Source organism: Salmo trutta, chromosome 8 (assembly GCF_901001165.1).
Source record: "Salmo trutta chromosome 8, fSalTru1.1, whole genome shotgun sequence".
In the NCBI taxonomy this organism is placed as follows: domain Eukaryota; kingdom Metazoa; phylum Chordata; class Actinopteri; order Salmoniformes; family Salmonidae; genus Salmo; species Salmo trutta.
In genome coordinates this window covers 16,344,582-16,488,760 of record NC_042964.1, presented here as the reverse complement: position 1 = coordinate 16,488,760, position 144,179 = coordinate 16,344,582, and the positions used below count along the sequence as shown (strand labels likewise).

The 144,179-nt window shown below is 43.2% G+C and overlaps 3 protein-coding genes across 4 annotated transcripts in view; 1 reads left to right on the top strand and 2 right to left on the bottom strand.

Moving 5' to 3' along the window:
- Positions 1-26,061: 26,061 nt before the first annotated feature.
- Positions 26,062-114,564, bottom strand: LOC115198274 (insulin receptor substrate 1-B). Its single transcript, XM_029760140.1, has 4 exons — positions 113,822-114,564; positions 77,354-77,658; positions 72,270-75,420; positions 26,062-26,662 (listed from the first exon to the last, which is right to left on the bottom strand). The coding sequence occupies exons 1-4, from the start codon at positions 114,168-114,170 to the stop codon at positions 26,655-26,657; spliced, it is 3,813 nt and encodes a 1,270-aa protein (XP_029616000.1). The 5' UTR covers positions 114,171-114,564; the 3' UTR covers positions 26,062-26,654.
- Positions 114,565-115,487: 923 nt separating this feature from the next.
- Positions 115,488-133,182, bottom strand: LOC115198275 (arf-GAP domain and FG repeat-containing protein 2). The gene is made up of 13 exons (XM_029760141.1): positions 132,465-133,182; positions 127,845-127,938; positions 126,270-126,385; positions 123,871-124,018; positions 122,825-122,951; positions 122,483-122,587; positions 121,457-121,681; positions 120,128-120,200; positions 119,813-119,856; positions 119,327-119,419; positions 118,966-119,085; positions 118,306-118,376; positions 115,488-116,523 (listed from the first exon to the last, which is right to left on the bottom strand). The coding sequence occupies exons 1-13, from the start codon at positions 132,629-132,631 to the stop codon at positions 116,476-116,478; spliced, it is 1,431 nt and encodes a 476-aa protein (XP_029616001.1). The 5' UTR covers positions 132,632-133,182; the 3' UTR covers positions 115,488-116,475.
- A 3,256-nt stretch (positions 133,183-136,438) lies between these two features.
- The window catches only part of LOC115198273 (arf-GAP with coiled-coil, ANK repeat and PH domain-containing protein 1), a 22,828-nt gene continuing 15,087 nt past the window's right edge, over positions 136,439-144,179 (top strand). Inside the window, exons 1-8 of one of the 2 annotated variants that reach the window (XM_029760138.1) lie at positions 136,439-137,049; positions 139,715-139,772; positions 141,520-141,639; positions 141,831-141,884; positions 142,051-142,109; positions 142,288-142,471; positions 142,992-143,036; positions 143,214-143,309. In XM_029760138.1, coding sequence (XP_029615998.1) covers positions 136,997-137,049; positions 139,715-139,772; positions 141,520-141,639; positions 141,831-141,884; positions 142,051-142,109; positions 142,288-142,471; positions 142,992-143,036; positions 143,214-143,309 — 669 coding nt within the window. In that variant the 5' untranslated portion in view covers positions 136,439-136,996. The remainder of the gene's footprint in view (positions 137,050-139,714; positions 139,773-141,519; positions 141,640-141,830; positions 141,885-142,050; positions 142,110-142,287; positions 142,472-142,991; positions 143,037-143,213; positions 143,310-144,179) is intronic. The other variant, XM_029760139.1, reaches the window with a different exon arrangement.

Here is a 144,179-nt window from a genome sequence, read left to right as displayed (position 1 = left end):
TGTTCAGTATGTATCCATATTTGCACATAAAGGCATTTCCACCACAATTTCTCTCATAATTAATTTGACCAACACAAAAAGATCCCATCTTGTCTAGCATATTTTGTTTTGTCAACATTTGAAAAGTTTGCCGACAAATTAGGAAAGGCATTAACCAAGTTTCCATCAGGTTAATGCCTTCCCTTGAATTTTACTATGACGTATAATTTTCCTCCGAAATTCTGGAGGAGGCAATCCACATGAATGGTTGTACCTGTGTTCACATGAGCCTGGGGGTGTGTTCAGTGAGGTGAAAGATTCAGAAGATTGCAGAATGAAAATAGAAATGTAACAAATAGAGCTAACTTGATTCCCTGGCCTATTCTAAGGCTTTTACCTTGAAATCTTTGTTTGTCAGTTACAATCTACTACTCTCCGATTGAGCAGTGTTGTCTGCATTTCTGTCTTTTGGTTGGTTGGTGGATGGTCAGCAACGGTGTCAAGGACTCTTAAGACTTGTTCAGATTGGAAGTGAAAAACATTGCATATCTGATTCAAATCTGTTCTTATTCATGTAGTCTGAACAGCAAAAAGCACATGGAATCTGATATTTCAAGCCACCTTCCTAAGTGGTTTGAAGTCCGATACACATCTGATTCCTGGCCATGCGCTCGTCTGAACGGTCAAATCTGATTTATTTGCCCTGAAGTTGCTTTTAAACTGTTATTTGGCAGATCTTGTTGTTTGCTAGCTACTCTGTTGATAGTTTGACAAGGACATGTGGTCGCTAACTAACTTAATTGTTTACAATTTAGTGGATGTGCTAGAAAGCTAAACAGCTACCTAGCTAGCTAGTTGACTGCTGTGACCAGCCAAAACGTACTTGTTTTGAAAGTTACATCATCTTGTCCTTTGAGGCTTTTGAAGTGTTCGAACACTTTGATTTTCACCATTCAAAGCAACTGGGAAACGTCCATGGGAGGCATTGTCACCTTAACTGCTACATAACTTCTGAGTGATAGGAACTAAGCATGAGCACCACCACCAATCAGCCTACGCCACTGCACACACACCCGTCATTACTAGGACAATTAGCGTAGCCATGTCAGCAAATGACTGCTGTCTGAACGCACACACATCCGATTTGGTCACCTGTAACTTTCTGTTGGGACAGATGATAGTCCAAAACGGATTTGAAAAACAAGACTGATTTGAGCATTAACGCCTGCAGTGTGAACAAGGCTGAAGGGATCATAGCTCGCACCTAGTCAGTCTATGTCATGGAAAGAGCTGGTGTTCCTAATGTTTTGTAAACTCAGTGTATATAAAATACAGAGAAATCACGTATTTGACTGCAATAGGCCTTTATTCAAGTAGCCTCAACATCTCAACAGACTATTTCCCAACACTTTGTATTGTGATAGCATTGAGAAATTGAATTATATTTAAGTAACGTAACTGATGTCACTAACCTAATGAAAGTTACTGATATCATTAACATTTATATATAGAAAAGTGACCGTTTTCTCACAATAGTCAGTGCACTATTGTAATAAAACTTTATTTTGTCCTTACAGACTTCTGTTTGTGTGTCTGGTGATAGCTGCTGTAGATGTTAGTTGTTTAGCTCCATCAAGTGGTGAGAGAGAGAAAATGTACAGTATTATGCTTGTTTAAGTTTTTTTAATTTTACATTTATTTAACTAGGCAAGTCAGTTAAGAACTAATTCTTATTTTCAATGATGGCCTAGGAACAGTGGGTTAACTGCCTTGTTCAGGGGCAGAACGATTTCGGTTACTAGTCCAACGCTCTAACCACTAGGCTACCTGCCGCCCCTTATCTCTTGTGATGATTTAGTTAATAACTTTAATAGCAAGGACAACAATTGATGCCATAGCTCCAGTAAATTTGAGGAAGGACACATCCAAATGGAGAGCCCCTTGGATGAGTGAGGAAACTAATCAATTAAAGAGAAATTGTAGAAAGGCAGAGCGGAATTGGAGAAAGTCAAAGTTGCAGGACCATTATGATATTCTGAGAGAGCAACAGTGGTGTAAAAATACTTTAAAGTACTACTTAAGTAGTTTTTTGGGGTATCTGTACTTTACTATTTATATTTTTTGCCAATTTTTACTTTTACTTCACTACATTTTTAAAGAAAATAATGTCCTTTTTTCCCTGACACACAAAAGTACATTTTGACAGGAACATTGTCCAATTCACACACTTATCAAGAGAACATCCCTGGTCATCCCTACTGCCTCTGATCTGGCGGACTCACTAAACACAAATGCTTCATTTGTAAATTACAGCATGTCTTGAGTATTGGAGTGTGCCCCTGGCTATACAGTACGTCAAAAAAAGAACATTGTGCTGTCTGGTTTGCTTAAAATAAGGAATTTGAAATGGTTTACACTTTTACTTTTGATACTTAAGTACATTTTAGCAATTCCATTTACTTTTAATACTTACTGTAAGTATATTTAAAACCAAATAGTTTTATACTTTTACACAAGTAGTATTTATCTGGCTGACTTCCACTTTTACTTAAGCCATTTTCTATTAAGGCATCTTTACTTTTACTCAAGTATGACAATTGAGTACTTTTTTCCACCATTGGAGAGCAACTTGGCATATATAACAAGGCAATTAAACTGAACAAAAATATAAATGCAACAATTTCAAAGATTTTACTGAGTTACAGTTCATATAAGGAAATCAGTCAATTGAAATACATTCATTAGACCCTAATCTATGGATTTCACATGACTGGGAATACAGATATGCAACTGTTGGTCACAGATACCTTAAAAAAAAACATGGGATGCGTGGATCAGAAACCACCATTTGCCTCATGCAGCGCGACACACCTCCTTCGCATAGAGTTGATCAGGCTGTTGATTGTGGCCTGTGGAATGTTGTCCCACTCCTCTTCAATGGCTGTGCGAAGTCACTGGATATTGGCAGGAACTGGAACACGCTGTCATACCCGTCAATCCAGAGCATCCCAAACATGCTCAATGCATGACATGTCTGGTGAGTATGCAGGCCATGGAAGAACTGGGAAATGTTCCGCTTCCAGGAATTGTATAGAGATGCAACATGGGGCCATGCATTATCATGCTGAAACATGAGGTGATTGAATGGCACGACAATGGGCCTCAGGATCTTGTCACATTAATTCACAGGCAGCCAGTGCAGAGATCTTAAAACCCTTGTAATGTGTGCTCTCCGTCTAGTCTTGGTCAGTACCCATGCTGCAGCATTCTGAATGTTTTGCAGTTGATCAATGGCTTTCTTGGGTAGACCATATATATATATATATATATATATATATATATATATATATATATATATATATATATATATATATATATATATCCTATGTCACCCTTTTGGCAGCATTAACAGAAAGCACAACATTGATTTTCACTGCTACGCAGACGATACACAACTTTACCTTTGTGTCACCAGAAGATTTTAGCTCCACGGATAAATTATTAAACTGTATTAGTGATTTAAATACTTGGATGACTCACAACTTCTTCCAGCTAAATCAAGACAAGACCAAGGTACTTATTGTTGGAGCCAAAGCACAGAGAGAGAATCTAGCCACACATTTTAATTCACAGGCAATAAAGATAAAACACCAGGTAAAAAACCTAGGTGTTATTTTTGATTCTATACTTAATTTCGAATCACACGTTAGGAATGTGACCAAAATAGCTTTTTACCTCCTGACGGATATTGCCAAGATGCGTCTGTTTCTCTCTCAGGCTGATACAGAGAGACTCTGGCTTGAAGACTTTAATGCTCTCCTATCTGGTCTACCCAAGAAAGCCATTGATCAACTGCAAAACATTCAGAATGCTGCAGCACGGGTACTGACCAAGACCAGACGGAGAGCACACATTACACCGGTTTTAAGGTCTCTGCACTGGTTGCCTGTGAGTTTTATAATACATTTTAAGATTATTCTATTGGTTTTTAAATCAATCCATGATTGTGCACCCCAATACATGTCAGACATGCTTTTAAGTTATGTACCCAGTAGGTCCCTCAGGTCCTCTGGCACTGGCCTTTTAACTATCCTAAAGCCTAGGACCAAGAGGCATGGGGAGGCAGCCTTTACTTATTATCCCCCCCAGCCTCTGGAATAGCTTTGCTTTTCCTTATGGTGCTTTTCGTTCAGTTTGTGTAAATCTTTTATTTTTTATCATATGTTTGTTGTACAGTAAATATTTCAGCTTTTATTTGTTTTTTATAGATTTTTTCCTGTTAAGCACACTGCATTGCATTCCATGTCTGAAATGTTCTGTATAAATAAAGCTTGATTTGATTTAATTATCATGCTTATCTTATTGCATAAAAAGTGAGCAAAGGTTGTTTTGGGTCATTTAGACCTATGTCCATAAAGTTCAAATAGTTTTTGTTTGTCTTATAGACCTAAATACACAACAGTTGGGCAAATGTTTAACAATATCCAGGCACTCAGGGTTATTGTTCCGATTGTGTCCTTACATGATTTGTGTGTTTATCAAATTGTCAATGCTTGACCTCAAGATATCTTGTGACATGAAATTGTTTACCTTGACCAGATATGATGGTTTAGGCTATGTGTTTGAAAACATCAACAAGCTCAATGAACTTCCATAGCTGCCATATCTTACTTTATTAGTGACCTATAAACAAATATTAAATGTCATGTAAGGACAATTTATACCATAACTTGATAATCACTATTTAGAAATGTGTTGAATGAGGTTTTAGTATTCAGACATTTATAATGAAATACATAAATTATACTTAAACGTGTTTTATGAAACTGAATGATGTGACTTATTCATTTCCCTGTAGCCATAAGCAGCAGAACAGTACAGGAAAAAGGATGTTCTCTTGGCACAGAGGAGCTCAGAAGCTGGAGGCCTCTCTACAACCCCAGCCACAGCCTGAGATTTAGCCCTAGTCAACCGGTCCCCAACCATCTCCAAACTGGCCAGGCTCAGAGGATCTTTAGCCTAAGATCAGGAATCCAACCTGGGACCAACAACATTGTGGCCAACCAGAGAGAAGGTCCCCCTGATGGAGAGGAGTATTAGCCCCTCAACAGTCGTTCAAGCAGATTTCCAAATAGCTCTGTGCCTAAAAAGACTGTCCATTACCGTACCTACCCTTCTAGCCTAGGTAGCCCAATTGTCCCCAGAACCTGGGGAGCCTCCGCTACCTTTCAGTCAGTCAAAAACCCTGTGATACAAAGTAGCCATGTTGCCCCCAGTAGTTTGCAACCTGTCAAGGACAGATTTGGCTCTCCTGTCGTTGAACACACCCCCATCCCAGCTCAACAGGCTGAAAACCCTGTAAGCAACAATGACAAACCCAAGTACAGAAAGATTCTGTCTTCCTACCTCTTCGGGGGAATCCCAACCCACTTCTAGCACCTCTGAAACCACTCATAAGGACTCTAGTGAAGGAGTGAAGACAATCAGTTGACTTGGTGCCTCCTCTTCTACCCAAAGTGAAGGAAACCCCAGTGTTCATGGGCCTAGAAGATCCACATATGTCGCAAGGGGGCTATGGCTACATAGGCTCTCAATTGTACCCTATATCCTTTAAGTCTGCCAATGGACGACAGGAACAAGTGCACCCACCAACTCTGAGCCAATCAGCTTTTTTTTTTAAAGTAGATGCTACAGTACCAGTGAAGCCCAACATACTACTAGTATCACCAAACCCTTCCATAATTGACAGTGCTAGCTTTGCCCAAAGTGGAGGTAGCCCTATATGCTATTCCCCTGTTAAAGTGGTAGATACTCAGGCTAGAAGTGCTTTCAGCAGAATTCAACCTCATAGTAGGTTTGGTTCTTTCCTTAACGCAGTAGCTCCCACTGCAATTCAACCCACCCAAGTCCCTCTGAGCCTGCAGAGAGAAAAACTGCACCTTATAGTCCTGCCCGTGGCCAGTCTTTCAAAACCAAGAGTAGCTACTGTTTGTTCTGGGCTAAGAAACTCATCCAGAGGTCACAAAACGGAGGAGCCAGAGGTCACAATACGCAGGAGCCACATGCTGTTACAAGCCTGAAACATCCACACACACTTTGGGTTCAGAGGGTTCCAATATCAAGCTCCCAAGACAACATTGGCTCTCATCGTGAGTGAAGAAGACCAACCCTCTGTTGCTATCAGACCTTCAATCAACACAAACACTGCAAAGAGTCAAAGTACTGTCTGGAGATAAACCATGGTACACCTAGGGACATATAAATGGGTTCTGTCAGTAGGTATCCATATTTAAAAAGTATGGCTTTGACCCGAGGAATAGAGTAGCTTCCACTAGAGCTTCCCCTGCCCCAATCGATACTCTAGTCCCAAGGACATTCAAATCAGGCCCACGAGGAGTCCAACTTATGTCCACAGAAGATAACTTTGTCTCTAGCAATACAGACTCCGCACATGGTGGAAATTAACATAGAAAAATGTTACCTACTTCTAAAGTGGTAAGGTCTGACACCAACCACAGCTCCTACACGTCAGGTCTCAGGCAATTCAAGAACTTCAGTGTCTCTGCTCAAAGGGGTTCAATGCACCTCTCCCTGCAGTTCTGCTTCACTACAGATGGAGGGCACTAACGCTGCAATCCAGAATGTGCCTATCATTGAAACTTCCATCTCCAGTGTGGTCCAACAATCTTCTGATACTTCTGTTCTAAGCAGCCTGCATTCCCCCAGCAATTTCATGTCTTCTTCAGTGCAGACTACTACCTCCGACATGCCTCGCTCTACCCAGAGAGTTAGTAGGCCTTGGTTTCTCAGCTACACACCTGGCAAGGATAACCGTGCTAAAACTTGGCATGTTTCAAGGGATTCAAACCAGCCCCAACCCAACCACCATCTCCCCAGAGTGAGACTCTAAACAACATCCAGCCAAGCTCTGGTCTTCCCAGCAACAATGATGTCCATGTCAGTTCTACCACTGGAGAGGCTAAACCTGGTCCAATACGCTCAGCCCCTTTCAAGTCTAAATTTGAAAAGTTGGAGTCTGGAATTTACAGAAGGCCCAAAGGTTCTTGGTCCAAACAGAATGAAGGTGATCTGGACATAAAGCTCCCAGGCTAAACTAGGTCCTTAGGCAGCCATATTGGATCTTCCCCTGCTGAAATCCAGCCCACTTCCACTAATACATCTGCCGATCAGAGCCAAAGTAGTGCTCTATCTCACAAAACTGTTGATGATCACTCTAGTTATGAAGACCACAAGTCTCCCCTGCATGACTTAGAAAGCAACGAAATGTCAAGCAATCCCATTTGGTACAAATCTGGTAAACTCACAAAAAGCTAGAACGGCTATGCTTTCATGGGCTTCCAAAAACATATGGGCAAAGCAGGGTCAACCCAGGACAAAGAACGATGCTGACCTCGGTGCCCAAAATGTGCCTCTCACCACAACCACCCCCACCCCCAGTAAGGTTCCACCTGTCTCTGGATCAGTTGAGGCCAGTGAAGAGCATCCACCCCCAGTTACACCCATCTCTGCCTCCAGTGTCCACCCAAGCCCTCCCGGTGTCCAAATCTAACCAGATCCAAGCACCACTGACCTCGCTGAGAGTCGCAACCCCACCAGCAGTGTTATAAAGGGCAAACCTGTCAAGGGAAAGCAGGTGAAGGGCCAAAATCATCTTTCCTCCTCCGATACCTCCTCTTCCTCCAACGATATCCAAGGAAGTGCCTCTTTCAGTGGAGTCCGACCCAAGGGAGGCTTCAGACCCGGTGTAAAGCCAAACATCCACGACCACAGCGTCAGGCCAAGATGGAGGTGCATTGGACAAGGATCAACCAACACCCAGAGGGTCGTGGTCACCCCAAGGTAAAGGAGGGGACCTGAAGGCTGTCCCGCTCCCACTGTTCCCCTGTGAAGCTGATGCTGCTCAGAGTGGAGAGGTGGATGTCAGTAGTGTCAAACGGGACATCCAAAGTAAGGTAGGGGTCTTCATTAGTGTGAAACGGGGCATGATAAGTGAAGAAAATGTACCTTTAGATGGGTCGGATGCGCCCTCTGCAGTCTACTGACAATGCCTGAATCTGAAGAGGCATCAGAACTTAACTATTTGAGGACATCTGCAGGTTCTCTCCTCAATAAAGTCTGGTTTGAATTCATGAAAAATGTGACCTGGCCCCATAGCCCTGTTCCCAAGTATTTATTCAGAATATTGTTGTGCTTGTAAATTTCAGTGGTGTACTTAAGTATAAATACGTTAAAGTACTACTATAGTAGTTTTTATAGATATCTGTACTTTACTATTTATATTTTTGACAACTTTTACTTCACTACATTCCTAAAGAAAAGAATACACTTTTTACACCATACATTTTCCCTGACACCCAAAAGTACTTGTTAAAAAAGTACATTTTGACAGGAACATTGTCCAATTCACACACTTATCAAGAGAACATCCCTGGTCATCCCTACTGCCTCTGATCTGGTGGACTCACTAAACACACATGCTTCATTTTAAATGCTGGCTGAGTGTTGGAGTGTGCCTCTGGCTATCCGAACATTAAAAAAACACGAAATGGTGTGGTCCGGTTTGCTCAATAAGGAATATGAAATTATTTACACTTTTACTTTTGATACTTAAGTATATTTTATACAGGTGACTTCATAGAGTGTTGCTAATGTGTAATGTCAGTTATACATTCTCTTTGGGAAGAATGTACTATATGTGGAATTAATCATATTCACACATTGAATAATTCACCAATAACCTTTTAGTCTCTAATTATTTACGTCTATCTGGTTATCCATATCTGGCATGGGCTTAGCCTATACATTTATTATATTAACCAACAGTTATACACTTCAAGCACTGACATCCCAAGGACAAAATACAGTAAACAGACAAAATTATAGATTATAATAAATAATGGTTTAACATCTCACCCCAAGAGGCCCATTCTAAAATAAAACCAATACATTTTCAATGTGGGAAACCTCCAAGGGTCAGACACGGACTGTGTACCAAATGGCACCCTATTCCTTATTTAGTGCACTACTTTTGACTGGAGGCCAATGGGCCCTTGCCAAAAGTAGTGCACTATATAGGGAATAGGGTACCATTTGGGACGTACACATGGTCCACTGAACATAATATCAGGGTTGTTTAGGAAGAATGTCTTTATATTGTCATGGGGATTATTAGTTGGTGGAAATTATGGAGGAGAAAGACATTGGATTCTTTTTGTTGTTGATAAAATGATAGTTTTCCCATCAGTTTAGTCCCCTTTAGCCAGAGAGGCCCTCTCCAATCAGCTAACACAGACTTTCCATCCCTTATCAGGGCTTGAGGAGTGGGGAGGATTTGGCATGCTGGTCCCTGAGTTGACAAACAACATGGACAGTTTATTTTTCAAACCTTTGTAAGAAATTATTTTTATGATGATGTCCAACAAAATTACATTATCATTTTATGATAATGCCAAAATGAGAGTCTATTTTACAAATTATTTTATCAAAAGTGTGGTTTATTTGACCTTGCTGCCAGAAAGAGAACACACAAATTGAGATGGAAAAATAGGTCAATTGAGATGGAAAAAATGTGTTGAAATGTTCTTTCTTGACGAGATGACATAGGCCTAAATGCAGTCCAGTTGAAGCATCATCATAGCATGTCTAGACTTGCATTGGAGTCTATGACGGATGTTCACGTTTTCCAAGTGCTTAGTTTATCCACAAGGTGGCATGTGCTATCGTTGAAAACCAAAAGGGGTGGGTTTTTTTTCTTGTCATTTCCCTTTGGTTTCCCCTAGTAGAAGAAGTGTCATGTTAGGTTACTTACTACAGGAATCTGGAGAAATATGGAAAGAACACAACTCAAAAAGATGAAAGAAAACTATAAAACACATTCATTGCACATAATACTTACTGGATAATAACCATTATTGCTGGAATAGCCATAGGCCTCAGTTTAGTTTGGTTTTACTGTGAGTTTTCCACAGTCTGAATCAACAAGAGTCAAACATTTCACAAGTACAGGGATGTTGTTGCTTTGGTCCAGCCACCAGTGATTTAGCACGGTTCCATGTGTCCATGCTATTGCTCAAATTACACCGCTAACAGTCATTTATGAAGGATGACCCTTAACCTTTTCCCAGCGAGTGAGCCTCACCAAAATACCCACTTCCATTCAGGATCCAGCAGTGGGGGGGCCAAGGCTAGGGGTAAGCTTGAGGGATCTGTCAATCAAGTTGAAATACATTGTACATTGAATTAATGCAACTCCCCTACAGCATCCCCCCCCCCCACCCCAATACTCCTGGAAAGTGGAACAGTCGATTTTCCCATTAAAGTCTCCTTCAGAGTTCAAACCCATTAAAGCCATATTGTGTAAGGGGAGCGTTTTCTTGTCCCATGAACTATGCCTGTCTGATTTGGAACGTTACAAAGCAAAGGTAAACTGGCAGGTCTTTCTAAGCTCTCTCTCTGTGTGCCCGTGAGCGTGTGCATGCCTATGAATGTGTATGTGCAAGTCTGTGTGTGCATGCATCTGTGTGTATGTATCTGTGTGTGTGTGTGTGTGTGTGTGTGTGTGTGTGTGTGTGTGTGTGTGACATGTTTTCTCTTTAAAACTGGCTCCCCCTGGCCCCCCTCCTTCTCTCACTCTGAGGGGAATTCTGTACCATGTGTCTGTGGTTTTCAGGGAGCTTTCAAGGAAAATAAAGCATAGGCCTCCCAGTCATCTCCTCCTCTTCCCCTCCTCCTTCTTCTCCTCCCTCTCTTACTCCCTGTCCCTCTCTCGCTCCATGTGGCAGTTTTATGTTTTCTAACTCATTCTCTTACTCTCTCTGATACATAAATGACAGAGTAACCGAGTTGACTACGTACGCAGCATTACATAAACTAGGCACATCAAAAATGATTTCCACATTCCCCATGCAGTACGATTACGGGGTGGGGGAGCGAAAAAGGGAAGCAGGGAGGGAGGGAAAGAAAGAAAGAAAGAGAAAGGCTTTTTGTTTGGCTAAGTACACTATGTGAAAGAGTGGAAGGGAGGCTGGGGGGGCGAGAAAAGGGGCTGAAAATACATTAGAAATGGTTGAGTCTGCTGTGGCATTTGCAGATCAAATTACTTCAGATGCCAGAAGTATTGGATTTGCTGGGTTTGACTATATCCATATTAGTTTGAACTGTAGTAATTCTGCTGATTGCACTGCAGCAAAGTTTACCCTCAACCTTTTCATAAGAAATTAACTTAAACAAGTGCACCAAATAGAATGGAAATGATTAAACAAGGAGAATGTGAAGGAAAGGGTGATTATTTTGTATTTATTTATTTCACCTTTATTTAACCAGGTAGGCTAGTTGAGAACAAGTTCTCATTTACAACTGCGACCTGATTAACTGAAATGCATGAAACAGTACGGTTATTATCTCGAGTTCAGATCTTTATCAGTCTAGAAAAACATATTTATCTCCTTAGTGCCAGCGCACAAGACAGAAATCTAAAGCTTTAAAAACAACACACTATCTTAGTATGGGAAGGAGACGGTATTCTAATGTAGAGTTTGATTCCTGGCAAAATGTTCTATGTTGACCAGTTTATGGAGTCTTGCAAAAGAAAAACTCCAAAATGTAAGTACTCTTCATTGGATGTGTGTCATGTGAATGAGGATCTGCATCACACAGTGGCGTTTTTTTTATGAGCATTGCCTTATTTCAATTACAGCATATTGGATGACTGTCATTCATATTCCATTCCCCCAGCTCAATATAACAGCGATAGGTTTAGGCTACTACATGATACTCAAATGTTCCCTATCTGAGGTTGCTACAACTTATCCTATGAAGGTTATGTATTCATTGACCTGGCCAAGGCTTTCGACTCTGTCAATCACCACATCCTCATCGGCAGACTCAATAGCCTTGGTTTCTCAAACGATTGCCTCGCCTGGTTCACCAACTACTTCTCTGATAGAGTTCAATATGTCAAATCGGATGGCCTGTTGTCCAGCCCTCTGGGAATGCCACAGGGTTCAATTCTTGGGCCGACTCTTTTCTCTGTATACATCAATGATGTCGCTCTTGCTGCTGGTGAGTCTCTGATCCACCTCTTCGCAGACGACACCATTCTGTATACTTCTGGCCCTTCTTTGGACACTGTGTTAACAACCCTCCAGACGAGCTTCAATGCCATACAACTCTCCTTCCGTGGCCTCCAACTGCTCTTAAATACAAGTAAAACTAAATGCATGCTCTTCAACCGATCGCTGCCTGCACCTGCCCGCCCGTCCAGCATCACTACTCTGGACGGTTCTTACTTAGAATATGTGGACAACTACAAATATCTAGGTGTCTGGTTAGACTGTAAGCTCTCCTTCCAGACTCACATCAAACATCTCCAATCCAAAGTTAAATCTAGAATTGGCTTCCTATTTTGCAACAAAGCATCCTTCACTCATGCTGCCAAACATACCCTCGTAAAACTGACCATCCTATCGATCCTTGACTTTGGCAATGTCATTTACAAAATAGCCTCCAATACCCTACTCAATAAACTGGATGCAGTCTATCACAGTGCCATCCGTTTTGTCACCAAAGCACCATATACTACCCACCACTGCGACCTGTACGCTCTCGTTGGCTGGCCCTCGCTTCATACTCGTCGCCAAACCCACTGGCTCCAGGTCATCTACAAGACCCTGCTAGGTAAAGTCCCCCCTTATCTCAGCTCACTGGTCACCATAGCAGCACCCACCTGTAGCACGCGCTCCAGCAGGTATATCTCTCTGGTCACCCCCAAAGCCAATTCTTCCTTTGGTCGTCTCTCCTTCCAGTTCTCCGCTGCCAATGACTGGAACGAATTACAAAAATCTCTGAAACTGGAAACACTTATCTCCCTCACTAGCTTTAAGCACCAGCTGTCAGAGCAGCTCACAGATCACTGCACCTGTACATAGCCCATCTATAATTTAGCCCAAACAACTACCACTTCCCCTATTGTATTTATTTATTTTATTTATTTTGCTCCTTTGCACCCCATTATTTCTATTTCTACTTTGCACTTTTCCACTACAAATCTACCATTCCAGTGTTTTACTTGCTATATTGTATTTACTTTGCCACCATAGCCTTTTTTGCCTTTACCTCCCTTATCTCACCTCATTTGCTCACATTGTATATAGACTTATTTTTCTACTGTATTATTGACTGTATGTTTGTTTTACTCCATGTGTACCTCTGTGTTGTTGTATGTGTCGAACTGCTTTGCTTTATCTTGGCCAGGTCGCAATTGTAAATGAGAACTTGTTCTCAACTTGCCTACCTGGTTAAATAAAGGTGAAATAAATAAAAAAAATTAAAAAAAGGTTAAGTTTATAACGTAGGTCAAGAGACAAATTGGAGTAATCAAGGTGACAGACAATACTGTGTTGCACACTCTTGCCTGCATCTATCTGACCTAATTTGTAATCCTTAGTCCAAACAGTTGCAAAGAAGAGTTTCTATTTGACAAATTCAGGTAAGTTTATCCCCGTTTTGTTCCGTTTGCTTCCGTTTATTAAGAAAAGTTTTTCAACAGATTCAGCAGAATGAATACACCCCTGATCACTCACACACTGGTCACTTTGCAGCCACATAGAAACAGCAACCACATAGAAACAGCATCATCACTTTGTTTGTTGTATAATTTCGTCTTGCATCTACGAGCTCTCATCCTCTTACCTTTTCCCTTCGCTTGTGGACTTCAGTGCACAACACAACAGATGTCTGTGACCAGGCAAAAAAACTTTCCAAGCCAAACCTTCATACCATAACCACTAACTACTACACACAGCCTACATCGTTGTCACTATATTAGCTGACGTCATAGTCAACATAGCTACTAGGACTAACGCGTTAGTAAACCCGCTATAATCATGCAGTACAGTGTACAACAAGCAGTTTAGCAGTTACACCGGCGGGCCCCGGCGGCAATAAATGAATAAAACCGAAAGCTTACCTTGACTTAGAAGAGTTCCAGTTTTGGATAGCCTTAGCCACCTAGCTAACATAAATAGCATTCACCTCTGTTTGAGCCAGGTGTTTGAGCAGGCTAAATTAGGTAGCTGCATTAGCTAGCTAAGTAAGTGAAAGTGAAAAGAATACAATGAAATATAGCTAGATCTCTCTCTCTCTCTCTCTCTGCTGCTTCTCTTTAATTCTTGAAGAAATTCATTTGTTCAAAACTGTTCAACTATTGTCTTTCTCTTTGAGTCAAATACTCACCACATTTTATGCACTGCGGTGCTAGATAGTTGTAGCTTATGCTTTCAGTACTAAATTAATTCTCTGATCCTTTGTTTGGGTGGACAACATGTCAGTTCATGCTGACAGAGCTCCAATAGGTGGTTTTATCTAAAAATAAAAACTTTTTTAATGTTTTAAAATGTAAAAAAATCTGAAATTTACTGAGTAGGATTGTCCTCCCCTTCCTCCACTGGTATCACAGTGTATTTCAGTGTGTGTGGTTCAGAGAGCTTGGCTATTTCCGTGACAAACACGGAGTGAGCTCCTGTCTGTCCGTGCCAGAGAGGAAGTCATAAAGCAGGAAAACTTCCTGTATTATTACCCACGTGCCGATGGATGTGAGCACCGTTACATGCCTGCTACATCATGGGGGTTGGAGGTGATGAACGACAGATGGGAAATTAAATAAAATGTATTCAAATGTATCCAGCCTAATTTTTTTATATTGATTCAAATCTAATAAATATACTTTTTAATCCCCCTACACAGGCTTTAAATAGCCCCCCCCCCCCCCCCCCACCCCACACACACACACACACAAGTAATTCTGAAACATGTTAATTAAAAGCTTTTTGTACACTTTGGTTCCTCAAATACAATGATGGTTTAGCATGGACTGTGCCCAGTATCATATCATCAGTTGTTTCTGGTTTCCCCTATAGTCTACTGATAAGTATAACATAGACACTGTAAACACACATCTGTTGTTAATGTGTTAATGCCCTACAATTGTCTAGTCTGTGTGTGTGTGGGTCTGCATGCTCCTTTCGCTCACCCTAACACGTGGCTGAGGGTGAGAGCCAAAAGATGCTGCTATACAGAGGACATGTCCCTCCGCCTAGTTTTACAACTAAAGTTCACAGGTCATACACACACACCAGATGGAGGCTTGGCTAACAGCCCAAACACTGCAGACAAAGGGAAGATCTCAATTGCATAATCCTTGCATCCTCTCTCCTCGTCCCCTCCTCAAAACCCATTGGAGGAGAAGGGGAGGGGCCTCTGAATCTTCCCACAGACCTACCAGTTGTCTTCTACTGGCCTCCAAGCTGCTCTCTCCATCTCTGTCACTCCCCATCTTCAGCTCTTACCACCCTCCCTCTCCCCCCTCCCTTTTTCTCTTTTTATCCCTTGTTTCCTCTAGGTTTATGACATCACTGTCTGTCTGTGACGGGTGCCCGTCTGAACTCAGTGTCCTCTACCTCGTCTTGGCACCATCCCAGAATACTCATCTGTCTCTCTCTCTCTCTCTCTTTCATGGGAGGGGTCAACTGTGGAGCTGCCGCCAACGCAACGGAACACAAGCATTGACTCTGCGTCTCCATGACGACCAGATGGCGGTGGTCTCTCACTCGAGCACTCTCTCTTTTCGATGTGGGGGCTCTAAGGGCTGCATCTCAACCCTTCTTTTCTCCTCTCTTCCTCTCTATCCATCCATCCACTGTTTGGCTCTTTGAAAGACTTTCCTCTACTGTCCTGTCACCTGGCTGATCACAATGGTCGCTGTTATGTACAAGCAGCCCTAACGGAGGGAAGCAGTATGTTTGCAGTTAGTGGTCAGCTAGCAGTTAGTTGCAATACTTACTTCACCTAGGGCCAAGCTTTCTGGAATTTTAGAGTCTCTGTGACCATGTGTGTTTATGGGTGGGACATGTCCCTCCCTTTGAGATTCTTCAAAGTAGCCAGCCTTTGCCTTGATGACAGCTTTGCAGAATCTTGGCATTCTCTCAACCAGCTTCATGAGGTGGTCACCTGGAATGCATTTCAATTAACAGGTGTGCCTTGTTAAAAGTTAATTTGTGGAATTTCTTTCCTTCTTAATGCATTTGAGCCAATCAGTTGTGTTGTGACAAGGTAGGGGTGGTATACAGAAGATAGCCCTATTTGGTAAAAGACCAAGTCCATATTATGGCAAGAACAGCTCGAATAAGCAAAGAGAAACAACAGTCCATCATTACTTTAAGACATGAAGGTCAGTCAATGTGGAACATTTCAAGAACTTTGAAAGTTTCTTCAAGTGCAGTCGCAAAAACCATCAAGCGCTATGATGAAACTGGCTCTCATGAGGACCACCACAAGAAAGGAAGACCCAGAGTTACATCTGCTATAGAGGATAAGTTCATTAGAGTTACCAGCCTCAGAAATTGCAGCCCAAATAAATGCTTCACAGAGTTCAAGTAATAGACACATCTCAGCATCAACTGTTCAGAGGAGACTGCGCAAATCAGGCCTTCATGGTCGAATTACTGCAAAGAAACCACTGCTGAAAGACAACAATAAGAAGAAGAGACTTGCTTGGGCCAAGAAGCATGAGCAATGGACATTAGACCGGTGGAAATCTGTCCTTTGGTCCAAATTTTTATTTTTGGTTCCAGCCAGCCACCATGTCTTTGTGAGACACCGAGTAGGTGAACAGATGATCTCTGCATTTGTGGTTCCCACCATGAAGCATGGAGGAGGAGGTGTGATGGTGTGGGGGTGCTTTGCTGGTGACAATGTCTCTGATTTATTTAGAATTCAAAGCACACTTCACTAGCATGGCTACCACAACATTCTACAGCGATACGCCATCCCATCTGGTTTGCGCTTAGTGGGACTATTTTTTGTTTTTCAACAGGATAATGACCCAGAACACAACTCCAGGCTGTGTAAGGGCTATATGACCAAGGAGAGTGATGAGTGCTGCATCAGATGACCTGGCCTCCACAATCACCCGACCTCCACAATCACCTGACCTCAACCCAATTGAGATGGTTAGAGATGAGTTGAATTGCAGAGTGAAGGAAAAGGAGCCAACAAGTGCTCAACATATGTAGGAACTCCCTCAAGACTGTTGGAAAAGCATTCCAGGTGAAGTTGGTTGAGAGAATGCCAAGAGTGTGCAAAGCTGTCATCAAGGCAAAGGGTGGCTACTTTGAAGAATCTAATATATAAAATCTATATCGAATTGTTTAACACTTTTTTGTCTAATAAATGATTCCATGTGTGTTATTTCATAGTTTTGATGTCTTCACTATTATTCTACAATGTAGAAAACAGTAAAAAATAAAGAAAAATCCTTGAATGACTAGGTGTGTCCCAATTTTTGACTGGTTCTGTACATATAGGGTTTTTGTTGGCTTTCTGGTGAGGGAGGCACATATAATCAGAACTCATCATGGGTAGGCCGCAGTGGCTTGCAGGTCTGCATACCCACACATTCAGTTAGAGCCAGCCCTAGCCGTTTTTGGGGGTCCTAAGCAACAAAAAAAGAAGCCCCCCCCCCCCCCCCCACCTTGCAAGCAAAATATTTTAGCAGCTGCCCTCTTGAAAAATGTATACAAATTTTGCCTTGGGGAGTAGAGAAAAAAATTGTGCAGTTATAAAGCACGTTTTCTGCAATTCTACACATTTTGCCATGGTGTTGAGAGAAGATTTTGCAATTTTATAATTCATTTTGTGCAATTCTACACATTTTGCTATGGGGTGGCGAGAAATCTATGATATCCGAGTGAGAAATTTGACCATGATTACCGCAAGTGTAGATAGCTGGCCGTTAGACTAACTTACCAATCAAAAAAATTTGGTCAATTGAGTGACTGTCAGAACAAGATAAAAACTGCTGATGCACAAGCAAATATCGAAATTGCACTTTGTGTATTGTACTATTCTAACTCTCAACAGTAAACTGAGACCCCGAATGATCCACGGGTCTACAAAAAGGGGGCGCGTTGGTAATTCTTGTGGGCAAATTTTGTCATCAAAGTCTGGCATTCTTTGGATTTATGGTGCTTTCAGGACAACTTGGAACACGGAAAAAAACAAGGTCATATCATGACGTCAGTGATCTTCACGTCGGAGCTCTAGGAAGAGGCCAGAGTTCCCGACTTGGAATTCCAAGTTAGATGACCGTTCAAAACTTATTTTCCCAGTTGCCCATCCCTGCCCTCATACATACAGGTGATGACGTGCAATTTACACACATATCTCTTCCTATTCATAGGGCAGGGATGAGAGAAAGTGAGAGCATCTGCTTCATTCTCATTCATGCGCAGGCTGTGTGTGTGTGTTCATTCCTATTCAGGCCAACTGGGATTTAGTGGACAGATCACTTGGGGTCCAGGTTCCTGGCCATCTGGGAGAGACAGACAACACACTTCATTAGGTATTAGAAAGAGTGAAAGGAAAGCGGGAGGGAGATGTGAGATACTGACTTATCTTAATGCCCAATGAAACTGTGAATGAGAGAGAGCATTACACACACACACACACACACACACACACACACACATAAAAGCAGTTGGTCATCATTCCAGTCAGATGCGTGATAAACCCTGTTGGCATCTTGCCACTACAGAGTCACATTGATCTTATCACTGAGAGATGATGACTAATATAATTCAATGGCTTTGTGTGTACACTAATTAAATCATTAAACAGTTGTATTTTACATGTCATCAGAATATCTGAGTTGTGATTGTTAAAACCTTCATGAGTTTGATTGTGAGTGTGTGGGAGTGTGTGTCTGTGAGTCTCTCTGTGTGTGTGTGTGTGTCTGTCTGTCTGTCACTATAGTTCAGTGTGCAAATGTCACCTCTTGCCTGAGCCTGTATAACTGTCTGTGCCTGTCACTTTGCTTATCAGTCTTCATGTTTTCCTATTGTCTCAACCTGTCCCTCCCCACAGACATCCATCCAGTCAACTCTTCTTTTTATGCGATTTTGATAAAAGGACAATTCCAACTTCATCTTCAAAATAAAAACAAAACGGCACATTTCTTTGTTAGCCTTTTTTTTTTTGCTGTTTAGTTTTTTCTCTCTCAAGCACAGGCAAATATCATCACAATTTCCCATTCAGAATTATCCCTGAAATAAAATAAATAAGAGAAAGAAAGAAACACTGTAAAACTGCCTTTTCCCTTCTTAGAACCTAGAACATCTAGAACCCCAAACTGCCTTTTCCCTTCCTAGAACCTAGAACATCTACAACCCCAAACTGGCTTTTCCCTTCCTCCCCTCCTCCGTTGAACATCTAAAACCCCAAACTGGCTTTTCCCTTCCTTGAACCTAGAACCCCAATCTGGCTTTTCCCTTTCTAGAACCTATAGCATCTAGAACCCCAAACTGGCTTTTCATCCCCTCCATAGAACACCTAGAACCCCAAACTGCCTTTTCCCTTCATCCCCTTCTCCGTAGAACATCTAGAACCCCAAACTGCCTTTTCTCTTCCTCCCCTCCTCCGTAGAACATCTAGAGCCCCCTATCGCGATGGAGAACAGCAACTTATCTGACACATTAAACTTCATGACACATCATTATGACCATCAATTAATTTCATTTTAACATAGCATGGCTCGGCTCTCCGTTTGGAACAGGGTGGTCGGTATGTAGTGTTGATTTTAGCATGTAAATCCTGGTGGGGCAAACTCCCAAAAATGTTTTAGATGCATGCCAGCAAAGCCACTACACAACACTAAACAATATATTAATTGCACTATGATGGTGACAAACGGTGCCCACAAACTGTTAGGGCCTACATAAAGCTGTCCCAACAGCAGAGCTTTCGTTTCAGCACCATGAAGTGAATCCTTACCATCGCTACACCTGGCTATCAGCGGAGCCTTGTCTGGCAGTGAAACAGTTCATTCAGCCTCATTTACTGCCTTTAAAAAAAAACATAGCTGATATGGCTGACTTGCTTAGACAAATGTGGTTTCTACTGACAATTGAGATGTACAAACTATGGCATAAGGGAATGATGAGTGGAGAAAAGGCAATCCGTAATTTCGATTAAGACATTAATGAGCAAGCTAAGACGGATGTAGTCAATATAATTATTTGTTCAGCACTTTTGAAATATTCAGTGACAGAATTCAGAACATGGGCCGTTCTTACAGTATTCTCCTTGTACACCAAGTCAGAATCGTAGGATATATAAAGGGCGCATATAAGCAGACAACGAAAGCTCTTACAATATTTGATGATAACATTTCTCTAAAACAGGCTATAGGCTACATGTGCACCCCCAAGTCAGAAGAGTAGGCTAAGCTATGAAAAAAGGGAAAGGGACCAAATTATTAGGGTGAGGCACAAGGGCTACTAACAGCTTACTACACAACATACACTTAGTATTACTTTCTTAGCTACAGTATATATACAGTTGAAGTCAGAAGTTTACATACACCTTAGCCAAATACATTTAAACTCAGTTTTTCACAATTCCTGTAAAAATTCGCTGTTTTAGGTCAGTTAGGATCACCACTTTATTTTAAGAATGTGAAATGTCAGAATAATAGTAGAGAGAATGATTTATTTCAGCTTTTATTTCTTTCATCACATTCCCAGTGGGTCAGAAGTTTACATACACTCAATTAGTATTTGGAAGCATTGCCTTTAAATTGTTTAACTTGGGTCAAATGTTTCAGGTAGCCTTCCACAAGCTTCCCACAATAAGTTGGGTGAATGTTGGCCCATTCCTCCTGACAGAGCTGGTGTAACTGAGTCAGGTTTGTAGGCCTCCTTGCTTGCGCACGCTTTTTCAGTTCTGCCCACACATTTTCTATGGGATTGAGGTCAGGGCTTTGTGATGGCCACTTGAATACCTTGACTTTGTTGTTCTTATGCCATTTTGCCACAACTTTGGAAGTATGCTTAGGGTCATTGTCCATTTGCGACCAAGCTTTAACTTCCTGACTGATGTCTTGAGATGTTGCTTCAATATATCCACATAATTTCTTTCCTCACGATGCCATCTATTTTGTGAAGTGCACCAGTCCCTCCTGCAACAAATCACCCCCACAACATGATGCTCTCACCCCATGCTTCACGGTTGGGATGGTGTTCTTCGGCTTGCAAGCTTCCCCCTTTTTCCTCCAAACATAACGATGGTCATTGTGGCCAAACAGTACCATTTCTGTTTCATCAGGCCAGAGGACATTTCTCCAAAAAGTACAATCTTTGTCCCCATGTGCAGTTGCAAACTGTAGTCTGGATTTTTTTATGGCAGTTTTGAAGCAGTGGCTTCTTCCTTGCTGAGTGGCCTTTCAGGTTATGTCGGTACAGGACTCGTTTTACTTTGGATATATATACTTTTGCACCTGTTTCCTCCAGCATCTTCACAAGGTCCTTTGCTGTTGTTCTGGGATTGATTTGCACTTTTTGCACCAAAGTACATTCATCTGTAGGAGACAGAACACGTCTCCTTCCTGAGCGGTATGACGGCTGCGTGGTCCCATGGTGTTTATACTTGCATACTATTGTTAGTACAGATGAATGTGGTACATTTAGGCTTTTGGAAATTGCTCCCAAGGATGAACCAGACTTGTGGAGGTCTACAATTCTTTTTCTGAGGTCTTGGCTGATTTCTTTTGATTTTCCCATGATGTCAAACAAGGAGGCACTGAGTTTGAAGGTAGGCCTTGAAATACATCCACAGGTACACCTCCAATTAACTCAAATGATGTCAATTAGCCTATCAGAAGCTTCTAAAGCCATGGCATCATTTTCTGGAATTTTCCAAGCTGTTTAAAGGCACAATCAACTTCGTGTATGTAAACTTCTGACCCACTGGAATTGTGATATAATTCACTGTAAGTGAAATAATCTGTCTGTAAACAATTGTTGGAAAAATGACCTGTCATGCACAAAGTACCGACTTTCCAAAAATATAGTTTGTTAACAAGAAATTTGTGGAGTGGTTGAAAAATGAGTTTTAATGACTCCAACCTAAGTGTATGTAAACTTTCAACTGTATCTCCCTGGCATATTACATAATTTATCCAGCAGCATACAATACATTTTTGGACTCACCATGTTGTGCTGTGCTCACTTGAACAGGAAGGTGGCGCGGTGGTCCTAATTTTGTCATCAATCTTTGCCATCAAACTCTGGCATTCTCTGCATTTACAGTGCTTTCAAGACAACTGGGAACACGGAAAAAAACAAGGTCGAATCATGACTTCAGTGATCTTCAGGTTGGAGCTCTAGAAAGAGGCCAAGTTTATGACTTGGAATTGCGAGTTAGATGACTGTTCAAAACGTATTTTCTCAGTCAGAGCTCGTTTTTTTCAGTTCCCAGTTGTCTTGAACTCACTGAAGTCATGCTGGATTGACAGCATGGCCAATGTATTCAACCTTTACTGGCCATGGCGTTGCATGTGAATGTTTATCCTTTTAAGCTTGGAAAAGAAACCCTTAAACACAGACTTGGACCACACACCCTCTCCACTGAATAGCAGGCTAGTGATTGCTTTGTAACACTTACAGTTTGCCACAGATTCCTTCCAAACAACTCATTGTTGAATTTGTGATTTCCAACTTGTTGTGCAATGTTTATTTCCAATGGCCGATGAGCACTGATACGTTTTATCTATAATTTCTCTTCATATGACAAGGATTGAAAAGGATTTGCCAGTAGATTGTCGACTTAATTCATGATGATGACTGATGTCTAGCTTGCTAGCTAAGATTTTGAAAGTATGATGTTGACATGATAAGTCCAATCAAAGTTATGGTAGATATAACGTGATTTAACATAATTTTATCTGTGGCCAATCACTTTGAGCCTTCTTTGATGGGTACTTCTAATGTAAATTTATGGCAGCACCGAAGGGGCTTGAATTTTCAAGCTCTCCCTGTAGATTTTGCGGTGACAGTGTCCCCATGAGTGACAGAACACTGAGCCAATCACGGCGCAACTAGAGAACATTACCAACTCCTACGCTCCGTATTTTCCACTGGCTGCCCCACCACCACAGAAATCACTGATCTAGGCAGAAACACCTGCATTTTGGAGCTGCCTTACTCAAGAAAGCAAAAAAGAGACCATGTTTTTATGCAGCTTTATTAACTCAATGATTTTTTGTATTTTTTACATTGTTTGCAAACTGATGTGACATGTACTAATGCCAAAATAACATGCGAAACATATAAAACTAAAAAAGTATATATTTTTTTTAGCATAACAGGTGGGGCTAAAACAGGTAGGGCTCTGCCCCACCTGCCCTGAATGACGGGTCGCTACTGTAGGTATGTTAAATGGAGAAATGACTCTTGCCTCCAAGTACCTTGCTTCTCTAAGAATTAAAGTGACACTTCACTCCAAAATTCAAGTTTGTCATCTAGAACTCAACAGTGAATGAGCTCATGGGCATTGTCCACTTTTGAGGCCATAAAGTGTTGGATTTAACTTTGATTTCAGAATGAACTCTTGCACTAAGCTTGTTTTTGTGTGTTTTCCCCCATATTACTGGAAGCTAGGATCTGGCTTCAGTTTGGAAGATTGTTGAGTCATTATGAGAAAAATATAACATTTCCAAAACACTGTTTGTGTTTAATGTGTGTGTGTGTGTGTGTGTGTGTGTGTGTGTGTGTGTGTGTGTGTGTGTGTGTGTGTGTGTGTGTGTGTGTGTGTGTGTGTCGCTGCCTCTTTGTGCCATGCAGTGAACAGAAACAAACCTGGCACAGTGAGGTTGGAGTCCAACTACTTTCCTAACCCCACCTCTGCATTAAGAAACCATTATGGCCAATTGTCCTGACCACAGATCCCAATCTGGTAGCAATAAAGCCGCTTTGTTATGCTACCAAAAGTCACGTGACTCAAATGAGAAGGAAGTGCATAAGACAGCCAGCCCATATACAAATGTGGTGGTAGTGAAACGGACAGACACATTTCGTTCTGTTTAAAGGTGTTTCCCCCCCCTATTTTTCTCTTTCTGTGAAAGAGTATTGTTCATTTAGTACAATTTCATAAGTGTCCCAGAGGCAAACTATGAGGCAAGATATCTCAAAACATCCAAGACAGGTTTTTTTGTTTTTACGGTGGTAAAGAAAACAACAAGAGAGCAGGCAAGGTTATAATAGCATTTAACAACCAAGAAAAATATAAAACGTCAGAACTTGAGAGCTCATAGTAGCTATTCAAAGTAGCTACTGTAGCTTTTTAATGTATTGTCTGAAAGAGTCACAGCGTATTTTTGTTTTGGCACGAATACGGCCATCCATAGACGAGGTCCTCAATGGGGTCCTCCTCGGGGCCTACATTTTCCAGCACCAACCCAATACAAACACGTGATGAAGTCAGGGGCAATTGGACAAGTCATTTCATGGGTCACTACATCCTTGAACATCATAATTGAATCCTCAATAAGGGAAGGGTACCTTGAGGTTACACAATATTGTACATACGCTAAGAGAACAATATACATAAAAATAGACGATATATATATTTTGAGAGGATAGCCCTGATAGTGCTAAAGGGGAAGAAAGGGACAGACAGACAGACAGGCACTTTAGTGCTAATGCATAGCAGAAAGAGTTTAAAGTAAGAGACAAAAAGAGAGAGAAAACAGGAGAATGAGAAACAGAAACGAGGGTTGTGGCCATCTATGCCCCCTAACAAAATATTTTAATAACTAGGCTGAAGTTAGCACGTTCCCCGCAGCTAGCGAGGCCCATGTTATCAAATCCAGACGTTAGCCAAGACGACTTTAGCGAGGGCTATAGTTAGCACAGCTAATGTCAGCACCTCCATTATCTCTGTGGACACTATACTCTACCATCCTATCGCTTACAGGCTCCTGACACGATGGGGATGAAAAGACCTGCAACTGTCTTGAGATAATAGATGCTAGCGTTTTATCTGATAATTGGATTGAGTAGGATAATAATGTCATACCTATATCTGAGCTGTGATCAGCAACACTAGCCATTTACCACCTAGCTAGCACAATGCTGAGGGATTTACCATCTACCTAGCACAAATGCTATAATAATCTGACCAACCCAGGTAGAGGAGAATGGGGTATGTTGAGTGGTTGAGCTCATCTTACCCCACTCTCCCCTATTTTGAATGGCTATGTTCCAACATCCACAGGAGCCCATTTACACCACTCAGAATCAGTGGTGTAAAGTACTTAAGTAAAAATACTTTAAAGTACTACTTAAGTAGTTTTTTGGGGTATCTGTACTTTACTATTTATATTTTTGCAGACTTTTACTTCACTACATTCCTAAAGAAAATAATGTACTCGTTACTCCATACATTTTCTCTGACACCCATTACACTTTGACAAGAAAATGGTTCAATTCACACACTTATCAAGAGAACATCCCTGGTCATCCGTACTGCCTCTAATCTGGCGGACTAACGAAAAACAAATCCTCCGTTTGTAAATTATGTCTGAGTGTGTGCCCCTGACAATCTGCCAATACATTTTAAAAATTAAAATTGTGCCGTCTGGTTTGCTTTAATATAAGGAATTTGAAATTGTTTATACTTTTGATACTTAAGTACATTTTAGCAAATCCATTTACTTTGATACATAAGTATATTTAAAACCAAATACTTTGACTTTTACTCAAGTAGTATTTTACCTGATGACTTTCACTTTTACTTGAGTCATTTTCTATTAAGGTATCTTTACTTTTACTCAAATATGACAATTGAGTACTTTTTCCACCACTGCTCAGAATGCATGCATTCCACAACGCATCACTTCATTCCAAGTGGTATGTTAATGTAGATTTTGGAACAGAGCACCTGTCTTTACCTGCAACAAGTGCCAAGTGTTTGTCTTTGTGTGTTAAATACATATTGTCCAGCGCCAGAGACAGTATTCACAGTGACTGTCTTATTGTAAAGTATGTTGGTGGATTGGTATGTGATATAGAATACTGCAATTTTGGATGAGAGGTATGGGCAGAGAGAGATAGAGATTTTGAAAGAGGGAGAGAGATAGGGAGAAATCTGTCAGTTACATGAGCTTAAAGCAATAAGCTTAAAGCGAATAGAAGCTATGCTGCCAACATCTCTCACAGTAAGACAGTAAAGGCCAGCTAATTGGTATTTTTATCATCATCATCCTTATTATTCTTACACCTGCCACAACATATTGCTACTTCAAAACAAGCACAAATACTGAAGCTTCTTCACTTCCTTAGTCAATGCTAAGTTGAAGTTCTTTGTAAAATGTCTACAATCAAAAAAATGAGGCACTTTTGAGCAGATATATATTTCTATATATTTTTTGTTTTTATACTTTGTATATTCAGCCGTCATTAGATTAAATCCTTCTTTTTGATTGGTTAATTGGGTTTCCATTTAAGCTGATGATCGAAAAATATCATTGGCTCCCAGTCAGCAGTCAGTCTTTATACTCTTCTCTGATTGGCTTAGAGTCCTCCCTTCTCAGGCTATGTGCAACCAATAGGTTTTCAGAATATTATTGGCACGCATCCCCATTGGTCATCACAACCAATAAACTGAAAGCAAAAAAATAAAGGTTTTCCATCAGTCCTTCCAAAGTGCTTCAGAGGTGTGACCAGTGCAACCCGTCTTCCCATTGGCTGTCACACAAGGATGAGGAGGAGGAGCTTCAGGATCTCTTATTTATTTCCCATAATTCCAAGGCAAGGGCAAAGACATCAGCATTCTGAAAACAGAGAGTAAATGGCCGGGTTAGAAGACCAGTAAACAATAGCATATGATATGAAGATTAACCAAATATTACTACATTTATCTACTGACTACCACACATTATCACAAACATTGTTTTCAAATCTACAATAAGATATCTATGTCTGCTTATCCACAGGGGAACACTGTGTTCCTTTAATTACATATACAGAGAAGTTCAACTGAGGGATGGAAGGGAGGCGAGTGAGACCGCACAGAGCGAGAGGAGAGAGAGGGAGGGAGAGGAAAAGAACGAAAAAAAATTCGGGGAAAGAAATGTGGGGGAAAAAATAAGGGGAAAGAGAGGGCAACCACCACTGCAGGGTGTGTGTGTGTGTATGCATGTATTGTTTTAGGTCAATTTACACTTTTCCTGTTATATTACGTAACTAAAGCAAGTATGTCATTAAGAAAATTTCCTCATTTTTTCAATAACATAGAACTGTTGAGAGCTCCAAATTCACACACACAAACTTGTCTTTGTTATGGAACCTCTTGTACGATTGATAACGCCTTCGAGGGTCGTACTGACGGACTGACAGAGGATATTGATGCTACGGAGAGGAAAAGGACCGAAAATGCACATCATAACACAACTCTCATACGTCTTCCTCTCGATTGGTCGATGTCCCTTTATTAGGGGGTAACTAGCGGTCACACATGACGAGTATGGTCCCGTGTGGCTCAGTTGGTAGAGCATGGTGTTTGCAACGCCAGGGTTGTGGGTTCGATTCCCACGGGGGACCAGTACAGAGAAAAAAAATGTATGAAATGTATGTATTCACTACTGTAAGTCGCTCTGGATAAGAGCGTCTGCTAAATGACTAAAATGTAAATGTAAAAAATGAGTATGTACTGTAGGTCTATAATAATAACAATAGTCATATAATTAACATCATCATTAAAGGCCACTTTAATTACGAGGAAACGCTGCGGGCGGGTGGGCCGCATGATGGAAACATCAAATCAACCAAAACAGTAATGACGAATGGTGACTGATTGAGAGAAAGGAGTCCTTTGTTCCTTTTCCTAAATTTCCCAACCCTGCTCTCTAATTGTCGATGAAAAAAAGTGCCTCTATATTTTTGGTGCCCCCACCGCCCCCTTCTTCTCTTCCTGGTGCAGTGCTATATTTAGCGTCCCGGCACAGACGGTGCCAGCTAACAGCAGCAGCTAGTGCAGCTCAGCCTGAGAGAGCCACACAAACAATCAGCCCAATGGACCCAGGGAGACCGGAGGAGACAGGGCACGCATTGGTACACACACATTGGTGCAGAAGCGCTCACAGGCAATTATTTGTGAGGGCGCACACACCCACACATTGGCACACCAACACACACACACACAGACAAATATTGAGGACACAGTGACCGGTTAAATATGGATGGCACATAAGAGCATACTAAACACACACACACACACGTTTTGTTCTTCTATCCTCATGGGGACCAAACATGTATTTCCATTCAAAATCCTATTTTCTGTAACCCACCGTTTCCCAAACTCGGACCTCAGGACTCCGAGGGGGTGCACGTTTTGCACTAACACTGCACAGCTGATTCAAATGATTAAAGCTTGATGATTAGTTGATTATTTTAATCAGCTGTATAGTGTATAGGGCAAAAAAACTAAATGAGCACCCCTCAGGGCCCAAAACCGAGTTTGGGAAACCCTGCTCTAACCCCAATTATATCCTTAACCCTAATTGTAAACCTAACACCCCCCCCACGCAAAAACACACCAATCCATTAGGCCGGGGTCAGTGAGTATATATAATCTAAATGCGAACCATGACACACACACTAACTACTGACATCAGTGTGCAACCAGACAGGAAGCATTTCCTTTTCTAAACTACTTTAAAATCGCTCTCTCTCTCTTAAATCACTCTCTCTCTCATCGATTTCAATCATTTCCTTGCGTCATCTCTCCGTTCTGGGCTCTAATCGATGATGCCTCTGTGAGTAAGTGTGACTGGCTCTTTAACTCCAAAGCCAGATGGGGCTATGATCTCAGCCAATGTCTGGCCTATAAAATGTTCCCTCTCTACATCAGTCCCTATGTCAGTCGGTCTATGTGTCTATCTGGGGCAGTCAAAGTGATGGCTCACTGGATGAAGCAGTCAATGTGGTGCGTGTGTGTGTGTGTCTGCCTGGGGCTGTCAATGTCCGGTTCTTTGACGGCTCACTTTAGTGGCTCATTAAGGATAAGGCACCCTCTGTGCCTTTAAGTAGATTCATTTGAGTGTATTTGTGTGTCACCCTAGCATCTGTCAGTCTGTGAGTCAGTCTCTGCGATGATGTAAGATGAATATAAGATGCAATGCCTTGTTCTGTGTGTGACACACTAGTCTGTTGATCAGAGTTGTGTCTGTCTGTCTGCGTCAGTTGTCTGTCTACGATGGGGTCACTGGACTTAGTTTAGATCTGTGTCCCTCAATAGACTGACACTGGCCGAGCACATACTGCTACTGTGCAAGTGGGCACACGTCTCTCTCACACACACAAAATCGCATACACTCGCTCTCCCCTCTGACCCTTGCACCGCCAATCACTTCCATGCCCCAGGAGCCACAGCTGTCAAGTTATATAACATTCTGTTTAACCAAGAGCCCATCACCATAGGAAGGCCTCTGCCTAGCAAAGAGAGGGTGTTATGAAAGCCAGTAGGGAAGAGGGGATCAGTGCAAAGAGCAGAGCGAGAGAGATCGAGAGAGTAAGGCGATCTCTCTCTCTCTCTGTGCGTGTGACATCTGGGAGATGTATGTGCTGTGGATCACAACATTAGCCGGTAATAGACGGATTTTGGCCCCAAAAAATAAATGGAAAGACGATAAATAAAAATTGCCACCGGCCAATTTCAAAACAATGCTTTTTAGCCTATTCATTGATGAAAATTGTATTTATTTATTTTGTGTTACGCTCTGACCTAGGAGAGCTGTGTTTTTCTGTTTAGTTAGGTCAGGGTGTGATAGATGGGTGGGCATTCTATGTTTTTGTTTTCTATGTTTTGGCCAGGTATGGTTTCCAATCAGAGGCAGCTGTCTATCGTTGTCCCTGATTGGAAGCCATACTTAGGCAGCCTATTTTTCCTGTGTTGGTGTGGGTAGTTGTTTTCCGTTTTGTAAGTAGTACCTGATGGAACTGTTGGCTGTCGTTTTCTGTTTAAGTGTCATCATTAAAGTAATTATGAGCACTCTACACGCTGCGCCTTGGACCCCTTTATACGACCCTCGTTACATTTTGCTCCTTTGCACCCCATTATTTCTATTTCTACTTTGCACTTTCTTCCACTGCAAATCTACCATTCCAGTGTTTTACTTGCTATATTGTATTTACTTTGCCACCATGGCCTTTTTTGCCTTTACCTCCCTTATCTCACCTCATTTGCTCACATTGTATATTGACTTTATGTTTGTTTTACTCCATGTGTAACTCTGTGTTGATGTATGTGTTGAACTGCTTTGCTTCATCTTGGCCAGGTCGCAATTGTAAATGAGAACTTGTTCTCAACTTGCCTACCTGGTTAAATAAAGGTGAAATAAAAAAAATACCAGTCGATCTAAATACATTTGACCAGTCATGCATTTTAATATTTTATTGGAATTAAATTGGCGTGTGAATTTTGTTAGTCGTTATGATTCTTATTTATCACCCGCACAGCATACAGATACAGAGCCTAGTTTAAGCGGAAAATCAGTCAGACAGCGCGAGAGTGGCTGCTACAGCTCCTATTGCAGCTGGAGTGAAATGTGCTTTATAAGCACAATCAATGTGCAACAATTCTTAACAAGAAATTTGTGGAGTGGTTGAAAAACGAGTTTTAAAGACTCCAACCTAAGTGTATGTAAACTTCCCACTTTAACTGTATATTATACTTGAAAAATTCTGTTATAAATTATTTTGTCTTAGTTAAAAATAAGTTGTCCTCCAGTAAACTTTGATTAAATTTCCAATATCTCGTCCACGTGGAAAATTATGTGAATGCCAATTAGATGATAATCCGATTGCATTCTGTCTCCTATTAAAACTTTATTTAACCTTTGATGCAAGAGCGAAAGATACAAGAAAGTAGTCAAGACGACTAGCTTGATTAAATCTCCTCCATGTATATCTCACTAGGTCGGGGTTTTTTAGTCTCCAAATATCCACTATTGCTAATGTGTCCATAATATGTGTGATTTCCTTAAGAGCACGGTGATGATAGTTTGTAGAGTGATTACCTTTACGATCCATTGAGGTACTTAACACTGTGTTATAGTCTCCTACCATAATGATTTGATCATTTGTTGCCTGTAAGTTCAATAAATTGGTATAAATGTTTTAGAAGAAGTATGGATCATCCTGATTTGGACCATATAGATTAATGCTGGTTAAGTGTGCCTTGAATTCTAAATAAATCACTGACGATGTCACCAGCAAAGCACCCCCACACCATCACACCTCCTCCACGACACAAGCGGAGATCATTTGTTTACCTACTCTGCGTCTCACAAAGACACAGCGGTTGAACCAAAAATCTCAAATTTGGACTCATCAGACCAAAGGATAGATTTCCACTGGTCTAATGTCCATTGCTCATGTTTATTGGCCCAAGCAAGTCTCTTCTTCTTTTTGGTGTCCTTTAGTAGTGGTTTCTTTGCAGCAATTTGACAATGAAGGCCTGATTCACATATTCTCCTCTGAACAGTTGATGAGATGTGTCTGTTACTTGATGATTTTTAAGACTGCTCTTGAAGAAACTTTCAAAGTTCTTTAAATTTTCCAGATTGACCTTCATGTCTTAAAGCAAGGGTTGTTAAACTTTTTCAGCCTGGGACCCAAATGAGAAATTCTGTGTTTTCCTGGGACCCAAGCTTAGGAATATGCAACTATACGTAAGTAAATATCGGTACATTTCATTGCCCTTATGCCTAAAACAAATGCAATATAGACAAAAACAAATAACAATGAAATTAAATATCCATATAAATATTTATTAATGTTTATTTTCCCCCATTAAATACACTCTTAAATATCTGTCTAGGTTGGAACTGTTGCTGTTAAAATACAATAAATAATTTTCATTCTGAACCGGAATAAACAGATTGATCACATCACACAGACAAATAACAGAACACACACACACACAGTCTTTTTGATAGTGCAACCCTACGTAACAGTACAGATGAAAAATGATCAGGCCTACTGTACATCTTACTGTAGAAATGATTGTTGAAAGAAAGTCTAGGTTGGAACTGTTGCCGTTAAAACACCATACATGTTTTTTATTCTGAACTGGAATAAACTGATCACATCTGTAGACCAGAAAACACACACAGTCCTAATGAGAGCAGGTCTATTCTGGGCTCTGTTTTTAACAGTGCAACACTGAGGTCATGCTCAGCCTTGAAACTGTTTCTGTACTTGTTTTTTTAAGTATGTCAGGTATGTGGTGCCAAACTGGACCAGAACATCTACTGGCTTTCTCAGTCAGAGAGGAGACTGCTTCCTGCTGTAGATGAGCAACCCAGAACTGTGTGAGTGTGTTTGCCTCAAAAAGCATCTTGCTTCAATCAGTTTATTCCAGTTAAGAATAACAATTAGCTCGCTTTGGCTAATGTTAGCTATTAGCTGTGTACACGGCCAGGGGATTGTTTGAAAGAGAAACTAACATCTACTACTATGAGAGATAGTACTCCCTTATTACTGCTTATTGCTGTTATAAAATGACAACAATGCCTTGCTAGCTGAGTTACTTTTCCACTGTCGAAGCACTGTTTCCTGAAACATTCAGCCCTCTTCTGAAATAACTCCCTGGGTTTACCTTCTTCATGTTGTGCCTGGATGTTTGGTCAGGATGTGTCGTTTTATTAATTTGTTCGTTTTGAGAGACTCATTACTAAGCACGTCCCCACACAAAACACATTGTGGGCGCTCCTCGTTATTTCTCAAAGTTTATATGAAAGAGACAAAAAGTCATCACTGTATTTGCGTTTCATGACGATTGTGCTCAGTCAGAACACGTAGCTAGCATGAGTCCATTTCATGACAGCGGTGAGTGATGGCGAGCGGGAATAACAAGTCAGTGGCTTGAACGACAGAGCTGCATCGTGTGGGTCGCGGAGTGATCTTCAAGAAAAAAAGATCCGGTAAACCGCGAAACACACGGGCATCTCACTCTCCCTCTCGCGCAGCTGCCAAACTGAGCAGAGACCGCTGCTTAAACAGGTAGCGCACTGAACAGAGAGCGCAGAGGCACTTGGCCAAATCAATTCCAGTAATTCATTTAACAATTATAAATGTACACTGACACGTCACGACCCACCATTAACAGGTCCGCGACGACCCATACGTTAAGAAAGGCGGTCTTAAAGTAATGATGGACTGTTGTTTATCTTTGCTTATTTCAAGCTGTTCTTGCCATAATATGGACTTGGTATTTTACCAAATTGGGCCATCTTCTGTATACCAACCCTACCTTGTCACAACACAACTGATTGGTTCAAACGCATTAAGGAAAGAAATTCCCGAAAATATTTTTTTGTATATATGGCGACTATTTAGTGCCAAAAATATAGGGTTAAATACAAGTTTAAAAAATGTAAATAAAAAAACATCGGACAGACACTTCAGAAAAAAAATATTTTAGATTTTTTTGGGGGGACTATCTTTTGATCCATGTAGTGAACATGTTATTCAATATGTTTGTGTGGGCTAATAGCAGTAAGGCCCAAAAAATATTTTCATCAATATATATTTTTTTTTAATACTTCAAGGGGTCTTAAAATTCAAAGTAAAATAGTAAAATGGTATGACTTAAATTATTATTTTTTTAAATCCATATACAGTGCATTCAAAAAGTATTCAGACCCCTTGACTTTTTCCACATTTTGTTATGTTACAACCAATCTACACACAATTCTCCATAATGGCAAAGCGAAAACAGGTTATTGCATTCTTTTGGTAATGTATAAAAAAACTAAACAGAAATACAGATATTTACATAAGTATTCAAACCCTTTGCTATGAGACTCAAAATTGAGCTCAGGTGCATCCAGTTTCCGTTGATCATCCTCGGTGGTAAATTCAATTGATTGGACATTATTTCGGAAAGGCACACACCTGTCTACATAAAGTCCCACAGTTGACAGTGCATGACAGAGCAAAAAAAACAAGCCATGAGATCAAAGGAATTGTCCATAGAGCTCTGAGACAGGATTGTGTGGAGACACAGATGTGGGGAAGGGTACCAAAACATTTCTGCAGGATTTTAGATCCCCAAGAACACAGTGGCCTCCATCATTCTTCAATGGTAGAAGATTGGAATCACCAAGACTCTTCCTAGAGCTGGCCGCCTGGCCTAACTGAGCAATCGGGAGAGAAGGGCCTTAGTCAGAGAGGTGACCAAGAACCTGATGGTCACTTTGACAGAGCTCCAGAGTTCCTCTGCAGAGATGGGAGAACCTTCCAGAAGGACAACCATCTCTGCAGCACTCCACCAATCAGGCCTTTATGGTAGAGTGGCCAGACGGAAGCCACTCCTCAGTAAAAGGCACATGACAGCCCGCTTGGAGTTAAAGGACTCTCAGACCATGAGAAACAAGATTCTCTGGTCTGATGAAACGAAGATTGAACTCTTTGGCCTAAATGCCAAGCATCACGTCTGGAGGAAACCTGCCACCATCCCTACGGTGAAGCATGGTGGTGACAGCATCATGCTGTGGGGATGTTTTTCAGCAGCAGGCACTGCGAGACCAGTCAGGATCGAGGGAAAGATGAATGGAGCAAAGCACAGAGAGATCCTTGATGGAAACCTGCTCAGTGTTCAGGACCTCAGAATGTGACGAAGGTTCACCTTCCAACAGGACAACAACCCTAAGCACACAGCCAACACAACGCAGGAGTGGCTTCGGTACAAGTGTCTGAATGTCCTTGAGTAGCCCAGCCAGAGCCTGGACTTGAACCTGAGCTAACATCTCTGGACAGACCTGAAAATATCTGTGCAGCAACGCTCCCCATCCAACCTGGCAGAGCTTGAGAGGATCTGCAGAGAAGAATGGGAGAAACTCCCCAAATACAGGTGTGCCAAACTTGTAGCGTCATACCCAAGAAGACTCGAGGCTGTAATCGCTGCCAAAGGTGCTTCAACAGTCAAGGGTCTGAATATTTATGTAAATGTGACATTTCAGTATTCTATTTTTTAGAAATGTGCAAAATTTCAAAAAGCCTGTTTTCGCTTTGTCTTTATGGGGTATTGTGTGTGGATCCATTTTAGAGTAAGACTAACCTAACAAAATGTGGAAAAAGTCAAGGGGTCTGAATACTTTCCGAATGCACTGTAGCTTAGTAGAACTTCCCTGCCCTCTCCTGCTTAGACAGGGCTTAGACTGTTTCGTGCCAAAAACAAGCAGTTAAATACATGTATAAAAAATAAATAAATGTTTCCTAATCTTTCTTATATCTCTCAGATATAGGACAGACACTTCAGAACAAACTTCCTTTTGATTTCTGGTGTTCAATGTAGTGAATCTGTGCCACTTTTGTTTGTTTTTGGACAGTCATTTCCTCCTCCAGGTTAGATGGACGTCACACTGTATTTGTGTCTCCCCTTTCGTAGGCCTAATATATGGATCAAACGTCGTTTTTATTGATCTGTTTGTCAGTGTCAGCAGAGTAGGCTACCCGGTCATTTTTGTTGTATTAAAAAAGATTCTGCTAATGTCTCCAGTCATTTAAAGTGTAGTAGAATTGCATGCAATGCATTTAGAAAAAGGTCATCATTTTCCTGTGCAACGGAAGGAGAATAAATGTAGGCTATTTGATATAGCCTAGGCCTACTTTAAGCCACTACATTCTGCACTGAACAGTCTTTTTTGCAAACAGTGATTGAGTTAAGCTATATTATGACTATCCAATCTAATCATCAACTTTGAAATAAGTTAGGCTATTTTACATAAGTCTGCAAATGAGAGGATGCAAGGAATGCTTTATTATAAAGGTGCATTTTTATGGTGAAAATGTGCTTTCCCAACCTTGAAACTCACACACCTATGTTAGAATAACTGCCCACATTTTACTTTTCCTCAGCTAATGAGATGAGTAACAAACAGCAAAATCACTAGCCTACCTCAATCTACTATCCCCCATAGTAGAAAAGTTGACCTATTCTATTGGTCAGCTTGTCGTTCTGTGCGGAAAGAAATAGCCTATTCCAAACAAACTCTGGGACAGTTGTGGGACGACAGATAACAAATTCATACAACCAGTAGGACTAGGCTACATCCCCATTTAAAAAAAAAATGGCAACGAGGCTCATGCAACAGATCAGAACGTTTAGCATAAAATGTTGATCAACTATTATTTTTTTACATTATAACCGCAGCAATGCACACAAGGCAGTAGGCTACACGCAAATATTCATTCCATAATGCAAATTAGCATTAGAGAACTGTGTTGTAGGGCATAAGTTCAGGGCTCAAGTATGCTTTATCTATTCCTTATGTTCAACAGTTTCGACATAAATCATACAGTGATTTAATTTATCCACAGAAATTGAAATTATAGGAGGGAACATTCTGCTAAATAATTATATAAAAACACCCACGCACACCGTACACCCCCCCCCAACCAGCCCATTTGCTGACTCAGCCCCTCTCCCCCCCTCTCTGTTCCGTCGCTCTACCAGTTCTGCCACTTTTCTGCCAAAGTGTTCTGAGAAAGCTCCAGAATAAACACTGTTCAGTTCAGAGAGGTGATTTACTACCATAAAGGAGAGGCAAGGCAGCACGGGGCTCTAGCCCTCCGGCAACTCCGCTGTAGTTCTTAATACCCTTCCCAGAAAATGCTGTACTTCATTCACCCTTCTGAAGTAGAACACAAGACGAGATAGCAACAGAGGAGGCATATAGGCTAACATTCAACGCTATTCTGCACCGTTTAGGGGTGGAATCGCTCTACAGTGAGGGAAAAAAATATTTGATCCCCTGCTGATTTTGTACATTTGCCCACTGACAAAGAAATGATCAGTCTATAATTTTAATGGTAGGTTTATTTTAACAGTGTGAGACAGAATAACAACAAAAGAATCCAGAAAAACACATATCAAAAATTTTATAAATTGATTTGCATTTTAATGTGGGAAATAAGTATTTGACCCCCTCTCAATCAGAAAGATTTCTGGCTCCCAGGTGTCTTTTATACAGGTATACAGATTCCACACTCTCCACCATGGCCAAGACCAAAGAGTTCTCCAAGGATGTCAGGGACAAGATTGTAGACCTACACAAGGCTGGAATGGGCTACAAGACCATCGCCAAGCAGCTTGGTGAGAAGGTGACAACAGTTGGTGCGATTATTCGCAAATGGAAGACATTTCTAAAGAACTGTCAATCTACCTCGGCCTGGGGCTCCATGCAAGATCTCACCTCGTGGAGTGGCAATGATCATGAGAACGGTGAGGAATCAGCCCAGAACTACACGAGAGGATCTTGTCAATGATCTCAAGGCAGCTGGGACCATAGTCACCTTGAAAACAATTGATAACACACTACGCAGTGAAGGACTGAAATCTTGCAGCGCCCGCAAGGTCCCCCTGCTCAAGAAAGCACATATACACGCCCGTCTGAAGTTTGCCAATGAACATCTGAATGATTCAGAGGACAACTGGGTGAAAGTGTTGAAATCAGATGAGACCAAAATGGAGCTCTTTGGCATCAACTCAACTCGCCGTGTTTGGAAGAGGAGGAATACTGCCTATGACCCCAAGAACACCATCCCCACCGTCAAACATGGAGTTGGAAACATTATGCTTTTGGGGTGTTTTTCTGCTAAGGGGACAGGTCAACTTCTCCGCATCAAAGGGACGATGGCTGGGGCCATGTACCGTCAAATCTTGGGTGAGAACCTCCTTCCCTTAGCCAGGGCATTGAAAATGGGTCGTGGATGGGTATTCCAGCATGACAATGACCCAAAACACATGGCCAAGGCAACAAAGGAGTGGCTCAAGAAGAAGCACATTAAGGTCCTGGAGTGGCCTAGCCAGTCTCCAGACCTTAATCCCATAGAAAATCTGTGGAGTGAGCTGAAGGTTCGAGTTGCCAAATGTCAGCCTCGAAACCTTAATGACTTGGAGAAAATCTGCAAAGAGGAGTGGGACAAAATCCCTCCTGAGATGTGTGCAAACCTGGTGGCCAACTACAAGAAACGTCTGACCTCTGATTGCCAACAAGGGTTTTGCCACCAAGTACTAAGTCATGTTTTGCAGAGGGGTCAAATACATATTTCTCTCATTAAAATGCAAATCAATTTATAACATTTTTGACATGCGTTTTTCTGGATTTTTTGTTGTTATTCTGTCTCTCACTGTTCAAATAAACCTACCATTAAAATTATAGACTGATCATTTCTTTGTCAGTGTGCAAACGTACAATATCAGCAAGGGATCAAATACTTTTTTCCCTCACTGTATGTAGAGTAAATAAGGTTTTGGTTCTAGAGTCCAGACACTGATCTTGGGTCAGTTTTGTGTGTACTCGCAGAGTGGTTAATTAAGGTTAGAGGTTAGGGGAGGGTTAAAAAAAAATTGCATCTCAAAGGCTATTTCACATCCCCTGTTTCTTTGTTTCACTTGATATGCATTTTGCAAAGTCAGAGGTTTTGGCTACTAGTCTAGAACCCCAAAAGGATTGATTGACAAACTTTTGGGGAAATTTCGACAAAGAGAGAACAAAACTGCTGACCAAGCTTTATTATTAAGAAACATTGTCCCATGACTTAGGAGGGAGAAACTGATGTGTGTGTGTGTGTGTGTGTCTGTGTCCATGTCGCCAGTCCGTACCCCCATCCTGAGATCTCCTGATAAATTGTGTAATCATTAATAGAGTTGCAAGTGGTGTCCCATCAATCCAGACCCCCTCACAGTCCGTCCTCCAAACCCTTCCCTCCTTCCTCCCCCTGTGGTGTTTAGAGTTACCATGTGTAACCTTAGTACCTTAATTCAGATAAGAGCGCTTCTGTGAAGCAGGATGCATGGGGACAGACTGTGTGTGTGTGTGTGTGTGTGTGTGTGTGTGTGTGTGTGTGTGTGTGTGTGAGAGTATGTAAGAGTTTGTGAGCGTGTACGTGTGTATGTGGATGAGTGTGGATGTGTGTGTGTGAGTGTGTATGTGAGTGTGTATGTGACAGCCAGGCATGGCCCAACATGGCACCGCAAATATTTGTGTATGAGCATGGGGAATGCTGGGCGCTCCAGTAGGGGCCCTTCCCTCCTTCCCTTTTCACCACCAGTGGAAAAAGAAAGAGAAACCAGAAAGAATCTTCTACTTCTTCTTTCCTAGACCCCCTCACTATCCTCCCTCCCTCCATCCATCTCTCTCACTCATTCCATCACTCCCTCTCATGTACGTAGGTTGGTAGATTTACAGTGTGGCTTTTTGCTCTCCTCATCCTAATAAAATGTTATTTTTTGGAGTTCTGTGGTGAACAGATAACCTGGTCTGAACAGCATAGACAAGGCAGAGACTGAACACTGTATGGGGCTGTGTGTGTGTATGTGTGTGTATGTGTGTGTGCGTGTGTGTGTATGTGTGTGTGCTGAGGAGGTAGTGTTGCTGGTTAAATATATAATACATCAATTATATATATGGCATTCAGCAGATGCTTTTATCCAAAGTGACTTACAGTCAAGCGTGCAGAAATGTTTTACCTATAGGTGGAAATAGGTCTGTGTGTGTGTGTGTGTAAGGGAGAGCAGTAGGATCCAGTGGTCATGCTGGACAGCAGGGTAACAGTAGCTGTCTGTGGTGAAAGCTAGTCATAAAGCATGTCACTGCACCGCTGCTGTTTTTAACCATCCCAGGAGGTTATGCCCCCAACACACACACACACACACGTTTCAGAGACCACACACACACACAAAAAAACACACAACATTCTCCCTTTACAAAACACACACACACAATCTCAACCAACAACACTCAACAACACAAACACACACAGTCATGCATAATGCAAATGTTACCACTCTGCCCGACTCCTGGGCGCACAGTCACCACTACATATGTAAATTAGCCCTGGCATGACGCACAGCAGTGGCGCTTGACGCGTGTTTTGGTTCCTAATATGATTTATATTAATTTGTACTCTAAAAGCCTTTTCAATTTATCTGTAGTTGACCTCACTACGAAAACACGTGACCACTCCATGACCACACACACACACACACACGCGCGCGCGCATAACCCCACCACTTCAGCCCACTAGGCTAGGTAAAGGAAAAATGTATATCAAATGAAAAAAATAACGACAAAGCCAGGGAGGGCACGTGGGATCCTGATCTGTCATCCCCCGCTCCACTCATTTGTTGACGTAAGCCAGCCCTCCAACCACACACACACACACACACACACTCCAAGCCAGTGGTAATGGGGGGGGGGGGGGGGGGGGGGGTATAGTGCCCATTTCCTCCCCATCCCTGGAGTGTGAGTCAATCCTTTTATAAGGCCTAATGCACCAAAGATTAGGTCCTACATGTTTCGGTGGGGAGAACATTGTGTGACGGATGCTAATTACTGATGCTGGCTCACTGAGCATCACAATCCGAATGGGATGGGACGTGTTCAAAATGGTAGAGAGACAGAGATGTACATAATTGACAAACACACATATTAAAGCAGTACACATACGAATAAAGATAGGCTTACGCACCGCAGAGATGCAGACACAGAAGCACACAAATACACGCTTTCAGGTACACACACACACACACACACACACACTATCCTCTGTGGCATTTCTGTGACAACATATTGAGTCACACACAAAATACAGCCTCCACGATGACACACTCCTCAGAGTGTCCATGACATTCTGCAGGAGACCTTTATTTCTGTTTCAGTGGCAGAAACCTTGAAGGTTAACGACCATTTCCAGGCAACATAATGGGACAGAACAAACATCTTCACTCTCACTGTCATCTACCTCTGCCTGCCCTCGCTGACACATTGATGACATCATTCAACTATCTCTAGTTGGAGCACACATTGTTCTCCTCTACATGATTTAACCAGTCTTTGCCCTGAGGGGGGGTGTCTCAGAGAGTGTGTGTGTGTGAGAGAGAATCAGTGTGTACGCCGAGATCTACACAAAGATAGGCCTGTGTGTGTGTGTGTGTATGTGCAGTCAGTGAGTCGTCCTCTGATCCAATATCACTAACCTGACCCTTCAACTCAGTCTAACACCACATCCCCTCTCTCTATCACCCTGGGTTGATCCTCTACATGCACTATAACCCCTGACCCCTACGTGCCCTTTACATTTCTCTTATCTCTCCCACCGACCCATGAGACCCTCTGCCTCAGCATTGACCCCAGCCTGTGACACACACGTCTCCCCCCTCCCCGCGTGAGAACTTCTCATTATCATTAGCAGTGTTGTCAAAAGCCCACCGGTGCTAAGCTCTTTACAGACAAATCCAGTGAGAGAGGCCGGGCTAGGGACAGTAACTCCTAGAACACTAGGGTTCGCAGCAGTACTGATGACAATAGTTACTCAACACCGGGAGAACAGGAGGAGTAAGCGAAGGAGGTGTTGCAAAACTGAAGGGGAAAAGAGAGCCATCTTCATCGACTTGGCCAAGGCTTTCGACTCTGTCAATCACCACATTCTTATCAGCAGACTCAATAGCCTTGGCTTCTCAAATGACTGCCTCGCCTGGTTCACCAACTACTTCTCAGAGTTCAGTGTGTCAAATCGGAGGGCCTGTTGTCCGGACCTCTGGAAGTCTCTATGGGGGTGCCACAGGGTTCAATTCTCGGGCCGACTCTTTTCTCTGTATATATCAATGATGTCGCTCTTGCTGCTGGTGATTCTCTGATCCATCTCTATGCAGACGACACCATTCTGTATACATCTGGCCCTTCTTTGGACATTGTGCTAACAACCTCCAAACGAGCTTCAACGCCATACAACACTCCTTCCGTGGCCTCCAACTGCTTTTAAATGCTAGTAAAACTAAGTGCATGCTCTTCAACCGATTGCTGCCCGCACCCTCCAGCCCGACTCGCATCACTACTCTGGACGGTTCTGACTTAGAATATGTGGACAACTACGAATACCTAGGTGTCTGGTTAGACTGTAAACTCTCCTTCCAGACTCACATTAAGCATCTCCAATCCAAAATTAAATCTAGAATCAGCTTCCTATTTCGCAACAAAGCATCCTTCACTCATGCTGCCAAACATACCCTTGTAAAACTGACTATCCTACCGATCCTTGACTTCGGCGATGTCATTTACAAAATAGCCCCCAATGCTCTACACAGCAAACTGGATGTAGTCGATCACAGTGCCATCCGTTTTATCACCAAAGCCCCATATAATACCCTCCACTGCGAACTGTATGCTCTCGTTGGCTGGCCCTCACTACATATCCGCAGCCAAACCCACTGGCTCCAGGTCATCTATAAGTCTTTGCTAGGTAAAGCCCCGCCTTATCTCAGCTCACTGGTCACCATAGCAACACCCACCTGTAGCACGCACTCCAGCAGGTATATTGCACTGGTCATCCCCAAAGCCAACACTTCCTTTGGCTGCCTTTCCTTCCAGTTCTCTGCTGCCAATGACTGGAATGAATTGCAAAAATCTCTGAAGCTGGAATCTCATATCTTCCTCACTAACGTTAAGCATCAGATGTCAGAGCAGCTTACCGATCACTGTACCTGTAAACAGCCAATCTGTAAATAGCACATCCGACTACCTCATCCCCATATTATTACTTACCCTCTTGCTCTTTTGCACCCCAGTATCTCTACTTGCACATTCATCATCTGCACATCTATCACTCCAGTATTAATGCAAATTGTAATTATTTCGCCACTAGGGCCTATTTATTGCCTACCTCCCTACTCTTCTAGATTTGCACACACTGTACATAGATTTTTCTATTGTTTTATTGGCTGTATGTTTGTTTATGTGTAACTCTGTGTTGTTGTTTTTGTCACACTGCTTTGCTTTATCTTGGCCAGGTCGCAGTTGTAAATGAGAACTTGCTCTCAACTGGCCTACCTGGTTCAATAAAGGTGAAATAAAATAAAAAATAAAAAGAGGAGATAAAGAGAGAAGGCAACGTGGCGAACGAGTGCAGCGGAGAGAGAAAGAGAGAGATTGATTGGAGCAAGACGACGAGCAAGAGGAGAGGATGCAAAAACAGAGAGAGTGGTAGAGAAGAGGGAGAGAATGCAAGAAAGATGGAGCATAGATGAAACAAACAAACAAAATGGCAAAAACAAAGAGAGGGTGAAAAAGAAAGACAGGAAATGCCTGAAAGAGGGTGTGTGTCATTGAGAGTGAATAAAGAAGTGCTCCCATGGACTCAATGACCCCCTGAGCCCGTACTACGAGCACACACACACACACACACACCACAGCGCACTTGCTCACACAAACACCATACCACAGCAGACAATCACTGCTCTGTACTACTGTAAAACTGATCCACAAAGTTCCTGGCAGGCAGCCACAACCATCAAGGAACTATATACTGTACTAGTATACACACACACACACACACACACACACACACACACACACACACACACACACACACACACACACACACCAGGCGGAACTCTCCTTAATCCACAGAACATGATAAGAAGAAAAGAAGAGAGAGGGTGGGAGGAAGGGGGAGAGAGTAAAAGTGGTGAGAGAGGAAGAGAAAAGGAGAGAGTGTGTGGGTGTACTGCCAAGAAAGCAGACTTGAGGCTGGCGGAGGACTTTGGGCATTAGGTGAGAGGCTTTTCGCCGATCTCTTTTTCCTGTGATTTGATTGGCTTCCAGATCAGTCTGAGCCTTTCTTATCGAGGAGCCCCAAACACGTGTGTGACTGTACTGTATATATAAACACAGCAACCAGAGAGCGTATTACCATCTAACAACTTTGATTTGAGGAACACACACACTCTTTCTCCCTCGTCTTGGGCATGGTCCGGTGCCCCATTGACTGGTTTGACTGCCAAGTGACATGTTGCCTTAACTTGACTAGGGTAGGGGGCAGCATTTGGAATTTTGGATGAAAAGCGTGCCCAAATTAAACTGCCTGCTACTCAGGCCCAGAAGCTACGATATGCATATAATTGGTAGATTTGGATAGAAAACACTCTAAAGTTTCCAAAATTGTTAAAATAATGTCTGTGAGTATAACAGAACTGATATGGCAGGCGAAAACCTGAGGAAAATCCATTCAGGAAGTACTATTATTTTGAAAGGCTGTTTTTCCATTGAAAACCTATCCACCATACAAAGACTTAGGACCCAGTTCACGATCTCTATGGCTTTTTCTACATGTGGCCAGTCTTTAGGCATTGTTTCAGGCTTTTACTCTGAAAAATGAGAGAGATACAGCACTTTAAATGAGTGGACAGTGGAAATTTCCAGACATGAGTCCAGCGTGTGATCGGGAGCGCGCCTTTATTGTTTCTCCTTTTCTATTGACGAAGCTTTTGTCCGGTTGAAATATTAATGATTATTTATGACAAAAACAACCTGAGGATTGATTTTAAACATCGTTTGACATGTTTCTACAAATTTTTATTGTACTTTTTTTACTTTTCATCTGGATGTTGAGAGCGCACTTTGGATTACTGAACTAAACACATCAACAAAAGTGAGGTTTTTGGACATAAAGAGGGACATTATCGAACAAAACAAACATTTATTGTGTAACATGGAGTCCTGGGAGTGCCACCAATTGAAGATCATCAAAGGTAAGTGATTAATTTAAATCGCTATTTCTGACTTTTGTGAGTCCTCTCCTTGGCTGGATAATGTCTGTATGGTTTCTTGTGGCAAGGCGCTGTCCTAACATAATCGTATGGTGTGCTTTCGCCGTAAAGCCTTTTTGAAATCTGACACAGCGGCTGGAATAACAACACGTTTATCTTTAATCCTATGTATAACACTTGTATCTTTCATCAATGTTTATGATGAGTATTTTTGTAATTTGATTTGGCTCTCTGCAATTTCACCGGATGTTATTTGAGACAATGCATTACTGAACATAACGCGCCAATTTAACCTGTTGGGGCTAGGGGGCAGTATTTACACGGCCGGATAAAAAAACGTACCTGATTTAATCTGGTTACTAATCCTACCCAGTAACTAGAATATGCATATACTTATTATATATGGATAGAAAACACCCTAAAGTTTCTAAAACTGTTTGAATGGTGTTTGTGAGTATAACAGAACTCATTTGGCAGGCAAAAACCTGAGAGATTCCTTTACAGGAAGTGGCCTGTTTGACCATTTATTTGCTTTCTTTGACATCTCTTCCAAAAACTCAGGATCTCTGCTGTTACGTGACACTTCCCACGTGACACTTCCCACGTGACATTCAAAGCCCTGGCTGAAACACACGAGAGCTTTTGCTAAGTGGTCTATCAGAGGACAAAGGCGCGTGACCTGCCCCGCCCCTGTCTTTCTGTTTTTCCCTCAGTTTACAGACACGCAGATTGCCGGTTGGAATATTATCGCTTTTCTACGAGATAAATTGCATAAAAATTGATTTTAAACAGCGGTTGACATGCTTCGAAGTACGGTAATGGAATATTTAGAATTTTTTTGTCACGAAATGCGCCATGCGCGCGACCGTGATTTACCATTCTGATAGTGTCTAGAACGCACGAACAAAACGTCGCTGATGGAACATAATGATGGATTATTTGGGACCAAACCTACATTTGTTATTGAAGTAGAAGTCCTGGGAGTGCATTCTGACGAAGAACAGGAAAGGTAAGACCATTTTTCTTATAGGAAATATGATTTTGATGAAGGCTAAACTTGCCGGGTGTCTAAATAGCTAGCCCGTGATGGCTGGGCTATGTACTTAGAATATTGCAAAATGTGCTTCATCCGAAAAGCTATTTAAAAATCGGACATATCGAGTGCATAGAGGAGTTCTGTATCTATAATTCTTAAAATAATTGTTATGGTTTTTGTGAACGTTTATCGTGAGTAATTTAGTAAATTGTTAGTAAATTCCCTGGAAGTTTGCGGGGGGTATGCTTTTTCTGAACGTCACATGCTAATGTAAAAAGCTGCTTTTTGATATAAATATGAACTTGATTGAACAGACATGCATGTATTGTATAACATAATGTCCTAGGTGTGTCATCTGATGAAGATCATCAAAGGTTAGTGCTGCATTTAGCTGTGGTTTGGGTTTATGTGACATTATATGCTAGCTTGAAAAATGGGTGTCTGATTATTTCTGGCTGGGTACTCTGCTGACAATCTAATGTTTTGCTTTCGTTGTAAAGCCTTTTTGAAATCGGACAGTGTGGTTAGATTAACGAGAGTCTTGTCTTTAAATAGCTGTAAAATAGTCATATGTTTGAGAAATTGAAGTAATAGCATTTCAAACGTTTTGAAAATCGCGCCTCAGGATTCAACTGGCTGTTACGTAGGTGGGACGATTTGGTGCCACCTAGCCCATAGAGGTTAAACTGAGGTTTTTGGACATAAACAGTGACTTTATTGAACAAAACAAACATTTGTGTAACATGGAGTCCTGGGAGTGCCACCAGATGAAGATCAAAGGTTAGTGATTCATTTAATCGCTATTTCTGACTTTTGCGAGTCCTCTCCTTAGCTGGAAAATGTCTGTATGGTTTCTTGTGGCTAGGCACTGTCCTAACATAATCACATGGTGTGCTTTCGCCATAAAGCCTTTTTGAAATCGGACACTGTGGTTGGATTAACAAGAAGTTTATCTTTAAAATGGTGTATAATACTTGTATGTTTGAGGAATTTTAATTATGGGATTTCTGTTGTTTGAATTTGGCGCCCTGCAATTTCACTGGCTGTTGTCGATGATACCAGAGAGGTTTTAACACTATGTGTGTGTGTGTGTGTGTGTGTGTGTGTGTGTGTGTGTGTGTGTGTGTTCCCCAGTGCATTTGAATAAAGCAGAAGAGCAGTCAAAACATGACTAGCCTACTGAGTCATTAGATCTCCTCATTAGAATCAACCAGACTGGCAGACGGCGTGAGAACGAGTGTGTGTGTGTGTGTGTGTAGAGATTACATTAACTACATTTATTTGAAATATGTATTTCAATTACTTCTCAGTATTTTGTCATTTGTATTACACTACACTGAACTACATACTTAGTAGAAAAATAATTTTTACAGCTGTAATATGCATTTTCTAAATACAAAAAATACTTTTCTATACCATTGTTTTTATAGAGGTCCACCATTTTGTGGTCCCCTTTCACCCTACATTGGTATTAGAAGTCTGATGGCACTGAGGTGTGATAAGAGTGTCTGCTAAATTAACTAAATATAAATGTTTGCGTAAAAATTGATAACTTCAAAGTATTTTGAGTATTATTCTAATGAGCTCCGCCCAGAAACAAGGTTTTGTCTAGAAGAGATACAGCTTTTGTAAAAATTGACTTTTCATAGCAGGTTTAGGAGAATTTATGTAGCAGGTTAGGAAAAGTAGGTTAAGCTGTATCCCACCTAGACATGACCCCAAAACGAGGCCAATAATAATAATACCCAGTATTCATTTTGGTATGTTCATTTCACATATACATTTTGGTCATTTAGCAGACACTCTTATCCAGAGTGACTTAGTCAGTGCATTCAACTAGATCAGTGGATCCCAAACTTTCTATAGTCCCGTACCCCTTCAAACATTCAACCTCCAGCTGCCTACCTCCTCTAGCACCAGGGTCAGCGCACTCTCAAATGTTGGACCAGGGCACAAATAATATAACAATAATCAATAATTTTGCTGTTTATTTAGCCGTCTTACATATAAAACCTTATTTGTTCATCGAAAATTGTGAATAACTCACCACAGGTTAATGAGAAGGGTGTGCTTGAAAGGATGCACATAACTCTGCAATGTTGGGTTGTATTGGAGAGAGTCTCAGTCTTAAATCATTTTCCACACACAGCCTGTGCCTGCATTTAGTTTTCATGCTAGTGAGGGCCAAGAATCCACTCTCACATAGGTATGTGGTTGCAAAGGGCATCAGCGTCTTAACAGCGCGATTTGCCAAGGCAAGAAACTCTGAGCGCAGCCTTATCCTGAAATCTGGCAGTGGCTTCTGATTAAATTCAATTTTTCACATAACCGCTTGTTGCGATTTCAATGAGGCTCTCTTGTTCAGATATCAGTAAGTGGACTGGAGGCAGGGCATGGAAGGGATAACGAATCCAGTTGTTTGTGTCATCCGTTTCGGTAAAGTAGCTGAGAATTTGCGCACCCAGCTCAATCAGGTGTTTCCCTATATCACAGTCGACATTGTCCGTAAGCTTGAGTTCATTTGCACACAAAAAAATCATTCAATAATGTAAAGACCTGTGTGTTGTCCTTGTTAATGCAGACAGAGAAGAGCCCCAACTTCTTAATCAAAGCCTCAGTTTTGTCCTGCACATTGAATATAGTTGCGGAGAGTCCCTGTAATCCTAGATTCAGATCATTCAGGTGAGAAAAAATATCACCCAGATAGGCCAGTCGTGTGAAAATGATGGTCAGTAAAGAAAACGTTAAGCTCGTCTCTCAATTTAAAAAAAAAACTTGTCAATACTTTGCCCCTTGATAACCAGCGCACTTCTGTATGTTGTAAAAGCATTACATGGTCGCCTACCGTATCATTGGTGTCATGACTGTCCTGATCAGGTCAGGGTACAGGAGACCACCACCCTACAGATTATCTCCCAAACCCCCAACAGAGGAGGAGAGATCTAGGGGTCTGAAGATGTGGGGGTTTTATGACACCTCATGCCCATAATACAGAGAAATTCCTTTGTCCTAACAATGGAGAACTGGCCTCAGAACCTTAAACATGCAATAAAGGAACTTTGGAACAATGGTTTCCGTCAGCCACAATGGTGGTTATGACGAAAAGTGGAATATTAAAATGTATGTAACTTTTGTAGTTGTTTTTAAAGGTTAAGAGATGACGTTATTATGAAAACATTGTACCTTTAAGAGTTTTCCCAGTATATGCCTGATGTTTATACATTGTACGCTGTTTGGAAAATATCCAAATCAAACAGAATGTTTTGATAAAGATGAAATGTGAAGTTAGTGTCTAAAATCGGATTTTTAGCCAAATCTAAGCCTTGCCCCCTTTGACTTGGTCCGCCCAGAGAATCGCCCTAAAGGCTGTTACACCTACTTCTGACCCGAGGGTATAAGACAGGAGAGTGAAGAATTAACATAGTAGACTATTGACCCCAAGCTGCAGCCAAGGTCTAACAAAGTCGACGAACCCCAAAACGAAACACAAGGTTGAAGACAAAGAAATATTTTTCTACACGAGCTACGGACGAGTAGCTGTGTCTAAGCGGGTGAATTCAAGCCGAACCACCCAGCCTCCACTCTCCATTGAATCGTGGTATCGACACCATTCGAGCCGAAGCTGTGAGCTCTGAGCTACAGAGCTGTCTGTCCTCAGAAGACCCCTTTCCGATCAAGGGTGAGGATCAGACCACTTAGCCAAGAAGGACACTGACATCGTGAGGACAACCAGAGAGTTGCGCCGGAGAACTGCGTCATTTAGAAGCCTAAACGACCCACGCGGAGCTTCCCACCTGAGAACTACAACACGTAATTACATCATTATATTCTGACCCATAAGAGCGGCAGTTCGGGGCAAGGCTAATTTTAAATAAGCATGGCTGACAAATGAACCCAAATGTATATTTCTCTCGTGTACTTCCTTTCTTTCTCTCTCTTTAAAATCCCCATTTTGGGTAACAAGCGCCATAGTGTGTTGGCCCGTTATACTAAGTCCTAATCAATAGCTAGACTGTGTTTTGTGTATGTGCATTTTTATCATCATTTTAGCTTGCTAGTAAATAAATAATCAACTAAGATTGGTGTGGTAAATTCAGTGGTAAAGCCCGGGTCCGTGCAGATTCCCGGATTATACGACTTTCAGATTATGAGACTGTAGAGGAAACTGATTAATTTAGCGACTGTTGTAATCGATATTCTGATATCCTTTGAGTTAATTTGGGAAATAGAAACTCAATCAAAACAATGTTCCCATGGTGCCCCAGGTTAATGAGTTAATAATTGCTTGATTCATTGCTTAATTCATTTAATCACGTAATTATAAACCGTTAATCATTCGATGAGCAACAGTCGTCACATTAACTAATACAACGTCACGACATTGGATTATGCAGAAAATCCACAAGAGTTCAGGGGCCTTGCTTTAATAAAGTTAACCATTTTCACTATAGTGTCCAAAACATCTTTCAAGCTGTCAGGCATTCAAATCAAAAAATGGAATCAAACTTTAATTTGCCACGTGCCGAATACAACAAGTGTAGACTTTACAGTGAAATGCTTACTTACAAGCCCTTAACCAACAGTGCAGTTCAAGAAGAAGAAAATATTTACCAAGCAGGCTAAAATAAAAATAAGAATAAAAAGTGACACAATAAGAATAACGAGGCTATATACAGGGGGCACCGGTACCGAGTCTGTGTACAGGCTAGTTGAGGTAATCTGTACATTTAGGTGGGGGCGAAGTGACTATGCATGGGTAACAAACAAACACCGAGTAGCTGGGGGGGGGGTCAATGTAAATTGTCCGGTGGCGATTTTTATGAATTGTTCAGCAGTGTAATGGTTGGGGGAAGAAGCTGTTGGCGCTCCAGTACCGCTTGCCGTGCAGTAGCAGAGAAAACAGTCTATAACTTGGGTGACTGGAGTCTGACAATTTTATGGGCTTTCCTCTGACACCGCCTATTATATAGAGTTGAAGTCGGAAGTTTACATACTCTTAGGTTGGAGTCATTAAAACTCGTTTATCAACCACTCCACAAATTTCTTGTTAACAAACTATAGTTTTGACAAGTCGGTTAGGACTTGCCTGTCCTAGCCACTAGGCTTGCTTGTCCTAGCCACACAAGTATTTTTTCCAACAATTGTTTACAGATTATTTCACTGTATCACAATTCCAGTGGGTCAGAAGTTTACATACACTAAGTCGACTGTGCCTTTAAACAGCTTTGAAAATTCCAGAAAATGATGTCATGGCTTTAGAAGCTTCTGATAGGCTAATTGACATAATTTGAGTCATTTGGAGGTGTACCTGTGGATGTATTTCAAGGCCTACCTTCAAACTCAGTGCCTCTTTGCTTGACATCATGGGAAAATCAAAAGAAATCAGCCAAGACCTCAGAAAAAGAATTGTAGACCTCCACAAGTCTGGTTCATCCTTGGGAGCAATTTCCAAATACCTGAAGGTACCACGTTCATCTGTACAAACAATAGTACGCAAGTATAAATACCATGGGACCACGCAGCCGTCGTACCGCTGAGGAAGGAGACGTGTTGTCTCCTAGAGATGAACGTACTTTGGTGCAAAGTGCAAATCAATCCCAGAACAAGAGCAAAGGACCTTATGAAGATGCTGGAGGAAACAGGAATCTATTTCCACAGTAAAACGGGTCCTATATCGACCTAACCCGAAAGGCAGCTCAGCAAGGAAGAAGCCACTGCTCCAAAACCGTCATAAAAAAAGCCAGACTACGGTTTGCAACTGCACATGGGGACAAAGATCGTACTTTTTGGAGAAATGTCCTCTGGTCTGATGAAACAAAAATAGAACTGTTTGGCCATAATGATCACCGTTAAGTTTGGAGGAAAAAGGGGGAGGCTTGCAAGCCGAAAAACCCCATCCCAACCGTGAAGCACGGGGGTGGCAGCTTCATGCTGTGGGGGTGCTTTGCTGCAGGAGGGACTGGTGCACTTCACAAAATAGATGGCATCATGAGGAGGCAAAATTATGTGGATATATTGAAGCAACATCTCAAGACATCAGTCAGGAAGTTAAAGCTTGGTCGCAAATGGGTCTTCCAAATGGACAATGACCCCAAGCATACTTCCAAAGTTGTGGCAAAATGACTTAAGGACAACAAAGTCAAGGTATTGGAGTGGCCATCACAAAGCCCTGACCTCAACCCTATAGAAAATTTGTGGGCAGAATTGAAAAAGCGTGTGCGACCAAGGACGCCTACAAACCTGACTCAGTTACACCAGCTCTGTCAGGAGAAGTGGGCCAAAACTCACCCACCTTATAGTGGGAAGCTTGTGGAAGGCTACCCGAAACATTTGACCCAAGTTAAACAATTTAAAGGCAATGCTACCAAATACTAATTGAGTGTATGTAAACTTCTGACCCACTGGGAATGTGATGCAAGAAATAAAAGCTGAAATAAATAATTCTCTGTACTATTATTCTGACATTTCACATTCTTAAAATAAAGTGGTGATCCTAACTGACCTAAAACAGGGAATTTTTACTAAAATTAAATGTCAAGAATTGTGAAAAACTGAGTTTAAATGTTTTTGGCTAAGGTGTATGTAAACTTCCGACTTCAACTGTAGGTCCTGGATGGCAGGAAGCTTGGCCCCAGTGATGTACTGGGCCGTTCGCACTACCCACTGTAGCGCCTTATGGTCAGGATCTCTTGATGGTGCAGCTGACGTTGTCTGTATATTTTTTTTGTTGCCTTTTCCACCAGCATTGTCTCAGCCATATCCGCGGCAGCAGGAAGAATAAAGTCCTCCACAATAGTATGGGGCTTGCCTGTCCTAGCGACTCGGTAGCTCACCATATAAGACTCTTCTAGCCCCTTCTTATTAATGGTATCTGTTGCTTTTATACATGTTTTACTACTCGAAAGTCGTCTTTATTCTCGCTCAAAAAACTCCCAAGGCTTATTTTTCAAATTGTCATGTTTCGTTTCTAAATGTCTGCGCAAGAGTGAAGGTTTCCCGCGAGAGAGTAACGGTTAATGTGACTGGATGTTATTTATTTGACTAGGCTACCTGTATTTGACATTGGGTTATTTAGCTGAACACATCGATGGTTTAAATTTAATTTTTGGCAGTGAAACGAGGCAACTCAGGCGAAAAAAACCTCACCCAAATGTATAGCCCCGTTGGAAAATATAAATGGACTGTTGGAAATTGTGAAAAAAAGTACTAAAAATAAAAAAAACATGAAATAATTGTATCACATTTTTATTTGGCGTACCCACAACGACATTGCGTGTACCCCAGTTTGGGAATACCTGAACTAGATAAACAACAACATATCACAGCCATAGCAAGTAAAACATTTCTATTACCATTACTGAGAATGTTCTTGCTGTTCGGCCGTCTACTTGCAAATGTATTTTAATTAAATACACTTCAAAAAAGTATTTTGTAGTTTATTTTGATATATTCATCTTCATGGTATTTTGCAATTGTATTTTGAAATTTTGCCCATCCCTGTCTGTCAGAGAATAATTTCTTAACTGTCACTGAGTGAACTTGATATTAGTGATGGAGGGGGAAAAAAAATCCATATATCAGGATATCATTTACCACATAAACTCAGCAAAAAAATGAACGTCCTCTCACTGTCAACTGCATTTATTTTCAGCAAACTTAACATATGTAAATATTTGTATGAACATAAGATTCAACAACAGACATAAACTGAACAAGTTCCACAGACATGTGACTAACATAAATTGAATAATGTGTCCCTGAACAAAAGGGGGGCCAATAGCTGCATTAAGTACTGCAGTGCATCTCCTCCTCATGGACTGCACCAGACTTGCCAGTTCTTGCTGTGAGATGTTACCCATCTCTTCCACCAAAGCACCTGCAAGTTCCCGAACATTTCTGGGGGGAATGGCCCTAGCCCTCACCCTCCGATCCAACAGGTCTCAGACGTGCTCAATGGGATTGAGATCCGGGCTCTTCGCTGGCCATGGCAGAACACTGACATTCCTGTCATGCAGGAAATCACACACAGAACAAGCAGTATGGCTGGTGGCATTGTCATGCTGGAGGGTCATGTCAGGATGAGCCTTCAGGAAGGGTACCACATGAGGGAGGAGGATGTCTTCCCTGTAATGCACAGCGTTGAGATTGCCTGCAATGACAAGCTCAGACCGATGATGCTGTGACACACCGCCACAGACCATGACGGACCCTCCAACTCCAAATCGATCCCGCTCCAGAGTACAGGCCTCGGTGTAACGCTCATTCCTTCGACAATAAACGCGAATAAGACCATCACCCCTGGTGAGACAAAACCGCAACTCGGCAGTGAAGAGCACTTTTTTCCAGTCCTGTCTTGTCCAGCGACGGTGAGTTTGTGCCCATAGGCGACGTTGTTGCCGGTGATGTCTGGTGAGGACCTGCCTTACAACAGGCCTACAAGCCCTCAGTCCAGCCTCTCTCAGCCTATTGCGGACAGTCTGAGCACTGATGGAGGGATTGTGCGTTCCTGGTGTAACTTGGGAAGTTGTTGTTGCCATCCTGTACCTGTCCCGCAGGTGTGATGTTCGGATGTACCGATCCTGTGCATGTGTTGTTACACGTGGTCTGCCACTATGAGGATGATCAGCTGTCCGTCCTGTCTCCCTGTAGCACTGTCTTAGGCGTCTAACAGTACGGACATTGCAATTTATTGCCCTGGCCACATCTGCAGTCCTCATGCCTCTTTGCAGCATGCCTAAGGCATGTTCACGCAGATGAGCAGGGACCCTAGGCATCATTCTTTTGGTGTTTTTCAGAGTCAGTAGAAAGGCCTCTTTAGTGTCCTAAGTTTTCAGAACTGTGACCTTAATTGCCTACCGTCTGTTAGCGTCTTAATGACCGTTCCACAGGTGCATGTTCATTAATTGTTTATGGTTCATTGAACAAGCATGGGAAACAGTTTTTAAACCCTTTACAACGAAGATTTGTGAAGTTATTTGGATTTTTTCGAATGATCTTTGAAAGACAGGGTCCTGAAAAAGGGACGTTTCTTTTTTTGCTGAGTTTAGATCGCAATGTTATTTTTTACAATATCGCTATACTATTTTTGAGCTAGTCGGCTGTACCTGCACCAAAACTACAGTAATTTTACTTCATAGCTGGTTCTCCGTCTTTTTAAATAGTGAGCCAATTTGTTTTCAGCACTTTTATTTCAATGACTGATCTTATGGCTCTCTCTTTTCCTTCTGCAGCAGAAGTTTCGGGAAGGTAAAGCGTTTTCAGTGTGAACTTCAATGACTAAAACCTGACATAAAATATGTAGAAAATATAGTGGAGCAATATATTTTTTTAATAAGATAATCTTTGAGAACTAACAATCACCTAAATAAAAACTAGACTAAATTAAAAATACATCATGGCATGGGGCCCCCATTGATTTTGTTTTAATGTTTGAGTCACTGAGATGGCATAAGAACAAGGCATAAGACTTGGAAAAATGTGTTTAATTGACAAGAAAATTTGCTTTAAATATGAAAATGTTCCCTCAGCCCCATGGCAAAATGTGTAGAACTGCAGGAAATTAACTTTGAAGCTGCAATTTTTATCTGAGCCCCATGACAAAATGTGTAAAATCCTTGGGGAAACACTGGACCTTAACAAGAGTGGCGTACTGCATTTACTCAACAAATATACACACCCAGATATCCGTGTACATCCGCCCAGACATACAATACACACAAAAGCACTGAGGTCTATTGTGACACTGGGTTCTCCTTATCACCCCATATCTCTCTCTCCTCCTCTTTTCTCCCACCTTGCCTTTCTCTTGAGCATAGGAATGAAGCTAGTCAGGTCTTTCACCATGACCACCATGAACAACAAGGTCACACTCACACACAAAATTTCCCAGCACCATCAGCAACCTCCCACCAAGTGTGTGTGCGTGTGTGCTTGCAGAACGGAACTGAGGAGACAAACAAATGGGAATATGGGAGATGGTTGGAAGAGATTGGACAGAGTGGAGTGAGGGAAGGAGAGATAAGGAGGTGAGACTGATAGGATAACATGGAGAGTTAACTGATAGAGTGGCGGAGAAAGAGAGAGAGAGAATGAGAGGAGAGAAGGCGAGAGAGACAGACAGAAGGAGAGAAGGAAAGAAAGGGTGTAGGGGCCGTGTGGTAGGTAGCCTAGTGGGTACGAGCTTTGAGCCATTTACTGAAAGGTCGCCGGTTCAAATCCAACTAGGTTAAAAATCTGTTGATGTGCCCTTGAGCAAGGCACTTAACCCTAATTACTCCTGTAAGTCGCTCTGGATAAGAGTGTTTGCTAAATGACTAAATGGAGAGATAAAGAGCAGGACAGAGTGAGAGACTTTATTTGTACTTCTTTCATTTGTATCGCTAAGGAAACAGCGCTAAACTAAACACACTTCCTCTCCTGCGGGCAAAAATTCCAAGAAAACCACTCTCTCCCTCCCCTTCGCTCTCTCCCTCCTTCCCTCTCCCCCTTTCTTTCTTTTTCTCTTTCTTTCTTTCTTTCTCCGTCCCCTCTCCCTCCCATGTTCTCTCTCAATATTTGTTCCTGTGCAACTTCTGAGTCAGACTATCACCATGACAAGTGTAGCGCTCCATTCTCCAGCCTGTGTACTAAAGCCAACACTGTAGACTGTCCACAACAAGCAATAAAAAGGCTTTCGAATTCCATCAATATCAACCACTGACCTAGAACATTACAACATAGAGTAGGGAATAGAATGGAGCAGAAAGATTACGGAACATTATAGAATACAACTGACAAGCAAAATGATGGTGAATATTATATTATGCATATGATGAAACAAGTGGTTATTACTACATTTAGGGTAGCTGCGTCGGCCTCTCTCTCCCCCTCTCTCTCTCTTGAGATTAGTCAATGGGAGATGAGGCCGCGCAAGCCAGTACTTCAGGGACAGACGCAACACACACGAGCAGGTGAACTTTAAAGGACTGTCATGACGTTGGCCTCTTTGGGTACAGGCAGGACAGTTGACCCCCTCCCCTTTGTACCATCCCCCAACCTACCTTCCCCAACCACCCAGGCCCTGTGTGAAAGGGTTGTAAAAACTCTAAGAGGAGAATCTCCTACCACATGTTTCATAGAGAGACAAAGGACATTCTTCCAACTCATAGAATTGGGGAGCCAAGCGACATGTGTTCTGGAGAAGGTATGGAAGATTGGTGAAGAATCCAGCTACGAACTGGTCCGCTTGGTACAATTTTGTGATACTCAGAAGAGACAATATAGCCATATTACCATAAAACTGTTTATATAATACCCTCAGCGATGAGACTTGCATCCACATGGTTGTATAAAATGTATTAATAAGGATAAAGCTATTTGTAATACATTGAGATGCTATGTACTGATGTTAATGTGATAAGCTTGGTACAGAAATACAATTCTAACTCAGTCATCGGCACACCCCCCAGGGACACAGACAGGACCAGGCGTCATTTGACAAGCCTGTTCTAGGGTCACCTATAAAACCCCCACCCTGATTTACTTTCTTCAGACCAGGCCTCCACTCCATTAGTGAGTTGGCCAATAGGTTTTACCATCCAATTCCTCTACTGAAAGTGAACTACACCACGTGGTTAACTTTTAGACTATCGAGACCAACAGAATAAGAACAAGTCTTTGATATTAATTATTAGTCTGCAGCTAAGTAAATTATATAATCGAACGCGAAGACCAACGAAACATCCATTCTATGACGACATTAATGAATGTCGCTCTGAAAGATCCATTCTAACCGAGAGAGAGAGAGAACGCGGACAAAACTCTCCAACAGAACGACGCTCCGACAAGGATCCCGGCGACACACTGAGCGTAAATATATATTGATTGCAATTGTTCCCGAATGAGTGAGCGTTCATGTGCAAAGGATTAGCATATCAATTGTTAATATTAATGAACTCTGTGTGCCTCCACAGCTGACCTTTTATGATCCATTGTTCAACAGGCCGACCTGCCTGTTTAGCCCACAAGGGCACATTCCTCTACCAATTCTCTGTGACGATAATTACTGTTTGTATGTTTTCTGTTAATTACTTAGTGTAGTAAATAAATGATTTTAAGACAATTGATGTATGGATGATTTTAGTAAAGACTGGGTTCGTGCAGATACAACAATTTACGACGTTTGGAATGAGACTGGACGCGAGGTAAAATACACCATTTAAACCAGAAGATAATCGGCCTATACTATAATATAATATTATAATATAGGAAAGTTATATTAGGAAAATTATAACTTTGTAATCTGAATATTTTCCTTGGTGCCCCGATCTCCTAGTTAATTACAATTAAACGATTAATCAGTTTAAATCGCATGATAATAATTACAGGGAGTTAATTGATAAACATGTCTTCAGTTTAATGGTACCCCAAAGACACGACAGGACATAAATACACACACTCTCTTACAAAATGTACACTGGTAAACTTAGGTCACATGTGACATTACGGCGACACAGAAAAAACATGTCATTTCTGGTTTTACTTGTCCCGTTCTGCTGGCCCGTGTGCTTTGCTGTCTCACATCACTCTCCTACTCTCAACAGTATAGTGGAAAGATCCACTCTGTTGAGCTCTATGATAAAAACCTCTGAGTGTGTGTGTGTGGTAAACCTCCCCTGCCTATGCTGTGCTGTGTTCCAGTGTGGACTGGGACCGTGTGGTGCCTTGATGTTGAAAGCTGCTGCACCACATCACGTTTTGCTGACTGTTGCTGTGTGTGTGGTTAGATCACCCACTTCCAGGGATTTTGGTTTGGGTTGTGGTCCACCCATGTAGGGGTACATCGAGCTACTTCACTCACATTCAACTGGATTCATGACTTGGTGTAATGAGAGAACTAGAGCGATGATGTCACTAAACGGAATGTGGTGCTCACCCAAACACTACTGCGTTCCAAATTGAATCATATTCCCTATATCAGTGGTTCCCAAACATTTGATAGTCCCGTACCCCTTCAAACATTCAACCTCCAGCTGCGTACCCCTTCTAGCACCAGGGTCAGCACACTCTCAAATGTTGTTTTTTGCCATCATTGTAAGCCTGCCACATACGATACATTTATTAAACATAAGAATGAGTGTGAGTTTTTATCACAACCCGGCTCGTTGGAAGTGACAAAGAGCTCATATACGACCAGGGCACAAATAATAATCAATAATTTTGCTCTTTATTTAGCCATCTTACATATAAAACCTTATTTGTTCATCGAAAATTTTGAATAACTCACCACAGGTTAATGAGAAGGGTGTGCTTGAAAGGATGCACATAACTCTGCAATGTTGGGTTGTATTGGAGAGAGTCTCAGTCTTAAATCATTTTCCACACACAGTCTATGTCTGTATTTAGTTTTCAGGCTAGTGAGGGGCGAGAATCCACTCTCACATAGGTATGTGGTTGCAAAGGGCATCAGCGTCTTAACAGTGCAATTTGGCAAGGCAGGATACTCTGAGCGCAGCCCAATCCAGAAATCTGGCAGTGGCTTCTGATTAAATGACATTTTCACAGAACCGCTTGTTGCAATTTCAATGAGGCTCTCTTGTTCAGATATCAGTAAGTGGACTGGAGGCAAGGCATGGAAGGGATAACGAATCCAGTTGTTTGTGTCATCCATTTCGGTAAAGTACCTGCGTAATTGCGCACCCAACTCACTCAGGTGCTTTGCTATATCACATTCGACATTGTCCGTAAGCTTGAGTTCATTTGTACACAAAAAAATCATACATTGATGGAAAGACCTGTGTGTTGTCCTTGTTAATGCAGACAGAGAAGAACTCCAAATTCTTAATCATAGCCTCAATTTTGTCCCGCACATTGAATATAGTTGCGGAGAGTCCCTGTAATCCTAGATTCAGATCATTCAGGCGAGAAAAAACATCACCCAGATAGGCCAGTCGTGTGAGAAACTCGTCTTCATGCAAGCGGTCAGACAAGTGAAAATTATGGTCAGTAAAGAAAATGTTAAACTCATCTCTCAATTTTAAAAAACGTGTCAATGCTTTGCCCCTTGATAACCAGTGCACTTCTGTATGTTGTAAAAGCGTTACATGGTCGCTGCCCATATCATTGCATAGTGCAGAAAAAGCACGAGAGTTCAGGGGCCTTGCTTTAACAAAGTTAACCATTTTCACTGTAGTGTCCAAAACGTCTTTCAAGCTGTCAGGCATTCCCTTGGCAGCAAGAGCCTCTCGTGGATGTTGCGGTGTACCCAAGTGGCGTCTCGTGCGTTACCACTCCACTATGTCTCCCTGTCATGGCTTTTGCGCCATCAGTACAGATACCAACATGAGCAGCAGCTACGTTTGGCTACATACCGACCGATAGTGGAATTCCCGCGAGAGAGTAACGGTTAATGTGATTGGATGTTGATTATTTGACTAGGCTACCTGTATTTGACATTTTGTTGTTATTTCGCTGAACACTAGATGGTTGAATTTTATTTTTGGCAGTGAAATGAGGTTATTCAGGCAAGAAAAAAACATCACCCAAATGTACAGCCCAGTTGGAAAATATAAATGGACTGTTTGAAAATGTATTATAAAAATAAAAAATCTGAATCACATTTTTAAATTTGGCGTACCCCCAACGGCATTGCGCGTACTCCTGGGGGTAAGCGTACCACCGTTTGGGAATACCGGCCCTATATAGTACACTACTTTTGACCAGGGCCCATAGGGAATAGGATGCCATTAGGGATGCACACCACTATGTACTTTACAAGGGACTGTGAGACTCAGACCAACACAGGATAACAACAGGGAGCTTAAAAAAATATCCTTGACATGGTTTCATACAAGTCTGTAACAAGCATATCTGTACCGTGAGATCACTGGTTGAGTAGAGTGCTGTAGCTACTGAGTTGTGGAAAGCAATATCCAGTATCATTTGTAGATGGCAATAGGACAGATGTACAAGCCCTAACAGGAAACAACATGACTAAAACAGGAAAAGGTTGAGCTGGGTTAGGTTCTGCTACATTAGAAATATATAGTGACTGTATAATGTATTTATATTGTATTTTATATTTATAAAACAGTGGAACATCCAGGCCAATTCTGCCATAGACACGATTAGGACATTCATTGTTTTAAGAGAACTGCAACACTGCCAATAGTAATCAGTTCTATATCTAGATTAGAGGTAAATCCATAACAGAGCTCACATTTTACCCAATATAGGCTGTGTATAATCTGCGGTGGGCTGCTGAGCGTGGTGTACATGCCTGGCACATGGGGGAGAATACATTACAGTAGATCACAGCGGGATATAAATGGGTAGAACTAGACAGAGGATTACAAACATAGTCTAATCTCCATCTCTCTTCTGTTGACTTGAACCGTTGCTGAGCCAGTAACAACCACTGCATCTGGTCCCCAAGGACCTCCAGGACCAGACTTCACTCACATGGCTATAGACATGGAAATTATGGCCTTAGAAATAGAAAACAAAAGTACAGTCGAATCCAGATTCTACATGTGAATGCATGCACTAAATTAGAGAAACTAGCCTAACATTTAAAAGTGGAAGAATGTGGAGACGTTATCAAAACGGATCTTATCACGCAATATCTGTAGCAGCATTCATTTCATAACAACCTGTTTCGGTATGATCCATGAGAAGGCAGGGAGTGATGCATGTGATTCAATAGGCGAGCTGTACAATATTCAAAACCTCCCGTAACACTTTATTTGACCGTTTAGGAAATACTTTTTGAATTGTGTCACGTTGAGTATTGGTAACATCTCCGTATATTTTTAGTGTCAAAATGTCACCAAGGGGCAACTAATTGTATTACTAACTGTACATAATGTCATATCTAGTCAGATGCTGTAGTCTGCAAGTCTTACACTACTATGTAAAAAAAGTAGGGTATTTTGTACACCAAACGCAGTACACATGCTGTGCACTGACGGCCGTCATCATACAACAAGTCCAAAAGGAGAGTTAAAATACTGGGAGCATATAAATAAGCATCGCTATGGTTACAAGTCAGGGATTAAATGACAGAGTAGACTTGTTCAGTCTGTTAGTCTGAGTATTCTGTCCTGTAATCCAGGGGAACCATGGGTTATAGGCTAGTTCTGTTATGTAAAACTGTCTCTAAATGGAACTCCGCTGGTGACGGTCAGGGCACTGTGTGTGTGTGTGTGTATGAGAGAGAGAGCGCGAGAGAGAGAGGGGGGTGTGTGTATTGGGTGGCAGCTCTAATATAACTCCAACAACAAGGAGAGCCATTCTTTCTGGTGGGGGGTGCAGAGGGAGGGGGGAGATGGATTAAATACTTCTAAACTACCTCGACTCAACTTCCCTCTATCCCTCACATCTCGAGGCACTTACCACAGGATGAGCAGCCACTACAGCACAGTGAGGCGAGGCCAGATCTCTCTGTGTGTGTGTGTGTGTGTGTGTGTGTGTGTGTGTGTGAGTGTGTGTGTGAGAGAGGGTGAGAGAGTTAGATTTGGGTAAATGGTTCTTATTGTTCCCCTCCCTCCCAAGTCTGTGTACCCCTTTGTGTGTGTGTGTGTGTGTACCCCTGTGTGTGTGTGTGTGTGTGTGTGTGTGTGTACCCCTGTGCGTGTGCCCCGAGCAAGCAGGAATTCCACACGTGGCATGGGGCTTTCAGGAGGTGCCAACATGCCATGTCGCCCTCAGGCTTGCCAGGAAGCAGAGTAGCGTTCCAGTGTTACTGGGCAGCGACATGCTACTGGCATGTATACCGGCTAGACCAGGCTATACCAAATGGGCAGTGACCTCATTTCTTGAACTGTTTTACCTCATTTCTTGCACTGTTTTGTGTCTCACTAGTCTGAGTTTTTGTGCCACCTCTTTAGGGAGATAAAATATGATTTATTGAAATGAAAAGGTTGAAAAGTATGAGATCCTGTGTCAGTGGTTGGGGGCAACTCACAGTGGGTAGGGGCTAGATGTCGGTTTAGCATTGGTCGTTTATTTCAAACGAGCAAGGATAGAGGGGCAAGTAGCGACATTGTGATGAGAAGGTTAATAGAGTCAAGTCTTACTGGAACATGTTGGCATGGCCTACACAGGGTGATTTGATTTCCATCCTCAGACTTTTTAGGGGAGAAAGAAAAACGTGATTCACTCCTTGGTAAACACATGCACTCATCCCATCCATCCCACTCAGTTTGAAATAACCTTTCTCCAGGTGCTGTAGTTGAAACACACAGGCATGAGGTGGAACAACATGGTTGTTTGCTTCAGGAAGGGACACGTATGCAGTTGTCATCTAAATCATTTACAGTATGAGCTCCCGTAAAACAACACATAAAATGATCACACTCTAGATCAGTGGTTCCCAAATCTGGGGTTGGAACCCCATGTGGGGTCACCAAAAGTTGAAATGGGGTCCCCTGAGAAAATCTGTAATCTCTTCAAATGGTTATAGAATAAAACTTTCTTAAGTTTCAACTACTATTATTAGGATGCACATTCATGTTATGTGTTGCGAACACCCAGCGGTAACTCGGGAATATCATTTTTCAAAGTGGGGTCTCCTGCATTTTCTAGTGTCAATTTGCAGTCATGTGCTGTTAAAGTTTGGGAAGTGCTCCCATGGACTCAATGAACCCTTGAGGCTGTACTAAGAGCATACACACACACACACACACACACACACACTCTCATGATTAAAGACTCATTGTAACACACAAGAACTCAAGTCCTTTTGTTCACCTGACCTAGAATTCCTCAAACAAATGCAGACCGTATTATCTCCCAAGAGAACTCTCCTCGGTTATCGTCACAGCCATGTACAGTTGAAGTCAGAAGTTTACATACACTTAGGTTGGAGTCATTAAAACTAGTTTTTCAACCACTCCACAAATTTCTTGTTAACAAACTATAGTTTTGGCAAGTCGGTTAGGACATCTACTTTGTGCATGACACGTCATTTTTCCAACAATTGTTTACAGACAGATTATTTAACTGTATCACAATTACAGTGGGTCAGAAGTTTACATACACTAAGTTGACTGACTGTGCCTTTGAACAGCTTGGAAAAATCCAGAAAATGATGTTACGGCTTTAGAAGTTTCTGATAGGCTAATTGACATCATTTGAGTCAATTGGAGGTGTACCTGTGGATGCATTTCAAGGCCTACCTTCAAACTCAGTGCCTCTTGCTTGACATCATGGGGAAATCAAAAGAAATCAGCCAAGACCTCCACAAGTCTGGTTCATCCTTGGGAGCAATTTCCAAACGCCTGAAGGTACCACGTTCATCTGTACAAACAATAGTACGGAAGTATAAACACCATGGGACCACGCAGCCGTCATACCGCTCAGGAAGGAGACGCGTTCTGTCACCTAGAGATGAACGTACTTTGGTGCAAAAAGTGCAAATCAATCCCAGAACAGCAGCAAAGGACCCTTGTGAAGATGCTGGAGGAAACGGATACAAAAGCATATATATCCACAGTAAAACGAGTCCTATACCGACAAAACCTGAAAGGTTGCTCAGCACGGAAGAAGCCAAACTGCTCCAAAACCGCAATAAAAAAGCCAGACTACGCTTTGCAACTGCACATGGGGACAAAGATCGTACTTTCTGGAGAAATGTCCTCTGGTCTGATGAAACAAAAATAGAACTGTTTGGCGAAAATGTCCATCGTTATGTTTGGAGGAAAAAGGGGGAGGCTTGCAAGCCGAAGAACACCACCCAACTGTGAAGTACGGGGGTGGCAGCATCATGTTGTGGGGGTGATTTGCTGCAGGAGGGACTGGTGCACTTCACAAAATAGATGGGATCGTGAGGAAGGAAAATTATGTGGATATATTGAAGCAACATCTCAAGACATCAGTCAGGAAGTTAAAGCTTGGTCACAAATGGGTCTTCCAAATGGACAATGACCCCAAGCATACTTCCAAAGTTGTGGCAAAATGGCTTAAGGACAACAAAGTCAAGGTATTGGAGTGGCCATCACAAAGTCCTGACCTCAATCCCATAGAAAATTTGCGGGAAGAACTGAAAAAGCGTGTGCGACCAAGGAGGCCTACAAACATGACTCAGTTACACCAGCTCTGTCAGAAGGAATGGGACAAAATTCACCCAACCTATTGTGGGAAGCTTGTGGAAGGCTGCCCGAAATGTTTGACCCAAGTTAAACAATTTAAAGGCAATGCTACCAAATACTAATTGAGTATATGTGAACTTCTGACCCACTGGGAATGTGATGAAAGAAATAAAAGCTGAAATAAATCCCTCTCTCTACTATTATTCTGACATTTCACATTCTTAAAATAAAGTGGTTATCCTAACTGACCTAAAACAGGGATTTTTTACTAGGATTAAATGTCAGGAATTGTGAAAAACTGAGTTTAAATGTTTTTGGCTAAGGGGTATGTAAACTTCCAACTTCAACTGTATCCCTGCAAGCGGATACCAAGACAGCTATCAAGAAACTTCACTGGACTTTATGCAAACTGGAAACCATATATCATGAGGCTGCATGTATTGTAGCTGGGGATTTTAACAAAGCTAATCTGAGAACAAGGTTACCTAAATTCTATCAGCATATCGATTGCAGTACACAAGCGAGTAACACAATCTGACCATGATTCTATCTTGTTGCTCCCCTCCTATAGGCAGAAACTAAAAACAGGAAGCACCCATGCTTAGGTCTATCCAACGCTGGTCTGACCAATCGGATTCCACGCTTCACGAATGTTGTTTCGATCGCGTGGACTGGGATATGTTCCGGGTAGCCTCAGACAATAACATTGACGTATACGCGTGTGTTTAGGAGATGTTGTACTCACAGAGACTACTAAAACCTACCCTAACCAGAAACCAGGGGATTGATGGCAGCACTTGCGCAAAACTGAAAGCACGTACCACCACATTTAATCATGGCAAGGCGACTGGAAACATGACCGACTACAAACAGTGTAGTTATTCCCTCCGTAAGGCAATCAAACAAGCAAAGCGTCAGTATAGAGAAAGTAGAGTCGCACTTCAACGGCTCAAAACACAAGACATTTGTGGCAGGGTCTACAGACAATCAAGGATTACTAAAAGAAAACTAGCTTCTTTGCGCGCTTTGAGGACAATATAGTGCCACCGACACGGCACGCTACCAAAGACTGTAATCTCTCCTTCTCCGTGGCCGACGTGAGTAAAACATTTACCGTAATTTCCAGACTATAAGCCGCAACTTTTTTCCCACGCTTTGAACCTCGCGGCTTAAACAATGACGCGGCTAATATATGGATTTTTCCCGCTTTCAATTTTTTTCCCCCCAAAAAACACATTCTGTGACGTGCTCAGTTTTTTGGCAGCATGAAGCTTTCATTAGACCAATGAAATTGCCGAACGGGTTAAGGTCAAACAACTTTTTTGTTTACTGTTTAGATTAAATCGAGCGCTCTCAAACTTCCCATCATTCTGATTACGGTAGTGATTTTGTCACCCTCATCATGGCAAAGACACGGAGAAATGCATATGATGCAGCTTTCAAGTTGAAGGCGATTGATCTGGCTGTTGGAAAAGGAAATAGAGCTGCTGCACGGGAGCTTGGTCTTAATGAGTCGATGATAAGACGTTGGAAACAGCAGCGTGAGGAATTGACTCAGTGCAAAAAGACAACTAAAGCTTACTGCTAATTTTTATTTTTTTTGTTACAAGCCGTGTTTCGTTAAAGCCTATTTATTTTTGTTACAAGCCGTGTTTCGTTAAAGCCTATTTATTTTTGTTACAAGCCGTGTTTCGTTAAAGCCTGTGTAAAGTTCATTTGTTTCAATGTACCGGTAGACACCTGCGGCTTATAGACATGTGCGGCTTATTTATGTTCAAAATAAAAAAACATTTTAAATTCAGTGGGTGCGGCTTATATTTAGGTGCGCTCAATAGTCCAGAAATTACGGGTTAACGTTTTAACCCTCGCAAGGCTACCGGCCCAGACGGCATCCATAGCCGCGTCCTCAGAGCATGCGCAGACCAGCTGGCTGGTGTGTTAACGGACATATTCAATCAATCCCTATCCCAGTCTGCTGTCCCCACATGCTTTAAGATGGCCACCATTGTTCCTGTTCCCAAGAAAGCTAAGGTAACTGAACTAAATGACTATCGCACCGTAGCACTCACTTCTGTCATCATGTAGTGCTTTGAGACTGAAGGATCATATCACCTCCACCCTACCTGTTACCCTAGACCCAGTCCAATTTGCTTACCACCCCAATATGTCCACAGACAATGCAATCGCCATCACACTGCCCTATCCCATCTGGAACAGAGTGTTACGGATACAGCTTTCCTGTGTGTGTATCCTGTATGTGTATTTCTTTTCTCTCCTCCTCCTCCTCCTCACAGGTGAAAATCATCACTCCCCAATCAGTCCCCAAACAGAAGACACCTGCTCTTTTTCCCTCAACCAATCACATCCCCTTTCCCTTGGTTTAAAAATCCAGTCAGTTGTTTTCTCCCAATCTCTGTGTCCCCAGCTCTATCTCTCTGTATTGATCTCTTTTGTTTTGCAACGACATGTCACATATGTCCGGTTATCCTGTGAGTATTGTTTTGTTGTTTGACTGTTTGTTTGTTTGGTGGGAAAAGGGGGTACCAAGACAAGTCGCCCATGGGCATACATTACCCGTAGGAATACTTTGTCTAAGTACCCTAGTTAGAACTGGGCGGACCACCCACTGTATTTTTGGTTAGTTAGCTAGCTGTTCGTGAAGTAGGCTAGTCTAGCTTAGGGGTGTTTTGGATTTTTGTTTCTTTGCTTGGGTCCAGCTCAGCCCCTTTTCTCACACCCCTTTACCGTGTGTTTAAAATAAACCCTGAGTGTTTGACGGTAGATTTCAGTTGTCTGTGGTTTTTGTTCTCACTGTTACTTGTCCCGATTATAATTTGCAGGAGTTATGTTACGGGTCCCATTTCCATCCCCCCTAGACTGCAGGGCCAAAAGGGATTTGTAACAAGAGGAATACCTATGTAAGAATGCTCTTCATTGACTACAGCTCAGCATTCAACACCATAGTACTCTCCAAACTCATCATTAAGCTTGAGACCCTGGGTCCCGCCCCCGCCCTGTGCAACTGGGTCCTGAACTTCCTGACGGGCCGCCCCCAAGTGGTGAAGGTAGGAAACAACATCTCCACTCTGCTGATCCTCAACACTGGGGCCCTACAAGGGTGCGTTCTCAGCCCTCTCCTGTACTCCCTGTTCACCCATGACTGCCTCCAACTCAAGTTTGCAGACGACACAAGTGGTAGGCTTGATTACCAACAATGACGAGACAGCCTACAGGGAGGAGGTGAGGGCCCTCGGAGTGTGGTGTCAGGAAAATAACCTCTCACTCAATGTCAGCAAAACAAAAGAGATGATTGTTTGACTTCAGGAAACAGCAGAGGGAGCACCCCCTTATCCACATCGACGGGACAGCAGTGGAGAAGGTGGAAAGTTCCTCGGTGTACATATCAACGACAAACTGAAATGGTCCACGCACACAGACAGTGTGGCGAAGAAGGCGCAACAGCGCGAGCCTTCTGTCGGGCTGTATCACAGCCTGGTACGGCAACTGCTCCGCCCTCAACTGCAAGGCTCTCCAGAGGGTGGTGCGGTCTGCACAACGCATCACCGGGGGCAAACTACCTGCCCTCCAGGACACCTACACCACCTGATGCCACAGGAAGGCAAAAAAGATCATCAAGGACAATAACCACCCGAGCCACTACCTGTTCACCCCGCTTCCATCCAGAAGGTGAGGTTAGTACAGGTGCATCAAAGCTGGCACCGGGAGACTGAAAAACAGCTTTTATCTCAAGGCCATCAGATTGTTATACAGCCACCACTAGCACAGAGAGGTGGCTGCATACCTACCGACTTGATATCATTGGCCACTTTAATAAATGGAACACTAGTCACTTTAATAATGCCACTTTAAGAATGTTTACATATCTCACATTACTCATCTCATATGTATATACTGTATCCTTCACTATATATTCTTTACCATATATTGCATCTTAGCCGCTCTGTCACTGCTCATTCATATATTTTATACTTATATATTCTCATCCCATTCCGTTTCTAGATTGTGTGTATTAGGTTTTGTTGTGGAATTGTTAGATACTGCTGCACTGTCGGATCTAGAAGCATAAGCATTTAGCCACACTCGCAAAAACATCTGCTAACCATGTGTATGTGACCAATAAAATTTCATTTGACACACATCAGGGATGCAAACCGGTTGGGAGCCCAAAAAGGTGGCACCTTTTTTTTTGGCATTGAAACATGCAAGAAAAATCAGTGCTAGGAGGAAATGCAGGTTTTAACTAATTTAACAATGAATATTGGGCCTCCCAAGTGGCGCGGTGCTCGATGGCACTTCATCGCAGTGCTAGTTGTGCCACTAGAAATCCTGGTTTGAGGCCAGGCTCTGTCACAGCCGGACGCGACCAGGAGACCCAAGGGCACAATTGGCCCAGTGTTATCTTAGTTAGGGGAGGGTTTGGCCGGCAGGGATGTTCTTGTCCCATCGCACTCTAACGACTCCTGTGGCGGGCCCGGGCGCAATGCACGCTGACACGGTCGCCAGGTGTACGGTGTTTCCTCCGACAAATTGGTGCGGCTGGCTTCCGGGTTAAGTGGGTACTGTGTCAAGAAGCATTTCGGCACGGCTGGGTTGTGTTTCGGAGGACGCACGGCTCTCAACCTCCGCCTCTCCCGAGTCCGTTCGGAAGTTGCAGCGATGGGACAAGACTAACTAGAAATTGGATAAGATGAAATTGGGGAGAAAAAAAGGGGTAAAAAAATGAAATTAAAAATACATAAAATTATGATCTACATGATCAGTCTGTTTAAAATAAAAAGTGCAATCCAATGTTATTTGTTGCCTAGACTTTACTGTAAATTACACTCAAGTATTGAGAAAAAACAATACACTAATATTGCAGTTAGCCATAACAGCCTTTATAATAGAATGCTTGTGACCACACACACACATCTAAATATTGCACTTCGGGAAAAAAACATCTTAAAGTAGAAATAGAATGAAACAAACTGCCATTTTATTTTTTTCTCTATTATAGTGGCCACTATAGTAGACATCAATCAAGTGCACAAGGCTACTGTACATGTGTGCAAAAATAACATTCACTGAGTAAAAAAAATGTAATAATCCCTCCTCACAGTTACTGTCAAGTTCAACACAATAAAAGCAATATCTTTGGGCTACACTGCACATTAGTACACTTTCTGCCTGTTCTACAATGTGCCAGCAGAGCATGAGACCCTTTGTTGGCATTATTGATCTCTTTCAGGCAGAGAGTACACCTGGCATACCCCTTTTTATCCACTGTATAGAAAGAGGGAAAGTGTGTGGTGTTCTTTTCACCTCTATAGTGGCATCCAAGCCTGAGCCAGGCCCAGCTCCAGCTACACTTGATGCCTAAATCCACTTGCTTAACAAGCAACGTCTCATTTTCACCTAATTCTCTCATTCTGAAAATTAACCACATACTGTAGAGGGAAAACATTGGTTCACAGATAACTAGCTAATGAAATAACTACTAACTAGTAAACATTTCACATAGTTGCTTACTGGACCCTGGCAATCTAACGCGTTATAACTTGAGGAATGGCAAGGAGTCGTATACCAGTTAATACTATAGCAAATTGGTTAGGTTACTAACGTTAGCTGACTGACTAATGTTGTTCAACATTTCTCTGGCTAGCTAACAGAGAATTCGATCCAGCTAGCAAGATACTTAACAATGCTAACAATACTTGTTCCACCACACTTTCTCCCTCACCTCAAACTTTCTAAATGCCAGTTGTTTTTCGGTTACAACTCATTAAGTAGGTTTCATCACCTTCTCAACCCCGTCTCCGTGGTCAGGCTTCTCACCTACCTGCGTTTCCACTCCCAGCTTTCTTTCCAGAGCATGTGCTGATGCTGTGACTAGAAAATTGCTTGTCTCTTCTCTCTTCAGTCGCATGCTTTTTTTTGTAACCTTTTATTTAAACTAGGCAAGCCAGTTAAGAACAAAATCTTATTTACAATGACGGCCTACCCTGGCCGACGCTGGGCCAACTGTGCGCCGCCCTATGGGACTCCCAATCACGGCCGGATGTGATACAGCCTGGATTCGAACCAATGCATGCTGCATTCTGTTGTTATGTGAACTATTGGCTGAGCCTTGGATACAGCCACTATTGCGCCAAACGCGCATCACTCGTTCGTTACAGCCAGTAGTGATCCAACCCCCCCCCCACTTTTCTCATCGGATCTACACAAATCACCTATTTTCGATACAAAACGGTGAATTTCGACGAAAAGTGACTAGTTTGCATCTCTCTCTCACACACACACACACACACACACACACACACACGCCAGAAAAAAGAAATCCCCACAATTACCATGGAGTTAGTTGACCAAACATTTTTAGGCCTAAATAAATGCACAGACGAAACGATTCATTGCTTCCAAACCACTCCGTAATCCAAGGATCAATCTGTACTTTTGGGTACTCCACACTTCACTCTCTCTATCCTAGTTTCTTTCCTCTCTTCTCAATAAGAAAATCGTTCTGGGATGGAGCGAGCCAATGTGAAAAATGAGGGAGAGAGTGAGAGATGGGGGGGAAAGAAGAGAAAGAAAGACAGTGAGAGGAGAGAAATAGAGAGCGAGAGAGAGCGAGAGAGAGAAATAGAGAGCGAGAGAGAGCGAGAGAAAGACACCACGGCAGAAACACCCGAACAAAAGGATCATTTATTGGAGGAAGAAAAAGGGGGGAAGCGGAATAGACTGGAGGGATGAAGGGAGGAGGGGACACTGTACAGAGGCATTTGATTTGGGAGCAGTTTGCGGTAGTGAAACACTGGCCCCCTCTCAACATTCCCAGCCAACGTGTAACATTCTGCCCCACGCTGCCTCGCTGACGCGACCATGCTAACACGCACAGCCAGAGATTTCCCCAAAATACCCACTGTGGAGGCTAGCTAACGGGGTAACTTTCTCCATAAAGGCCCACTGTTTGAAGGCTAGCTAACGGTGCTAACATTCTCCATAAAGGCCCACTGTTTGAAAGCTAGCTAGCCTAGCACGACTCAGCACTTCACTACTTAATCTGGTTTATAAATCCCCACTCAGGGTTTAACTGGGGTCTATCTATTTAAATAGCAGACAGACTTCTCTAATGAGCCAATTCTGGCTAAGTCAGGGAGGACAGTGGCTTCTCTCAGAGAACATGTTTGTCAGAAATGGAGCTAAGTGCAAGGCTAGGATAGGAGTTATAAGCTACATGTCAGCTGGTGATATTGAGTGTGAGTCCAACTATTTACTTTTTTCCACATTTCTATTTTGAAGCCATTTCCTGCTAATAAACTTGCATAAATATGTACTAAGATAAAAACCATATGTACTTAGCTAAAGATAGCAGACTCACCATATCTCTTCTAATTTAGGCGTAAATAGACAGTAACAAAGACCTGATTGGTGTGTGTGTGTGTGCTTGTGGTGACTGCTGGGTAACCCAGCACCAGGTGGGCCTGCATATAAGCATAGATGGACAGAATCTAAAATGCCACCGTTTCATCTGAAAAATGTAGACAGTAGCAGCAGGAGACAGGAATGGAGGAGAGAGAGAGAGAGAGAGAGTGAGAGAAAGAGAGGGGTGGCATAGGAAGAGAAGCAGGAGAGCAACCAACGCTGTACACAAAACATCACAGAGAGAGGACATTTAGACTCCCCCCCCAAATATGGCAAAATGAGTAGAAATTAACTCTCACCTGTACCGTCTTTGTTTCCGTTCGGATGTGTCCGCAGCTCTTCTGACTTGTAGAAGTCAATGCTGGCATAGGTGTTGAGGTTGGAGCCTCCACTGCCCCCGATGCCCGCCCCGGACACCCCCACCCCCCCATTCAGTATGGACGAGTAGAGGCGAGGGGGGACAGCCTGTATGGTTGAGGACCCATCTAAGGCTGAATGAGGGCTCTCTTTGTTGGCCAAGTCCAAGTCTATGTAGTTAAGGCCTTGCTCCATGGACAAAGCCTGGGCAGCGGGTAGACCAGGCCCAGGGTGGAGGAACTGCGAGGGGAGATGCTCGGCCGACACTCCATTCCCCCACAGCATGCCCTCAAACCCAAGCCGGCGAGCCACGGCCTGGGCTTGCTCCGGGAAGAGAGAGGCAGCAGAGGAGGAGTTGGAGGACGGGGGAGGGAGAGAGGGGGAGGCGAGGAAGGTTTCGGAGCAGTGGCGCCTGCGGCCCTGGGGGTCGGCCCGGATCACTTTAGCCCCGTGGTCCGGGTTGGGCCCAGGTTTAGGCAGGGGGAAGTCCAGGCCCAGGGTGACGACAGGGACTGGGGGATCGGGCCCGGCTGGGGAGGGGGATTTGGGGAAGGTGTTGTTGGACGTGGAGCTGGGGACGGTGTTGTTTTTCAGGCTGAAGGCCATCTCTGTATAGTCCCCGCAGGAGGTAGGGGACTCTGATTGAGTCACCACTACATGGGTAGTCTGTCTGTTTGTCCTGGGCCCCGCTTCAGCACCCTCTGGCCCGCCTTGCTGCTGAAGGGCCACCCTGTACTCGTTGCGGGCCTTGGGGACCAGGATCATTGGAGGGGGCGTTGGTGGGGTGGGGAAGGAGGGGAAGCTCAGTGGTGTCAGGGAGAGTGGAGAGGGGGACGGTGAGGGCCGCAGGTCCATGTTGACATACTCTGAGGCGGATGGAGGGGTGAGGGGCGTGAGGGGGGTCTGGGGGGTGGAGGGGCTTCGGGAGAGGGGCAGGAACCCCCCCAGGCAAGAGGCGGGCCGGTGTGAAGGGCGCTGGCTGGAGCCGTGAGGCAGGGACATCCCGTGTCTGAGTCCCCTCCCTCCCCCACCTCCTGGCCCTCCTCTGGTGCTTTTGTCTCCCTTGAATTCAATGCTGACGTACTCCCCTGGGCTCTTGGGCTCCGGGGGGAGGGGGTTCTCACGGACCCTGGGGAGGGTGTTGGCTTTGGACACATCCACAAACAGGCTGACAGGTCGGGTCCTGGGTCCCCCCTGCTGGCCCTGCTTGGGGGCTGCCCGTCTCTGCTGGAGGAGCCCCATGTCTTTAGAGTGAGCTCCCCCACCTGAGGACCCTGCTCCCTGGAGAGCCCTGTCCTCGTTCTCCCCTAGGCTCTCACTGCTGGCAGAGCTGGAGGAGTATGAGGACGAGGAGAGGGACAGGTGGCGACCTTGGACTGCACCTAAATTGGGGTCCTGACGAACCACCACCGCCCTGCCAACTCCTCTAACATCACTGCTCCCATTGGGCCTCCTGCCTCGGCCGGGACCGTCCTCAAAGTGTCCACCAGCTGGCGTGTGTTTGTAGGAGCGGGGCAGTGAGTAGTAGGAGTAGACCATCTTGGGGGCCTGCAGTGAGGGGTGGTGGTCTGTCTGAGGGGGTTGTTCGGGGGGAGGGGGGCTGCTGTTTGCCGAGCAGATGCTGATGGGGGACATGTTCATGTAGTCGCTGCCCGCCCGGCTGTCGGCGCTGCTGCTGTCCACCCAGGCCACGCCTCCCAAGCAGCCACGCTGGTCCGGAGAACAGCTGCTGTTGGGTGACATCATCATGTAGCCGTCGCCGGAGCCGGGAGGGGGCCGGATCTGCTGCGGGGGGGACACGCTGTTGTTAGGAGTCATGGCCATGTAGTCATCCGCTGGCTTGGACTCCGAGTCGGCGACGGAGACGGAAAGCGAGTGGGTGAGGGAGACTGGAGGTTGGGTAACTCCTCCCGGTAGCATGGACATATAGCCGTTATCCCGCACTATACCTCCACTACCAACCAACTCTACAGCCACGTCCAGGTATCCCCCGCCTCCACCGGGGCTCATCTCAGAGTCTCTCTGTGAGGAGATGCAGGTGGTGAAGGAATCCCCACTGGTGCTGCGGGACATGATGGCGTAGTCCGCCGCATCTTCATCCTGCTCCTCCTCCCCCCTGTGGGGTCGCGGGGCCAGGCGCTCCAGGGCCATGGGAGGCAGGGACGCCCGCTTGCTCAGCAACCGCCTCTCGGCTTCACATTCCCGGCTAGAGGAGCGCCGCAGGACCCTCCTGGTCTGGGGCTGGTGGGAAGGGGCTGAGCTGGATGCTCCAGCAGGCAGAGAGCCAGATGTTGGAGCTCCACCACCACCACGCTGGCCCATTAGGATGTAGTTAGCAGCCTCGTCGTCCAGGGATTGATAACGGCCTGACCTGGCTGACCCTCCAGGCATGTTGGGGGAGGGGGCAGAGTGCTCCCCAGGGCTGGAGCCGTACTCATCCGAGGAGCCATAATCGCTGGGGGAGCCTGACACGGAGGCGTTGTGGGAGGGGAGGCGGCTGTAGGCACCGGTCCCTGCTGCTCCTCCACCTCCTCCGGTTGCACCCACCACTACCCCAAACTCAGAGCCGTGGCTGGAGCTGGAGGACAAGCTTGGAGCTGGGGAGGGGGCTGGGGTGGAGACGGAGCGCATCAGGCTCAGGGAGTTGTTCTTGGTTGGGGTGGAGGCAGAACGGGCCAACTTGGACCTGAGGATGGGCGTGGTGGAGCAGGACCCGTTGGTGGTAGGACTGGAACTCTGACCTACACCTCCACACGCTCCCCCCACGCCTTCTTCTCCTTTACCCCCGTCGCTGGCTGTGCCTGACTTGGGGAAACTGTGGCGGGGGGTGGGTGATGTGTTGGCGCTGTTGCCTCCAGTTCCAGACCCTCCGGGCGGCTCGGTGCGAGGCCTACGGGTGAAGCCCACCTGGCTGGGGGGCGGGTTGGGGTGGTGGCGTCGCGAGGGGACGCTGATGGGGTTGGAGGCGGTGGCTCCCCCACCTGGCCCAGAATTGGACTGTGACTTGCTGCGTTGGCGGAACTCCTCACTCAGGGCTTTCATGGCTTCCAGTAGGGTCTCATGCATGTTCTGGGCCACCACTGAGTCATCCACCTGCATGAGGCACAACACAGTCATACTCTATGTGTTTACAACCACATGTTCTAACTAACCCCTAATCTATAATCTTAACATTTAACCCAGGGTTTCTCAATATGCGGCCCGCGGCCCAAATTCAGCCCACGTGATTTTATTTGCACCCCCAAGTTCTCTGAGCAAAACAAAGTACATATACAGTACCAGTCAAAAGTTTGGACACACCTACTCATTCAAGAGGTTTTCTTTATTTTTTACATTGTAGAATAATAGTGAAGACATCAAAACTATGAAATAACACATACAGAACCATGTAGTAACCAAGCATTAAAGAAATCAAAATACATTTTTGAATTTAGATTCTTCAAAGTAGCCATCCTTGATGACCTCTTGGCTTTCTCTCAACCAGCTTCATGAGGAATGCTTTTCCAACAGTCTTGAAGGAATTCACACATATGCTAAGCACTTGTTGGCTGCTTTTCCTTCAGTCTGTGGTTCAACTCATCCCAAACCATTTCAAATGGGATGAGGTCAGGCGATTTTGGAGGCCAGGTCATCTGATCCAGCACTTCATCATTTTCCTTCTTGGTCAAATAGCCCTTACACAGCCTGGAGGTGTGTTTTGGTTCATTGTCCGGTTGAAAAACAAGTGCAAATCAGATGGTATGGCGTATTGCTGCAGAATGCTATGGAAGCCATGCTGGTTAAGTGTGCTTTGAATTCTAAATAAATCACTGAGTGTCACCAGCAAAGCACCCCCACACCATCACACCTCCTCCTCCATTCTTCACGGTGGGAACCACACATGCGGAGATCATTCGTTCACCTACTCTGCGTCTCACAAAGACACGGCGGCTGGAACCAAGTATCTCAAATTTGGACAAATCAGACCAAAGGACAGATTTCCACCGGTCTAATGTCCATTGCTAGTGTTTTTTGGCCCAAGCAAGTCTCTTCTTCTTATTGGTGTCCTTTAGTAGTGGTTTCTTTGCAGCAATTCAACCACGAAGGCCTGAACAATTGATGTTGTGTCTGTTACTTGAACTCTGTGAAGCATTTATTTGGGCTGCAATCTGAGGTGCAGTTAACTCTAATGAACTTATCCTCTGAAGCAGAGGTAACTCTGGATCTTCCTTTCCTGAGGCGGTCCTCATGAGAGCCAGTTTCATCATAGTACTTGATGGTTTTTGGAACTGCACTTGAACCTTCCAAAGTTCTTGACATTTTCCCCATTGACTGACCATGTCTTAAAGTAATGATGGACTGTCGTTTCTCTTTGTTTATTTGAGCTGTTCTTGCCATAATATGGACTTGGTCTTTTACCAAATAGGGCTATCTTCTGTATACCACCCCTACCTTGTCACAGAACAACTGACTGTCTCAAACGCATTTTGGAAAAAATAAATTCCACAAATTAACTTTGAACAAGGCACACCTGTTAATTGAAATGCATTCCAGGTGACTACCTCATGAAGCTGGTTGAGAGAATGCCAAGAGTGTGCAAAGCTGTCATCAAGGCAAAGGGTGGCTACTTTGAAGAATCTGTTTAACACTTTATTGGTTACTACATGATTCCATATGTGTTATTTCATAGTTTTGTACCATTTTCTACAATGTAGAAAATAGTACAAATAAAGAAAAACCCTGGAAAGAGTAGGTGTGTCCAAAGTTGACTGGTACTGTATATATATTGTTTTATAACTATGTACCCCCCCGACCATCCACTCAAGGAAAAATCAGCCCATGGCTGAATGTACTGTAATTGGGGACCCCTGCTTTAACCTAACCTCAACCAAACCCTTAACAAATTCCCTACTGTAACTTTTCCTTTGAATTTAGCCAACATCAAATGGTCATGCATCAGGAGGAATACACTGCTTGCCAATTAAAACACCATAGCCATTCACAGCTGTAACCCCAGAGACTGGGCCTGTGTTATATTTCATCTCACCTGCATCCAGAATTCCCCGGGGCCCGTGACCGCAGAGCGACCAACCTCCACAAAGAAGAAGTTTTCGGAGTGACCGCAGCGGCGCACATTCATCAACTGCAGGACCACGGCGGCCGCGTCCGAGTTGAGCTTGACAAAGTTGACCGTCTTGTCAGTCAGGCACAGCCGGTAGACACCCACCAGGTTCTTGGCCTGACCCAGCCCTTTAGGCCACACCTTGACCTGCCACACCTCCTTGAAGGCAGGGCCTGGGGTGGGCACGCCGTAGTCCCCTCCAGCACCTGTGTCAGTAGTAGGCGTCTTACCTGGAAAGGAGGAGAGTGGGGAAGAGATGTATAAAGACCGAGAGAAGAGAGTTAAGGAAAAGTGGTTGAGAGGGACAGAGAGAAATGGAACAAGAAAGAGAAAGGATGAGGGACAGGTGGGTGGAGAGAGGGATGGAATACAGGGGTAGAAGCAGGTGGGTGGATAAAGGGATGGAAAGAGAGAGAGAGACATCAGTTATTCATGTGGGTTGTGAGGAGGTTCACAAAGGAACAAAGTGGTAAATCGCCAACGTTGTAAAGGACCAACATGACCGTCGTGCATCAGTTGCCAGAGGGAATGTGAGGTGAAAGCACTATTTACGTAGCCCACGAGAACAAGCCTCCTCCATTATGCAAGCTCTGCTGATATCGAGCTTTTTAGCAAATTCTGAACAATCCGCTTTTCAGGCGAGCATGCAGTGGCTTGCGAGTCCCGCTCTCCCTGCACCTGCATGTTCCAACTCGGTGGCCACACACACGGAAAAATCTAACTGTTGAGGATTCAAACACTTCAAAAGGACAATGACTATGGAAAAAAAAAAAGACAAAACTGTTGTGAAAATAATTTAACTGACACTGCAACAGATACCATCTACCATCTGGGGCCCTTATGCGGAGTTCTTTCCATACACTTGGTTGGTGTTTGCAGGTTTGAGATGTTCTGAATACATTAGAACCCTATAGAATAGCTAATTTACTGTATAGAGTTCAGTTACAGTATGAAGACACTCATTTACAGCTCATTCACCGTATAGAGAGAGAAGACCACACCTTTCCTGAGACTGAGCTCACCTGGTCTGATAGGGAACAATGACATCCTCTGTCAATATCAAATGGTATGCAAGCTGACCAGAACACCTGTTTAATAACTGCTTTCATAGGATAAGAATGGGGTCAATGATCCCTTGACTGACCCACACACTCTGAAACCATACAATTAGACTACTAGCTCATACAGGCACCTCTGACAACTTCACCTTAACAGAAGAGACCCTCCACTCCTCCATAACCTCCGACATTATTATCAGACTTGAGAGTGGGCATGTGTTCACGTACTTCCAAGAAGTGGCATTGCCTTGTCTTCTGGATAGTAGAGACTCAATTAGGTGCAGGGAAACTTGGCCCTCTGTGTGTGTGTGTGTGTGTGTGTGTGTGTGTGTGTGTGTGTGTGTGTGTGTGTGTGTGTGTGTGTGTGTTTGTTCCTCTGCCTCTACCGTGCCTTCTCTTCAACCCAGCAATCACAACCATATATATACAAAAACCTCCGGCACGAACGCACAACGACAGACTCAACCTCCGTTATGACTAACTTTTCCACAACCATTTCCAAAACATTTAGTTGCGGTCGCAGTATGGGGAACCTGCATGTCTGTTTTTCTGGCTCTCTTACAACTAAATGAATGATGAACCAGAATAGCTGTTGTGTTCTTTTAGAGTCCATGCCAGTGGCTTAGACAGTAGACCAGTGGCTGTGTATGAGGCACGTCCCCTAGATTAGATGAGTCACTCTTGAGCCACACATTACTATTTAACGGGCCGCTGTGTGTGTGTGTGTGTGTGCGTGCGTAGTCCTGTCTTGCCAGCTGCATTTGAATTTACTAAAAGGAAAGAGATGCTTTTGAGATTTTGCGGCAAAGGGACTGAGAAAGATGAGGGAACGCAGATCGGAAACAAAACATCGTGAGAAAAAAATGAAGGGAGAAGAGAAAAAATGTAAAGAAAGAATTAATGAAATCAGAGGAATGAAAATAGGTAGACTTCCTGGATGGTACTGACTGGCATTGAACAAGACTCAATAACAATCGATTTAAAAATATATCCCCTTCATTCCCTTACACTTCTTCTCTTTCAGTGTCAAGGCTCCCTTACCATTTCCCTCCCGGTCACCGTCTTACCATCCCACTCCACTCTACTGTCCTTCCTTCCCACACAAGGCCTCAGATCCCTATGGCAAATACTGCTAAACCAAGTATTTCTTTTCGCCTAGAAAACTCCTCAGCTATTTGTGAAGCAGGTCTGTGTTTGTTATTAAAACATTGTTAGAAATCAGCTGTGTGTCGTGAATCCCACTTCAACACTCAATAACCCTACAAACTCCTTCTTTGATCTTGGGTCTCGCAAGGCCACCGTTTCCCCTCCTACACCTGCTAATGAGATGCACGCACGGATCCATGTGCACCTTCTGCAGCAATCAGAGCAGCTGAAAACCTCAGTAGCACTGGTACCCTTTCTGTTGAAATTCTTATAGCCTTAAAGTGACCAAATAAGCTATATCCATCTAACGTTACATAAGAGGGAGGTGGATTTGATATTACACAGAAGTGTGTGAATTATAGATGTGACTGGTCCTTCCTCCAAGGGACCTTTCCCTGGCAGAGTAGTGCTAACAGAGCCAGCGGTGGAGAAGGAGCAGGGTTTTAGCTCACGCAATGCAAAGCCAGTGAGGTAACCGTACAGTCAAGTCCAGCACACAGACCAGGGATGGACCACCAGCATGAAGTCACCTGGATATTAAGGATGTGACAAATGGAAAATGTTTAAAAAAAACTGTTTTCCATCAAGTTCTACCTTCCTCAGTCATAGGCTGAATCTCAAACCGAACATTTGGCCCCTAAGCCCTTTATCAAGTGCCACTTGCTGTTGTGTTCAATAGTGATCACTTGAGTCTTCAAGTGTTTTGGCCAAAATGAGCAATGAGACGATGCGTACTTGACGTCACAACTGCCACTTATCAATATTCCAAAACGCGCATGCCATTGTCTACCGCTGCCTGTCTGGTGCATGACTCGCTCGCTATGAAACATGGGCACTGGGGCAGACAGACTCATACAGTAAGAAAGTTGACAAAAAGGGATCTCTACTCCTACACAAAATATGTGCAAGTATATCGGTCGCCAGTGATTTCTTCAGCTGATTTAGCTTGTTGTAGCTTGCCTGCTGCTGGCTAGTTCCACGAAGGATACATATCTCCTTACAGCATTGATGCGTTTGTTAAATCGTTCATTTAAAATGTTCCCTTTATGATGATGATTGGGACCTGTTTGTGGTAGTTTTGTGATAAATGCACTGTGATTTTAATTTTGTGTAAGGAAAAAAAACCAACATTGCTTTTGGTTAGGGATTTTTTCTTTGCGTTAACGTCCCAATGTTGTCTTAACGTTTAAACGTTCACACCCATCCTGGATAGATAACACTGCAAATAAGCTCAGCCCTCACGCACAGTGATCATTTATTAAGCCCTCAGCAGCAGTCTTGATGATTCATAAGAAAACATTATGGCAATAATAGTCAAAGTGACATTGTGCACCTGGACTACATGGAGCACCTCTCTGGGTGAACAGTAAGACGGTTCATGTTAGCATGACAACCATAAGGCAACTTTATTGCAACATTCAGCTTCACATGGCCTTTCCACGTGGTTAGTCAGTGGCTACAGCCAACCGCAGTATGAATAGAACGCTTTCTACTCATGTAGCCTATCTTTACTGTATTTCAACCTTACTGCAACATTCCAATCCCGAACATGTTATTAATGGCTGTAAATGTCTGCCGTTTTCTCACACACACACACACACACACACACACACACACACACACACACACACACACACACACACCTCTATTCATACAAGATAGGTTATAATAAGGTTGTAATAAATTACTTAATTACAACCATACCACAACATTCTGCTTCACGTGTGGCTAGTCTACAACCAACTGCAGTGTGAAGTCTAGCACACACACGTCTCTATTCACTGTGCCTTTTGTCCCCTCCCCTTGAGACAAATATGACCATATAGACTAATATCTCTTCCTGGGCCTCTCTCCACAGGCCATTAGATATGACTTAGGGCATTGGCGCCAAAGCACCACGGTATTTCCCCAGCCTCCTTATCCAGGTCAGCTTTTATTGGGGGCCATAACAGCTGCTTGTCCTTTGCCCATGAACCTGCAGGGCTGCTAGCTGTGTGTGCTAGCTGGCTAATGGGATATTGACGAGCCCTTTCCATTAGCGATGACCGGAGTGTGACCTAGTGATGACTGTTATCACACACTGGCTAGGCTACCCTGTTTAATGAAGGTCAACAGTATGGACATGGTACTGTGGAGTAGCCCTGTTGTGAAGTAGAGCATATGTGTTGGTATGGTAGGTGTTAATACATAATGAAGAGCAGTAGTGAAGTTGAGTAACTTATTTTATATCTTATTGTGTACATAATGTTGCTGCTACCGTCTCTTATGACCAAAAATAACTTCTGGACATCAGAACAGCGATTACTCACTGTGGACTGGAAGAAACCTTTTCCTTTAACGAGTCCGACGAGAAGGATATGCTGCTTTCACTGGAACAGGACCAGATCCACGCCTTTTGCGTGAAGAAAATATGCAGGAAAAGGGGCCACAGATCGGGCACCCTTCTGAGAATCCATAGGCGAGTGAGTAAACTCCCACTGCCATCCGTTCTTCTTGCTAACGTGCAATCATTGGAAAATAGAATTGATGACCTACGATTAAGATTATCCTACCAACGGGAAATCAAAAACTGTAACATCTTATGTTTCACCGAGACGTGGCTGAAACACGATACGGACAATATAGAGCTAGCAGGATTTTCCATGCACCGGCAGAACAGAGACGCTACCTCTGGTAAGACGAGGGGTCGGGGTGTGTGTCTATTTGTCAATAACAGCTGGTGCGCGATGTCTAATATTAAAGAAGTCTCGAGGTATTGCTCGCCTGAGGTAGAGTACCTTATGATAAGCTGTAGACCACACTATCTACCAAGAGAGTTCTCATCTATATTATTCGTAATCGCCTATTTACCACCACAGAACGAAGCTGGCACTAAGACCGCTCTCAACCAACTCTATAAGGCCATAAGCAAAGAAGAAAATGCTCACCCAGAAGCGGCGATCCTAGTGGCCGGGGAATTTAATGCAGGCAAACTTAAATCAATTTTACCAGCATGTCACATGTGCAACCAGAGAAGAAAAAAATCCTAGACAACCTTTACTCCACACAGGGACGCATACAAAGCTCTCCCCCGCCCTCCATTGGCAAATCTAACCATAATTATAGACTTCTGATTCCTGCTTACAAACAAAAACTAAAGCAGGAAGTACCAGTGACTCGCTCAATATGGAAGTGGTCAGATGACGCGGATGCTACACTACAGGACTGTTTTGCTAGCACAGACTGGAATATGTTCCGGGATTCATCCAATGGCATTGAGGAGTACACCACCTCAGTCATCGGCCACATTAATAAGTGTATCGACGACGTCGTCCCCACAGTGACTGTACGTACATATCCCAACCAGAAGCCATGGATTACAGGCAACATCCGCATCGAGCTAAAGGCTAGAGCTTCCGCTTTCAAGGAGCGGGAGACGAATCCGGACACTTATAAGAAATCCCGCTATGCCCTCAGACGAACCATCAAACAAGCAAAGCTTCAATACAGGTTTAAGATTGAATCCTACTGCACAGGCTCTGACGCTCGTCGGATGTGGCAGGGCTTGAAAACTATTAGACTACAAAGGGAAACCTAGACGTGAGCTGCCCAGTGACGTGAGCCTACCAGACGAGCTAAATGCCTTTCATGCTCGCTTCGAGGCAAGCAACACTGAAGCATGTCCGAGAGCACCAGGTGTTCTGGATGACTATGTGAAAACGCTTTCGGTAGCCGATGTGAACAAAACCTTTATAAACAGGTCAACATTTACAAAGCCAATGGGCTAGACAGATTACCAGGACGTGTACTCAAAGCATGCGTGGACCAACTGTCAAGTGTCTTCACTGACATTTTCAACCTCTCCCTGATCGAGTTTGTAATACCTACATGTTTCAAGCAGACCACCATAGTCCCTGTGCCCAAGGAAGCAAAGGTAACCTGCCTAAATGATTACCGCCCCGTGGCACTCGGTAGCCATGAAGTGCTTTGAAAGGTTGGTCATGGCTCACATCAACAGCATCCTCCCGGACACCCTAGAACCACTCCAGCTCGCATACTGCCCCCAACAGATCCACAGATGACGCAAATCTCAATCGCACTCCACACTGCCCTTTCTCACCTGAACAAAAGGAACACCTATATGAGAAAGCTGTTCATTGACTACAGATCAGCGTTCAACACCATAGAGCACACAAAGCTCATCACTAAGCTAAGGACTCTGGGACTAAACACCTCCCTCTGCAACTGGATCCTAGACATCTTGACGGGCCACCCCCAGGTGGTAAGAGTAGGCAACAACACGTCTGCCACGCTGATCCTTAACACTGGGGCCCCTCAGGGGTGTGTACTTAGTCCCCTCCTGTATTCCCTGTTCACCAACGACTGCGTGGCCAAACACGACTCAAACACCATCATTAAATTTGCTGATGACAACAGTGGTGGGCCTGATCACCGACAACGATGAGACAGTCTATAGGGAGGAGGTCAGAGAACTGGCAGTGTGGTGCCAGGACAACAACCTCTCCCTCAATGTGAGCAAGACAAAGGAGCTGATCGTGGACTACAGGAAAAGGCAGGCCGAACAGGCCCCCATTAACATCGACGGGGCTGTAGTGGAGCGGGTTGAGAGTTAAGTTCCTTGGTGTCTACATCACCAACAAACTATTATGGTCCAAACATAGCAAGACAGTTGTGAAGACGACAAGACAAAACCTTTCCCCCCTCAGGAGACTGACAAGATTTGGCATGGGTCCCCAGATCCTCAAACGGTTCTACAGCTGCACCATCGAGAGCATCCTGACCGGTTGCATCACCGCCTGGTATGGCAAGTGCTCGGCATCTGACCCTAAGACGCTACAGAAGGTAGTGCGAACAGCCGAGTACAGGGGCCAATCCTCCTGCCATCCAGGACCTATACAATAGGCAGTGTCAGAGGAAAGCCCATAAAATTGTCAGATACTCCAGCCACCCAAGTTATAGACTTTTCTCTGCTAAAGCACAATAAGCTGTACCGGAGCGCCAAGTCTAGGACCAAAAGCCTCCTCAACAGTTTCTACCCCCAAGCCATAAGACTGCTGAACAATTAATAAAATTGGCACCGGACAATTTACATTGAACCCCCCCTTTGTACACCGCTGCTACTCGCTGTTTATTAACTATGCATGGTCACTTCACCCCCACGTACAAATTACCTCAACTAACCTGTACCTCCGCACACTGACTCAGTACCGGTGCCCCCTGTATATAGCCTCATTATTCTTAGTGTTACTTTTAAACATTACTTTTTATTTTAGTCTACTTGGTAAATATTTTCAACTCTTCTTGAACTGCACTGTTGGTTAAGGGCTTTTAAGTAAGCATTTCACGGTAAAGTCTTCACTTGTTGTACTCAGCGCATTTGACAAATAAAGTTTGATTTGATAAGATCTCCCTTGCTGCCAAGTGCCCCAGTCTGTCTCCTCTACTCCCAATCTCTCCTTCCCTCGTTCTCTCTCATTACCTACCCCCCTGCCTCTCTAGGCCCCCGAGGAGAGAAACACACCACCACCTCCCCAAGGTTCATTTCACAAACTTATCAGTGAGGCATCCAGCTTTGTCATCACCCGAAGCGCCTCATGAAAGTGAGCGTGAAGGTTAGCTAGTGTGCTAGTCGGTCTTCCCCAGATTGTCTTCACAACAACCTCACCAACCTGGCAGCCATCTTGAAAACCTTGACAGTTGGCAAAGTCCTGAGTTAAACACCGCCACGTCAAGGCCTTTGAGGTCACACTCTAAATTGCTTCCTCTCCTTCATCACTTATCCAAAAATACAAGGTAAGCCAAAGTATCATGGCGGAGGAGGACCACCAGGGGGAATTTAACCTGTCCAGTTCTCTTTATGGCAGTGCAGCTGAAGTGGCTTCAGTTTAACCAGGGTTCCCCAAACTTGGCCCCTCCAAGTTTTCTGAACAAAAATAAATACAATATGTATACACACACACACATATATCACACACACACACGTTTTATATACTTTTCGTTGTTGGACATAAAATACTGTAAAATCAGCAGGTTATCAGCCCAAAGTGATTTTACTTTAGGAATTCTAATCCCAAGTATCCCCCCTGGGGAAGGGTACCAAAAAAATGTCTGCAGCATTGAAGGTCCCCAAGAACACAGTGGCCTCCATCTTTCTTAAATGGAAGAAGTTAGGAACCACCAAAACTCTTCCTAGAGCTGACCACCTGGCCAAACTGAGCAATGGGGGGAGAAGGGCCTTGGTCAGGGAGGTGACCAAGAACCCAATGGTCACTTTGAGAGAGCTCCAGAGTTCCTCTGTGGAGATGGGAGAAACTTCCAGAAGGACAACCATCTATCAGGCACTCCACCAATCAGGCCTTTATGGTAGAGTTGCCAGACGGAAGCCACTCTTCAGTAAAAGGCACATGAAAGCCCGCTTGGAGTTTGCCAAAAGGCACCAAAAGGACTCAAACCATGAGAAACAAGATTCTCTGGTCTGATGAAACCAAGATTGAACTCTTTGACCTGAATGCCAAGCCTCACGTTTGGAGGAAACCTGGCACCATTTCTACGGAGAAGCATGGGTGGCAGCATCATGCTGTGGGGATGTTTTTCAGCGGCAGGGACTGGGAGACTAGTCAGGATCGAGGGAAAGATGAATGGAGTAAAGTACAGCAGATCCTTGATGAAAACCTGCTCCAGAGCAGATCTCAGACATTCCAACAGGACATATCTGGAGAGACCTGAAAATAGCTGTGCAGCGATGCTCCACATCCAACCTGACAGAGCTTGAGAGGATCTGCAGAGAAAAATGGGAGAAACTCTCCAAATACAGGTGTGCCAAGCTTGTAGCGTCATACCCAAGAAGGCTCGAGGACGTAATCGCTGCCAAAAGTGCTTCAACAAAGTACTGAGTAAAGGGTCGGAACACATATGTAACTGTGATATTTTTGTTATTCATTTTTTATAAAATTTGCTAAAAAATCTAAAAACCTATTTTTGGTTTGTCATTATGGGGTATTGCGTGTAGATTGATGAGGGGGAAAAAAACAATTAATACATTTTAGAATAAGGCTGTAACGTAACAAAATGTGGAAAAGGTCAGGGGCCTGATTACTTTCCGAGTGCACTGTATATACTGAGTAAACCAAACATTAAGAACACCTTCCTAATATTGAGTTGCACCCACCTCTTTTGCCCTCAGAACAGCCTCAATTCGTTGAGGCATGGACTCTTCAAGGTGTCAAAAGCATTTCACAGGGATGCTGGCCCATGTTGACTCCAATGCTTCCAAACAGTTGTGTCAAGTTGGCTGGATGTACTTTGGGTGGTGGACCATTCTTGATACACACAGGAAACTGTTGAGTGTGAAGAACCCAGTAGTGTTGCAGTTCTTGACACAAACCGGTGCACCTGGCACCTACTACCATACCCCGTTCAAAGGCACTTAAATATTTTGTCTTGCCCATCCACCCTCTGAATGGCACACATACTCAATCCATGTCTCAATTGTCTTAAGGTTTAAAAATACTTATTTAAACCTGTCTCCTCCCCTTTATCTACACTGATGTAGAAGTGGATTTAACGAGTGACATTTTGAAGGATACACTTGGTCAGTCTGTCATGGAAAGAGCATGTGTTCATAATGTTTTGTATCCCAATGTGTAATCAAGGTTTCTTTTCGTCAAATACTATATCTATTTTTGCAGTGTACCAAATTATCTACAACAATATTCCGGACCCGACCATCCGCTCAAGAAAAAAAACATCCAGCGGCTGAGAGTAATTGGGAACCCTGGTTTTAACCCTTATGACGAACCCATTGACCTGGTTCTGCACCATAGAGGGGTGAGCTGGTGGTTATATAATGTACTATCAACTAGCAAATCAATATCACCATAAAAAGGTTTCTACTCGCATAAACCTCAGCTCCCAGCTCAGTGTGGCATATGGACTGTCACGGTTGTCGTAAGAACGGGACCAAGGCGTAGCGTGTGTAGAGTTCCACATCTTTATTCCAAAGTGAAACTTCAAGTAAAAACTAATAAATCAAATTAACAAACAACTAAAAAAGTGACTATGTGGTGCACAAACAAAACAATATCCCACAAACACAGCTGGGAAAAATAGCTACTTAAATATGATCCCCCAATTAGAGACAACAATTACCAGCTGCCTCTAATTGGGAATCATACAAAACACCAACATAAAAAATATAAACTAGAACACAACATAGAAATATAAACTAGACTACCCCCAGTCACGCCCTGACCTACTACACCATAGAGAAACAAGGGCTCTCTATGGTCAGGGCGTGACATGGACACTCATCGACTAGCTCGATTGCGTTTCTCTCGGCCTGTCCTTCATTAAAATCAGAATATGGGTCCACTTATTGACGATCCTTAGGATAAATTGTGCTTGTTGCAAATATAACATGCATATGAAGCAGGCTTTAAATTGATCTATGTTAAGTCTACAAGACTTAAGGTTGATATTTTACAGTAGTTGACTGTTGAGAGTGAACATGGGGCTATTGCGCAACAGGGGATCTACCCACCCAGCAAAAGACTGTCTAGCCCCATGTTAAATGAAATTACAGGGTGTTAATGGTGTAAACTATTTTCTGCATAGGAAACGACCTTGCTGAGGCCCTGTGGCTGTGGTTGAAGGGAAAAGGAGGAGGAGGAGGAGGGAGGATCCGGCACCCGGCTGGATGGGGCTGGCTGGCTTCTGATCCAACACACACCGCTCACTTGGTCTGCGTCCCAAATGGTGCTCCATTCTTTATATAGTGCACTACCTTTGGCAAGGTTCCATAGGGCTCTGGTCAAAAGTAGTGCACAGAATAGGGTTCCATTTGGGACACCGCCCCTGGGTCTTAGCGGCTAAAATAGCGCTAGGCTAGCTCCAGTGGCCGTTCACACCCACACCATCCGGTTGTCCCGTTAGGCAACGCCGCGACGGGCTGACTCAGAGACAATAATTACTGTCTAATTAGGGAGATGAGCAGCGGTTTAATGTTTAATCGCCTCTCTGGCCCAGGCGGCCACAGGTGAGATCCAGATCCCACCGCCTGCCTGGATGACTGACTGACAGGGGCTGGGTATAAATACTACAACCATGAGACAAGTGTATCCTCATGGGTGAAGTGGCCTCTTGACTTGCACTGATATGGAGTCAGAGTATGAGACAACAGTCATATCCGTTATATGGAGTGAAAAGGGAAAACTGACTGTAGATCAGAGCTGACATGAGGAGGTTAGTGTATCAAACATCAGCTAATATGACTGTGTTTTATGTGAGGCGAAAAGGCAAAACTCACTGTAGATCAGAGCTTAGTAACGGACTTGGAAGGGCCTTTGTTCTGGATTGTGGCTTGCTGGTCAAGTTTGACACTATAGTTTAATGAGCGGTTTGCCTCCTAGTGTGTGTGTGTGCACCTGCCGCCTGGGTAATCACTAGTCTATTTCCTTGCCAGTTTAATTTTTTTTTCATTTTGTTCCACTTTTGAGTTATTGGCCTGTTTTTTTGTTGTTGCTTTTGACCACAGCTATCTAGGCTATAATGACCACCGAGTAAATGTACCTCCAAACTCAGACCTTTAGGTTTAAGCTGGGAGGCATAATGTGGTTAAGTATGGGACATGTGGCGTGTCATGCACTCTGTGATTAGGAAAGTGATGAAAGGTGCAAGACGTGAAATTCGGAGAGGGGGTTGATAGGGCTTTCTCAGGATAGGGGGAGACTTTTTAGGGGAGGGACAGTTATATACGTTGTAATTCTCATGTACAGCTAGCTGTGTCTAGCAGCTTGATCATCATGGTACTTTTACAGGCATGATTTATGGTAAGTATACTGGAAACTTGTATCTCATTATGGTAAGTTGTGAAATAAGTATAGCTAGTTATAATCGTAAGGACTTAGCATATAATAAGATGATCAGGCTTTAACGGGCTAAAACAGAATGAATATATACTGAACAAAAATATAAAAAGGCAACAATTTTTTATTTTTTACTGAATTACAGTTTATACAAGGAAAACAGCCATGGGTGAGTTTTTCCCCCACAAAAGGGCTTTATTATAGACAGAAATACAGAGGCGGCTTATGGTAGAGAAATTAACATTAAATTCTCTGGCAACAGCTCTGGTGGACATTCCTGCAGTCAGTATGCCAATTGCACGCTCCCTCAAAACTTGAGACATCTGTGGCATTGTGTTGTGTGACAAAACCCCTCTGCAGCATTTGACACTGTCGGTTATAAGATTTTAACTGACCTTATTGAGAGGCTTCTTGGAGTTTCTGGAACACCCATTGCCTGGTTCCACTCCCATCTATCTAATAGACAGCAGTTTGTCTCCCTTGGCAACTACAGGTCTCCCGCAGCCCCTGTATCACCAGATGTCCGATAAGGCTCAGTGTTAAGTCCATTACTGTTTAGTATACTACCCCTTGTCCAGATCCTCTGTCGATTTGGAGTCAGATTTCACTGTTATGCAGATGACACACAAACCCACAACCACACAAAACCCATTCTGGCACCCCCTTTTGTTGTTGACTGTCTCCGTAAAGTGAAAACTTGGATGAGCAATAACTTTTTTAAACGACGACAAAACAGAGATCATGCTCATGGGCCCGAACTCCCTCGTCAAGAAACTGGGTCTGGCTGGCTTCACTCCAACTCCATAGTCAGGAACCTTTGTGTTATATTTGACTCCACTCTGTGATTTGAACCCCATATCCGGAACAAAACCAACTTGACCTTCTTCCACCTTAAAAACATCTCACGACTCAGACCCTCTCTCACTGGCCCCACTGCTGAAACTCTCATTCACACCTTTGTTTTATCACACCTGGACTACTGCAACGCCATTCTCAAATCAAATAAATCAAAATGCATGTCACATGGGCCAAATACCACTGGTGTAGATTTTACAGTGAAATGCTTGCTTATGAGCCCTTCCCAACAATTTCAGAATTTTAAAATCAATACAGGGAGTACCAGTACCAGATCAATGTGCAGAGGTACGAGATATTTGAAGTAGACATGTACATGAAGGCAGGGTAAAGTGACTAGGCATCAGGATAGATATTAATAATAGTAAAATAAGCAGCAGTATATGATGAGTGTAAAAGTGTGTGTGTGTGTGTGTGTAATGTGTATGTGTGTCGTGTCGGTCTGTGTGTGCGTATGTGAATGTCTGTGGGTTTTGTGTGGGAGTGTCAAGGTAGTGTGTGTGAGTGAGTGTGTCTATAAACAAAAAAAGAAGCGTCCCTTTTTCAGGACCCTGTCTTTCAAAGATCATTTGTAAAAATCCAAATAACTTCACAGATCTTCATTGTAAAGGGTTTAAACACTGTTTCCCATGCTTGTTCAATGAACCATAAACAATTAATGAACATGCACCTGTACAACGGTCGTTAAGACCGCGTGAGACGCCTAAATCAGAGCTACAAGGAGACAGGACGGACAGCTGATCGTCCTCACAGTGGCAGACCACGTGTAACACCTGCACAGGATCGATACATCCGAACATCACACCTGCGGGACAGGTACAGGATGGCAACAACAACTTCCTGAGTTACACCAGACACGCACAATCCCTCCATCAGTGCTCAGACTGTCCGCAATAGGCTGAGAGAGGTTGGACTGAGGGCTTGTAGGCCTATTGTAAGGCAGGTCCTCACCAGACATCACCGGCAACAACGTCACCTATGGGCACAAACCCACCATCGCTGGACCAGACAGGACTGGCAAAAAGTGCTCTTCACTTTTGCGGTTTTGTCTCACCAGGGGTGATGGTCGGATTCGCATTTATCGTCGAAGGAATGAGCGTTCCACAGAGGCCTGTACTCTGGAGCGAGATCGATTTGGAGGTGGAGGGTCTGTCATGGTCTGGGGAGGTGTGTCACATCCGTAACGGGTCTGCGGTCAAACGACCTCCACTCATCACTGTCAAACGTTCCCTAAAACACTTCAGCGAGCAGGCCTTTCTAAATCGACCTGGCCCGGGTATCCTAGAAGGATATTGACCTCATCCCGTCAGTAGACGATGCCTGTTCATTCTTTAAAAGTGCCTTCCTCACCATCTTAAATAAGCATGCCCCTTTCAAAAAAATGTAGAACCAGGAACAGATATAGCCCTTAGTTCTCTCCAGACCTGACTGCCCTTGACCAGCACAAAAACATCCTGTGGCATTCTGCATTAGCATCGAATAGCCACCGTGACATGCAACTTTCAGGGAAGTTAGGAACCAATATATACAGGCAGTTAAGAAAGCTAAGGATAGCTTTTTCAAGCAGAAATTTGCATCCTGCACTCCCCACAGCAACTCGCCCAAGCCTCCCCATTTCTCCTTCACCCAAATCCAGATTGCTGATGTTCTTAAAGAGCTGCAAAATCTGGACCCCTACAAATCAGCCGGGCTAGACAATCTGGACCCTCTGTCTTTAAAATTATCTGCCGAAATTGTTGCAACCCCTATTACTAGCCTGTTCAACCTCTCTTTCGTATCGTCTGAGATTCCCAAAGATTGGAAAGCTGCCGTGGTCATCCCCCTCTTCAAAGGGGGAGATGCTCTAGACCCAAACTGCTACAGACTATCTATACTACCCTGCCTTTCTAAGGTCTTCGAAAGCCAAGTTAAACAGATTACCGACCATTTCGAATCCCACTGTACCTTCTCGGCTATGCAATCTGGTTTCAGAGCTGGTCATGGGTGCACCTCAGCCACGCTCAAGGTCCTAAACGATACCATAACCACCATCGAAAAGAGACATTACTGTGCAGCCGTATTCATCGACCTGGCCAAGGCTTTCGACTCTGTCAATCACCGTATTCTTAATCGGCAGACAACATTCTTGGTTTCTCAAATGATTGCCTCGCCTGGTTCTCCAACTACTTCTCTGATAGAGTTCAGTGTGTCAAATCGGAGGGCCTGTTGTCCGGACCTCTGGCAGTCTCTATGAGGGTGCCACAGGGTTAAATTCTCGGGCCGACTCTTCATCTTCTGCACATCTACCATTCCAGTGTTTAATTGCTATATTGTAATTACTTCGCCACCATGGCCTATTTATTGCCTTACCTCTCTTATCTTACCTCATTTGCACTCACTGTATATAGACTTTTCTTTTTTTTCTACTGTATGTTTGTTTATTCCATGTGTAACTCTGTGTTGTTGTTGTTGTTGTTGTTTTTTTATGTGTCGCACTGCTTTGCTTTATCTTGGCCAGGTCGCAGTTGCAAATGAGAACTTGTTCTCAACTAGCCTACCTGGTTAAATAATTGTGAAATAAAATAAATAAAACAATTTAAAGGCAATGCTACCAAATACTAATTGAGTGTATGTAAACTTCTGACCCACTGGGAATGTGATGAAAGAAATAAAAGCTGAAATAAATTATTCTCTACTAGTATTCTGACATTTCACATTCTTACAATAAAGTGGTGATCCTAACTGACCTAAAACAGAGAATTTTTACTGGGATTAAATGTCAGGAAAAACTGAGTTTAAATGTATTTGGCTAAGGTGTATGTAAACTTCTGACTTCAACTGTATATACACACACACACACACATTGAACCAAAACATTTAAATGCAACAATTTCAAAGATTTTACTTACAGTTCATAAGGAACTCAGTTAATTGAAATAAATGAATTAGGCCTTAATCTATGGATTTCACATGACTGGGAATACAGATACGCATCTGTTGGTAACAGATAGCTTAAAAAGAAAAAGAAAAAGAAAGTAGGGGCGTGGATCAGAAAAGCAGTCTGTGGTGTGCAGCATGACATCTCCTTCGCATATAGTTGATCAGGCTGTTGGTTGAGGCCGGTGGAATGTTGTACCACTCCTCTTCAATGGCTGTGCGACGTTTCTGGATATTGGTGGGAACTGGAACATGCTGTCGTACATGTCGATCCAGAGCATCCCAAACATGCTCAATGGGTGACATGTCTGGTGAGTATGCAGGCCATGGAAGACATTTTCAGCTTCCAGGAATTCTGTACAGAACCTTGTGACATTGGGCCATGCATTATCATGCTGAAACACAAGGCGATGGCAGCGGATGAATGGCATGACAACGGGCCTCATATACTGTGACAAGAATCTCTGTACATTCAAATTGCCATCGATAAAATGCAATTGTGTTCATTGTAGGTCAAGACCCTGGTGAGGACTTCAAGCAAGCAGATGAGCTTCCCTGAGACGGTTTCTAACATTTTGTGCAGAAAATCTTCAGTTGTGCAAACCCACAGTTTTATCAGCTGTCCGGGTGGCTGGTCGGCAGGTGAAGATGCCGGACGTGGAGGTCCTGGGCTGGCGTGGTTACACGTGGTCTGTGGTTGTGAGGCCGGTTGGACATACTTCCAAATTCTCTAAAACGACGTTGGAGGCAGCTTACACGCGCCATACATGTTGCAAAATAGCTGGGAAGAGATCATCTTCCGATACACAAAACAACGCTTGAGTCAACAGTACGTTTTCTTCAAGGTGTCTAACTCATTCCATGGAGAGCCTAGTGTCTGCAAGTTTTTAGTCTTTCTTTGAATTAAGCCTTAGACACCCAGGTGTCGGGAGTTTCTTCATAATTTAACTTAATTCCTCAATCAAGTACAAGGGAGGAGTGAAAACCTGCAGACACTCGGCCCTCCGTGGAATGAGTTTGACATGTGATTTAAATTAATACACTTTAATTCTCGCCACTAAATTCTTGCCAATGATATATATATATATATATATATATATATATATATATATATATATATATATATATATATATATATATATATATATATATATATATATATATATATATGAGGCATACAATAATCTCAGCACTGCAGATTTTGCTGCAAAGAAACAAAATCACAAGATCTTTATTCTGGTATTGTCCCCATGTAGCTTGTTTCTGGTCACAGGTTCAGGAATGGCTGACAAATCACAACATTCATTTAAAATGAACCCTTCAATTAGCAGTGTTGGGCGATTTGGAAAGCCATAGTCAATCAATCAACAATATACTAATACTTTTCAGAAAAACATTCATGTTTAACTTAGAATGGTTCATAATTCATGTAAGACATCGCAGCACAGTTGTAAAACATGAAAATCACGTGGAAATCAACAGAAGATGGTCTAGTAGATCAAATAAAATTGTATTTGTCACATGTGCCGAACACAAGTGTAGACTTGACCATGAAATGCTTACGAACCCTTTCCCCACAATGCAGTTAAAAAGAAAGTAAATTAACAAATAGAATAATATTATTGAGGTGCACCCTCTTTTGCCATCAGAATGCCCTCAATTCATCAGGGCATGGACTTGTCATGGTGACTCCAATGCTTCCCGCAGTAGTGTCGAGTTGGCTGGATGTCCTTCGGGTGGTGAACCATTCTCGATACACACAGGAAACTGTTGAGCGTGAAAAACCCAGCAGGGTTGCAGTTCTTGACACATAGTACTAACATAACCTGTTCACAAGCACTTACATTCTTTGTCTTGCCCATTCATCCCCTGAACGGCACACATACATAATCCATGTCTCAATTGTCTCAAGGCTTAAAAATCCTTCTTTAACCTGTCTCCTCCCCTTCATCTACAGTGATTGAAGTGGATTTAACAAGTGACATCAGTAAGGAATCACAGCTTTCATTTGGTCAGTCTGTCATGGAAAGAGCAAGTGTTCTTAATGTTTTGTATACTTCGTGTGCAAGGAGTACCGGTACCAAGATAGGATGGCTGATAGTAGCACAGGTTTTGGATTATAAAGCTCACGATCGGTAATAGTTATTACTGAAAACACTATTGCGATGTCGGAGTACTATCTATCCAAAATGTAATGTGTATAATAAAAAAATAAAAAAGATAACTTCATGTATCGTAAAACTTCCATTAATAGCCTGGGCATTTATTTGCTTAAATCACTGAAGACAACAAGCATTTATTAGAGACAGGCTTATTTGAGCTAGGCTTCTATTTCCTTAATGCACACTGCTTTTGCTCATTTGCATAGTTTCATTGTTTAATTCCAGCATTTTAATACATTTCTTCATTTCCTGCACTGTGTTATAATTTACATACTGTGTCACGATTCTTTTTTCTTAGTATGCCTCTATTTAAAACATCGATCCACGGATGCAAAAGAAATGACAATGTCTGAGTTTAATTCAATAAGAGAAAAACTGCGAAATGGGGAGCTGAAAATAATGAAAAGTGAGGGACAGAAAAGTAATGTTTGGGAAAGATTTGTTGAAGTGGTAAAAGAGGATGATAGCAGTGTTATGTTTGATGATTGTGAGGCGCTATACAGATTCGACAGTCACGAGATGGGGACTTCAAATAGGCCTATGGCATGTCAGGGGAGCTGTAGTCTGTTGTTCAGATGGGTTAAATGGAAACTGAAATCTGGACACTGACTGTAGGCCTCTAACCTCTAACATAGCCTTAATATTAACTCCTGCAGAATTAAGCATTTCTTGCAGTCAAATGTAGCCAAAATGTTGACTCGGGGGAAAAAAGAGGGAAGAAATATGTCTTTCTTTCAGCATCTTGAGAGAATGCTAATGCAAGTTAGCACCTACAGACGTTACCCTATCTTTATCAGCATCATAAAAGATGATAGTATTGCAACCACATAAAATAAGCATCCAAGCCAAAATTAAATCTTATCAGACACATTGGGTCATTATTACAGCTTTGTATTTCCTTACAACCGGTCAAACTGAAGTCATCTGAAAGTTTTGCACTAAAAATCTTTCCCGTTTTATGGGGAGTTACTGCATTTTCTCCCGGTCCCTAAATGTATTTGCTCCTCGCAAGAAGCAGAGATGACAGAACATTTTACCAATGTTTATTCTAACCCCCCCCCTTTAAAGGATTTAGATGCACTATTGTAAAGTGTTTGTTCTACTGGATATTATAGGCGAATGCACCAATTTGTAAGTCGCTCTGGATAAGAGCGTCTGCTAAATGACTTAAATGTAAATGTTAAATGTATTTAGTGTTCTATGGCAACATAGAACACCAAATAAAAGAGAAGTTGCAATTATCTAATTATACTTGACTAACAAATAGCCTACCAAAATGTTGGAAATTATAAGCAGAAACAGAGACCTAAATGAACTCCTGTCAAATAATCTTTCCGCCGTCTCTGACTATAGCCTACAGTGCATTTTCTATATTAGCGGGCTAGAGTCAGGTGCGGGCCTCAGATTTTCACTTTATAACATACTGTATAGTGAGGCGGTTGCAGATGGGTTATGAGCAATTGTGGGCAGGTGCGGGTGAACAAAACAGCTGACCCGCACATCACTAACAGGTGGCTATCTGAGACTTAGCGTTTAATTGAAGTTTTACGGTAATTATGGTGTATAAAAGTAACAAAAAAGTTGTAAAAACAAATATTTTAAAACAGTTACTTTTGTTGTGTGTGTATATATTTTTTATTACACACACACTGTGTATCTCCTCACCTCAAGTTTGCACTGCTCTGTTGTTTGCAAGGGTCAACAACAGTTCTTCAGGTGGCTTAGTGAGCCAGTGGACTTTGTCTGGCAAATGATGATGCCCCACACTTATACCCTGCTTCAGCCTTGATACACTCCAGTGAATATAAATAGATTGGTACATAAGCTTCTCTTACAGCTTGATACAGTTCTTACTGGCCAAATGGACTCCTTGAACCCAGCTTAACACATATCTCTCTCGGCAGCTGGACTGTATTTGTGCAAATTATGGATTGGCAGAGGGAGGGAGATTGCCTTCAAGATATTAAGATGAAGACGGTCCCTGGCTGCTTCATGCGAGTTTACCAGAACGCAGCACGGAAAGCATCGGAGACTGGGGCAGTTATCAGTTATTCAAAGTGGGCTATGGTTGCATAGACTGACTGCTGTGATGTCTGTTATGCTTTTTCTGTATGTATGTATGTATGTATGTATGTATGTATGTATGAGAGAGAGAGAGAGAGAGAGAGAGAGAGAGAGAGAGAGAGAGAGAGAGAGAGAGAGAGAGAGAGAGAGAGAGAGAGAGAGAGAGAGAGAGAGAGAGAGAGAGAGAGAGAGAGAGAGAGAGAGAGAGAGAGAGAGAGAGAGAGAGAGAGAGAGAGAGAGAGAGAGAGAGAGAGAGAGAGAGAGAGAGAGAGAGAGAGAGAGAGAGAGAGAGAGAGAGGAGAGAGAGAGAGAGAGAGAGACTGTACTTCTCTCCCTTTTGTATCCCCTGCCCCCAAATATAGTTAATAATAGCAACCTCTCATTGTCAACACATTTCTCAAAGCTTAGGCCCAGAAGCGTAATATAAGCCATAGCATGTCAAAAAACACTCCTCCACACCTACAGGACCAAGAAGACTGACATGACTTGAAAGTGGCACAGTATTTTCTTGACCGAAAAGGTATTTCCAGAGAGGAAAATATGCGTTGCAATGGGGCATCTCTCCTCTGGCCCCCCATTTGTCCTATAGGGCCAAGCCAATTTGTCTGGGTGGGTGTGAATTCTTCTGCTCTCCCTACAAGTGGGGGGTTCACGTTACCCCCATAAAAACTTTCAGCTTACTGGATGAAAACCCTTAAGACTGCATGGACCCTGACACAGAAACTCTGCTCATTTAGCCTAGATCTTTTCACAAAGGCATCTTTGAAAATGTGAGGATCTTGTCGTCAACCGTTTTCAACCCCAGTATAACATACATTTCAGCCACACCCTTTTACTGTATACATAGGTTGGAATTCCAAGGTTGGGTGTGCATACAAGTTGGCCTCATTCCCCTAAAGAAAAATCCAGCAAACGTTAGCATGAAAGAGATGGATATTTTGGAACCACATGACCTAGACCCTATATGCAATATGAACCGTATGGATGTAGATTGATGTAGCTAGCTCAGACCAGACAGAGGAGAGATGTACATGCTATGACACAACACTCAAGAAACAGGAGGAGTGGGGGGTAGCAGTTCTGAACAATGTAGCTCTCGTTCAACAACACCACAAAGCTGAGAAAACAGTGACAAAATGGACAGAAGAAATGCCAAGAGACAGATATCAAAATGTTTGTCAAGACAAACAGTTGACAGAGTCGTTGATTTAGTTAGCGCCTCCGATTGTTTTATGGCTGACAACTGGAGTGTGAGACACCCCTTCTCCTCCTCCTTTCGTCCCCAATCTGGCAACCACATCCCATACCCACTCGGCGGTCTCTGAAGGAGCTCCTCTGCTGCTGTTTGCTTCTGTCTCTTCCAAGCGTAGTGCTGCGAGTGGGGAAGAAACGTTTGACAAAGAGCCAGGATCAGTTAGGCCTATGTAGACTATTGTTGCTGCTGTTTTCTGTCCAGTTGATTACAGTTAGGACTGGAGTAAGGAAAACTGATCCTAGATCTGTTCGTAGGGCCAACTAAAGCCTGAGACAGCCTGGAGCAGAGGTAATATGCCAGCATACGCCATTAGTTAAGGCACAGGTTAACCAAGTTAAAAGAGGTCCATTTCTATTTCAACCTCTTGATCATTGTTACCGGTGCAGAATGTTTTGGACATGGAATACATCTACACAGTAAGAGGTTTCTGTGTTTCTCTCCCTCTTGTTGCGGCACCTAGTTTAGTGCCCTCATTCTAATCAGCTCTTTTACATAATGCAAGCCAGCAGCTCAGCTGTAAGTACCATGACCCCTTACCTTCGTTTGCCAAGATTGCGTCATGTGTGTCCTCCCCACCCCAGTCACTGCCGGTCTATGAGCTTTCACATTGAAAGACCGCAGAACAAACCTGCCGATTGCGGCCAGTCAGCCACTGGCTTGAGAGTTGTGTTTGCACAAAATGCTTGATCAACAGCTGATATCAGGAAGGATTTGAAAGTGTGTCTACATTGAAATCAATGCTTTCTGTTACTGTGTGCATAATTGCAAATATTCATAAATACCCCCAAAAAGTATTATTGAAAATGAGCAGGCCTACTGACATGTGTGTATACTGCACAGGTATCCAACCATATGAAACTTGTATAAACTTGTTCATAATTTTGAGTGTTTTCTCCACTGTGATCAATGTCGTCTGGGCAAATATTGTCATGTCAGCAGAAAAAGAGAAAATACTAAGTAAACAGAGAATCAGGCTCATAACAGGAATCTGGATGTTTCAGCAAAGGCCTGGGTTGACTTGGAAAAGAAGAAGGAGCAGGACGAAGGTTGGCAGTGACACATTGGCTCCAACATACCCTACTCTAGCTATAAAAAATCTAATCTAGTCTGACCAGTATTCTGTTCCAGATGGCTGATAGGCATGGCAAGAAAAAGTATGTGAACCCTTTGGAAATACCTGGATTTCTGCATAAATTGGTCATACAATTTGATCTGATCTTCATCTAGGTCACAACAATAGACAAACACAGTCTGCTTAAACTAATTACACAAATGTCTTTATTCACTCATGTCTTTATTGAATACACCGTGTAAACGTTCACAGTGCAGGGTGGAAATAGTATGTGAACCCTTGGATTTGACCCTCCTTTGGCAAAAATAACCACAACCAAACGTTTTCTGTAGTTGTGAATCAGACCTGCACAACGGTCAGGAGGAATTTTGGACCATTCCTCTTTACAAAACTGTTTCAGTTCAGAAATATTCTTGGGATGTCTGGTGTGAACTGCTCTCGAGGTCACGCCACTGCATCTCAATCGGGTTGAGGTTAGGACTCTGAGTGGGCAACTCCAGCAGCTGTATTTTCTTCTGTTGTTGATTTACTTCTATGTTTGCGTCGTTGTCCTGTTGCATCACCCAACTTCTGTTGAGCTTCAATTGGCAGACAGATAGCCTAACGTTCTCCTGAAAAATGTATTGATAAACTTAGGTATGCATTTATCTGTTGATGATAGCAAGCTGTCCAGGCCCTGAGGCAGAAAAGCAGCCCCAAACCATGATGCTCCCTCCACCATACTTTACAGTTGGGATGAGGTTTTGATGTTGGTTTGCTGCGCCTTTTTTTTCTCCACACATAGTGTTGTGTGTTCCTTCCAAAACAACTCAACTGTAGATTCATCTGTCCACAGAATATTTTGCCAGTAGCGCTGTGGAACATCCATGTACACTTTTTGCAAAATTCAGACGTGCAGCAATGTTTTTTTTGGACAGCAGTGGCTTCTTCCGTGGTGTCCTCCCATGAACACCATTCTTGTTTAGTGTTTTACGTATCGTAGACTCGTCAACAGAGATGTTAGCATGTTCAGGACATTTCTGTAAGTCTTTAGCTGACACTCTAGGATTCTTCTTAACCTCATTGAGCATTCTGCGCTGTGCTCTTGCAGTCATCTTTGCAGGACGGCCACTCCTAGGGAGAACAGCAACATTGCTTTACTTTCTCCATTTATAGACAATTTGTCTTACCGTCGGACTGATGAACATCAAGGCCTTTAGAGATACTTTTGTAACCCTTTCCAGCTTTATGCAAGTCAACAATTCTTAATCTTCAGTCTTCTGAGATCTCTTTTCTTCAAGGCATGGTTGACATTATGCAATGGTTCTTGTGAAGAGCAAACTAAAAACCTTTGGTGAGTGTTTTTTAATAGGGCAAGGCAGCGCTAACCAACATCTCTAATCTCATATCATTGATTGGACTCCAGGTTAGCTGACTCCTGACTCCAATTAGCTTTTGGAGAAGTCATTAGCCTAGGAGTTCACATACTTTTTCCAACATAGACTGAATGATTAAATGACGTATTCAATACAGACAAGAAAAATACAATCATTTGTGTTATTAGTTTAAGCACACTATATTTGTCTATTGTTAGATGAAGATCAGATCAAATTTGATGACCAATTCATGCAGAAATCCAGGTAATTCCAAAGGGTTCACATACTTTTTATTGCCACTGTATGTGTGTGTGTATAATATATAAGTGTGTGTGTGTGTGTGTGTGTGTGTGTAACAGGACAACGACGTGTGTGTGTGTGTGTATATATAGGTGTGTGTGTATAACAGGACAACGATGTGTGTGTGTACACACACACACACACACACACACTTGAAGTCAGAAGTTTACATACACTTAGGTTTGAGTCATTAAAACTCGTTTTTCAACCACTCCACAAATGTGGTTTGGTTGGGAGTCGGTTGGGACATCTACTTTGTGCATGACACAAGTAAATTCTCCAACAATTGTTTACAGACAGATTATTTCACTTACAATTCACTGTATCACAATTCCAGTGGGTCAGAAGTTTACATACATTAAGTTGACTGTGCCTTTTAACAGCTTGGCAAATTCCAGAAAATGATGTCATGGCTTTAGAAGCTTCTGTTTGACTCAAATGATGTCAATTAGCCTATTGAAGGTGTACCTGTGGATGTATTTCAAGGCCTACCTTCAAACTCAGTGCCTCTTTGCTTGACATCATGGGAAAATTAAAAGAAATCAGCCAAGACATCACCGGCAACAACGTCGCCTATGGGCACAAACCCACCATCGCTGGACCAGACAGGACTGGCAAAAAGTGCTCTTCACTGACGAGTTGCGGTTTTGTCTCACCAGGGGTGATGGTCGGATTCGCGTTTATCGTCGAAGGAATGAGCGTTACACCGAGGCCTGTACTCTGGAGGGGGATCGATTTGGAGGTGGAGGGTCCATCATGGTCTGGGGCGGTGAGTGTCAGCATTATCAGACTGAGCTAGTTGTCATTGCAGGCAATCTCAACGCTATGCGTTACAGGGAAGACATCCTCCTCCCTCATGTGGTACCCTTCCTGCAGGCTCATTCTGACATGACCCTCCAGCATGACAATGCCACCAGCCATACTGCTTGTTCTGTGTGTGATTTCCTGCAAGACAGGAATGTCAGTGTTCTGCCGTGGCCAGCGAAGAGCCCAAAACTCAATCCGACTGAGCACGTCTGGGACCTGTTGGATCGGAGGGTGAGGGCTAGGGCCATTCCCCCCAGAAATGTATGGGAACTTGCAGGTGCTTTGGTGGAAGAGTGGGGTAACATCTCACAGCAAGAACTGGCAAATCTGGTGCAGTCCATGAGGAGATGATGCACTACAGTACTTAATGCAGCTGGTGGCCACACCAGATACTGACTGTTACTTTTGACCCCCACCCCTTTGTTAAGGGACACATTATTCCATTTCTGTTAGTCACATGTCTGTGTAACTTGTTCAGTTTATGTCTCAGTTGTTGAATCTTGTTATGTTCATACAAATATTTACACATGTTAAGTTTGCTGAAAATAAACACAGTTGACAGTGAGAGGATGTTTCTTTTTTTCCTGAGTTGATATTATTTGACCAAAAGTATGTGGACACCTGCTTGTCAAACATCTCATTCCAAAATCATGGGCATTACTATGGAGTTGGTCCCCCATTTGCTGCTAGAACAGCCTCCACTCTTCTGGGAAAGGCTTTCCACTAGATGTTGGAACACTGCTGTGGGTACTAGCTTCCATTCAGCCACAAGAGCATTAGTGAGATCGGGCACTGATGTTGGGCGATTAGGCCTGGCTTACACGCTGCGTTTCAATTCATCCCAAAGGTGTTCGATGGAGGTGGTCAGGGCTCTGTACAGGCCAGTCAAGTTCTTCCAAAACGATCTCGAGAAAACATTTCAGTATGGATCTCACTTTGTGCACGGGGTCATTGTCATACTGAAACAGGAAAGTGCCTTCTCCAAACTGTTGTCACAAAGTTGGAAGCACAGAATCGTCTAGAAGGTCATTGAATGCTGTAGCGTTAAGATTTCCCTTCACTGGAATTAAGGGGCCTAGCCCGAACCATGAAAAACAACCCCAAACCATTATTCCTCCTCCAACAAATTTACAGTTGGCAATATGCAATGGGGCAGGTAACATTCTCCTGGCATCCGCCAAACCCAGATTCGTCTGTAGGACAGCCATATTGCCAATGTTTGTGTATGGAGATTGCAAGGCTGTGTGCTCGATTTTATACACCGGTCAGCAATGGGTGTGGCTGAAATAGGTGAATACAGTAATTTGAAGGAGTGTCCACATACTTTTGCCCATGTAGTGTATATGTTTCTAAACTTCAATGACTAGTTGCAGGGGGTTTGTTTGAATTTATGGCCATTTTGTCCATTTCAAATATTCTTTCACTGATTGAGACAGGTGGGTGTCCACCAGTGGAGGCTCCCCAGAGGAGGAAGAGGAGAACCATCCTCCTCAGTGAATTTCAACAAAATTTTAAAAAAAAATAAACATTTAAAAATAGGGATGCACGATATATCGGTGAACATATCGGAATCGGCTGATATTAGCTAAAAATGCCAACATCGGTATCGACCGATGTCCAGTTTAACCTGTTGGGGATAGGGGGCAGTATTTGCACGGCCGGATAAAAAACGTACCCGATTTAATCTGGTTACTACTCCTGCCCAGTAACTAGAATATGCATATAATTATTGGCTTTGGATAGAAAACACCCTAAAGTTTCTAAAACTGTTTGAATGGTGTCTATGAGTATAACAGAACTCATATGGCAGGCAAAAACCTGAAAAGATTCCTTACAGGAAGTGGCCTGTCTGACCATTTCTTGCCCTCCTTGATCATCTCTAACAAAAACAGGGGATCTCTGGCATGACGTGACACTTCCTACGGCTCCCATAGGCTCTCAGAACCCAGGAAAACGCTGAATGACGTAATTCCAGGCCCAGGCTGAAACACACTAGCGCGTTTGGCAAGTGCTCTATCAGAGGGCCATCAGACTGAGGCTCGTGCATGAGGGGATCCCATGCTTTTACTTTCGCTCTCTTTGTAATAAAAAACGATTTCCCGGTCAGAATATTATCATAAAAATTGATTTTAAACAGCGGTTGACATGCTTCGAAGTACGGTAATGGAATATTTCAATTTTTTTTGTCACGAAATGCGTCGTGCTCGTCACCCTTATTTACCCTTTCGCATAGTGTCTTGAACGCACGAACAAAACGCCGCTATTTGGATATAACAATGGATTATTTGGGACCAAACCAACATTTGTTATTGAAGTAGAAGTCCTGGGAGTGCATTCTGACGAAGAACAGCAAAGGTAATAACATTTTTCTTATAGTAAATCTGACTTTGGTGAGTGCTAAACTTGCTGGGTGTCTAAATAGCTAGCCCTGTGATGCCGGGCTATCTACTTAGAATATTGCAAAATGTGCTTTCACCGAAAAGCTATTTTAAAATCGGACATATCGAGTGCATAGAGGAGTTCTGTATCTATAATTCTTAAAATAATTATGTTTTTTGTGAATGTTTATCGTGAGTAATTTAGTAAATTCACCGGAAGTGTTCGGTGGGAATGCTAGTCACATGCTAGTCACCTGCTAATGTAAAAAGCTGGTTTTTGATATAAATATGAACTTGATTGAACAAAACATGCATGTATTGTATAACATAATGTCCTAAGATTGTCATCTGATGAAGATCATCAAAGGTTAGTGCTGCATTTAGCTGTGGTTTGGGTTTATGTGACATTATATGCTAGCTTGAAAAATGGGTGTCTGATTATTTATGGCTGGGTACTCTGCTGACATAATCTAATGTTTTGCTTTCGTTGTAAAGCCTTTTTGAAATCGGACAGTGTGGTTAGATTAACGAGAGTCTTGTCTTTAAAATGGTGTAAAATAGTCATATGTTTGAGAAATTGAAGTAATAGCATTTCTAAGGTATTTGTATAACGCGCCACGGGATTCAACTGGCTGTTGAGTAGGTGGGACGCCCAGAGAGGTTAACGCCTGATGTGCAAAACCGATGTCAAAGCTGACGTGCATACCAATATAACGAAGGTACACGATGTAATGACACCACCCAAAAATGTGCGTTATACGTGCAACACAGCATTCCTAAACTAGCCCACAATGTCTGCTGTGTGGATTGAGCAGTCAACAAGTCAAGCAGTCATTTGAAAGAGTAACAACATTTCAGCGAAAGAACTCAAAAGGTCAAAACCATTAAATCCAAAAGAATGGAATTCATTGCCCTTGACAATCAACCGTTCTCTGTCATGGGTGATGTTGGCTTTCGCCGACTGGTTGAGCACCGGTTAACACTACCAAGTGCGCTATTTTCCCGATGTTGCCCTACCGGAGTTACACAGTAATAGCATCACTGCTATTAGCTTCACGACATATATACTATGGAATGCCGTTTGGGTCTTTGCGTGTCAAAAAAGATACAGTGGCACTGTCAAAGCTGTACAAAAAAAGTCTGCAAACAAGCAAACCCCAGACACGAACGATGTGTTTACAATACCGCGTTGGTAATAAAGCATCATTTGTTCGACCGCAACTACTGGGGTAGCTAGCTTTTGCTTGGTACCTAGCTAGAACCATTACAACCAGCCTGAAAATGACCAGTACAAATTGCAGTCATTTTCATTATTCTTAGCAATGATTTAGGAATCCTTGTGAGTAAGTATTAGCTTGGTTGCCACTTGTTGTTCACCTATTGAAATTGAACATCAGTTCATGAAAATAAATAGCTAGCCAGCTACTTAACCCTGTTGCCCAAAGCTAACGTTATAAGAAGCCAGCTAGCTTCATCTGGCTAGTGAGGCTCGAACGGACCGGGTTATGCGTTATGTGAAGCTAGCCACAATAAGGATTAGGCACTAGTGGAATAATGCAGTTTGCCTTCAAAATAAAAGTATGTCACTGACAGTGATGCAAATGAATGCAAAATAGTAAAATGCCATACTTTTATTTTGAAGGCTAACCACAAAGTCCACTATTGTGGCTAATCCTTATTGTGGCTAGCTTCACATAGATATGTCTGACCACCATTAATCAAATAAGAACCGTCTTATAAATGATGGTTATTTTAGATGATGACACCTAGCTATACAGTTAGCAAGCTAACTATAGCTACTGAAACAGATGTCGTTTTGCTATGTTTTTGGGGAAGAACATTGTTTGCATCCAGGAGCTATCTAGTTTTTTTTAATGACCAGAACTGTAGGTGTGCGAGACAACTTTACCAGCATCATAGCATACGTATCAATGAATCGTTGTGACATATGAAATGTCAATTCATCTCAGTGCAAAAGGCGTCACTACAGTCCCTGGTTCGAATCCAGGCTGTATCACATCCGGCCGTGATTGGAAGTCCCATAGGGCGACGCACAATTGGCCCAGCGTCGTCCGGGTTTGGCCAGGGTAGGCCGTCATTGTAAATAAGAATTTGTTCTTAACTGACTTGCCTAGTTAAATAAAGGTTAAATGAAAAAAATATATATAATAATAATAATAAATATATATATATATATATATTTATTTTTTTTCTTCACCTGAACACAGACAGCTGATGTGTTGTGCACCTAAGTCCACAAGTGAAGGGAAAAGGTGAGCGGAGGAGTGCGTAGATGTGGGAACAACGACCAAATGGATCATGCTGTTTGTATGTGGCTGCTATGAAAGTGAACTGTGTTTGCATGTGATAAAGGGTGTATTCATTCCGCCGATTCTGTTGAAAAACGTTTCTTAAACAGAAGCAAACGGAATAAAACAGGGATAAACATACCTGAATTTGTCCAATAGAAACTCTCATTTGCAACTGTTGGACTAATGATTACAACCTACATCAGCAAGTGTGTGAAAGGCAGTATTGAATGTTTCAATGTCTGTAACCTTGATTACACAAATTTATTTTGAACTGTGCACCTACAATACATTGTAAACTTTCATCCATAGGCTAGGTTGTAGCAACCTCATGATGGGTACAGGGAAAATGTGGGTATCATGTAGTAGCCTAAACTCATCAATTTTAAATTTATCTGGGTGAATGGCATATGAAGGACAGTCATCCAATATGCTGTAATAATTCTCATAAAAACGGCACCGACCGCAATAGTGTGCTGCATGTCATGATTACATCACCCGTCTCGATCTATGCATACACGTTATTGGATTACTTCATGGAGCAACTTTTCTTTTTTTCTTTTTTTTTACATTTAGTAACGGAGCGTTTTCTAAATTCAGCAAACCCCTTACAACTAGACATGTACAGTGAATTCGGAAAGTATTCAGACCCCTTGACTTTTTCCACATTTTGTTATGTTACAGCCTTAATCTAAAATGGATTAAAAAATAATTCACTCATCTATCTACACACAATACCCCATAATGACGAAGCAAAAACTGTTTTTTAGAAATTCTTGCTAATTTATAAACAATAAAGAACAGAAGTACCTTATGTAAATAAGTATTCAGACCCTTTACTATGAGACTTGAAATTGAGCTCAGGTGCATCCTGTTTCCATTGATCACCGTTGAGATGTTTCTACAACTTGATTGAGTCCACCTGTGGTAAATTCAATTGATTGTAGAGGTCGACCGGTTAATCGGAATGGCCAATTAATTAGGGCCGATTTCATTGTTGGCCACCGATTTGCCGAATATATATATATATATATTTTTTTACACCTTTATTTAACTAGGCAAGTCAGATTAAGAACACATTCTTATTTTCAATGACGGCCTAGGAACTGGGGTTAACTGCCTTGTTCAGGGGGGATTTCGGAGATTCGTTTTTGCAACCTTCCGGTTACTAGTCCAACGCTCTAACCACCTGCCTTACATTGCACTCCACGAGGAGCCTGCATGGCAGGCTGACTACCTGTTACGCGAGGGCAGCAAGAAGCCAAGGTAAGTTGCTAGCTAGCATTAAACTTATCTTAACATAATCACTAGTTAACTACACATGGTTGATGATATTACTAGTTTATCTAACGTGTCCTGCGTTGCATATAACCGATGCGGTGCCTGTTAATTTATCATTGAATCATAGCCTACTTCGCCAAACGGGTGTTGATTTAACAAGCCCATTTGCGAAAAATGCAGTCGTTGCACCAATGTACCTAACTATAAACATCAATGCCTTTCATTAAAATCAATAAACAAGTATATCTTTTTAAACCTGCATATTTAGTTAATATTGCCTGCTAACATGAGATTGTGTCACATCTCTAGCGTTCATTGCACGCAGAGTCAGGGTATATGCAACAGTTTGGGCCGCCTGGCTCGTCGCGAACTAATTATGACATAACATTGAAGGTTGGACAATGTAACAGGAATATTTAGACTTAGGGATGCCACCCGTTAGATAAAATACTGAACGGTTCCGAATTGCACTGACAGGAAAAACTTTTTGTTTTCGAGATGATAGTTTCCGGATTCGACCATATTAATGACCTAAGGCTCGTATTTCTGTGTGTTATTATGTTATAATTAAGTCTATGATTTGATAGAGTAGTCTGACTGAGCGGTGGTAGGCAGCAGCAGGCTCGTAAGCATTCATTCAAAACAGCACTTTCGTGCATTTTGCCAGCAGCCCTTCGCAATGTATTGCGCTGTTTATGACTTCAAGCCCATCAACTCCCAAGATGAGGCTGGTGTAACCGATGTGAAATGGCTAGCTAGTTAGCCGGGTGCGCGCTAATAGCGTTTCAAATGTCACTCGCTCTGAGACTTGGAGTAGTTGTTCCCCTTGCTCTGCATGGGTAACGCTGCTTTGAGGGTGGCTGTTGTCGATGTGTTCCTGGTTCAAGCCCAGGTAGGAGCGAGGAGAGGGACGGAAGCTATACTGTTACACTGGCAATACTAAAGTGCCTATAAGAACATCCACCAGTGCTACCTGTCCCAGACCTGTTGTCCCAGACCTGCTGGAACCCGGACCTATTCACCGGACGTGCTACCTGTCCCAGACCTGCTGTTTTCAACTCTTTAGAGACAGCAGGAACGGTAGAGATACTCTCAAAGATCGGCTATGAAAAAGCCAACTGACACTTACTCTTGTGTTACTGACTTGTTGCACCCTCGACAACTACTATGATTATTATTATTTGACAATGCTGGTCATTTATGAACATTTGAACATCTAGGCCATGTGCTGTTATAATCTCCGCCCGGCACAGCCAGAAGAGGACTGGCCACCCCTCATAGCCTGGTTCCTCTCTAGGTTTCTTCCTAGGTTTTGGCCTTTCTAGGGACTTTTTCCTAGCCACCGTGCTTCTACACCTGCATTGCTTGCTGTTTGGGGTTTTAGGCTGGGTTTCTGTACAGCACTTTGAGATATCAGCTGATGTAAGAAGGGCTATATAAATACATTTGATTTGATTTAGTCAAAGGTATATGAAATACAAATTGTATATAGAGAGAAATAGTCCTATAATTCCTATAATAACTACAACCTAAAACTTCTTACCTGGGAATATTGAAGACTCATGTTAAAAGGAACCACCAGCTTTCATATGTTCTCATGTTCTGAGCAAGGAACTTAAACGTTAGCTTTCTTACATGGCACATAATGCACTTTTACTTTCTTCTCCAACACTTTGTTTTTGCATTATTTAAACCAAATTGAACATGTTTCATTATTTATTTGAGGCTAAATTTATTTTATTGATGTATTATATTAAGTTAAAATAAGTGTTAATTCAGTATTGTTGTAATTGTCATTATTACAAATAAATAAAGAAAAAAAAGAAAAAACTAAAGATTTTTAAAAAAATATATAAGAAAAAAACATTTTGGAAAAAAATTCTGAAAACAAAAATTCGGCCGATTAATTGGTATCGGCTTTTTTTGGTCCTCCAATAAATTGGCATCGGCGTTGAAAAATCATAATCGGTCGACCTCTAATTGATTGGACATGATTTGGAAAGGCACACACACCTGTCTATATCAGGTCCCACAGTTGACAGTGCATGTCAGAGCAAAAACCAAGCCATGAAGTCGAAGGAATTGTCCGTAGAGCTCCGAGACAGTATTGTGTCGAGGCACAGATCTCGGTAAGGGTACCAAAACATTTCTGCAGTATTGAAAGTCCCCAAGAACACAGTGGCCTCCATTGTTAAAAGGAAGAAGTTTGGAACCACCAAGACTCTTCATTGAGCTGGCCACCCGACAAAACTGAGGGAAGTGACCAAGAACCCGATGGCCAGATGCAAGACATGCCTCAGTAAAAGACAACCATCTCTGCAGCACTCCACTAATCAGGCCTTCATGAAAGAGTGGTGAAGCGGAAGCCACTCCTCAGTAAAAGGCACATGAAAGCCCACTTAAAGTTTGCCAAAAGGCACCTAAATGACTCAAACCATGAGAAACAAGATTCTCTGGTCAGACAAAACCAAGATTGAACTCTTTGGCCTGAATGCCAAGCGCCACATCTGGAGGAAACCTGGCACCATCCCTACGTTGAAGCATGGCAGCATCATGTTGTGGGGATGTTTTTCAGCGGCAGGGACTGGGAGACTAGTCAGGATTGAGGCAAAGATGAACAGAGAGGGATGCCTCGCTTCTAGACCTTAGGAAACTTGAGTATTTTGTTTTTTTTGTGTATTATTTCTTACATTGTCAGCCCAGAAAATCTATGTAATGTTATTACATACAGCCGGAAATAACTATTGGATATCAGAGCGACGTCAACTTATCAGCACTACAACCAGGAATAAGACTTTCGAAGCAGATCATTTGTCCGCACCACCCAAGGCATTTGAACTGATTCCAGAGGACAACCCAAAACCACTCCGGTATAGAGACAAAGTGGAGTCGCAATTCAACGGCTCAGACGCGAGACGTATGTGGCAGGGTCAACAGACAATCACGGACTACAAAAGGAAAACCAGCCATGTCACGGACACCGACATCTTTCTTCCAGAGAAACAAAGACCTTCTTCACCCGCTTTGAGGATAATACGGTGCCTCCGACGCGGCACGCTACCAAGGACTGTGGGCTCTCCTTCTCCGTGGCCGACGTGAGTAAGACATATAAAAGTGTTAACCCTCGCAAGGCTACCAGACAGCATCCCTAGCCGCATCCTCAGAACATGCGCAGACCAGCTGGCTGGTGTGTTTACAGAAATATTCAATCTCTCCCTATCTGCTGTCCCCACATGCTTCAAGATGGCCACCATTGTCCCTGTACCCAAGAATGCAAAGGTAACTGAACAAAATGACTATCGCCCTGTAGCACTCACTTCTGTCATCATGAAGTACTTTGAGAGACTAAAGGATCATATCACCTCCACCTTACCTGTCACCTTAGACCCACTTCAATTTGCTTACCACCACAATAGGTCCACAGAGGACGCAATCGCCATCACACTGCCCTATCCCATCTGCATAAGAGGAATACCTATGTAAGAATGCTGTTCATTGACTATAACTCAGCATTCAACACCATTGTACCCTCCAAGCTCATCATTAAGCTTGAGGCTCTGGGTCTCAACCCCGCCCTGTGCAATTGGGTCCTGGAATTCCTGACGGGCAGACCCCAAGTGGTGATGGGAGGAAACAACATCTCCACTTCGCTGACCCTCAGCCCCCTCCTGTACTCCCTGTTCACCCATGACTGTGGCCATGCACGCCTCTAACTCAGTCATCAAGTTTGCAGACGACACAACAGTAGTTGGCTTGATTACCAACAACGACAAGACAGCCTACAGGGAGGAGGTGAGGGCTCTCGGAGTGTGGTGTCAAGAAAATAACCTCTCAATAAAAGTCAACAAAATAAATGAGACGTCCACATCGACGGGACAGCAGTGGAGAAGGTGGAAAGTTAAGTTCCTCGGCGCACACGTCACTGACGAACAGAAATGGTCCACCCACCCACACAGACAGTGTGGTGAAGGCGCAAAAGCGCCTCTTCAACCTCAGCAGGCTGAAGAAATTTGGCTTGTCACCTAAAACCCTCACAAACTTTTAAAGATGCACAATTGAGAGCATCCTTACAGGCTGCATCACCGCCTGGTACGGCAACTGCACCACCCATAACCGCGCGGCTCTCCAGAGGGTGGTGCGGTCTGCACAACGCATCACAGGGGGCAAACTACCTGCCCTCCAGGACACCTACAGCACCAGTAAGGGGCTTAGGTGGTGAGAGTGGCAGGGGGGCGTGGCAATGAGCACAGTCAGCCATCATGAGGCTACATTGAGGTCCCCATCCTGGCACTACAGAGACAATTCTGCATTTTTTTAAACAAATTTCTCCATGGAGCTGAGATACAAATGTTGCAGTTTTAAAACTACATTTCTGCAATTCTAAACATTTTGCCATGCAGCCAGAGAAATTGTTGTAGTTTTAAAGCTAATTTCCTGTGATTCTACAATGGAGCGGAGAGAAAATGTTGCTGTTTCAAAGCTAGTTTCCTGCAATTATATGCATTTTGCCATGGAAAATGCTGTGCTCTTTTGCTCAAACATAATAACAAAATGAATACTGCTAAATCAATTGTTTTGTGAATTTTCAAATCTCCCAACTGTCTAGCTTTTATTTTGGTGATTGTTCTCAAAAAGATAAAGATATATATATATATATATATATATATATCCATTATTTTCTTTGCATACTTTATATCTGGATACATAGTTTTTCCATCCCATTCATACAAAGTAAAAAAAATTATAATTCAATGTTTGGATTTTGGCGACCCGAAAAAACGCTTACGCCAACCCAAGACTTACAATGGCAGAAAAATCGCTGCAGTACCGAACCTGTAAAGGCTAATTGAGTATCACATTAGACATTACAATCTGCTAGCTAAGACTACTCTTGATACTGGCAACATTTTAATGAAACGACATGTTTTTCCCCTCCTTCTCAAAACGCTGTACAAACCACCAGCTCTTTGTCCACATCTGAACTTTTGAAGCAAGTAGACCATCTGGTAGTAAGGAAAGTATGATAACGTAGATATATGTTCTCAGGGTGGTGTCAATGATAAGCACACATGGCAACTTGGAATATGAGATTTGTAGTTTTTGGTGTACCTTGGTAAATAATTATTAATTATTAAGAAGTATGCACTGCAATTTTGCATAATATTTAAGTGATGGTCCATAGGCAGCATTTCATATTAAGTACAGTAACCACACATTGTAATTTGGACATATTTTGACACCACAGTTTGTTTCAGAGCATGCCTCAAAATATTATGATAATGTCGGGACCGACATTTGCAAAACAGCGCTGGTAGTAAATAGTGGGAAACCCCTCGCTGCTGACATGCAATGTGAAATTACTCCCGTTGAGAACCATATACATACTCCTGGATGTCATTAAAAAAGAAGAACTTATAAGTTGCATTTCAGCAATTGCTGCAGCGGGCTACACTGCCACGTTCAGATAATACTGTGGCCACTTCGCTAACGCTTGGCAGCCATATAGAGCTCGGGTTGCAGTCAGAGCTCGCTGTAGTTTGCTAGCTATATATATATATATATGTTTACTTACTTTTGCATTGCAGCTCCACCATGGCCTGATACCATTCGTCCTGATCCGCCTCGTTTTCTGCCGCGATGGCAAAGCTCTCCGCTCGGGTGTACAGCACTATCATGTGCTTGTTCTTCGCATCAGCCCGCTTATTGATGTTGAAACACGTCTCCAGCACCAGGGCTTTCTTTGGGACGGGTGTTTTTCCGCGGAATTTCTTCTCGCTCTCGTAGTATTCGAGCCGGGCGGGACCCCTCTCCGAGGCCGTCCGGAGGACGAAGTATCGCCGGTGCATGGATTTCTGCTTGCGGAGGTAGCCGTTCTTTCGAACGTCCTCGTAGCTTTGCGGGTCGGGTGGTTGGCACTCCATCGCGCTCGAGTTCTTGTTTTTCTCAACTACAACCTAAACTTCTATTCAATGACAGCAAAAATAGTTTCGCTAGCTAGATAATTCAAACATCCTTGAGTCTCGTCCCCCTCCCTCCCTTTAACACATGTATGCAAGGGAGAGAGGTCCTCTAGTCCAGTCCAGTATTTTAAAATATATACTAAATATTACCTTCCCTTTCTCTGTGCAGTAGTGTGTCTGCTACTACTATTTAGCTAGCTGAGTGCTTTAATCCATTTATTGTATAGCTTGGCAGCAGTGTACTGAATACTTCGCGGCAACTGCTGCCCTCTCCCCTCCTGTCCCCTCTATGGCGTGGAGCTACTGTGAAAAGCTGTCAGTCAACGCTTGTCGGTAGTGACAGAAGAGGGCGAGAGACAGTATGCAGAGAAGGAAAGAGAGAGAGAGAGAGAGTATTGAGTTCATGTGCGAACTTGAATCGAATTTCATATGACGTTTCGTTCTTATAAGAATGCCTATGCGCTTCAGCCAATATTGTGAAACTAGCAACGTTATTTTGAAGATCATTTGATGTGCTGCACGATTGAGACTTTCTTAAAACCAGAAATGCAACCCTCATCAAATTTCACCCCGATGATGGAACGAACCTCTTGTGTACCATTGGCTTGTTTGTGCTTTTTAGTTTAACCCTGTTACAGATGTTAGTGCGATCGATTTAATTGTAGTAGGAAAAATTGACATTGTGTAGGCATAATTACATGATTCAATCAATGTTGACTCCAATGCTTCCCACAGTTGTGTCAAGTTGTCGTTTGGGTGGTGGACCAAACAAACCCCTGTAGCGATGCAGTTCTTGACACACTCAAACCGGTGCGACTGGCACCTTTACTAGAAAAGGCACTTAAGTCTTTTGAATGGCACATTCACAATCCATGTCTCAAGGCTTACAAATCCTTCTTTACCCTGTCTCCTCCCCTTCGTCTACACTGATTGAAGTGTATTTACCAAGTGACATCAATAAGGGATCAAAGCTTTCACCTGGAATCACCTGGTCAGTCCATATCATGGAATGAGCAGGTGTTCTTAATCTTTTGTACACTCAGCGTATATGCCACCTCATGGACAAGGCTAGAAAACTGTGCAACATACGCCGCCTGGTGGTTGAATTGACCAATTTCAAGTTGTCAATAGGGAAGTTTTTAAATAGGCTATCCATAATTGGCTGAAAGCCAACGGAAGCAATTACTTGGGTAAATATTTGATTATCCAAATAGTTTGTTACAAGTTATATATCATGAAATATTTTCTCTCACACACCGAATAAAGAACTAGACACTGTTTAAAGACACGACAAATATTTGAATTTATGAACATGGACACATCATTACAAACACTTTCTCAATAGAACTCTTTCTTTTCTTTGCAAGAGATCAATTTCATCTCTTATTTTCACCCAAAATAACAAACATTTGGTCCATTACAGGGAGAAATAAAACTTTTGTTTTGAAAATAGCTTTTACATTCAATAGTATCTCCTCTTGAAGCCCTCCAAGCGCATGCAGCCTGAGACTGAAACACAAATGATTTACTCAAGACAAAAACGGACATAAAACAATACAAACGTGTTTTCCACATACATACACACAGCACATGGGGGGAAAGACAGGCTTGTCTGTAATGTCCTCCTATCTACATGCATTAGGAGGATGTTGTGTTAAGGCTGCCATAACCATCACTAAGGGAAAAAAATGCTTGCTTGTCATAATTTTTTGCTCTTGTCATCTTGTTCAGCTCTCATAGCCTTGAAGTGGGATATCTCTCCCTTCTGTAACTTGATACACGCTGACTGACTGACTGGACTGGCTAGTTTTGGGCAGTTTTTGAAGGCCATTTTCAGAGGTGGCTCCAAAAAGCAAGCCGAATGTGATGATTTGGCGTACTGTTTTACAAATGGGACTGTTGTTGCACAAAAGCGGGACATGGGAGAAACAGCGAAGCGTGTGTGTGTGTGTGTCTTGTTGATGGCACCCACTGAGCCCTGAGGTGGATTCTATTGTCATACTAACACCTTTAATATATGGTCACTCACAGACACACACACACACACACACAGGCACGCATTTGTACACGTTATTTCAACGGATCAACATTACTGTACAGAGACTCCACACACACACGTACGTAGAGGGGAGAGGAGCCTGCATGAAGGTTTCCCCTCTCTCTGAAGGCGAAAATACTCTAGAGGCATTGAAATGGCAGAAGCTCCTAAAGTTCACTGGTCTTCATGTGCCCAGGGGTGGTTGGGGGGTAGCCGGGGGCGCCGGTATCAGATGAAAGGGTTTCGCGATGTTCCTCTACTCGAGTAAACATTCCCCTGAGAGATGGAGAGAGAGAGAGGGAGGGAGAGATGGAAAGACAGGGAAAAGATAAGGGAGATATGGAAGGAGGGAAAGGGTGAGGGAGATATGGAAAGAGAGAGGGTGGGAGAGATGGAGAGGGAGAGATGGAAAGAGGGTAAGGGAGAGATAGAAAGAGAGAGGGTGAGGAGAGATGAGAGGGAGAGGGTGAGGAGAGATGGAGAGAGAGGGAGAGGGTGAGGAGAGAGAGAGAGGGAGAGGGTGAGGAGAGAGAGGGTGAGGAGAGATGGAGAGAGAGAGAGAGAGAGGGTGAGGAGAGATGGAGAGAGAGAGAGAGAGGGTGAGGAGAGATGGAGAGAGAGAGAGAGAGGGTGAGGAGAGATGGAGAGAGAGAGAGAGAGGGTGAGGAGAGATGGAGAGAGAGAGAGAGAGGGTGAGGAGAGATGGAGAGAGAGAGAGAGAGGGTGAGGAGAGGATGGAGAGAGAGAGAGAGAGGGTGAGGAGAGATGGAGAGAGAGAGAGAGAGAGGGTGAGGAGAGATGGAGGGAGAGAGGAGAGGGTGAGGAGAGATGAGAGAGGAGAGAGAGGGGGAGGATGGAGAGAGAGAGAGAGAGGGCGAGGAGAGATGGAGAGAGAGAGAGAGGGTGAGGAGAGATGGAGAGAGAGAGAGAGGGTGAGGAGAGAGGGAGAGAGAGAGAGAGAGAGAGGGGGGGGAGAGAGGGAGAGAGAGAGGGAGGTGGAGAGAGAGAGAGAGAGGGTGAGAGAGATGGAGAGAGAGAGAGAGAGAGAGGGTGAGGAGAGATGGAGAGAGAGAGAGAGGGTGAGGAGGAGATGGAGAGAGAGAGAGAGGGTGAGGAGAGATGGAGAGAGAGAGAGAGAGAGAGGGTGAGGAGAGATGGAGAGAGAGAGAGAGAGGGGTGAGGAGAGATGGAGGAGAGAGGAGAGAGAGGGTGAGGAGAGATGGAGAGAGAGAGAGGGTGAGGAGAGATGGAGAGAGAGAGAGGGTGAGGAGAGATGGAGAGAGAGAGAGGGTGAGGAGAGGGTGAGGAGAGAGAGAGGTGAGGAGAGGGTGAGGAGAGATGGAGAGAGAGGGAGGGAAAGAGTGAGGAGAGATGGAGAGAGAGAGAAGGTGAGGCGAGGGAGAGGGTGAGGAGAGATGGAGGTTGAGAGAGTGGGAGAGGGTGAGGAGAGATGGAGAGAGGGAGAAGGTGAGGAGAGAGAGAGGGACAGGGTGAGGAGAGATGGAGGGAGAGAGAGTGGGAGAGGGTGAGGAGAGATGTAGGGAGAGAGAGTGGGAGAGGGTGAGGAGAGATGGAGGGAGAGGGAGAGGGTGAGGAGAGATGTAGGGAGAGAGAGTGGGAGAGGGTGAGGAGAGATGGAGGGAGAGGGAGAGGGTGAGGGTGAGGAGAGATGGAGGGAGAGAGAGGGAGGGAGAGGGTGAGGAGAGATGGAGGGAGAGAGAGTGGGAGAGGGTGAGGAGAGATGGAGAGAGAGAGAAGGTGAGGAGAGAGGGAGGGAGAGGGAGAGGGTGAGGAGAGATGGAGGGAGAGGGTGAGGAGAGATGGAGGGAGAGAGAGTGGGAGAGGGTGAGGAGAGATGGATGGAGGGAGAGAGAGTGGGAGAGGGTGAGTTCCTGCTGTACATCTACATCACCAGAAAAGCCCTCTAAAACCTTTTGAATTAAGCATTAGCATGAGAATTAAGCAGCTAGCGGTCCAAATCCCCAACAAACTGTGCAAATCTATTGAAGTACACTCAATGCTTATTGTAGTGTTGCTGTGGTGTGGTGTGATACTCACAGTGAATGGGTTCACTGACATTGGACGAGGAACTTTGGGTTGAGAGTCCGATGCAGGGAAAGAGGCAAAACCTACAAACCCAACAACACCCCAAAATCAGAGATACATTAGGACCAAAGACTAATACATCCAATACTAGTCTGACAAACATAGAACCCTATTCAAACACATTGAAATCATCCAGCATCCAACATGAAAGTGGGTGCTAACCTAGAAATATAATTACTAGAATAGACAACACCCTCAGACCATGGAGGTTTCACTAATTCTAATTCCATGGGTTCTAACTCTATATTTGGGGACTGAGTTGGTATTATGTAAGCATGGGAGAAGACGCTGTGATCATCATTAGCTGTGATGTTGGCGCCTCTTAGGGTTTGAGGAGGCAGAGTTGTTTTTGATCACAGGCCAACCCCCATATATAACAGATGACAGGGTATGCTGCTGCAGGCCAGCCAGAGAAAACATCCATGCAGCACTGCAGTGATGAACTGTTTTGTTTCTTGGCAAAGCATGTACTGTAATTTGTATATATATAGAACACCAAATGGTAAACACTTTTTGTGTGCTCTTGTCCTATACGGTTGGAGAAAATTCTCAAAATTATTTTGGCGAGAATAGAAAACAATAGCACGAGAATTAGAATAGACTTATACTTGCCGTTGGCTTCCTGGTTGTTGGCATGCTTGTGTGGAAATGCATTCTGGGTAGCGGGAGTTGGGAAGGTGGCGGACGGAGGGAACACTGAGGTTGGAGAGCTGACGAACCCACTGGAGTCACCTGCATAGGGAAACAACATAAGGGTGTTAAGTCACACACAGTACATTGAAATATTACAATAAACCAAGAATCCAGGGGTCCCAAATCTCCAATATAACTGTTTGTTAATGATTCCTAAACTACATGAACTATTAACTAATGAAGACTGTCTATAAATTACTTATATACAGTTACCCCTGTTACTGTACATTGTTGACCTTTGCCCCCAGGCTGAATCAGAAGTGCTCTGCTGGCAGCTTACCTCCTGAGGTGGACCTGTTGAAGGGGTTACTGGGGGACAGGGCAGGCTGCTGCTGCTGAGAGCTGGAACTGGAGCTGAACGGGTTGGGGAAGTCTGAGACATGGAGGTAGGAGACAGAGAGAAAGAGAAGAAAGAGAGAGAGAGAGAGACAAGGATAGCGAGAGCGAGACAGAGACAATAGTTCATGGATAAGTTCAAGCCTTTCAAAGTTTTTCAGGAAAAATATACACCTGCATGCAGGGGTGCAACTTTCACTGGGGACGGGGGGAGGGACATTCTGAAATTGCATTTTTGTCCCCTCCAGTTTTATCATTGGAGCGTGATACAAAACGAGGCAAAGGTGTGCTTTAGGACCGGTAGGCTGTCTGGAGTGTTTAACCGACAGGTTAAAAAAATGGAATTAAAAAAAATATCCCCCCCAACTTCTAAAACAAAGGTTGCGCCTCTGCCTCCATGATTGATTCATATTTTTGTAACACTGCCTACTTGCAAATGTTTGGGATCCCGACACAGCATCCACGCCTGGAGAGCTGAAGAAAGTTGGAAAATAAGAGGAAAGAGTTAAGACCAACTATATATTATTACATGCATGAACATTAAAAACAAGTCAATTTAATATTGCAGTTGCCTCCAGCTATGATGTGGGTCTGTCATGAATTACTAAACCAAGGGCATGCAAATATCCTGAGCAAATAAAACAATGTATTTGTACCTGGACTGGTGCACTTTAACAGAGTCTACACTTCTTCGATGCATTAAATAGGAATGTTAAGTGTATTTGCTTGACATTGCATTCATTACCTGGCAGGAGTGGAACTGGAGGACAGGCGGTTTCCAAATAGGGTGCTATACTGGGGTAGTCCACCGGGGGGCGCTGAAAACACACATTCAAATAAATAGACAAACCATAGACGGGTTGGTTGTCTAGGGTTAACAACAAAACCGACGCGTGCGCAACTATGGGGAAAAACAGACAGGGTGGGCTTCGATTGTTGACAACATGTAAACTATATTTTGTCACCAAATGTTTATTGAAAACATAAATACATTTGCACAATGAGCACTTGTCCCTCAAATTCATCATTACAGTTGTTGGTGAGCTAGCTAGCGAATTTTAGCCAATATTAGCATAGACATGACATGAGTCAAAACACCTCAAAACAAGACATGGTATCAATAAAAAGCTACAACGAGCTGAAACAAGCCACATACGATTCCCCACATGGCAGCTTCTTGTCATTGTTGCTAGCTATCAGACCTCTCTGAATCATAACACCATACGGCCTTCTGCCTTGTAACGTTGTCAGCCACCCAGTCTATAAGCACAGGGCTCAGCTGGGGGCTAATTTGAGAGTTCACATGTAATTGATTTGATTTGACATAGGGTGCAAAGTTTCCACGCTCAGTGTGTGATTGGTCAAGGTGTAACTATTGACTGTGCAGTGTAAAAAAAAAACAGCTTATAGTTGCTATATTAATCAAAAGAAAATACACATACATCTACCTACAGTATATTATTGCCCAGGGGAGAGATACTATGTATTGAATCATGGGAATAAAACAATGATATATGCCTAAGGCATTGTTCGTGCACATTTATGTTATTATTAGTTAGCAGTTAGTAGCATTGCTAAATCTAAACTGGAACATATTTCCAAGGTTGTTCTGTAACAACCAAACGGTTTAGTATTGAGTGCAGAAAACACAATGGGATCATTCACTTAGTAAAACCTTGGCATTTAGAGTAAGGCATTATGCAATGTACACACACACACACACACACACACACACACACACACACACACACACACACACACACACACACACACACACACACACACACACACACATATACACACACACATACACACACTATGTCTTACTATACTTGTGAGGTCTTTTTTGGGATTCAAAATCCTATTTTACCTAACCCCTAAACTTTACCATAATCCTAAACCTAACCCCTAAGCCTAAAATAGTATTTTTACGAGTGAGGACCGGCAAAATGTCCTCACTTCTCTGAATTGTTGTTGGTGTACTATTCTTGTGAGGACTAAAATGTGTACACACACATACATACACACACACCCACCCTCTCCCACCCCCCACACACACTCCTTCTACCCTTACCTGTAGGTCCAGGTCCAGGCGACGTGTCAGAGAAGACACTGTTTAGTTGGGACAGGGCAGCATAGCGGTCCTGGTGGTTTGTGTGTGTGTTTGGGCTGGGGGCTGGGGGGTTGATGCTGAGGCCACTGTGACTCTGCTGCTGGCTGAGCCCCCCAAAATCCACGCTCAGAGACTTAGGGAAGGCCCTGAAGGGGGCTAAGCCCCCCGAGGAGGACACTGTACGACCTGAGAGGACCAAACAAAGATGGCCGAGATAAGGAAGGCTGGGGGTGAGTCCGAGATGGCACCCAATTCCCTATCTAGTGCACTGCATTTGACCAGGGCCTACAAAGTAGTGCACTATATAGGCAATAGGGTGCCATTTCAGATGCAACCCGTGCATGTTTTTCCATGTGACTTGACCATCCAATAGCCTCACCAAAACAAGATAGCAAATAGAACCTCAATGGATTATTGGGGAAATCCTAGCTTTGCACAAACGTATAGCATGCTACATGTATTAGCAGCCAGCAGGAGTTGAATGTGTTCCTAGATAGGGTCTGTCCTGGACAGAATCATAGCATAATTCTGAGCTGTGAAATACCATTGGGCCCCTGTTGAATGGGGCATTGTCCACTCTCTAAAAATAGTTTTATTCGTGTTATTTCTCTCTCTCCATCTATCTATCTATCTATCTCAGGGTACAGTGTGTCTCTACTTGACCTGGCCGGTTCTCCCATCAGGGACTTTGAAGCGAGAAACGGACTAATCAGAATTAATAGCAGAAGAGTACAGGACTGCTGGCCAGTATGCACTCCCACCAAGGCTATATTATATTCTATTGTATTCTGTTTTGTTCTATACCTCTGAATACAAATTCAGGACAAAATCAATTACAGTACGGGTTCGTGCCTTACCTGCGTAGTTAAAGAAAGGTAAAAAAACAACTAAAGTGAAGTTGTTTTTGAAAGTGCTACTGGCTAAGGAGGTAAAAGTTGAGAGAGAGAAATGGAGAGATATGTAAGTAGAGAAGGGTGTGGTCTTTACCTGAGGGTCGAGGGAGGGCTGGAAAGGAGGGGGCGTGGCTCTGGGGCCCCATTGTTGAAGACAGAGAGCCTGGTCGTTGTCTCTCTATACCTCTCAGTAGAGACTCTGAGAGAGAGAGAGAGAGGGCGAGAGAGAGAGTGAGTGAGCGAGCGACAGAGAGAGAGAGAGAGAGCGGTAGAGAGGACAGAGAGATTGGCAAGGAGAGAAACAGAAAGTGAGAAAGAGAAAGAAACAGACATAACGATAGAGAGAGGTGGAAAGAGAAAGAAGAAACAGGCGTCAAACGATGTTGCCTCAGGCTCCATTATTCATTGTACCAAAAAAGAATGTGAACAGTTCTACCTTTCATTGGGGGGTCTCTAAAGCTCTGGGAGCGTGAGGGAGCACGGGCGGTAAACACATCAGCCCTCATGTCCGCAGGGGAGATGGCGGGGACTCTGTCCCCCCAGGACGAGAGCTGGGACTGGGACTGGAGGAGAGGGGAGATGTGAGGGGGGAGGGGGGGGGGACACATAGTGGGTGGGTGTATTTCTCCTCTGTGTTACATTATCCTCATTTAACATTTCATCTGTTATTCACCCCTTTATCTTTGCTGTGAAGATGACCTGGAGTGGGTTCTCTTTGGTCATCCGTCTCTGTCTCTGTGTCATTGGATCTCTGTCGGTACAGTATTCAGGTACAGTATTCACCTCTCTCTAACTCTATTAGTATTCTCCACAGTAACACTTCTAACTCTATTAGTCTTCTCCACAGTAACACTTCTAACACTATTAGTCTTCTCCACACTAACACTTCTAACTCTATTAGTCTTCTCCACACTAACACTTCTAACTCTATTAGTCTTCTCCACACTAACACTTCTAACTCTATTAGTCTTCTCCACAGCAAAACCTCGAACTCTATTAGTCTTCTCCACAGTAAAACCTCTAACTCTATTAGTCTGCTCCACAGTAACACTTCTAACTCTATTAGTCTTCTCCACAGTAACACTTCTAACTCTTAGTCTTCTCCACAGTAACACTTCTAACTCTATTAGTCTGCTCCACAGTAACACTTCTAACTCTATTAGTCTAACTATATTAGTCTGCTCCACAGTAACACTTCTAACTCTATTAGTCTTCTCCACAGTAACACTTCTAACTCTATTAGTCTTCTCCACAGTAACACTTCTAACTCTATTAGTCTTCTCCACAGTAACAACTCTCTCTCTCTTTTTCTCTTACTTTCTATCTCTCTCTCTCCACTTCTTTTTCCCTCTCTCCCTCCTTTCTCTCTCCCTCTCTCTTCACTTTCTCCTTCAATTTAATGTAATAAAGCTTTATATACATGAAATATCCCTCTGCCTCTATCGCATCTCCTCAATCCATCGGAGGAGATAGGTATCTCACCAGTGTGCGTATGGGTCTGGCGGAGGGGGGCATGGCATGGGATGGGGCCTGGGTGGGTGGGGGGCCGTGAGAGGAGGGTAAGGCCTGCACCCCCGGCGGGCTCCAGGGTCCCTCCACCTCCCTCCGGCTCTTGTTCTTCGAAAAATGCCTGAAAAATAGTTCCATGTTGCTGTGACTACATTTGAAGAAGAGATTTTATTTCAATGAGACTAAACTAATAAAAAAATCATTTTCCCAATGTAAGTAAATGCATTGTGCTAAAAATAATTTGAATGGACATTTAACACATTCAACTCAGTGTACAACTTTGAGTTGGGATGAGTTCGAAATAGGTGGTACGTCTGACATATACTGTTGACGTCGGAAGTTTACATACACTTAGGTTGGAGTCATTAAAACTCGTTTTTCAACCACGGTACAAATTTCTTGTTAACAAACTATAGTTTTGGCAAGTCGGTTCAGACATCTACTTTGTCCATGAAACAAGTAATTTTTCCAACAATTGTTTACAGACAGATTATTTCACTTATAATTCACTGTATCACAATTCCATGGAGTTAGAAGTTTACATATACTAAGTTGGCTGTGCCTTTAAACAGCTTGGAAAATTCCAGAAAATTATGTCATGGCGTTAAAAGCTTCTGATAGGCTAATTGACATCATTTGAGTCAATTGGAGGTGTACCTGTGGAAGTATTTCAAGGCCTACCTTAAAACTCAGTGCCTCTTTGCTTGATATCATGGGAAAATCAAAAATAATCAGCCAAGACCTCAGAAAGAAAAATGTAGACCTCCACAAGTCTGGTTCATCCTTGGGAGTAATTTCCAAATGCCTGAAGGTACCACGTTCATCTGTGCAAACAATAGTACGGAAGTAAAAACACCATGGGACCACGCCGCCGTCATACCGCTCAGGAAGGAGACGCGTTCTGTCTCCTAGAGATGAACGTACTTTGGTTCGAAAAGTGCAAATCCATCCCAGAACAACAGCAAAGGACCTTGTGAAGATGCTGGAGGAAACAGGTACAAAAGTATCTATATCCACAGTAAAACGAGTCCTATATCGACATAAACTGAATGGCTGCTCAGCAAGGAAGAAGCCACTGCTCCAAAACCGCCATAAAAAAGCCAGACTACGCTTTGCAACTGCACATGGAGAAATGTCCTCTGGTCTGATGAAACAAAAAAGAACTGTTTGTCCATAATGACCATTGTTATGTTTGGAGGAAAAAGGGGGAGGCTTGCAAGTTGAAGATCACCATCCCAACCGTGAAGCATGGGGTTGGCAGCATCATGTTGTGGGGGTGCTTTTCTGCAGGAGGGACTGGTGCACTTCACAAAATAGATGGCATTATGAAGAAGGAAAATTATGTGGATATATTGAAGCAACATCTCAAGACATCAGTCAGGAAGTTAAAGCTTGGTTACAAATGGGTCTTCCAAATGGACAATGACCCCAAGCATACTTCCAAAGTTGTGGCAAAATGGCTTGAGGACAACAAAGTCAAGGTATTGGTGTGGCCATCACAAAACCCTGACCTCAATCCTATAGAACATTTGTGGGCAGAACTGAAAAAGCCTGTGCAAGCAAGGAGGCCTAGAAACCTGACTCAGTTACACCAGCTCTGTCAGGAGGAATGGGCCAAAATTCACCCAACTTGTTGTGGGAAGCTTGTGGAAGGCTACCCGAAACCTTTGACCCAAGTTAAACAATTAAAAGGCAATGCTACCAAATACTAATTCAAATCAAATCAAATCAAATTAATTTATATAGCCCTTCTTACATCAGCTGATATCTCAAAGTGCTGTACAGAAACCCAGCCTAAAACCCCAAACAGCAAGCAATGCAGGTGTAGAAGCACGGTGGCTAGGAAAAACTCCATAGAATGGCCAAAACCTAGGAAGAAACCTAGAGAGGAACCAGGCTATGAGGGGTGGCCAGTCCTCTTCTGGCTGTGCCGGGTGGAGATTATAACAGCACATGGCCTAGATGTTCAAATGTTCATAAATGACCAGCATGGTCAAATAATAATAATCATAGTAGTTGTCGAGGGTGCAACAAGTCAGTAACACAAGAGTAAGTGTCAGTTGGCTTTTTCATAGCCGATCTTTGAGAGTGCATGTAAACTTCTGACCCACTGGGAATGTGATAAAATAAATAAAAGCTGTTATTCTGTGATAAATGTGATAAAATAAATAACAGCTATTATTCTGACATTTCACATTCTTAAAATAAAGTGGTGAACCTAACTGACCTAAGACAGGGAATTTTTACTAGGATTAAATGTCAGGAATTGTGAAAAACTGAGTTTAAATGTATTTGGTTAAGGTGTATGTAAACTTCCGACTTCAACTGTAGATATCTTTATGGAGATATGATATCTTTATTGATTTTTTCACCATTTCTTCTTCTCGTATTTGTCCTGGAGGAACTCCTTGAGCTTCTGTGAGTCCCTTGTGTTGAAGCATCCATCTGTCTTTGGCTCAAAGACACACAGCCAGGTCCTCCTCCCCACCTACACACGTGCAGAGCCGCAGACACACGTACGTGTGCACACACAAACACGAACACACAAATAATGATGTAGAACATCAACAATAGGCACCACACATACACACACACTCTTGTACAACTAACCTTGTGGGGACACACAACTCAGTCCCATTCAAAATCCTATTTTCCCTAAAATCCTAAACCTAATCCTGAATCTCACCCTAATCAGTAGCCTTACCCTAACCTTAAACCGAAAACCTAACCTTAACCCTAAACCTAACCCTAGCTCCTAACCCTAAAACTAACCCTAGCTCCTAACTCTAACCTGAAACCTAATTCTAACCCTACCACTAATTCTATCCTTAACCCTAAACGCCCTAGAAATAGCATTTGACCTTGTGGGGACCAACAAAATGTCCCCAGTTGGTCCAATATTTGTTAGTTTTCTATTCTTGTGGGGACTGCTGAACCCCACAAGTGTAGTTAAACATTTCTATACACACACACACACACACACACACACACACCAAAATAATAATGTAGAAAATGAGCAATAGACACATCTGCCTACCAACACATTAGTTAACATGCTAGAGTCACGTCCTCTGATCGACACTAGTGTAGCTCACTGACTAATTATGAATCATCAACATCAACACATTGATCTAACCAAATCTGACTATCCAGACTTTTCTACCTGATATCGGTGCAATGAATCAGACACTCATGTACGCACGCACACATGAACTCATTTCTAACTTAATTGTATTATTGTGTGCAACTGTAAAGTTTGATCCCTTTCACTGCAGACACGCTCTCTCACCACACACACACACACACACACACACACACACACACACACACACACACACACGTTCTCTCTTTCTCTCTCTCACACACACACACACAGTGATGAGGTGGTTTGGGTGTACAGTAACTGCGATGTTCGATCCGATTCACTGCACAAATTGGGCAGAGCACCTTCATTCCTCCAGAAACAGCCTGTAACCACCAAACAGTGCTACACTCTATTGGTCTGACTGGTACAAGAGAGGGAAGCATCAAGCATCCTCTTCTATCTCATAAAGATGGATGAGATTTTAGCTGGACCTTATTTAGTCTAGTTCACATTAAAAAACTATTCCTTAGACAGAGATAGATTCATCCATCTCATGTGGCCTCAATCCCTCTCCTGGTGGCCTCGGCCCAAGGATGTACATTTATCATTTATGAAATCTATTTATAATATCTATATAATTTATTCTTGCTCTATTCATCATGGGACATGTATATATTTAATAATGAATGTTAGGAGTCCAAGTATGCGTCATGGTTGCGTTTTGTTCACCTTTTCCTGCTGTTGAAATCTTGAAGTATCCAGCTGAGATTTGAGCATTATGCCCAGAATTGAAATGAGGTGGGTGAAATACAGGTGTAATACTGTTAAGTCCCGCCTACAAGCCCACCTGACTGTCACTCACCTCATTGCCATGGTTTTGCAGAAACTCCACTTCCTGTTGGGAGAAGGTTGTCATGGAGATAGACTTGACTCTGTGGGGAGGGTTGAGTCCTCTCCTGAGAGAAGAGAGAGATTGGAAAAAGAGAAACCGATAAAAGAGATATGTAAGATATGTGAAAGGGGGCACTCCACATTTATAACAACATAAATCGCTAAAGACGAACACTTGTGATACAGCATTTAAAAGAGGAAAGGGCTGCAGAGGGTATTTAAATTGTTCAAAAAAATGGATGCAATGACAGGTGACTGTGAGAAAAAGTGAAAATGAATTGTTACAGTGAAAATGGCCATAGTGAAAATGTATACAGTGTAGAGAAGGCTTACCCAACAGTACATAATATTGTACTCATGCACTGTTCTTTGGAGTGAGACAGCATGTCCTAAAGTCTAAACCTGTGCTGAAATCTCACCGCTGCGAATTAGTGAAACCTTGCGAAATGTCCCTCAGCCACAGCCTATAATCTGTTGGGGATCTGAGCTATGGTCTGCATGCAGAATACAATACATGAGCCTGAAGAGAACGCCAAACCTGGAGCCATGCCGAAATGAAACGTAACACGAGCGCGACTACGGACACGCCTGAAAATTATAAAGTAGTCTGATTAACTGTAGCATAGGACACCAAGGGGAGGAAGAGACCCATGTTACAGTTTCTTGTCAATACTCAAATGTAACAGCAGCATCCTAAAATTGAATCTGCAGATGCAACATACTGGTTAATCATTATCTGCATGCACAGCCTGGTCTCATAGACCTGACGTAACATAGTAATCAAATCAGATTACATTTTATTGGTCGCATACACATATTTAACAGATTGCAGGTGTAGCGCGGATGTAGCGGGTGTAGCAAAGTGTTTATGTTCCTAGCTCCAACAGTGCAGTAATACCTGACAATACAAAACAATACACCCAAATCCCCAAAATCTAAAGGAACTAAGAGATATATAAATATTAGAACGAGCAATGTCAGAGTCCGGATAAAACAGTATGTACACATTATTAAAGTGACCTATGGTCAATGACTATGTACATAGGGCAACTGTCACACCTGCTCCCGCTCTTCCCCCCAGGGGCTCGAGGGCGTCAGGCTCCCCAGCATTGCGCACTCCTGCCACCATCATTACGCACACCTGCCTTCCCCCATCAGTGTATTATAGGACTCACCTGGACTCAATCACCTGTTTATTACCTCCCCTATATGTCAGTTCCCCATCTGTTCCCCGCTGCTGCATTGATTGTCGTTTGTCATTGTGTATCCGTGTGCTGACGTTGTTTCTGTCTTGCTCTTTGTCTGATCCTAATTAAATGTCAACTCCCCGTACCTGCTTCTCGTCTCCGGCGTCGGTCCTTACAGAATGCAGCAGCTATCATACGAAGCATCAGGGAGTACTGACGTTCCGGTTGGTGGTGACGTCGGGTCCAGGGCCCGACACCGAAGGAACCGGGGGTGCCTAAGCCAGCTCATCGGGCTGTCACGCCCTAGCTGGCTCGAGAGGTTTCTTGCCCCGGTTGGCACAGAAGGTGCCCATCCCATGTCAGGTCTCACCTGGATCGTCATGTTTTTATGCCCAGCCAGCTAGTCAGGCTGCTACGCCTCCGCCGGATCATCGGGCTCCCACGCCTCAGCGGGAACGACAGGCCTTCATGCCTCAGCCGGATCGTCAGGCTCCTATGCCTCAGCCGGCTCGCCAGGCTCTCACGCCTCTGCCGGTTCATCTGGGTTTCACGCCCAGCCGGCTTGTCCAGCACCCGTGCCCTCGGCCGGCCCGTCAGGCTCGCCCAGATGGGATGCCGGGTGGTGCGGGGTACTGTCACGTCTGCTCCCGCTCTTCCCCATTGGCTCTCGAGGGCGCTAGGCTCCCCAGCATTGCGCACTCCTGCCACCATCATTACGCACACCTGCCTTCCCCCCCCCGTCACGCGCATCAGCGTATTATTGGACTCAACTGGACTCAATCACCTGTTTATTACCTCCCCTATATTTGTCAGTTCCCCATCTCTGTTCCCCGCTGCTGCATTGATTGTCGTTTGGCATTGTGAATCCGTGTGCTGACGCTGTTTTTGTCTTGCTCTTTGTCTGTTCCTAATTAAATGTCAACTCCCTGTACCTGCTTCTTGTCTCCGGCGTCGGTCCTTACAGCAACAGTCTCTAAGGTGCAGGATTGAGCCGGCCTAGTAACAGTGACTAAAGTTCAGGGCAGGGTATTGGGCCGGGAGGTGGTGACCGTTTAACAGTCTGAAAGCCTGGAGATTAAGGATGCACCAATATGACATTTTTGTCCGATATCCAATATTTTCCTTGCCAAAAAAACCCCGATATCTAAAACCAATATTTAACATTTGTGCAGCCTTTTAAGCATTCTAGTACAGCTAAATAGTTGCAACACACACACACACACTGACCAAAAAGTAATTTTGTTGGCATTTACGTATGTCCCCATTACCAGTAAAACAAAATCTATTTCTTTCACTTACTTGCTGTGCTGTTTCGTTGTTCATTTGTTCATTCTCAACCAGGATTTCGTCATACATGTCAAGCAGTGAAGTTTCAGCTCTGTCTGTCCGTGGCCTCTTCCTTGGTGGGCACTGTCACTGTGTCCGTTTCCATCTTGTCCAGCTGTGTCTGTAACATTTCACGTAAACCCTGTTTCTTGTCTGCATCGAAGTAGCGGTCCTTGTACCTAGCATCGAGCATGGTAGCGACAAATTAGAGGCTCAGAGAATGCCATCGAATCGCTTGTTCACAGCCTCTAGGAGAGTATTTTTCCAAGTTAACCGACGGTCTGTGTTGGCATTTTTGTTGAGCAAGCATTTCAATGCCATGACAGGGTATCACGTCACCTGCAGACGCAGTTGAGCTTATTTCTCGAGTCAGTTGTACGAATAGAGCTAGGAGTGTTCATGTTTCCAGGTTTCAAACGTTCTCAAATGCCATTGAAATGGCAGCAGTGGTATGAGAACCAGGACATTCTTGAGCATGCAATACGGCTTTCCTCAGTACAAAATCCTCGTGGACCCACTGTGCTGTCAGACTCATAATGCTCATGGGGCTGACATCGCTGGTCCAAATATCAGTTGTGAAGCTAATAGCAGTGACACCCATAGCAAGTAGCTCATGGATGTGAGTTTCAACAATACTGTGTAACTTCGGTGGGCGACATCTGAAAAATAGTGCCTACTTGGTAGTGTGTACCGGTGCTCGACCAGTCTGCGAAAGCCAACATCATCCACGACAGAGAACGGTTGATTATCAAGGGAAATTCATTCCATTATCTTGGCATTAATGGATTTCGCCTTTGAGTTGCCTCACTGAAATTTTCTTACTCTTTCAAATGACTGCTCGACTTGTTGACTGCGCGATCCACACAGCAGACATTGTGGGCTAGGTTAGGAATGCTGTGTTGCACATGTAGTGCTATATTTTTTGTGGCGTCATTACGCCATCTACCTATGTTAGATAGGTATGCACGTCAGCTTAGACATCCGATGTTGGCATTTTTAGCTAATATCGACCAATTCCGATATGCTTACCGATATATTGTGCATTCCTACTGGAGATAGAAGCTGTTTTTCAGTCTCGGTCCCAGATTTGATGCACCTGTACTATCTCCGCCTTCTAGATGGTAGCGTGGTGAACAGGCTGTGGCTCGGGTGGCTGAGGTCCTTGATGATCTTCTTGGCCTTCCTGTGACATCGGGTGCTGTAGATGTTCTGGAGGGCAGGCAGTGTGCACCTGGTGCAGTGTGGCCCCGGTGACACTCAAATTATGTTACGATTGGTATGGTTACATAAGACAGAAGGTTAATTAAGGAACAAAAATTAAGTTGGGTGATTGGTCAGGGTGGATGGGTGGGTGTATACTGGGAACTTCTAGTAACCCAAAGGTTGTGTGTGGAAATCTCATCACAGACAACTTTAGCGTTTTATCTAATTAGCAACTTTGCAACTACTTACTACTTTTTAGCTAATTTGTAACTACTTAGCATGTTAGCAAACACCTATCTGTACCCTTAACCCTTTAACTTAAGTCCTAACCCTAACCTTAACCTCTAACCCAGCATTTCCCGAACTCCGTACTCAGGACCCCAAGGGGTTAATGTTTTGGTTTTTGCCCTAACACTATACAGTTTGATGATTAATTGATTATTTGAATCATCTGTGTAGTGCTAGTGCAAAAAAAATAAACGTGCACCCCTTGGGGTCCTGAGGACCGAGTTTGGGAAACCCTGCCCTAAACCCTAGCCTAACTAACATTAGCATTAGCCACAACAAATTGGAATTCGTAACATATCATTCGTTTTGCAAATTGGTAACATATTGTACAAATTGTAATTTGTAGCATATTGTACGAATTGCAATTCATAACATATCATACAAAATGGATCATGGACACCCACAAATGAATACATAACATTCTAATTGGAGAACCACAAATTTACATTTACTATGTTACGTCTACCCATGAGTTCGGTTTGGCATGCAATGGGCTTAGTTGTATAGTTTTATTATAATTGTAGGCATAAGTAGCCTAATAGCCTATGCGCAATATGCATGTTATAGAAGAAGCTATCCATACTTACAGCATTCCAGAGCACGACGTGCAAACGAAGCAGCCCACGGTGATATCGATGTAAGTCACCCCGGGTTGACTGCACTCGAAGCAGTGTTTGTTTACTCCAGCCTGGGCCAACTCCCGGACCTTGCGGGCGCATATCTCTTGGTTGTCCCGATGTTTTCGGTTCGACATGTTGATGTCTCGGCCCGCTTTCCCCGCCTGTGGTCTGGCACAGACGACAGGCTCGTAGTGGTGAGCCGCTTACCACTGGCCCTCCGCTATCCTCCCTGATTTCTCCCTTCGTTTACAGTATATGTTACTCACGCACGCATTATTTATGCAGCTCGCTTTAACGTGATTTGAGACCCATATGACATGCTTGCGTCAGGCTAATTCGTGTCTTTAGCAGAAGAAGTCAGAGGAGATCTTGTCATACTGTCAAACAGTTTTACTACGTCGTTATTTATTTATTAATAGCTGCGGTATTCTCTTCGGCAGTGGAGAAGGAAATATGTCTCGCTCTAAATATCTCTCTCCGCTCTCTGCTCGACATACGAAGACGCATCGCTTTGGAATGGTGACAGATTTTTGGAACCCAGATTGCCAGCTAAGGAAAGGACAGAGGATCACACATAGCACAGAGCGGTAAATAAACTAACCAACAGAGAAGAGAAAAAATGAACCATTATAATTACGAAATTCTATTCTATATGACTAGATTATTTTATTTGAGTTGTCTGATGTGAGTTTAATTTCACAGTAACAGCAACACACATGAAATGCCTGTCATGGGGAGACTATATCACGCCCATTGCATTATGACGTCTGAAATGAAAAAAATGTTTTAGCTGTCTTGAAATTGTTAACTCTTCACATCGATTTCTTATAAAACCCTATCCATTTAGAACAGTAAAAAGCAATAAATGATAGGTTACTATACAGGTCCCAAAGAGTTTACGCACGCGTCATTACGCACATGTAGTAATTAAAGATTCAAGATAGATAGCCTACGCAAAGTAAATCACTCCTTAACACTTGAGATTGGTTTCAGAGTTTACACTCAGAGCAGATCAGCCAATGCATGTAATGTAATGATGTATTTTGGTTACAAAGGAGAGCCATGTGCAGGCAGGTCAGGTGGTGTCGGCCTGGGTGAGTCCCTGCAGCAATTGTTACACACCTGTGATTTGATCCTACAAGCTCTTCTGATGGTGGTGTAGGATGTGAACATTGTAGGCCTGCATGCATACTATCTAGCAGCTTTTCAGCAGAGTAAGGCCTTTTAACAATATACATCTCTATTCTATTAATGTGAACATTGTGCCCTAATGTGTGTGTGTGTGTGTGCATGCGTGTGTGTGTGTGCATGCGTGTGTGTGTGTGCGTGTGTGTGCATGCGTGTGTGTGCGTGTGTGTGTGTGTGCATGCGTGTATGTGTGTGTGTCTGTGCGTATGTGTGTGTGTGTGAATGCGTGTGTGTGCGTGTGTGTGTGTGCATGCGTGTGTGTGTGTGCGTGTGTGCGTGTAGGCTATGTGTGTGTCTGTATTCATGTACATGTGTGTTAGGCCATGCAGAGAGACATAAATGATGGGTCTAGATCATCAGCCTCTGTAATGATAGGTCTGTGTAGGCCACTCAACCACAGACTAGCTATTGTGGCGTGCAGAGCTCTCTGGTTACATAGAACTGTATGTTGTGTTGAGTAGAGCTAATCTCGTGTTGCTCAAGGATATGTGGACTTTTTAACGTTCTGTTTTGAAATAGCCCTCTTGGAGATACGATATGTGTGTGTGTGGGTGTGTGTATGCGCACACGTGTCTGTGTTTATGTTAATTGGATGGCTTCTTGCCTCAGCAAGACAAAATACAAGTATCTTCATTCATTTCAAGAGGTTGCCAAACAAGAATACACACCCTAACCACCGAAATTGTACCTCTTTCTAAACATTGGTATGGGATTAAGGGAGTATATGTCCCTTACCAAGCATAATTATCTCACATAAAAACATATTGACCAAACTACATTCACTCTCTCTATACGAATAAATCACAAATTGACTGGTTATTGGGAATACATACAAGACTGAACCATTGGGAGAGAAAGTTTTTGTAATGTTACCTGTTTTTTTCCTATTATATTTATTTTTTATTTTTTTATTCTTAAAACTGCATTGTTGGGGGCTTGTAAGTAAGTGTTTAACTGTAAGGTCTACACCTGTTCTATTTGGCACAAGTGACAAATAACATTTGATTTGATTTGATTTGTAACATTCCCCTGATGTTTGTTTTCAACATACAGCGTTTTCAACTTACATATTTGACATACATGACATTGTGCATGTTCATTTATACAGTAATTATTATTCAACTTGTCCTCACCTGGGATTTGAACAACCTCTTGATTAAGGAGTAACATTAAAAAATAATAATATGCCCCAACAACATGAGACAACTATGTGTTTTTTTATTCTGAAATAAGTCAATCAAATCTATGATGAGCAAATAGTCAGATGAATTGATAACTGACACAGACGTGGTGGTGTAGCGCAACGTGCGGAATGCTGTGAACCAAGAGGTTGTGAGTTCGAATCCCATGTGAAGACATGTTGATTCCATATGTGTTATTTCATAGTTGTCTTGACTATTATTATACAATGTAGAAAATAGTACAAATTAAGAAAAACCCTTGACTGAGTAGGTGTGTTCAAACTTTTGACTGGTAATGTATGTAAATTGAAAAAGTGTGTGTTAAAAGCATTGTGTGAGTGTGTCCCTATCCAAAACCTCCAGGGGACCATGGCAGAACGTCCTATGTTTTAAACGTCATTGGACACAGGAATGTTCTTGCAATGTTTCCATGAATGAAGTCTAGAACATTCTTATCTGAGAACATGGCAACCATGTTCTGTGTATGTTTGGTGTGACGTTGATGGAATAATCTCCTAACCCCCAGAAAACTGAACACTGGAGTATTCTTGCAACGTTATAATGTAACGTGTCTATAACATTCATATTGAATATTCTGAGAACATGGTAACCACATTCTGGGCAAGTTCTGTTTGACATTAGGGGAATGGTCTCTTGGAAACTCCTTACACATCACTGGAACATTCCTATGAAAACATTAGGTAATGACTTAATGAGACTTCTAAGGGAACGTTCTCCACAGTTGTGGAAACGTTTGTTTTTAGCTGGGTTTTATGTAATGGAGCACTGGTGGGAGCTACATTTGCTCCAAATATATTCCTATAGCTCGTCAGCCTCCACAGAAGTTGTGATCTCAACATAAAAGCCACATGGACATATGTGGTATTTTCTGAGTTGTATACGCTAATTTAGCATACGCAGCCGATAGTGGGCGCTACATCTTCTATGATTGATGTGCATTCTCAGTTGAGTCCCCCGGTGGACCGGCTCATACATAAAGCAAACTGGAATGATATCTGTACTGTTTTAATAACACAATATTCCAACACCATTTTCGGATAATTTAGGATGTTGCACACCGTGTTCAGCCAAGGTTGTGCAACATGCTAAATTGTCCGAAAATGGTGCTTTATTAAACAGCAGGCCTACACATATTTTTCTTGTTTTTTTGGGGGTCGGCACGAAATCAAAGCTTTTTCAAGGAGTAAAATTATATATTTGCAGCCTGAATAGAGGACGCTTCATTTAGCCGGTCGACGGGTGACACGAGTGTATTACCACCCACTATCGGCTGCCTAGGCTAACTATGAATACGCCTAAAAATAGATGCAACCACATGGTTATAATCAGTGCCTCTTATAATGAATGTAAGCCTAATATTCGACTTATTTTAATTCCAAAATTGCAATTTCTAGCCTATTTAATCATATCCCCTTCTTTTAAACAACTTCCCTACCACCACAACACTGCAATAACTGTTTTTTTTTTTGCTGTTAGGTTAGTGCAATGACACTTGCATACCCGGAAATAGTGTGAGGAGGAGGACCAAGGCATCAAGCGAGAGAGATAGGATAGGAAGGATATTTTTTTCGTTAGTGTGCCAGTCCAGTCACCCCGGGGTCCTCGAGGGAAATGCTGTACGTTTACAATTACTTTATTGATGTTGGATTTTTTTTACGGTGAAAGGATCTAAACTGTCGAGAAACTGTTGGGATTTTTTTTCTTCATTTTCCTGACTCAAGCGCGCACCAGAGCAAGAGCGAAGTGGAACAACTTGCCAATAATAAATTCATCGATTGCAGTTATTTGGATACTTAATTTATTCTAATCAATACGTAATAACCTGTTGTTCCAAGAAGAGAAAGGCGCGATTCACTGATACCTAATGTCATGATTTAATGTCGAGAAGAATAGAATTCAAGACAACACAAGTTATTTATTGAAAAACCTAAAAACAATGCAATATACGTTCAATATGTAAATATTATACTTTGAGTATTGCTTGTTGCGGAAAAACATGGCCAAAAGGAGCTAATCTATTTTCTCACGCACTCTCTCCCATGTCACATTCAACATCAATAGAAATAGTTGCGGTTGTGTTATTGTTGTAATTTGTGTCAAAACCGAAGGATGACTGTCAAACTGGATTTTGAAGAGTGTCTCAAAGACTCCCCCCGATTCAGGTAGGTCATGATTAACCCTTGAATAATATTTTTAATGACTTGGGGGGACAGTTTACATAAACTACAGGCATTATTCATGCAGTTACATTATTAGCATTGTAAAGTGAGAGCTCATTTGTAAATGCTGCATAAATGTATGTAGCCTACTTACTGCCGGCAAATTACAGTTGTAATCAAGGGTAGCCCATGTAGTCCTACTGTATGTTTTTTGCAGTCAGTTATTTACATAGTTTCAAAACTGTAACATGTACACACAGGGCATCCTCCCTAACAGTTAGGAAATAGAGTAGTGCTACAAATGTTTGCACAGGTAACTTTGAGCAAATCTCAATAGATGCTGAGTATTGGCAGTGTTACACCACTCTAGTTCAATCAGCACAACCAGAGGATGCACTTGTCAAATTAGAAAGTGTCAGTCCTGCAGATGGTTTGTGGCCATGCCTCTTGCTTGGGACCAGATTTGTCACTGCGATGAATGAAATGAGCCTGGGCATTGACATGAGGGGCGAGACACCGCCTTTTCTCATTAATGGGACTGGCTTTGTGTGTCGGAAAATACATTTGTGAATTTATACAACTTTGTTGATTGTTATAAGCAGAGCTCTAAATTTACCTTTTCATTGGTAGCACTGGTGGTCTCAACTTTAAAATGTTAGTTTAAACAAATATGATACAAATGTAACAACAGCTGCACCGGACACACAACACAAACATAACAAATGTGATTGCGCCCAATGGCACAAATATCATTTTGCCATTCGGTGCACTGGTGCTGTCAAATCAACATTCCAGGTCACACAGCACAATATTTAGGAGCATATGCCACCAAGATGGTTGCAAGCCGAGTTTGTAAATCAATGTACGAATGCCGCACACCAACTTTGGAGTTCTGCTTGGCTTAATCTCTGAGAGTCAATATATATATATTTTTAATTTAAACTCTAAAAGGAACACAATTTGAAGCCAAAAGGGAAGTGGATTTTGTGTTGGGTTTGAAAGTAGCTAATAAAAAAGTTTTGTTGCATTGGGTGTGCTTTGCCTCCCTTTTTTGTCTGGGAGATCAGGAGTAACAGTGGTAATAAACATCTCTCTCTCTCTCTCTCTCCCTTTCTCCCTTTCTCTGTCTTTGTCTTGGCTGTTTTATCCTTTCTTAATTCTTGTTTGATTAACCTGTAAGTGGTGAAAGAGCTCATAACTCTCTCTTCCTCTCTCCTCCCTTCCTCCTTCTTGGCTCATGGTCTATCTGGGAGGCACACAGTGTCGGAAAGTTTGACTTGCTGTGGCAGTCAGTGGTGCAAGTTGCAGTGGCGAGGTCTCATGTTTGACCAAAAACAGCGAGAGGGGGAATGTTTTAGATGTAGTTCAAACTGAATGTGCCAGAGGTAGGCCTTCAGACACACACACAGACACACACACACACACACACACACACACACACACACACACACACACACACACACACACAGCTAGTGTGAAAGGGAGTAGAGGGTGATGTTAGGAGAAAACAGGCTTTGAAAGAGAAGAAAAGAGACAGACAGACATCAGTGAAAGAAGGATAGAAGAGAGAGGGACTTCTCAGGAAAGAGGCATTGAAAGAGGAAAAGTGAGAGGGTACTACAGTACACATACAGACATAGAGGCCGAGTACTTGGGGTAGCACGTCAAACCGCTGCCTCCCGTTGCTAGGTAATCATGGGGGTGGGCTGGGGTTGTGGAGTGGAACAGGAGGTGAGAGATACTGAGATGATAAATAGGAGACAGGAAGTGTGTTTTTGGGGGGTGGATCATTGCAGAAACTTGAGGTCTCGCTCTCTCTCTCTCTCTCTCTCTCTCTCTCTCTCAGGCACACTTACTCATGCACGTTCACACACACAGATGCACATTCCTTTTTATCACCATACAAACACAGGCGCGAACACACACACACACACACACACAGAGTAATGATTACAATGTGTGTCTAATGACACAGGCTTTGTTCCGACCTCATCAATTATATTTTCCACCAAACCTTTGGCAGTCCTGTTTGTATTGGTACCCCTGTCACGCTGGGCTAGGCGATTTGAATATGAATGATACTGAGCTGACCGACCCAAGACCTGCAGCCACTGTCTCTACTTCACCGCCAGCAGACAAACAGACGCTGTCTGTTCTGTTTCTCTCTCTCTCTCTCTCTCTCTCTCTCTCTCTCTCTCTCTGTCGTAACTCTGTTTCTCAGCATCTCCTTCTCTCTCTTTTTGTCTTTTTTTCTCTGTCAGTATCACTCTGTCTTTAGTGGAAGGCAACGGAAACCACACTGTAAGGCTGTTGATGTGAAAGACAGACAGAGGAGAGGAGATACTGACTCAGACAAACAGTCACAACAGCCACAGTCTCCTTCCACTGGCCTTCTTACAGTCTTTAACCATGTATACTAGATCCCATGTGAAGCATCAAGTGTACTGCTTGAACTCTCATGACGTCTGATATTACCGCCCATAAAATGGATTGGAGCCACAGCCATTTTTACTGTAGATGTGCTAACATTGTGCCAGAAGTTCAACATTCAGACCAGTATGGTATTGCCCAAGCAGGGTGTGGATGCATGGGAAAATACCTTCTGCCTAAGTGATGTGGCTTAATTTGCCAAGTTATGTGGCAATGTATGCGTCTGTGTTTCATCCAGGGCCGCCATTGAAGTGGTGGAAGGAGATGTCTGTGAATTGGAAACGCGATTAGAGAAGGTGAGCGACAGTGAAACACACACACACACACACACTCATACACACCTTTTTTTCTATCCTCATGGGGACCTAAAATTGATTTCCATTCTAAATCCTTTTTTTCCTTAACCCAAAACCTTACCTTAACCCATAAACCTAACCCTATTTTTTAAATTTATTTGACCTTTTATTTAACTAGGAAAGTCAGTTAAGAACATATTCTTATTTTCAATGACGGCTTAGGAACAGTGGGTTAACTGCCTTGTTCAGAGGCAGAAGGACAGATTTTTACCTTGTCAGCTCAGGGATTCGATCTTGCAACTTTTCGGTTACTAGTCCAACGCTCTAACCACTAGGCTACTTGCTGCCCCTATACCTAACCCCTGAGCTTAAAATAGCCTTTGTCCTCATGGGGATGGTGGAAATGTCCCCACAAGGGAGAAATTATCTTGTTTTACTATCGTTGTGGGGACTTTTGGGGATTTCAGGTCCCCCACAAGGATAGAAGAACAAGACACACATACACACACACACCCACACACACACACACACCTCCCCACCTTTTGCTACATTGCTCCGAGTATCAAAGCTCTCGATATGAGCATAACACCACTTCTACAGTATAAACATTCCCAGCCATCCACACAGTAGGGTGTAAATAGTAGTTGGACTGGGTTAGTTTTGTACACATCCTTTTTCTCTGAATAGTGACTATGAACTGAGAGAGACATGGTGGTGTTTTACCTGCGTTGTAGGGAGTTAACTTTAGTGCTGCTTCCCCACTCTATTGTCGCCAGAGAAAATGTAACTTGATCACACTCTCCTTTCAATCAATTGATATTCCTAATTCCCTAAAGGGTTTGGTGTGCATAACATTTTCAGATGCATACTCTGGTCATTACAGTTCAGAGTCTTGAGAGTCAAATCAAAACAAAACTTTATTCGTCACATGCGCTGAATACAAGTGTAGACTTTACCGTGAAATGCTTACTTTACAAGCCCTTAACCAACAGTGCAGTTCAAGAAGAAGAAAATATTTACCAAGTAGACTAAAATAAAAAGTAATAAGAAAAAATAACACAATAAGAATAACGAGACTATATACAGGGGGCACCAGTACCGAGTCAGTGTGCAGGGGTACAGGCCAGTTGAGGTAATCTGTACATGTAGGTGGGGGCGAAGTGAGCATGCATAGGTAACAAACAACCAGCGAGTAGCAGCAGTGTACAAAAGGGAGAGGGAGGGGGGGGGGGGCGTCAATGTAAATTGTCCGATGGCGATTTTATGAATTGTTCAGCAGTCTTATGGCTTGGGGTAGAAGCTGTTGAGGAGCCTTTTGGTCCTAGACTTGGCGCTCCGGTACCGCTTGCCGTGCGGTAACAGCGAAAACAGTTTATAACTTGGGTGACTGGAGTCTCTGACAATTTTATGGGCTTTCCTCTGACATAGCCTATTATGTAGGTCCTGGATGGCAGGAAGCTTGGCCCCAGTGATGTACTGGGGCGTTCTCACTACCCTCTGTAGCGCCTTATGCTCAGATGCCGAGTAGTTGCAATACCAGGCGGTGATGCAACCGGTCAGGATACTCTCGATGGTGCAGCTGTAGAACCTTTTGATGATCTGGGGACCCATGCCAAATCTTTTCAGTCTCAACCTATTCTGTGTCTGAACAGTGATCATATTGGTTGGTAGTGCTATGCCATCTCATTTAGCATTGTGTAGTATCCGTGTTGTGTTGTATCTTGACACCTTTTGTTGTGTTGTGTAGCTGGTGAAGCAGTGCCACTCCATGCTAGAGGCTGGCAGGGCCTACTGTCAGACCAGCAAGAGCTTTGTCACAGGGCTCAAAGAGCTGGGCCACCACTGTTCTGGGGACAACATGATGGGGGTGAGTCTATAGAGATTCTGGGTAATACACTCTAAGCACTGATTTGGGATCATTGTAGAAGGAACCTAACTGTACAGGTCATATTACTCATAGTAAATTATTATGAAGGGAAGTGAAAGTTCCGTTGTATTGTATTCCGTCATAGAAAAAAAAAGTTAAACTGACTAATTCAATGTTCTTTTCTCATCCAGGAGTGTTTGGAGAAATTCTCCAAGAAGCTGGCAGTGATTCTGGAAGCTCAAGGGGTGAGTTGGACTCCATTGTGCATCACTAGCTTTCAACATTAGTTACTGTAGCAACCACTATTACATGTCAGGTGTCTGAGTAGCTCTCTCTCTCTCTTTCTCTGTCTCTCTCTGTTTCTTTCTCTGTCTCTTTCTCTCTCTCTATTTTACTCTCTTTTTCTCATAGGAAGTGATTGAAAGCACACAGAAGTCGGTGAAGTTGAAGTTGCTGAGTTTTGTGAAAGAGTGAGTGAGTCTGGCACTCCTTTCTCATTCAGTCCTCTTTGCCCAAACTACTACCATACACTGCTTTCACAACTAATCCAGTCCCACCCACCTCTGGTCTGAAAGGGCCACTCCCTAGCATTCAGTTATGCTACCGCCTTATCCCTCCCTCCCCCCGCTCCCCCTCTCCTTCTCCCAGGGATGTGCGTCGGTTCAAGGATGTGCGTAAAGAGTTTGAGCGGGGCAGTGAGAGTCTGGAGGCAGCGTTGGGGAGGAACGCTCAGGCCCCCCGGGGAAAACAGCACGAGGTAGAAGAGGTCAGCCAAGCCCTCCTCAACGCCCGCAAGACCTTCCGCTCCGGAGCCCTCGACTACGTACTGCAGGTGAGGGCATCCAAGGTGGATGGTTGAGGGAGATGGAGGGGTGAGTGTTTGCCTGTGCATACACACTGGCATGGCTGTAGAAACATGCTTTAATTGACTCTCCCAAATGTATTTTCAGCATGTTAGTTTGACTTTGAAATGGTTTTGAGTGGTTTGCTTTAAATTTAATTACAGGCCAGTATTGAAACGATCAGTTCTAGACAGGAGTCTTTCTCATTCCACAGCTGGCTGGCTGGCTTTTTGAGAATATGGACACTACTCAAAGGCCTCAAACAGAATGCTAGATCATTTTACACATAACAGATGCCAGGACCAGGCCATATTTCTAACAAAATAATTAATAAAATATGCAACGGCACCTATGTTTAGGGACATGTGTTTTGCTGTGGTGAATTGAAATCAGCATTGCCTGAGGGTTTCCCTGTAGCAGGCTGGTCACTATTAATACCCAGAGGTTCGTACTAGCTGCAATCATAACCACACTCATGTTCTGTTCCCTCCTGTTCACAAACTCTCCTAGATCAATGTCATCGAGGCCAAGAAGAAGACCGACATCCTGATGGCGGTGAGTTTCGTCATGTTATCGTTGGGAGTATTGTAAAACGTTGCATGGTTAAGCACACATGTGGGTGTCTAATAATTTGTTTACTTGAGCAGTTGTTGAGTTCATTTTATGCTTGCCTGTATTGTTTAGTATGCAGTTGGTTGTATGAAAACGCTTTTCTCTGTGTTTTTCTACCAGATGGTGTCTATGATGGAGGCCCAGTCCCAGTTCTTCCAGCAAGGTCACCAGTCCCTCTCGGAGCTGGACGACTACCGTCGCACCCTGAGTGAAGAGGTAACAAGGACACGTGAAGGAATGAGAGGGAGGGCGGGACATAAGTGTGTTGGATGAACCAAATTCATAGGCGGAGGAAGAGATCTGTTCAAGTACATTGTTCAGATTTTGACATTAGGGAACACGGCGAGGGAGAGAGAGCGGGGTGAAAAGAGTTTATGAGAGTGAGTGGAAGAGAAGAGGAGGATGAATTCATCTCCTCTTAGAAGGATGGTGAAAAGGTTTATTCTAATAGTCGATTCCATTGATTCATTCGTACACGAGTCCTAACAATGTGCTCCAGAGGGATGAGGAAGTCACAAGGTGACGTCCCTCTCATCGTGACAGGAAACCGTGTGGGCACCGTCAACAGGAAACATTTCACATGACTGAGAAAGTTTGTGCTTGCGTGCGTTTGTGTGTGTGTGTGTGTGTGTGTGTGTGTGAGCACGTGCATGCGTGTTTTCATCTAGTCAAACAGTAACGTTAGTGCTACGCTGGAATAGCATTGTAGCATTACTGGAAGAGCTGCCATACATGGAGCTCTAGGCCTGAAGTCAACGGTAGACTAAAACTAACAGGAAGGTTAGTCAGAGAGACGCTTGAAACCGGAAAGCAAGACACCTTTCACTGGAGCATTAAAGCCACAAAGACTGTTTTAACTCTTCTTGCTGTTACAGGAAATGGCGAAAGAGTGAGAGGCAGAATGAGGGAGAGAAAGAACAAGAGGGCAAGAACATGTAAAAATACCTGCAGAAAGTGCTTAAAGACTGCTGGATTGACTGATATAAATATTTTTATTTTATTATTTTTATTATTATTATTTTTACAAAGATGACCAGTTTACAGAGGAGTATAGAGTGCAGTGATGTGTCCTATAAGGAGCATTGA

What these genes read in the sequence shown, in the direction of transcription:
- LOC115198275 (XM_029760141.1), bottom strand. Translation starts at nt 132,631, where the DNA reads ATGTCGAACCGAAAACATCGGGACAACCAAGAGATATGCGCCCGCAAG. An exon ending in TCCAGTTCCACTCCTGCCAG is followed by an intron (nt 119,857 to 120,127) that starts GTAATGAATGCA and finishes AACTTTCTTCAG; the next exon opens with CTCTCCAGGCGTGGATGCTG. An exon ending in TGTCAGTGAACCCATTCACT is followed by an intron (nt 116,524 to 118,305) that starts GTGAGTATCACA and finishes TCCATCTCTCAG; the next exon opens with GGGAATGTTTACTCGAGTAG.
- LOC115198274 (XM_029760140.1), bottom strand. Translation starts at nt 114,170, where the DNA reads ATGGAGTGCCAACCACCCGACCCGCAAAGCTACGAGGACGTTCGAAAG. An exon ending in GGTGGAGCTGCAATGCAAAA is followed by an intron (nt 77,659 to 113,821) that starts GTAAGTAAACAT and finishes CCTCCTTTCCAG; the next exon opens with GTAAGACGCCTACTACTGAC. An exon ending in CCGGGGAATTCTGGATGCAG is followed by an intron (nt 75,421 to 77,353) that starts GTGAGATGAAAT and finishes TGCCTCATGCAG; the next exon opens with GTGGATGACTCAGTGGTGGC.